Genomic DNA, 144179 nt, shown 5'->3' on the forward strand with positions numbered 1-144179 from the left:
AGTTGTTATAACTTGAAATTCAAATTCAAATTATTGAAACAGAGTCTTATAGAAAAATGACCAAAACAAAAGTTGTATATATTGATAATTTATACAACGTCGGTTGAAATCATTTAGTATTTAAAAGTATTTTTTTAAACTTGTCATAATTTGAAATTCAAATTTTATATAGTTCATTCAAACTTGGATGGAGAAAGGATCAAAAGAAAAATCGTAGATCTAAATGAGTTCTACAACTTTATTTTTTACAACTTTTACATACGAGTTTATTTAGTGCCATAAAAATCGATTTGAAATTTCTAGTAAAAATTTTCCCTCACTATTTCAAAAATTGTATACTTCCTCCTCCTCATCTCTCTCTCCTCCCTGGTATTTTCCCCTTCTACTCATTCTTTCTCTTCCCCTCTCTCTCTCTCTCTCTCTCGGTACCGAGCAGGAGTCACTCGGGGACGCCGCCGCCGACGACGAGTGGGCGGCGACGCGGGCCTCGTCCCGCCCGGATCTGGAGGCGTGAGTGGGCGGCGTGAGCGGGGGCGGCTGGCGGCGGGAGCGGGGGATCCGGCGGCAAGGCGGCGGCATGGAGCTGGGCGGCGGCGCGGCACGGGGAGGGCGACCAGATCGGGCGGGCGGGCGGCGGCCCCCGGGCAGTTCAGCGACGGCCTCCTCCGTCGTCGCTCGCCGCCCCGGCTTTCTCCCTCCTTCATCGTCACTCGTCGCTCGCCATCTTGAGGTCGCCGGCGCGCGCCCAAAGTCCTGCGCTAGCACGTTGAGCAAGTCGACCACCGCGAGGGGCTCCGGCGGCGGGCGGCCGCGGTGAAGCGCTTGAAGACGGCGGAGAGGTCGGCCGGCCGGATGAGCGTGTGGTAGTTGTCCACCTCCACCAGCTTGCTGGGGCACACCACGAGATGGCGCCGAACTCGAGCAGGCGCTGATGATGATCCGACCGAGACGCCGTCGTCGTCTCCACGTCGAAGAACACGATCGCCATGTGTACGCATGTACGTTCGTTTGCAGCTACCTCTACTTCTGCTTTCTTTTACCTGATCTCTTGCTCCTGCACTATATAAGATATGATATCCTATCATCCGATGACGAATGGATCTATATATTGCACTGGCATGTTTGGTTACTGCCTATATATTTAGTTTGCCAGATAGCACATTAAAGTTGTACATCTATCGTAGATGATTTCGGAAGATCTTAAAGGATTATACAATCTATGATTTACATGAGAGTTAACAACAAAATAATATTAAATGTATTAACACCAAAGAATAGTTGCTACCAAAATTTGTATTAATATATTACCTGAATGTGTTCATATGCGGTTGCCTTTATCTTACCATCCAAGAAAATATTATGTGTACAGTGTAATCTTGATAGCAAAATTTAAAATTGTGCTTTATTTATCAATGATTATTACCCTACGAAATCAATGGTGAGACTAATTTGTATAGTTATGGAGGTATAGATAGATAGTTAATCTGATAGTGATAGGCAAATAATTTCATTTTGATTAGAAAAACTCATATTAAGCTCTACATATGCTGAGTCAAAATAAAAAAAAAAGTAAGTACATAATGCTCCAATATTCTTCCACTTACTAATGCTCCAATCCAACATTTCATATAACTGATGGGTATGCTTTGCTATATGTTCTTTTATAAAGAGCCACAACATTCTTTAAAATCTAAAGGTTTGTTTATTTTTCATATGTATTTTTTGTCAGGATTTTGAGAGCTATAATATGTAAAATCTAAAGGTTTGTTTATTTCTCATCTTGGTTGGGGACATTGGTTTACTCTCAGGGATTTGGAGCACGCAACAACTGGGTTCTGTGATGATAATATCATAGGAGAGGATGCTTATGGGGTCGTTTATCATGGTCATCTTATAAATGGAATTGATGTTGCAGTTAAAAAGCTTTTTAGCAACATTTGTCCATGTAATCTTAGGCTACTGCATTGAGGCATGCTACTGTAATCTTAGTTTTTTGGAATGTACACTACCACCAGCTAACTGAACTAGGAGTTACAGGTTGTCTGCTTTCTTAAGCAAACAAAATCATATACTGTAAAAATGTGTAAATATAATCTATACAGGCCATGTTCATAGAAGTCACTTTACATGTATCGAACTGTACTTCCTGTGAATTTATTACATTATTCTTCTCACGTTGCAGGATGCTTGTCTATGAGTCAGCATGACGCAATGAGTCCGCATGGTGTTCGTACATTTACAGGTTGCTACTCTTGGAAGCAGTCACCAGAAGAGATGAACTATTGTTTGAACTTTGTTGTATTCTGATTGTATCTGTTATTAATTAAATCTGAGATAGTATATGTTATTAGGTTTGAATCTGAGATGTATAAGAAATTGGATTGTGTTTGGTGGACTCAAATTTAATGGCCTGTGCTTTGATCTGATAGTTGGTTGATAAAATGAGGCAATTCTGAAATGAGCCTATTTTAAAATGAGCCAGTTCTAAAAAGATAATGGGCCATTGTTAAATAATTAATGGACCAATGTAAATAATTAATGAGCTGTCAAAAAATAATGGCTGCCGTTAAAAAAGAAATATGCTGTTTAATAATAATTGTTGATATTAGCTGTCATGTTATCAATGACACGTAATAGACCATGTGACAATGTTTAGGATTTTATGATGACAAATCAATGTCATAAATCTTTATGACATTTAAATCTATTATCATATACTTATGACATGAAACTATATAGATGTCACAAAACAAATTTGTGATAGTGGTTTTTGATGTTTGGATTTTCGTCAACTAGATGTCACGAAGTTTATATTGTGACATAAATTTTATGTATTATGACATAAGTACGACGTCAAAAACCACACATCTTTTGTAGCGTGGCTTACTCTGAACCTCGAGGAACCTCTACGACGAGTTCGAGGAAAAACAGTGTGTCGATAGGCTCCGAACCTATGTAACAAACAAGGAAAACAAGTAAAAGTGGACTACAAAACTACTGAAACAGGGAAAAAAAACTATTTTTAACGGCGGTGCGTACAAGCGGGCGGGCGATTTCGCGGCGTGGCTTGGCTCAAGACGGCCGATGGCAGCTCGCGTGACTAGCGGCGACATGCAGGCGAGGACAAGAGAAATCGAGGCAACGAGGCGCAGGCACGGCCAACGCGGCTAGAGGATCAGGCGTCAATCGCGGCGCCGTCCAGAGGTGGGGTATGACATGTGGGCCCCACCTGTCATTCTCACCCGAGGAGGAGAGAGTGGCAGTCCAGACCTCGGGCGCGCGAGAGAGAGGCGAGTGGCAGCTCGGTTTGGGCCGGCCCACGCGGAAGGAGGAGGTGGAGAGGGAAGATGGGAGGTGGGCGCTGCTGGGCCGGGTGAGAGGGAAAAAAAGAGGGGGAGCGGGCCGGCGGTGGGGGAGAAAGGAGTGGGCCGGCGACCTGCTGGCTGGGAGGGAGAAGAAGAAGGGAAAAGGAGAGAAAGGAAGAGGGAAAAAGTGAAAAAGAAGAAGGGAAAAAGGAGAGGGCAAAAAGGAAAAAGGAAAAAGGAAGGAAAAAAGAATTTGCCTATTGATTTTAATTAATTTACTTAAGAAAATTATGCACTGAAATTCATGTATAAGTCATGTTAATATTTTTGAGCGCTTCTGGGATATTTAGAATATTCTGAGAAGCTTCAATTTAATTAAATTAATTTACACGGGTTTTTTTCTCATGCATGAATTAAGCAATTTATTTTTGGTGCTTAATTTTAATTGCTTTGGGCTAGGATAAACTCAAGGCGTGACAGCGCATCAAATACTTTTACTTGTTCTACATACTTCTTTCATCATTTTTTAAATCCGATGGTTAAAATCATTTTAATAAGATTGGATGGCAAGGACATACTCTACCTCTCTTTACATAGACTTTTTATATATCAGTGACTTTCCAAATTAGATATTATCTTACCAATTATAGAGTTTCCAAATGTTAGAAAAATATTTCCAATTAGAACAATTTCTATATATTAGGCTTTATATAAAGATATGTATATATTTTTAATCATAAATTTCAACAAACATGCAATATATATATATATATATATATATATATATATATATATATATCTTTAAAATCAAAGTTCAATCATATTTTTAATCAAACCGTTAGAACACCGATAATGATACAAATACAATGGAGTTCGTGATCAGCATCATACCAAAGTTGCACTAAACATAAGATTGATCGAGGCTCTAGATCACTATTCTTGATGCCGAAATAGCCAAGTCATTAACAATATTATCAGATAAAAATCTCTACTAAAATAGGAATGAGTATCTAGTGTTCTAGAAATATTTTATTATCACCATATTTTATATGAAATAACCAAATTTCTTAATCTGTCAAATAACACATCATTGTAAAATATTTTTTAAATCATGGAAAGATATGTGCACCTACTGATAATAAAGAACTCGAAACACAACTAATGAAATATATCATTAGTATTTCACTTTTTTAAAAACTATCATATATTTTTTAAACTACAAAGAACACGTGCGATATATATTTGCTAAAATTATATGATCACTTTATATTTGATTTAAATATCTTTTCATGTAATATAAGAAGACAAGAAGAAATTTTTTTTAGGACTCAAAATAATTTAGACATGAGAGTTGCACCGTTGTTTTGTCCTTTTGATATATACAACGTCAACAAATTTTTTTATAGGAAGATGTAAAGTTGTATATGATGTAACTCATATTTGTGTAAAATATTTTTCCTTAAATTTAGTTTTATAGAGTTTACATGTTATGTTAATATTAGATAATGTGACTAAATTATTCCATTAAAATTATTATTGCAATATGTGAACTTGATATTGTAGCGATCCTGAAATTAGTGTATCAATTTGTTATTGTAATGTTTCTAAAGTTAGCATATAAACATGACGTTACAAGTTCTGCAATTAGTGTTCAAACTTGAAAACTCTTAGTTTATTATGATGTGGTCCAATATATAATTAATTATGTAAATCTATAATAGTCACATTTAACTGGTGGTTTGATGGTATTTTGTCAGAGTTTGTTTAAATAATTAAATTAATAAATGTTTGATAAACAAACAAATTCGAGTGTTTAGTTTATATATGATTGTATTAAAAAGAAATTATAATATCTTATTTACAGTATTAAATTAGACCGTAGCGTTAGCACGGGTATATTGCTAGTGATAATTCATTACAATAATTCATCGTACACCTGACAAGTAATCCTAAGCTAAATCAGGGCCTAAGCTGCCTCCGCTCCCGTTATTCTTCAACGCACAGCCGCACATGTCAATAGGCGTTAGCCGCCCCCTTCTATAGTGAGTGAAACTAGTAATAAATCGATCGTCTCACTAAATTGACATACAGTAATATTATCAGCGGTGTATCACAATTTCAATGCAATATGGAAGGCAATTGCTGAACCAAAACAAGCTTTCTTTGGATGGGCTACTGAAAATTTGTTAAAACAGAATTGGCATTTAATTGGATAATTACGGTTGTGTTCGGAAGCCTTCGAGGATACTGAACATCTTGCAAAGCATTGTACATTCACAGCCACAGTGTGGGAGAGGTTACATAATTTTTTTGAGAATTAATATTATTTTAATGAAAAATCGCAAAGTAGAGGCCATCCGCGGAAAATCGTGGGCGTTCGACTGGGGCCTATCGAACGGAGGGAGTTCGACAGGGCCCACCACCCATTTGACTCCTAAGCCAGCTGGACCTGTCTAACTGCCACGGTTCGATAGGGGCATGTCTAACTTTGGAAGTTAGACAGGCCTCCTGTTGAACAGGAGAAGTTCGACAGGCCCTATCTAACTGCAACGCTGGTGATCTGGTTCGATCTCCTCTCTAGTTGACTGCTGGTTGTTCGATAGGGGTCCTATCGAACTAAGACAGTTCGACATGACTCTAAATTTGCGATTTTTCATTGATGCCCTCTAATTTTACGATTTTCCATTCAAATAATGTTAATTCTCAAAAAAATTCAGAGGTTACAAGTTCAAAATTTTGTCAATGCGCCTCCTAATTCAAACTCAAATAACCTTTCAGACTGATGGTCGACGATGGCTGCAATCACACCATGGAGAGAAAGACAAAGAGGTGATTGCCAAACGGTATATTTATAAATAAAAAATAATCATCGTGTAAAATGTTTATATATGTATTCTTAGTTATTTAAAAGTCAATGCTGGAAAATAAACTTTAGTGAAAAATCCAAAATCAACTCTAATTTAAAGTTAAAAATTCAAATTTTAGCTTATCAAGAAGCGAAAAGTTAGGTGTGCAGAAAACACCCCATGGGAAGGGGAGGGGGAATCTTTCAGAATTTATTGCAGGATGAGAGCTAGGTTTGTGTCTTGGTGGTCCAAGGCTCCAAGCCTCCAAGGCACTAGACAAATAGAGTTTTGCAAATATAATTTAGACCTTCGTAAGGTTTCTCCTTTTCGTCTGGTCCTGCCATCTCACTGTGGCGAGATTGTAATCAAACAATGTACCCAACACCTCTTCTGTTAATATATTCAAGGCAGAACTCCGGCTGTTCTGCTCAAAAAATGTTTGAACCAACGACCCTACAACCATACTACTATAGGTGTTTTCTTATTCTATTTATATTTTTATAGTATTATTCAAGTGAACAACATCAGCAACACTTAGCCAGTTAGTCATAGGGTGGCTATTATAGTATTATACACGCACCGCCTTCTAAAGTCACGCGCGGGCGGCGGAGCAGCACAAAACCATCACGTAAAGTTAGATGAAGTACATTGGTTGCACAATTTCATTTTAAAACAATTGTATGTAGACTTTTTTTACTTATCTACTTAGAGTTTTTTTACTTATCTACTTAATAATCATGGATATAGATTGAAAAATTGAAGTTAATAACAAAAACCCTTAAACTTATCCTAAAAAAATCATAGAGTTTAAAATTCGATGAAACTACCCACTTCTCTTTAGTTGATTAAAAAGGCTGATACTACTACTATCTTCTCCTCTTAACCCTACTTTTAAATAGTTCAGACAAGAGCCCACATGTCATTGATGGGGTGGTTATTGTGTCCTTTTATATTGATATGGATATGTCTAAAAGTTCAAAACATTTTATAACCTAAAACGGAGTAATACTTCTTTTTTTTATTCTCACTGATATAAAAAAATTACATGCTTTATACAAGCATAAAAAATTATATGACCTATATAAGCATAAATATAATTTAGAAGCATAGTATTTGTAAAACTAAGGCACCATTTAGATCTCAAAATTTTTTGGGACACTGGTCACATCGACGTATACGGTCACACATTTAAAGTATTAAACGTAGTCTAATTATAAAATAAATTTCAGATTCCACCTGAAAATCACGAGCGAATCTTTTGAGTCTAATTAATCTGTCATTAGCACATGTTGGTTACTGTAGCACTTATGGCTAATCATATCCTAATTAGGCTCAAAAGATTCGTCTCATGATTTTCTCTATAACTGTGTAATTAGTTTTGATATTCATCTATATTTAATTCTTTATTTAGATGTCCAAAGATTTGATGTGATATTTTTGAAAAAGGTTTTTAGGAACTAAACAAAACCTAAGGCTAAAGTCATGTACCGACGACTCACAGCACAGGGAGGATAGTTTTGATAGCGTCTCCAGTGCTTTTGATGCTACCGGAGAAGACGTGTAACCGTGTAATAAATAAGGTGTACTGTCGCATTCGCTACCTTATAGGCTGCAACAAAATAGTACACCATTTTTTTAAAAAATCGTTGACTTTAAATCCACGTTTGACCATTTATTTTATTCTAAAATTTACGTAATTATTAACTATTTTGTTATGATTTAATTTATTAATAAATACTACCTCTGTTTCATAACGTAAGATATTTGAATTTTTTCGTTTCAACATTTGATCATTCGTTTTATTTAAAAATTTAGTATAAATATGAAAAATGACAAGTTATGCTTAAAATTCTTTTGATAATTAAGTAAGTCACAAGCAAAATAAATCATATTTCTATATTTTTTGAATAAGACAAATGATCAAATATTACAGGTAAAAAAGTCAAAAATCTTACATTATAAAACGGAGGAAGTACTCTTTAAGTATGAGTTATAATTTTGCATATTTGTAAACAAAATAAATAAGACAAATGGTCAAAAGTCAACGGTTAAAAAAAACAAATCGAGTAAAAAAACAGGGTGGATAACAGAGAGCACATGCAAGATCATACACAAACTGAACTGAACTGAGCTGAACTGTTTAATCCGAAAGCTTCTTATTCTTCGCAGCCAAGGTTGGCATGGTAGGCATCCATTATTTCCGGTATCCAACAGGTTCTCAGAGGACACTCATACAAGAACACAAGGTATTTCAGTTCCTATCCACTATCCAGCAGTCTCTCCCCTTCAGAAATGTCACATTTCCGGTAGCTAGACGGGTAGAGGATATATGGACACCCAATCCAACACACAAGGGACTGTTACTGGTACTGGCTAGCGAGCTGACCTTCCTTGACGATGTAGTTCTGAACCGGGAAGTCTTCCCCTTTGAAGTACCTGTCCAGCATGTCCTTCACTCCCGCTGCATATCTCAGCTGCAGGAATTCAACATTTGTTAGACATAGGGCGTGTTTATCTCGCGAAAAGAAAATCTTTGGATGTCACGTTGGACATATGATCAGATGTTAGAAGGAATTTTCAGACACGAATGAAAAAACGAATTTTACAGCTCGCCTGAAAATCGCTAGACAAATCTTTTGAGCCTAATTAATCCATCATAAGCACATGTGGATTACTGTAGCCCTTGTGGCTAATTATAGACTAATTAGACTTAAAAGATTTGTATCATGATTTTCTCTCTAACTGTGCAATTAGTTTTTTTCATTGATGTTTAATGCTTCGTTTAGGTGTCCAAAGATTCAATGTGATGTTTTTGGGAAAAAAAACTTGTAGGAACTCAACAGGCCCATAGTCAGCAACAGGCATAGAAAACAGATTAAGAAAACAGATTAACAGAGCAATCCAGATGTCTGCATATAATCTATGCTAGAAATGATCGCAGCAGTAGTTGCTGTCAATGTCGCAGAGAAATTGACCCCCTAATCTCAACCTATGGCTGAATAAAGTAGTTGCGCATATCTAATCTAGATTGGACTAAATCTTGTATTTGAATTTTTTATCATAAGAAACAATAGTATAAAGTGGCCCTTGGTATTTATGTACCTTGCTTTCTATGTAAATATACACCTATCTTTCTGTCATGGAAAACATGTGCTTCCGTCTGGGTAACTATAAGAGTTACTCATCCCAATAGCTGACATAATGTTCTACAGTCGGGTTAAAGCGTTGATACAATACACCCAGAATCAGATACTAGAATTTTATGCTCCTATGCCCTAAGTTAGAGTAGAAAACATAATAGCTGACCTGTGCATCAATTGTAGTCCCAGAGATGTGAGGGGTCATAGCATGATTAGGCATGTATCGCCATGGGTGATCCTTTGGTGCTGGTTGGGGGAACCAGACATCACCAGCATATCCTGATAAAGAATTGGCATTTTTATGTTAAAGGAAATACTGATGAAGATAGAAATATCAATACTGCGTCATTCTTCTACTTTTTCAAGAGGACACCATTATTAATTCTCCCTATGGGAAGCACATTCAGTAGTCCGTTCATCATTAAATGAAATCATGGTAAGAGAGCTAATTTACATATGCATTTTTCTGTGAAAATCTTCTTTAATAATTGTGAACAACAAATTGTCATATAGGACATAGTTCGTTGTCCTGCTTTTAAGTTTTTTCATATCACCCTCTTAAATGTGAAGCATGACAGGCTCCAAGAAATGAAAGGCATGCTAGTATGTGATAAAGACTAAAAGAAATGAAAAGTTGATGGTACCTGCAACATGACCACTAGAGCAAGCGTCTGCAACCGCCTGGGTATCCATGATTGCTCCTCGAGCATTATTCACAATGATTACACCTTTCTTCATCTTTGCAATTCTTTCTTTGTTAAACATGCCTCTGAAGAAAGGAGCATACAAATTCAGATAAGATGTACTGTGTATAGGATTTTTCGACAAACAAGGATATGATGAAAAGAAACCTTGTTTTCTCTGTAAGAGGTGTATTGATAACGATAACATCACACTTTGGAAGCATAACATCAAGATCCTCTTCATATTTGGCCCCAATTTCTTTCTCAAGTTCTGGGTTAATCTTAAGTCTGTCATGGTACAGCAGGTTGCAGTTAAAGGGCTTAAGACGCTGAAGTAAGAGCCTGCCAATACGACCAGCCCCAACAGTCCCCACAGTTTTTCCTTCAAGATCATACGCTCTATAGGCAATGCCTGCAACATTCCATTCACCTTGAACGACCTGCTGATACCCAGGCAAGAAGTTCCTGAGCAGAATCAAAATGCGCATGAGTTCATCTTCTGCCACTGATACAGTGTTGCTTCCGGTAACCTCAGCCACAGTTAAACCCGCTGCAGCAGCTGCTGGTAGATCAATATGATCTGACCCAATCCCAGCTGTGAGAAGCAGCTCAAGGTTCTTTGCCTTCTTGATCCTTTCTGCACTAACATAGGCTGGGTGGAAAGGGGTGGTGATCAAGACATGCATATCCTCGATGTGCTTCTCCAGCTCTGAAAACAAGTGTGCACAAGATGAGTTAAAAAGATATGTTCAGAGCTATATTGCTATCAAACTAGATGTATTCCATATTAATAAGAACTAAAGCACATAAACAGTTGCTATATTTTTTTCCAATATACAGACCAGAGATATGCACCCAAAAAAAAGGGTTGAAACTTGAAACGTGTGTGCAAAATTTTGGCACATACACGAAGCTGAATTAACTAAACAGAGCAATGAAAGACATAGATTTTTTTTTTTTGTGGGGGGACAGACATGAGTTAATTTCAGCCATGGGCTCGAGGAAACCACTTGGCTGCAACCAATCCACCTGTGAAAGCATGACTGCCCAACCACATCTCCACATACATCAAGAAAAGCAACTCTCCGGTGCATTCTACTGGTAGTACTACCATTAGAAAAAAATATTTTTTACTTTGTTAATTACTTGATAGCAGTATTTTGTAATTTTATTTCTTTTGCAATAAAGATCACAATAAAAGGACAATATTACCCGTTCAAATTTCTACTACATCTAATATTGTTGGTAGTATAATTTAATCATAGTCGCCCGATAAAAATAGATCAACGATATGGATTAAATTCTACTACCAGTAAAATGCACCGGAGTTAGCCCTCATCAAGAAACTCCTTCCACCTTTCTATCAGCCAGATGAGTATCACCCTTACCTCTCGTGATCAAAAAGATAAAATAATCATCACTGATGTAAACCACGCAGTAAACGCTCATGTCCACCTATATGGGTACTCACTCTAGCCTCCTCTGTTCAGTCCCAACACAATACAACAGTACAAGCTGAGAGATGATGCTAACTACTCAATGCATCATGTTCAGCTTTCCCTCATGAATCCTACGCCATGCACAAATTAGACAAGGTTCCTAGAAAACAGGACAGCAAGCTCTGAATCTGTGTTAGCTAAATACTAACTAGTACTAACCGCAGTTTAAGCCCTCCTTGTCGTCGGTGACAATGTAGCGATGCCCCTTGGACTCAAGCCACTCGCGAATGCCGAGAGCGCCCTCGACGCAGCCGACGAAGTTGGGGTTCATGTCGGCGTACTCGCCGGCCTTGTAGAACACACCCACGATCTTCTTGCTGCCTGCTGATGTCTGCCATACAGAAGGGAGAACCAAAAAGGGTGGCATTCGTCAGAGTTGCATGGACTGGGATTTGTTCAGCAACCGAAATTCGCAGCAGAGATCAGGAAGAATCGATCATAATTGCTCATCAACGTTTCCCAAGGAAGAACAAAATAGGGGGGGGGGGGAACGGAAAAGGGAAATCCGAGAGGGGATGAAACATGAAAGCATCCCCGGAATCACGAAATCCATAGCATGCCTGCGCACCCCGCACCCCCCCCCCTCCAATCTGCAATCAAATTCTCTTGCTCTCGTAGAACCCTAACCTAGAGACGAAAATCCACATCCCGAGTCCGAACTGAGCCAAAAACGCGCAGCAAACAAACAAACAAGAAAAGAAAAGAAAAGAAATAGAGAGAGAGGAGCACATCCGGTTGGAGGTGGAGGTGCGTACGTGCGCGGCCCGGGAGGCGAGCGCGCGGCCGAGCAGGTGGCCCGCCGCCGCCCTCCACATCGCCATGATCCCAGCAAAGAGGAAGAGGAGACGACTAGCGCAGGCACAGCAAGAGAGTGATGGATAGTCGATCAGTGCAGAGCAGCCGTCGCGATGGATGGAAAATCATGGAGTGGGATGGGTGGATTGGATAGATAAAGCTGCGGCCACCTCACGCCGCCGCCAGGTGGGCCGCGTGGGCGCCGGCGCGGGGCCACGCGGAGCGAGACGTGAGCACCGAGTGGACCAAATGACGGGTGGGGCCAACTGTCGCGTCGGCTCCACCTGTCAGCGTCTGCAGCGTTGCATACGGATACGGTCCCGTCCACCTTCTTCTGGGTTTTAGTGTTCGGATAAGATTGGGCCGTGGGCTCGTGGTGGGTCCGGGGCAAGTATTACAGCATGCATGTGTAGGGCCGTTTAGTTTTCAAAATAAATTTCTAAAAAATATCACGTTCAATCCTTCGACACACAGAGGATCTCTGTTTCTAAGGGCTAAACTTTAGCCACTAGTCATATTGAATGTTTAAACATTTATTATAAATAGTAAACGTAGACTATTAATAAAACACATCCATAATCTTAGACTAATTCGCGAGACGAATCTAATGAGCTTAATTAATCCATAATTAGCCAATGTGATGGTACAGTAAACATTTTTTAATTATGGATTAATTAGGCTTAAAAAATTCGTCTCGTGGATTAGCCCTCATTTATGAATTAGTTTTTTTATTATTCTATGTTTAATACTTCAAATTAGTGTCCAAACATCCGATGTGACATGGAGCTAAAAATTTTAGCCTCATCTAAACAACCCATAAATGGAGCATTAAACATAGATTAAAAAAGAAACTAATTGAGTTAGGGAGAAAATCGTGAGACAAATCATTTGAGCCTATTACGTCATGATTAGACATAAGTGTTACAGGGACCCACATGTGTTAATGATGGATTAATTAGGCTCAAAAATTCGTCTCGCGGTTTCCAGACGAGCTAAGAAATTTGTCATTTTATTCGTGTCCAAGAAACATTTTCCTATATCCGATCAAATATCCGACTTAACACACAAAAATTTTCATTTTGTGAACTAAACAGGGCCTTAGTTGGTGAAAAAAGTTTGGATTTGGTTGACACATCGGATTAGGGACACATATTTGAAGTATCAAACGTACTCTAAAATAAAATAAATTATAGATTCTGAGAGAAAAGTGTGAGATAAATTTATTAAGCCTCATTAATTTGTCATTAGTTGTATCACCACGCTGTCAAATTATAGCGCAATTAGGCTTAAAAAATTCATCTCATAATTTACACGTAATCTGGGTAATTGGGCTTTTGACTATATTTAGTACTCCATGCATATATCTAAATATTTTATGTGACAGCTTGAAATTTTTTGTTATTGGAACTAAGGCCTTCCTTTAGTCTACTGTAGGGGTACTCCTCGAGCCAACCCCAGTGAGCCATAAATTTTTAAGAGCATCCCATTATATTGGTAGTTTATATAAGTAAAGATATCTCATCTTATTTCATTTCCAATGACTCATTAACCCATTCAACAGCACCAAAGTAATTTATATAAGTTATAAGGATCACTTTTAAACTCGTATTTTGGATGCTCTAAAAAGCATATCCGCTACCATAAAGTCACGATGACATCATCCACGTGTGTCATATAATCCATGCCGGTTCCTCGGTCAGAAGATCTCATTCCTAAACCCTTATGCCTATTAATATACGTCGTGAACTTGACCGTAACGTAATAATTGAAAAATAGTCTTAAACTTAGAGCCGTCACTTCTGTCGCTATTTGATTGGCCCACATGGCACAGTAATTTTCAAGCAACCTAGGGTGATGCGCGTTGGGCGTCACCTCTCACGCTTTGGCCCGTGCCTTCTGCATTGATCCATATGCTGTAAAATAGGGAAAATAAAAATTTCCCGGTGACAAGGAAAATAAAAGCATTCCGGACAAATGCACCGGTGAAAAGAAAATACAGGGCCCATTCGCATGTTTGGACCTTTCTAGAATCTAGATTGGCTCCTCATAGGTTAGGCTGCGTTGTTATATATCGTTTTGACTTTTTCTTCATAAAAAAATCAAAAAATGCATATCCGTAATGTTTTCTGACAGAAAAAAAATACACATGTGAACTTTTACCCGGTGTACCCCACCTTATTGCCATCTGGCATAAATAAGCAACTTGGAGCGCGTCTCCCTCTACTACCGCCTATCTTTAGCCTATGCTCCTACATTGTTAACACCCTTATGGATAAATTCAGAAATGCAATTATCATGGGACAGAGGTAATACGTGCACTTACCTCGTGTAAGCAAAAAGATGCCTCACATGGAGAAGATTGGTCAACAACCGTTCCATTATATAATCGTGCTTGTTTTGAATTCTTAGATCCTAAAAACTTTAATCTCACAAACGGATCATCTTGTACTACCTTAGTCCCATAAAGATCAGAGTTTTATACCGTTTAAGTTTAATGTTTGACCTTCCGTCTTATTTTAAAATATTATTATTATATGATAAAACATGAATTATATTTTATAAGTGATTATTTTTTTAATTTTTTAATAAAATTTTTAAATAAGACAAATGGTCAAACGCTGGACATAGAAATTTATAGCTGCACTTAAAATGGTATGAAAACCTATGAAAAAGAACTTGATCTCCACATAATAATAGGATGGAAGCAACAACTAAAGAATGGGATTCGGGTCACCTACTCTGGTTAAGCAATAACAAGCTAGCACAGCAAAAGCAGAGAGAGAAAATGGTAGAACATTGTACCAAGAGCACTGCACGGAATTGTAGCAAATCATTGTAAATCATTGTAGTAAAAGTAACAATATATTTATAGTAAAAAGTAAGAGGTAACCTTAAAGTACTAGCAGGGTGTAATTGTGTTAAACGTATGGAAGGTTAAAAAAAAACCCAAACCATCATATATTCATATGACCATCGTGTATTGATTGGTTCGATTTTAAATCACACTGACGATACCCTGAGGGGGTGATGGTAAAAATAAGTCAAACAATATATTTAAAAAGAAGAATAATTTTTTGAATAAAAAAATTTTTAGTGATCTAAAAATCAAGGCAGGAAAATAAACTATGATAAAAAAACCTAAAATATACTTCAAATTTAAGGTTAAAAATTTAAATTTTAGCTTATAAATATAAATAAAACGAAAAGATGGGACTATAAGTTTCTTTTATCGGTGCGACTATTACAACCCTTAATATATTGTCTTGCTATATTTTAATTTTGTATAGTGATTTTCAATCTCCTCGATTTACGCCCCTCGAATAAAAGGTTGATAGATAGTTTTTTTAACGCTCTCTCCGTTTTTCCGCAGACGTTTTTGACTTGGGAATATACGTTTGATACTGTCTTGTTAAAGAAATTATATAAATATTGATTATTTTGATTTATTTTAATACTAAAATAACACTAAATATGATTTTATAATTTTACATATTTAGAAAAAAGAATTTAAATACGATAAATAATGTAAATCCAAAAGTCAACCACGTTAAAAAAATCAGAGAGTTCTTCTTAAGACAACACCTTGACTTTATAAAAAGTAATTCATTTATTTGTACGTTTAAATATATACCACATAATTAGGCATTCCATCAATTTCGACTATCGCCATCAAAAGACCAAATTATAAATAATAGGGGTCACTCTAGAAACAACAGGAGGTAGCACAATCCCTTAACTAAGCTCACAGGACGCCCGCCGGCGACCATGACAGGAGAATCAATCAAGATCCTTGGTCGACACCCACATGCCACGTGCACATAGCTCAAACGAATCCATCCCCAAAAATTATTCCCAACAAAACACACACATATACATACGTATTTCCTCTATTTTTCATTAAGGCTGTTCACTTTTAGATTTAAGTTTAACCATTCATCTTATTAAAATTTTTCGCGAAAATATACAAAATTATAATCATGCTTAAATTTACTATATTAATAAATAAAACTATAAAAAAATAACTAATACTTTTATATTTTTAAATAAGACGAATGTTTAAACGTAGATTCCAAAGTCAAGTATATCTATACTACTATAAAAAACGGTAATGTTTCTGCCAGATTTTCATCTATCGTGGGCCCCACGCCAGGCCGATGGCCCCGCGCTTGCCCGAGTGGGCCCTGGAGGCCGTCTGCAGTATACGTGCATGGGTAGACTTAGATATAAAAACCGCGCGCTCAGTCTAATTAATAGGCCCCTTTTCTTTGTCTGTGCATAGCATCTCTTTTTCTTTTTATGCCTTTCGTCATTTATCTTTTTTTAAAAATAAAATTAAATAAAAATATAATTAGTAATAATGATTTTTCCCTTTTTGCATTTAGTCATTTATCTTTATTTTTCTAATAAACAATATTAAATGAGAAATTATTAGAAATAACAACAACAATAATAACAATAGCAGTATGGTAGTGTTTCTACTTTTTTATAAAGAAAAACAAGCAATGGTTTGCATGTTTTTTTAAAAAAGAAACATAAGTAGAAATATAATTAATAACAAAAATAAAAAACAAAGGAAGTATGACTCAGAAAAGTTGGTTAAAGATGACATAATAGGGTATAGCGCGCCTCTATATTTGTTCGTTATCAAAATACCATCTATCTTATAGATAATTAGTGTATGATGTTGAGTATAATTTACTATTTTAATTAGAAGATTTCTGATGCAACGTACATTTTTCAAATCCATTGCGTGTTGACCATAGTTTTACAATTTCTGACTCGCTGTGTAATTTATTTTAATTTATGCCATTGAAATTAACTTGATTCGGTGCCACGCACTGACATATTTTCTAGGCAGGTAAAAAAACGGAGAGTATATACATGTATATGGATGGATAGATAAGATAGATAGAGAGAAAAAAAAAGAAAAAAAATGTCCCAGTCCAGATGCCACTCGGCCACGGGGCAGCCACAGAAAATCTTGGGAGGGGAGAAGAGAAGAGAAACCAAGCGGAGACGACGAGACCACCACTCCACCTTCTCTTCCTCCCTCTACACCTCGCCCCGCTTCCCTCTCTCGCCGGCGTCGTCCCCCTCCCCTCCCCCTCCGCCGCCGCCGCAGCAGCACAGGGACACCCTCCGCCTCCTCCCGGATCTACTCGCGCCCCCTACGGCTGTCTCCCTCTAGCTCCCCCGCCCTCCCCCTCTGCTCAGATCCGTCACTGCTACTCCAGCCCGGCACCCGAGATCCGCCACCGCGGTCTTCCCCCTCCCCTCGCCGGTGGGGTGGAGCTCGTTGCAGGTAATGAGGCTGGTGTGCCCTTTATTGTGGCCCTTGTAGCTCTATCGGGATTCCGATGCTAGGGCGTAGTAGCTTGCTTGCTTTGCTGCTGGCCTGCTAGGGGTGGAGGCCGTATTGCCCCCGAGCTTTGGGCTGGCTCAGCTTAGAATTAGTGTCGGCAGAGTGAACTAGGGCTCACGGATGGGGGGATTGGCTTGATCACTGTGCTGACTAGAGTAACCGTCTAATAAGGAAATGTTTCATCCTTCCTTGAGCTTGGGTTTGCTGAACTGAACTGAAATGAACATTGATTTAAGCTAGGATGGTGTGATCGTCCGTTGAGTTGATAACTTAGTCTCTGGCTGGGTTCGTGTAGTTTCTCTAGTTTTATATTAACTATAAATCTGTTAGTATCTCTTTCTTAGTTGCATGCGTGATGCTGAAGACGGTTATCTTTTATTTTGCAGCGTATAATATTTGGCTGGACTACCATAGTACTTTTTGGATACCTTTTGTGGTCTCTACTCCATCATCGTGTTTGTCAGCACAACACCTTGGACGAAAGGATGCTTGAAATTTAGACTGGATAAATAAGAACTATATTGGACTCCACATTCATTAATAAACTTAGCCATGCTGCTAATTATTCCCGGTCGCTGCCATAAGGTGTTCTCGCTATTGCCTTCTGCTTCTCTGTGTTATGGAAATTGGGACTCTGCTGCTGTCATGTATGATGCCCTCTGAATTTGAACCATGGCGCATGCAAGGAGATTTCCAACAGATCCCAAAGAATATAAATTATGTGAGGAAGTTGGAGATGGTGTTAGTGCCACGGTGTACAAAGCTCTTTGTATCCCACTTAATACTGAAGTTGCTATTAAAGTTCTTGACCTTGAGAAGTGCAATAATGACCTGGTGAGTGCTTTTCTCTTTGTTCGTTTAATGCCAAATCTCATTTTGCCTTGTTGAACTATTTTCCAACAAAATAATTTCTCATTTTACAGTAGCAATTTTTACTTGTATTATATGCCCCCTCTCTAATTCAGATGCTCTTTATGTTCACTGTATTGTCCTATGACCAAGTTATATTCTTAATATGCATATCTTTCCGTTATATATGAAACAAGAGAAACACTGATGCCAACAAAAATAAATAGACGCAACTCATTTCCAATGATTGCCATCTCAACAGAAGATTCAATTTATTCATGCAGAACATTTATGGCATGGTTCGATCGATTGAGCAGAGCATACTCGTTTGTATTAGGGCACATTGGAGTATTATTCAAATGGTCACCGTAGTACTTTACTGCTTGAGAGATAAACGTCTTTTACTTATAATAGTTGGAAACTTGGTATTAGTGTTTGTGTTATGGCTGAACCTAGAAAAGTTCCAGCCATGCCAGTTTGTTTAGATTCTCTCACCTTTAGGTTGTATTATTATGACTCACAATGTCATTTGCATTAAGTATTGAAAATGAACTAGTTTAGTCTTTTCAACCTGCAACTGACACCGCCTGGTTATCCTCTGTGTGGTATCTACCCTGGCGAACCAATAATCACCACATTTTGTTTTAAGTATCAGCTTTTGGAGTGAGTTTTTATTGTCCCAAGTAGAAGGGAAGCACACATAGTCAACATATTACATGCAATGTTATTTGATCGTCTGATTAATGGCAATTAATTGGAGTAATTGGTCTCCTGACCTCGATTAGGCTAGTCGAAACAATCAGACTCTGATCGTCCGATTAGCCAACATTTGGTCCGATCAATCGGGCGATCAGAAGGGAGTAGTGATCAACCAATCAAACCTGTGACTTTTGGGCAGCCTGGGCAGTCTTAGTATACTTTTATTGGGCCAGCCCATTCTGGGTAGGGTTTACTGTTTAGTCCCCTCACCCTCCCCTGAAGACATTGTTCTGTCCTCTCCCAATCTATTGATACCATCGCTTCGCCCTTACCATCTAACCATTAAATAATTCCTCTATTATTTCATTTTATTCTGCACAGTACATAGTATATAGGGTTCTTATGTTCTGGTAAATGTACTGTAGTACTGTACCGATCAGCCTCAATTAGTTGGGCTGATTGATAATTAATCCGCCTAATCGGTGCCATGGCGATCAGATTGGATTGGCCGATCAGAGAACATTTGATATCCATGTTTTACTTTATTGGAGAGATATGGTAATGATTTTTAACAGAGGTTGCACATGGTATCTCACTGTATGCACCTTTTGCTGAAAGTATATTAATAATAAATCCTTGAAGACTATTCAGGATGACTCCTGTTGAAACCAGCAAGTGTTATAAAATATATGGAATGCAGATATCAGATGGACATGGTACTGTCTAATGAACAGAGTACAAACTGATAATTTGAATTATACTGCTAATTTTCTTTCCATCCTAATATATGTACTTAATTGATCATTGATGCGGGTTAGAGATATCTGCACACGTTGTATTGTCCGTATTGTGAGACATACTTGTAATACTCTCCCCATTATGATGTAGAATCCAATCAATGGGATGGGATAGGAGTTCTTATGTGTTTTAGAGATGCAAGAGAGAAAGTAGCTGGTTTTGCCGTCTAACTGGGATGCTAGGTATTGGGCCGATTCATGATCGAATCAGTGTGTTTCTGGGATTAATTAAGGATTAACCAGTTTAATCAATCAATTACATGGAATTGGCCGGTTAATCAGGTGAGGTGGCTATTTTGGCATTCACACAAGCTAATTCCTTTCCAATTCGCTTATTTATGATGTTCTCGTCTGTGTACTTATAAGCGTCTGAGTAAGCAGCCATTCCAATCAATTTTTACGACACTGGTTGAAACTAGGCTTCCTAAAATTTGGTCATTCTTTCCAGAACAACATTTTTTTTTCTACCTTCACTGATACGGTTTGAGTGGTGGATATCAGGATATGTTATTCCTGCAAATGTCATGTTTCAAACTGCTTGTCTATTACTGTAGTTAACTTTTGATCCTTCAGTGAACTAACTTTTTGTAAAAATATAAGCTTCATTACTTGGAACATGGTAGCATTCTATGTTAAGTTAAAAATACCGTCCTTTGAAATATAGGTGGAAATGATATAAGCTACGGAAAAAGTAGCATTCTTTTTATGCGAACTAATTCTTTTGCTGTTTGACAAGTGCCATGTCCCTGTCACTAAACATACTAGCTTCAAACCGGCTGCTTACTTTTTGGTGAGCTTGTGTTTCTCATCCTTACGGAGTTGCCATTCTTTAGGATGGAATAAGACGAGAAGTACAAACCATGAGCTTGATTGATCATCCAAATCTTCTTCGAGCATATTGCTCGTTTACAAATGGTCATCAGCTTTGGGTTGTTATGCCTTACATGGCTGCTGGATCAGCTCTACACATTATGAAAACTTCTTTTCCAGATGGGTTTGAGGAGCCAGTCATTGCAACTCTTTTGAGGGAAGTTCTTAAAGCTCTTGTGTACCTACACTCCCAAGGGCATATTCACAGAGATGTAAAGGTAATATCGAATCTCCACCATTCTATTAGAGTGGAATCATGATATCTAGCAGGACAGAATTTGCATATTCAAATTATATTTCTCCTGTTCATGTTTTAAACTTCAGAGATATTGGGATGACACAAGATTAATGAGGGACATGAGGCGTCAAAATTTTGTTGGTCCTGTGTTATATGGAGGGTCAGCTAATTGATAGCCAGTCTCATTCAGCCCCATCTTTTGGCTGTTTAGAAGCATAGGCGAAACTGCTTATTAATGATTTAAAAATATTTTGCGGGTAAAAACTTTTATATACGTGTTCTTTTGTGATCTAAATGCAAAGGCTGGAAAATAAACTACGATGACCCCCCCCCCCCCCCCCCCCCCCCCAAAAATATCAACACCAAATTCAAGTTCTAAAATTCAATTTTTTGCTTCTAAGCATAAGCAAAAAGATGGGAGCCATTAAGGGTAGGGAGCAGTCACTGGTTGCATATGTGTGATTGTTATGCACACAGAAGTGTAGTGTCACATCTGAATGTCAGATGGCTTTATTCTCAGCAAAGAATAAAAAGAACCAAACCTTTTTATTTACGTTTACCATCTGTATGCATATCTTCTGATTGTTTCACATGGCTAATCATTTCAGGCTGGAAATATCCTAATAGATACAAATGGAGCTGTTAAGCTAGGAGACTTTGGAGTATCAGCCTGCATGTTTGATACTGGGAATAGGCAAAGAGCACGAAACACTTTTGTAGGAACCCCATGCTGGTGAATATTCTGCTAATACTCTCTCCATTTACTTTTACAAAACATTCACTGGCTTTGTGTAGTCCTTTTCATTGAATTTCACCATGATTTCTGTTCCAGTATGTAGTTATTGATACAAAGGCATGATTATCTGAGAGCACATTGAAATACAAATTTAGTGGAACAACCTTTGTATCACTAAACCTATATATGTTAGCTAAATTGTTGACCAAAACTTTCAACCTTGAAATACACGTGTCTTATAATTTACAATTGTTCTTAGTTTGAGTGTCAATTGTTCAATTATTTCTTATTTAAACATATTTATGTTAACATTGTGTAACCCTGTGTTTGTTGCAGGATGGCTCCTGAAGTCATGCAACAACTGCATGGTTATGATTACAAGTAAGTCCATAACTGGCAATCTAAATCTGACTTGTTAAGCTACCACAACTGATTAAGTTATCTTTTTGGCATCATGTTCAACAAATAGAGCTGACATTTGGTCATTTGGGATAACGGCATTGGAACTAGCACATGGTCATGCTCCATTCTCAAAGTACCCTCCAATGAAGGTTAGCACTGAAGTATATTTTGTTTTGTCAATAAATTTCCTGAGGTTAGATAATGATAGCAGTACACTTATCATATTGTAGGTGTTGCTTATGACCTTGCAAAATGCACCACCAGGTCTAGACTACGAGAGGGACAAGCGATTTTCAAAGGTTGGTTGTATTCACCAACTTCCTTTTGTTGATAATTTAGGTCATATATTAATCACAACTGTTTTTTGTAGTCTTTCAAGGACTTGGTTGCAACATGCTTAGTCAAAGATCCACGCAAGCGTCCCTCTTCAGAAAAGCTCTTGAAGCATTCTTTTTTTAAGCATGCACGTACAACTGAATTTCTTGCCCGGAGTATTCTTGATGGCCTCCCCCCACTGGGTGAACGCTTTAGGGAATTGAAGGTGTAAATCACTATTTACAAGGTGGCATTCCATTGATTTAACCTGTCTGACCTTTATTATTCCCTTGCAGGGAAAAGAGGCTGACTTGCTTCTTAGTAATAAGCTTGGTTCAGAGAGCAAGGAGCAGCTATCACAGGTTAGGTGTTGCTTTTTTGTTCTATCAAATAATGTTGTCACAACACTAGTAACCAATGATATGGAGATGTCATTTCATTGGAGTTAATGTCTATGGCGAGGTCTTTGTGTTTTTCTTGGACCATGAGAAGTCTAGTTTTCCCTTGGTTGAAGAAAATACTAGAGGAATATATATATGTTAAGTTGGTGATCTGACTACCATGTTTCTTGATTTGATGATATCATTAAACAAATAATTTTGCTAGCTTTTTTTATTCATTTCCTTTCTACATGTGCAAGATTGATTTAAGTTTTATTAAAATTGTTAACTAACTGGTGATTGCCTTTTTACAAGTGTGGCAGATATTTTTTTTTACTAAGATTGTACTATATTTAGCTATCAGCAGTCTCATATGTTGACCATCAGCAAGTTCATATTTCTCGCATTTCTATATTTTACTATGTTGGACAAAAAGTACGATTTACTGTAGTCATGAATTGTACTGTGCATATTAATTCAACTATTATTAAATAATACTTCTATTACTGACTTTTGCTTTTCAGAAAGAGTACATACGAGGCATCAGTGGTTGGAACTTCAATCTGGAGGACCTGAAAAATGCAGCTGCTCTTGTAAGAATTCAACTTTAAGTTCTAGAACTTTACTAGTTTTTAAGTCTGGGCTATAATTAGGCAGTGAATTTTGTTTGTGGTAAACCTTTTCTAATCTTGAAATTTTATTCTTTCACAGATAGACAGTACAAACGGAACGTGCCATTTAGATGGTGTCAACAGCAAAGTTAAGGATGGTTTACAAGAAGCTAATGAGCCAGAAAATATTTACCAGGGACAGGCTAACCAGGTTGCTTCTGCAAGGCATGAGGTATAGAGATCCCATCGTCTTGTTTATGCAACTGAGACCCCATAAGCTAGCTGGAAATAGATGAATCTATTGAATTGTAACTTCTCTTCTATTTAACAGGACGAGATACAAGAGGTCGAAGATTTGGATGGTGCTCTTGCTTCCTCTTTCCCAAGCCGCCCCCTCGAAGCATTAAAGTTAGTAATAGAATCCATGTTTTCTGCAACATCTTCCCATCATGTTTGAAGAACCTTTGACATTGTGGAATAACGTGTGGCTGTTCTTTCCTCCACAGTCTGTTTACTTCTCATGTTTGAATTGCCAGAACCAGAACCCAATAGTTTCCTTGCCTTTTGAACCTTCAATTGCATTAGAATTATCAATATTTTTCACTCGATCAGAAAGTTTTGTAGCTTTACCCTACCAGTTGAACATGGTAACAATGGAGCCATGTTTCCAATAGAAAAAAAAATCTTAATTGCTAAATATAGGTGTGAAATATCTTAATTGCACCCCAATTGTAACAGTGGATTTGTTGTGGTGAGGTAGGTTGCAAATAAATTAGTGCCTAGTAGGGTTGTCAACAAAGCTCAGGGCTTGCAAACTGCTCGAGCGGCTCATCTTGGGCTCGATTTGAGCTTTAAATGAGCTGAGCCCGAGCCTGTGCGTAGACTCACAAGCCTCGTCGAACCAAGCTCTAACAGCTCGACGAGCGCATATGCTCACTATCTTTGTTAAAATGTTGGACGCTCTCTCTTGCTTAATTGTTTTCTCTAGAAATCTATAGGGCTCCTGTCTTTGTTAAAATTTTCATACCCTGCTATTTCCATGGAACAACCATCTAGTAGCACATATTCCAACAAAGTTGCATGGGGCAGTGTATGTCTCCAGTGCACTGTGGCCTTTCTTCACTTTCCCCATAATAAAGCTGGCATGCATGTCAGGGGTTCAGAACTGGTAGCTGGCGGTAGAGTAGTTCTAGTACATGAGATGATTGGATGAGTAAAGCTCGAGAAAAGCTTGAACAAGCCAAGCTCGAGCCTAACTTGAAGCTTGAAGCCTGACGAGGCTTGGCTCGAGTTTGACTCGATTCCATAACGAGCTCAAGCTCGGCTCGTTTACAGCCCTAGTGCCTAGTGTGTGAATCCTACCGCTCCATTCTAAAGTATGTTTGGAACTGGAGTGGTCGCCATAATTGTTTTGGTTCAGTATATTGCCATACTGTCAGTTTTGCATTTTTTATCTTTCATATAAAAATAATTGTGAGCTGTGAAGAATCTTTACTGACTACAGTTACACAGATCTTGCTTTGATGTTTGTGGGGATGATGATCCCTGCCCTACTGCTACTGATTCAAGGGAGCAACCAAGTAGGGAATCTGCATCACAAATAGATCATCATAGAAGTGCCAACTGTAATGGTGAAATTTTGGAAAGAAGTGCTTCTGTACCCTCAAACTTGGTCAATAGAGGGTCCCACAAGTTCTTAAGTGGTTCCCTGATACCTGAACATGTTCTTTCTCCTTACAGGAATGACCCAGCAAGGTGAATTAATTTTCTGTTCTCTTTGTCGACTAAACTTTATTTTATATTTTCATGTTTTCATCTTAAATGCAAAGTATGTGCTTACCTTCCTAGTTTAAGTTCCATAATTTTGTCCCTACAAAAACTCTCAATCATGTATACTCTATTAATAGCAATTAACAAACATATAAGCATGATTTAAATGATAACTGAATTTTTTGAATCAACCCATTGCTAGTGGTCACCCAAGCACAATGACTGCTTTCTATTTCTTTGATGCAAACAAATGTGCGATACAACCATTCACCATGCTATGCACAGGCTCTGCTACAGCGCCTAGCTGAGCTCTGTCTAGCTCAAGTCTGCAGTTTTGGTGATTGAATCATTACAAAAAAGAATGATTTGATAAATAATTTCGCCTAAAATGCACAGTGTTCAACTAGCACATGTGGACAAACTTTTCGTGTGTCAAGTGTGGGTGGTTGCATGAATTTAAGGACTAATTCTGTTCTCCAGTTGACATTCTAGCGCTATTATTTGATTTCGTTATAAATCAATCTTTATAACTAGATGGACCAAGCTGTTTGTTTTATTTATGGTCAAACCAGCTGTTAGGTATGGCTTCAAAAGCTGTTGTCCTGCATTGTGTGTACGCTACTGTGTTCACCTTTTGCCACAATCATTCTGCTTGTTTTCATGCTACATGGCCAAATTAGGTCTTGTTGAGATTGGGGCTTGTAATCTTGCTAGATAGAAGCGAAAAAGATGGGTTATATATGTTTTGCACCATAATAAGCTCATATGAGAACCATATGCTCAATTCGAATTTTGAAATACCTGCATATAAAATATGGGATCTTAGGGCGAGTGTTTTTATGTTAGTGGAGACATCTATTCAAATTGGTCTAGTGTGAAAACGTTACGTATGGAGTGCATTTGAGATAGCTATGTGATAATTTCAATTCAATTTGTATAGGCAAAGTACTCCTTGCCTTATAAAATCCATGCATTTACACGAGATCTTAAGGAGAATGTTTTTATGTTAGTGGAGACATCTATTCAAATTGGTCATTAGTGTGAGAAGTTATATATTGGAGTGTGCGTTTGTCATAGGTAGGGGCCGAGTGATCGAGGCCCATGGGCCCAATCCCCTGGCGAATAAACAGTACACGTGGTACTGTAAATCCTAGGGATTAAGTCTCATCATCTATATAAGGATGGATTGCATCTATATAAGGATGGATTGTATCGTCATTCTAATCAAGCAATAAATCAGAGTTAGTCTTCCCCAACCTAAGTCCCCTCTCACCCCTAGCGGCCGACACCGTCTACCACTTGTTGGCCCAAAACCGGGAGACGTTGGCCTAACTGGGAGGAAGCCTTTCTACACCCCAAAAGCTAGCCCATGAGATGAGAGACTCCTCCCCTTTTAAGTTGGTGTCACTCCCCCTAAACTTTTAATGTGGGACTATTCCCAACAATCCCTCTTGTCACACATTGATGTCCCTTAGCACCGACCGGCTACACACACGAGCACATACGAGCCTCACCCACGGTCCACTAACCGGCCCAACACATAGGCACATATGGGCCTCACACCCACGGTCCACTGGGCTTCAGGCTTACACCACAGGAGTGTGCATGGTGCTAGAGAGATTGTGGGCTCAGATCTGATATCAAGTTGTTATGGGTTAGGGTTCATAGGGGGTAAACACCGCCGGGAGGATAGTCGGGCGGTGATGGCTGCTAGGGATGATAGGGGGACCTATGTTAGGAAAGAGTAACTCTGATTCATTGCTTGATTAGAATGACAATACAATCCATCCTTATATAGATAGTAAGACTTAATCCCTAGGTAACTAACTTGATCTAATCTAACTTTATCTCTTAATCCTATCCTATCTGCATCGCTACAATACTACCGGATGCTACAGTACGGAGTGTACTGTTCATTCGCCAGGGGGTTGGGCCCATGGGCCTCGATCCCTCGGCCCCTACCTATGACAGCATTTGAGATAGCTATGGATTTACATGTCTTTTGACAAAAGTAAACTGGTATTAACATTTAAAACATTTGGTTTGTTTTGTGGCCTCCTACACTAGTCTTAATATTTAGCTCTCATTTTGCTTTTTACTGTATAATGATAATTCTATGTGTAGCATTAGCTTTTTCTTTTTTTCTTTTCTGATTTAGGAATGAGTGTCATCAGAAAAATACATGCAACAGGAACCGTAGTGGGCCCCTATCCCGCCAAATGAAAGATTCACGATCACATCTGCCTGGTAAGATAATCATGAACTCCATCAACCAATGTGTTACATTTTGGGGCTTTAGAATAGAAGAAAAAGCTTATAACCTCTCTTTTATTTGTCACTACCGTAATTTGGCTTGTTACGACTGTTTTTGAGAGTAGTTGAACCTGAGGAGCAACCTGAAGGAAAAGTTATCCAGCGAAGGGGGCGTTTTCAGGTTACATCAGATAGTATTGCTCAAAAGGTACTGGTTTGTTATTTGAGCACTCGCATGAAACTAGCATACGGAACCATCAAATGTATTGACTTTTTTGACAAATCATACACAGTATGTTGCAGTTCAGGCCTTGGATTTTTCAATTTATTTATATTTCTGCCAAGCATGCGTCAATTTAAACTGCTACAATTCATATTGTGTTGAAACAGTCGATTATTATTTACAATGTTTAAGAGTTTTGAAGTGGAGAGCTAGTGGAAAAAAAACCCTCCCTCCTTACACAATTTAAGATTTCCTAGCTTTGTCTAGATTCATATGGATTTTAATGAATTTAGACATATATACAAACTATATACATGGATCAATGGATGAATCTAGGCAAGTCTAGAAAGGCTTCCAATATGAAATGGAGTACTTTTCTTGAAACTAGATAGCAGTGTTCAGTTTTCTAGATGACTTGCAAAGTGACGAACATGTTTTACCTGCTCTATAACTGTAAAAGAAAAGATGCAGTAATGAGATTCCCTGTTTTCTAATTCATGTTATTACTGTCTGAAATAAGTAAGCAAGATTATTTAATGTAATTAATGCGTACATGTTATTCACTATTGTTCCTTCAAATTTATTTCTTACTGTGCCTGCATCCAGCATGATAATTCTCACAAGGATTTATCAAAAGGACCTTGTTTGTGATTTTGATAATAATACCTTTGTTAGGCTTAATAAGTAGAGTGCAAATATTTTTTTTTTCACATTACTTTGACAATTACAAATGTCTTAGGTAGCTTCATCAGCAAGCAGCAGCAGGTGCTCAAATTTACCAATCGGAGTAACACGACCATCTTTTCATCCATCAACAATTCTTCCAACACTAGAATTCTTGATACAGCAAAGTACCATGCAAAAGGTATTCCCACAACTGTTATTTCACTTGGTAAGAAGTGTTCAGGATTTTTACAGTTCTTTGTTTTTGACAGGAAGTGCTAAGTAGACTGATTTCTTCAATTGAGGAAATATCTGGTATGGATGGCAATTGCTTATGTTAGACTTTAAAGAGAGAATTTGACAGGTATACTGATATTATGGTTTTCATGGAACATGTTTTCTTACAGCTGCTGCTGATGCCGGTACAACTGGTTCGTCTCAGGTGTGTATCACAGATTGTGGGTTATACTGCCATTTTGTCTTCAGATGTAAACTTAGTCAATTATGTTCATTTTACTGTTACACAAACATGAGGTTTCCTCTATGCACCGGTTCAGAGTTTATATACTAATTGCTGATATATGTCCAGTCATCTGGAGCGCATTTCAGAGAGAAGGAACTGCAATCGTACATCGCCAACTTGCAGCAAAGGTATAAAAATATTTATTGCAACATTCTGCATATTTTGAGCACTTGACTGAAATTTATCAAATATTTCCAGTGTCACCGAACTTGCTGAGGAAGTCCAAAGATTAAAGCTAAAAAATTCTAAGGTAAACCTATTTTTGAGCTTCAATTTTAGATTTGGTTCATGAATACTATGTTACATTGTCTAAATTTTGCATGTAAACGTTACAGCTGGAGGAGCAGATAAATGCAGTCCCCAAAAAAGATGAAAAGTTGCGAACAGAGGATACCCGACAACAATGACGTACACAATGCAATGTAACGCCCGCTGTAAAATCAGTTCCCCAATTTTGAATTTGATTAGCAAAATTGTTTGTATTTTGTTCAAAGTCAGGCCTGGTGTATCATTGTAATTTGTAATTATTTTAGCAAGGTGAAATTATAGTAATTTTGATTTGTACAGGAGATTTCAATCTATAACACAGTTGGAAGATTGGTAGTAGAAAATACCACGCTCTCTCTCTCTACTAAACCAGTAGCACAGAGCACGGTTAATCTTACCGGTGGAAACTGGTTTGTTTTGGCGAAAAATTGTGAAACTAGATCCTGGCGGTTACATATACCATCTTGAAACGAAAAGGCTAACTGGCGAATGCCTATGGGTCCGTGAACCTGTGTGAACATTTCATGTGTATAAACTATATATATAATTTTGTAGTGTATAATCTTTGTATATTAAAGTTTCTAATAATATTTCTAAAGTGATGTTTTTACTACTAGATACTTTATAGGTTGAAGTATAAAATATTTGTATAAATATTGTAGGTACGTAAAGATGTTTGAGCGTTTGAAATTCTCTGTTTCATGCGCGAGGGCGAGATGTTTTAATAGACATTTTATTGCTACGAATGTTTCAACGATTACATTTTCCCTTCACAATTCACAAACTATACCTCGATCTTTCGGTAATGGTTAACTGCAACATTTTGACCACCCACTTTAGTCTTAACATTAGATCGGACGTCTGATGCCCAGTCGTCCGACTACGAAGTGCTACTGATCTAATCCCTAGCGCAACCAATCAAACCATAAAATAAATAAAAGTAAAAATAAAATAAATAAAATAAAAAGAAAATTACAAGGCTACCATTATAGTTTTGTTAATTATAACTCCCCACATTTTAACACCTATAATGTTTTGCCCGTTGTCCCATCACCGTTCTGCACTGAAGGAAAAGTCAGAATCGGCGATGCCGACTTGGACAGCCGACGACGACGACGCCGCCGCCGCCTTCCACCTGTCCGGCTGGTCTCGCCGGCGAGACGCATGCGCCGCCACCGGCACCGGGTACATGTCCTCCTCCGCCTCCTCCGGCGAGGCGGCCCCGGTCGTGCTCGGCGGGTCGTCCGACCTCGGCGCCGCCCTGTGACGACCGTGCAGCAGGTGCACCGGCGACGCCCCGCGGCTGGGCGTCGGCGTCGTGTCGACGCTCATCCGCGCCAGGAACAGCGCGTCCGCGTCCCGGAGCTTGGTCCTCTCCCTCGCCGTGTCGCGCCACTTCATCAGCGCCCTCATCGTCTGCTCCTTGAAGATTGTCTTCTTCATGTTTGACCCCATCTGCAAACCCATCCAACGCATCACATGGATAGCACGAGAGGTTGAGGAGGTCGGTCAAGCGAGCGTTTTGATCGATCCGTTCATCATCTTTGCATTGCGAGGCAAGGCAAGGCAAGCAAGCAAGAAGATGTGTTGTTCACCTGCGTGACGAGTGCGTAGAGCGGGAAGGTGATGTAGCTGCAGAGCACCTGGAGTGAGACCCCCACTACGACCTCCACCATGCTCAGGGCAATCTTTTCGTGAAAGCACTTCCTCAGCCCTGGGGTTGCCTGTCACACGCAACACAAAGCAACCAGATGAACGGGTCTCTCATCTCTGGCTCATTAGTACGTCTCAATGCATGCGTAAAGAAACACTTGCTTGAGAGCTGAACATAATTGCCAGTAAGCAAGTACTCTCTTCGTTCTTTTTTTTAAAAAAAAATTGATGTCATTTGGTTTTTAAATCTATGTTTGACCGTTTGTCTTAATCTTTTTCTTGAAGTATGCAAAATTATAAATCATATATACTTAAAGTTTATTTAGTAATAAATCAAATTATAATAAAATAAGTAATTGTATAAATTATTATAAATAAAATGAACAGTTAAACATAAGCTCGAAAGTCAATGGTGTAAAAGAAACGGACGGAGTAGCATATATATATATATATACGTACCATAGTCCATACGAAATGCGCCATCTGAAACGCGTTCTGGTGGTAGATGATCCATCCCATGGACGCTGTGTTAGTAAATTCTTTGTGGAAGATAAATTGAAGAAGTAGTTGGATTATAGAAGAGGTTAGGTTAGGCATGCACGTACGTGGAACAGTGTCAAGTGTATGAAGAACAAGACCCAGTCAGGGCGGTTGAACCAGAAGTACTTGTTGCTCGGCTCAACCACAGGAGCTCCCTGGATCACAGTCGCCCTGTCCTGTATCTCCTGGGCCATCTCCATGATCACCATCTCCAGCTTGGTCCCAACCAGCAAGACGATCTGACTCGTGCACATGTCTCATATTAGTATATGCTTACATTAATATTGCATGATTAAAGTAATAGAGCATAGTCATGTTGACTGTTTCTCTGGGCAAGGAAATCTGATCTTACGATGAGAGGAATAAAAGAGATCCAGATCAGTGTGCCAAGTCCTATGCACAGAAAAAAGCAGGTTGACAAAAAAGATGATGGTTACTGCAAGTAAAAGACCAATTCTGTACAAGGTTTTACAACAAAAAATTACCGCGGATATCGAGGAAGAGTACAAGGATTGCGACAAACCACAATGGGAGGCTGCAAAACCAGCCAAATGTGTCAAGATCACATACAGCATATGGAAAAAAAATGAAGATTAAACTGTTTTTTTTCCAATGTATATGAGGCCTACAAAAAAGTACCTGATGCCAACGACAACTTTGAAGTCGTCCTCCAAAGACCTTTTGATGTATTTGTGGAAGTCGAACTTGCTGTTTTGCGACAAATGCGCCTGCAACAGAGAATAAACTATTAGACAATGCACACTTAAAAAACGTTTTTAAGTATATGTTTCAACGATGGAGAATGGGTCGGATTTAGTACATTGATGAAGCCTTGCCTCATTGTCAGGTAGTCCACCTTGGTGACTGATCCAAAGAACTGCCTGAAGAATGCTACCTAACAACAAACTTGTCAGAATGAAGCATGCAGATTCAGAGATCGACGAGGGGGCGATTGTTCGAAATCCAAACGACACATTTGCAAATAAAAAATAATTTGTAAATAAAAGTTTCATATATGTATTCTTAGTAATTTGAAAACCAAGGTTGAAAAATAAACTATGATGAAAAATCTAAAAATAAACTCTAAATTTAAGTTTTGAAAATTAGAATTTAGACTTATAAGCATAAACAGAAGAAAAAGATTAGGACGACACGAATGATTCGAACTCACAATCCATCTGAGGCCAGGAGTGCTTGAGAATGATCCCAGATGACGCTTCACGAACGATGTCTGATGCGTGAACCGGAATCGTAAAGGATCTGCAACCATGGATCGATCGCAAACATCAGCTCTAATTTGCTCTCAATCTCTCATATCGCTCACTCAAATTATAACTTCAAGATGTTCTTCATTGATTAATTACGTACCGTTCTCAAACTGATACTCCAAAGAGTTCGTCTCTGACTCCCATTTCTTCCATTTCTTCATCTACACCAAGCAGCAAGCCATTAATACATATATCTTACTGGCAAGCTGAATTCACAAAATTGGGTTCCTTGTTGCGACGAACACCCACCTTGAGACGCCCTAAACCCATCGTGATGACGCAGTACGTGACATGGAACACGGCGAGCACAAAGATGAATATGTGCAGCTGGTTCATGCTGCTCGTCGACATGAGAGCCACCTTGTTCTGCAAAAACCACCAAGAAAATAAAAATTACTACCACTTATTATACTGTGATATGATGACCAAGGTTGTGCTTGAAAGAAAGATGGTGTTAATGGTCTCACATGATGCCTGGAGCAGTAGTCCCCGCCGTCGCTGCCGCTGCCGCCGGCGTCGCCGGCCAAGGAGCGGCGAACAGTGGATTCTTTTTCGACGGCTTCATGACCTGCCTTGCAGGGCAGCAGGATGTTGGCAGCCGACTTTGGGATGCATATCTTGGAGATGGGCGTTTGCGCCACCGTGATGAGCAGGGATATGAAGCCCATCAGCATCAATTCTGCAGACCGGAAATCCGGGATAATAAAAGTTCAAAAATTTTTAAAAAAATTATAAGCATAAGCACAAACGAAAAGACGAGGCTGATACTACGTCTTCCTTGGTTCAATCTTGATGCTTGATTTTGGTGTAAAAAAAAAAAGCTGGAAAGAAGTGAGAAGAAGAAATGATATGGGAGGAGGGAGAGCCGACCTGCTTTGATCTTCTCGAGAGCGTCGCCCATGGCCTTCTTCTGCCGCCGACGGAACCACTGCAAAGAGGCGATGTTTAGTCTAGGAGAGTGTCGCACACAGGACGGAGGACGACGTATAGTACGTCGTAGATGCGTACATGCGTGAGCTTGTGGAGGCCGTGCTCCATGGCGACGGAGACGAGCACGATGACGGCGCAGACGACGGCCACCGCCCACGTCGGCGTCTCCGGCAGCTCCCGCCCCCCCGAGCTGCCGCCTGCCATACTCCCTCTCCTCTCTTCTCCGTCTCCGGCCACCGGGGGGGGGGGCGGCCGGCGCGCGCGGGGGACGTTTTAATCAAAGCGAATGAAGCTGTGTCAAAGCGCGTGCGTCGCCGCTGCCGGCGGCCCAATGGATCGGCAGGCCGGCCTGGTGACGTGGTGAGCCCGTCGCTGACCGTCTCGCGCCACATATTATATCCTACTCTGCTCCGTATTACTCCATTCATCCTAAATGTTTGGCGTCATTATTTTTTTATACATATTTATCTATTCATCCTATTAAAAAAATTTACATAATTATTAATTATTTTTATATTATTTCGTTGATTATTAAATATATTTTTATGTATATATATAGTTTTACCTATTTTATTAAAAATTGAATAAAACAAATGGTTAAATACATATCAAAAAGTTAACGACGCTAAATATTTAGAGAGTGGGGTAATATATAATTACCGATCGTGAGCCGTGATGATCTGTGCGTCACCGTTCATTTGACATGATCGTTTTTTCGCCCCCTCTAGAATGGTAGTAGTAATGGTAAACTGAGATTTGGACTACGAATGGGTCCCCTTTTACAACAGTTTTTGCTTCGTTTGAGTCACTTTCGCCAAGTGGTTTTGCTAACTGCCCACTTTTATACGTAAGTGCATTAATTTTGGAGACTGGCTTGCTATTTGCTATTTGTTAATCGCTGGAAAATTTTTAATTTATCAATCGATTTTCTTATCCATTAGATTTGCTTGAAAATTTTGTGCTGGTTGGTTGCCCACGTGTTAATTTGTTGGCTCCTTTTGTTATCTTTCGATTTCAATCAAATGTCTCGTAAAATCAATCCGTTGATTTAGTTTTTTTTTCAAGCGGTTGACTAATAGGTGGTCTTTTGTAATTTTCTAGGGCTTGCTCTGGTGTTTTAGATTTTTTTCTCAGCTATAAATGAAACCACCTATAAATTTGATTACCCAAAAAAACCGGCGAGAAAGAAATACCCTAACTGAACTGTATGGGAAAAGAAACAAAAACTTGTGATAGTCCTATGAATTGCAGAAGTGAAAATGTTTCATTTTCACCAAAACTTGTGTTAGCCCTATGAACACCGGATACATTGAATTCAGGTCCAAACCCCAATCTGGAACTACAAAGCTAAAACTAATAAGCGATTCAGATAGAGAAATCACGCTACAACATAAAATTGGAATGAGAAAGTTGAGACTGAAAAAATATACTCCCTCCGTTTTATAGATTCATCCATATACCTATGTATATGTGTACAGATTCATTAGTATATAAATAAATCTAGACAAGGTCGAAAAGTCTTATAATATAAAATGGAGGGAATATGTGAGAATCATCGACATGGAACATGAAATTTTGGAACCTGTAGTTGCACGTTATAAAACTGGTCCTTAAATCACCATCACAAACAGAACATGAAAGCACACAATAAAAAATCTAAATACAACGATGACATAGAGGCATGGTATTTGTTAATAAGATTTAGCCATAACCGCCCTTCACTGATTAGACACTCTGCAGTTACAATAGGTTACTGTAACCGACTTTGTATGGTTAATAAGATTCAGTCGTAACCGCCCTTCACTGATTAGACACCATGCAGTTCAAGTCATGTACCGTAACCGACTTTGTACATATTTTCGATACAAAGTCCAGGAAACTTCACCTTCATGGTGTCAATCTGAATTTGCTCTTTGCAGAAACCTACGTGTACCCGAACTTACGTAAGTTGGTTCTCTTTTTTGCAGCTTAGACTGAGGCACAAGACGATTGTCATCAAAAGACTCTACGATCATTGTAGCTTCTTCCTCGAGACTCTACATACAACGACACCCCACCTTCTCTTCTATCATCTTGATAAACCTTGAGCTCCACTCAATAAATCATGGCTTTGATTGGTCCGATCTTCCGATGAGTTGATGATAACTACAACTTAGAAGAAACGTTGACGAACCGATTACAACCATACGAGACATCATTGTGTTGCACCTCAACATCGATACACCTTCTTATGGGTTGTTGATTCTGCTGGTGTAGACACTAACACGAGATCGCATATCTCTAACGGGCCTAAAGCCTTATCTCTATCGGGTACGACTCCCGATAGTTAGTAAAGGTCAGTGATGTGTGCTAACATCTCAATCTGTCACAAGGCCGTCATGGATGGATGTTATCTCAATTGGACCAAAAGAAATACCCGTCACTGATAAGGTTGACTAAAAAGTGCGAGTTATACCTAGCTCATCACGGATAACCTATCTCAATCGGGCAAAACAACTAGCCTGTCACGGATAACTACTCATCTCTATCGGGCTATAGCGAACAACACGTCACTGATAGATTTGACCCACGTGTGGAGTTAAAATTGACCTGGTTCATATGGCGTTATCTCTATAGGGCTTTCACTTTTAGCCCGTAGCAGATGACTATATCTCTACCGGCCTATTATATAGCCCGTCACAGATGATTCTATCTCTAACGGGCTTAATTACTACGCCCGTGAGTGATGAGTAAGTTAGAAAAAATAAAATTTGTTTTTTTTAGGCTAGCCTCAGGCCTTTGCTAACCATGCCCGGTGCGAAAATGACAGATCAAATATTTATCTCATTCCTAGCATCCATCACATATATACATATTTGAGTACATTCATATATTCCATCACAGCAAAAGCAATTCACAAAATATTATATATATATATTCACATGCACAGACTCATTAATATATATATATATATATATATATATATATATATATATTTCATTCACATCCTTTTTGACCCTCCAAAGCTGAGTTATAAACTAAAACAAGTTTAGATACAATAAATTAGTAAATGAGATATTATATAATCCAGAATAACAAATAGTACATATTAGACTTAATTACAATACTTGTTCAAGCATTGGAAATTTTTGCAGTATTTCTTTAGAAAAAATTACAAAACTTCGCCCCTTCGACCTCCCACCAAATTTGTGAATAGTGGGATAGTTTAAACAACAGCTAGGTCAAGTATTTATAGAGTACAAAAAATATCTCAATTGGGCCAAAGGTACGAGATCTCTAACGAGCGATCGGTTATCTCAATCGGGTGCAAGAAAAGAGACCGTCACCGATATAAGCCATCAGTGACAGGCGCTAAACTCATCTCAATCGGGCCTTATTTAGGGCCCGTCTAACGGGCTTGATGGTTTGGCTCGATTGAGATGATTGAGACAATCTCAATCGGGCATACATTTGTGCCCGTCACAGATGAGTATCATCTTTGACGGGCTCTAGGCGTATGCACCTAAATTACGTCTGTATGACTACATCTACAACGGTCTTATTTTAGGTCCGATTGAGATGACTTCGTTCCGATGGCCCAAGAAGTCCAGGCATGTGATGGGTCGTCACAGATGAGAGGATCTGTACTAGTGAGATCAACCTTATTCCTGTAATAAATCGAAGAAATGGTAAAAACAGGATAAAAGCAATATGATATTGCGAGTAGGAATTGAATACAAATGATAAGTTGGGATTCCTTAATGAGAAAACGGTGATCTAACCGGTCACGGCTTTATCCGAGAAAGTAGCAATGCTAAAGTTTAATATAAACAAAACTCGAGAAACCTCAAAGATGCATCTAACTATTTAAGTAGGACGGAGGATGGCCAAGTGATCCCTAGGGTCGTGCTCCACCAGGTTGGACTGTATCTCATTTGGGTCCCACTTGGGTCAAGGTCTTAGATGAAGTTACAAGCCTATAGTCCCTTATAAGTGATGTGGTACCTTGTTTCTGAGATTGCGACTGATTAAGATGGAATTATGAAATAATGTTGGATCCATTGGAAAGAGTACTCTGAGAGCTTTACATCAAGTACCCATGGACCCAAAACAGAGCTTATATGCATATTTAATAGGCATTTGAATATAACACTATATCAAATAGCCAGATTGGATTCTAGGACATGGACAACTTGATCTTGATATATTCCAATTGACATGTGATGTGAGAAAAAGTTGTATCAATAGTAGCCATAGTCACATCACATCTCAATCATCTTGTCAATCAAAATTAGATTCCCTCTTAACATGCAGATACATGTCACCTCGAATAATATGTTCACCTCCACCATCCATCTTATATTTGACTTATCCACTCAATGGTGTCACCACCAGATAGACAAACTCAAACTCACCATATTGTTACGAAGAGAACCTTTTCTTACTTAGTGTTTTATGAACTAAGCTAACAAATGCAACACCCAAACTTTGTGCATCCTTAGACTAAATTTGTGATATTTTTAGAAAACTCACCATTGTCTTGAAGCACTTGAAAAAGTTAGCATGATAACAAATGCTATTGTTTCTTCATTGGCGCAATTTATATATATCTCCATTATACCGATCAGCAATCCCTAGATATATCTTGTATCACTAAACGACTCCATTGACGCCATTAATGGATTTCACTAGTTATTGCCTAGATCTTCTTGTCATTCGGGAGATCCTCTCCCCTAGAGCTCCACATCCACCTTCTCTCTCTGAGGCCCACCGAGTCCCTTCACCTTCCCCACGAGCCATCACCGCCTACACAACCCTGGTAGAGGGAAAGAAGTCATCACTGCCCTAGGTTGGGCAGCTGCCAACCTTTGATGAAGGAGCTGTTGCTGCCCCTTGCAAGGATGGTGTCCATTGCCCCGCCCCCCATCGGTACTCGTCATGTTGTGTGTCATCAAAGTCGGCCAATGTTGATCTTAGCTGGCACCCACACACAACTACACAAAGATCATGCTCCTACTACCCAGTGTCCATTGCCACTGTTGCTACTCCACATTAAGCTCGTAATTAACCTAGTCTGACTTCCAATTGACTGCCCACCAGTATAGTCGTGAGCTAAATTTCACAAATCACCACGTTGTTTTCCTAGCTACCAAACAACCTAGGTGCTATGTCTAACCATCTTGCCCTCGAATGTAGCTCATCGCAAGGCCTGGACGGTCCCATCTGGAGTGTTTGAAACCAATGATCAAGAACGTGAATTGCCACATCTAGTCATTGGAAAGTTTAGGTCACCCGGCCAAAATATCTGACACCGTCGATTGGATCACCAATAGCTTCCAGTGCCATTAACCTGAGCACCACGTCTGTTTGCCTCCATGTTGATTGCAGCCAATCGAACAGGTCAAGCCTTAGCCTGAAGTGTTCGACTACATTGATCAAATTTTGTTGATCGCCATCATGTTCCACCTTGCATGTATATCCTTCCTTGGACATCCCGTGTAGTCTTTGTGGTGTGAAGCACCTCCATCTCATGTCTATCCATGGATCTTCCTTCATCTCCTAGCTTTGATACAACTTGATATAAAACCAAACCTAACATCGCCATTGACAACTGAACACAGAAGCATGCATACAGTAGAAGATTCAAATATGATGATGACATGGTATTTGTTAACAAGGTCCAGTCATAGCCTAATCCAACTCCTCTGTGACAATCATACCCTATGTTGTTGTTATCATAGTTAGTGTTTGGTTACAATATGCTCATCTCTCTATTTAAGAGAGAGTCTAGGATAGAGATTGACTCTCCTAACACCCATTACAAGTCGTCCTATATGGTAAGTATCCATAAACACATATATGACATAAACTCTAACATTACAGAAAGAGGAGTAGCTATGACAAGATATTACAACACAGTTCCAAGATGACAACGACAACTCGCTACTCAAAACGATACCACACCAGACGAACAAAACTGAGATCATGCCCTTAGCTTTAAGGAATGCTAAGATGACGCCCATAGCACTATTTGAAGCTAGAAAGATGCTTGTAGCAGGGATCAAGGATGCAACAACCACAAAGAAAGCGAGTAATACTAGCGAGCTAGATAAGAAGCCAAGCCAATAACTACACAAGCAAGGAGAGGAGGGAGGTGCATAAAATTCTAGAAAAAAACTAAGCCTATTAATTGCTGGTGGTGGTATGGCGAGGAAGATAGTGGTGAGGAGCTCGAGAAGAAACCAAACCCTATGAAGGTGGTGGTAGGGCAGAGTAGGTAGCAGTTTTGGTAAGAAAGAAGATCACAATGGAAGGACATATCGGTGAAGTGGGGCTTGTTAGTGAGGGCTTCAGGCGGGGTTTGGTCAAAAAATGTGGTCCAAATGTGTGAAAAATTGAAAAGGAAAAATATGGAATAGTTTATTACATATCTCTTCATAAATATGTCAAGTCGATCTATACAAATAGCTTATAATCATGGGGCACGAGTGGCTTAAGTTTTTGTGTAGCTTGTCATCACAATGATATATCATATGGTATTTTTTGTCGAGCAGTATCAAATCTTGTGGCTATGGTTTATCGGATAAACAAACGTAATGCTGTTATTGCCTGATTTCTTAAAAGGAGAGCCGACCATCCTTGCCTCTCCTCGTGTGCAGCGTACCCTTCGCAAGAAACACATGCATTATTGTGGATCCATGAACTCAACCCATTTATAGTGGTATGGACTAGTTGTGGTATAAGAGCATATAATAAGTTTTATATTAAAAAAACAAGAGTTTTGCAAAGTGCATTGGTATTTTGACTTGGTTTTTCTAGCGAGAATACAGCCCTTCTAATACAGATCGATGGTTTAATTAACCTCTCGACGGTTTAATTTAGCTAGACAACTCTACAAAATTTAATTAGCCACCTCTTGTTGTAAAAATATGGTTTAACCAAAAGACCGTGTGAAGTGAAATAGCTAGATATATAGGGGGAGAAAGATGACAAGAACCAAATGCCCACAAGGCCACAAGCACTCGTCCGTTGTAACCCGCGTGGCTGCGTGCGTGTCCTGAGGCTAAGAATCGACATATGCCTGAGCTGCGTGCTAAACATAGCAGGAGCTCCGTCCTAACCTTGTTTTTTTTTTAAAGTAAATGCATGGCTCCTCTGCCTTTGACGCTACCACTGACTCCTATTATTAGTCCACGACAACAAATCTGGTTTCTTTCCATACCACCTGACCCAAAAAGCTGCAATTTTTCACGCATTTCTCCTCTTCCTCCTCCTTGCAACTCATCCAACACAGCATCTACCCCGGCCTCTGCCCTGCAGTTTTCTTGGCTTGAGATTGATCTTGGTCTTGATCAATCTCCATTAATATTGTTTGCTCCAGATCGAGCGCGCGCAGCCATTGGAAGATTCCAAGCTAGCTAGCTGTGTCTGGGGGAGATGGTGGATGAGAGGGGACGTGGTGTCGGAGATGGTGGCGGCCGGGAGGAAAAGGTGGATGCTGTTGGTGATCATTCTCGCCGCACAAGCATCTGACACGGTTTTGATCGGCTGGCGGGAGAGGAAACATGTCGTCGGATCAGGCCCCCTCTCCCAGCTCGCCGCCGTCGTCGTCGGGAAACGGTTCCGACAAGGCGGCGCCTCCGCCGCAAGAGTCTGCTTCGAACGGGAATGGGTCATCGTCTAGCTCGACACCGCCGTCTCCAGGCTCGGATGGTGGTGGGTCGAGGTCACCGTCGCAAAGCTCTTCTTCGCCCGGTTCTCCTCCGCCGTCGGGAAGCTCTTCTCAGCCGCGTTCGTCTCCACCGCCGCCGTCGCGCTCTTCTCCTTCTCCTCCTTGGAGCGGTGGAGGTTCCGGCTCTTCGCCGACTCCGCCGTCCGAATCATCTGGAAATGGCGGTGGTGGCAGTTCGTCGCCACCGCCGAACTGGTCGTCGCCTCCGAGTCCGCACCAGCAGTCGGGAGGCGGCGCAACGCCATCTCCGCCGCCTCCTTCGTCTCCGACCTCTACTCAGCCGCCTCCAGCGCCATCAGGCGGGTCGCCACCATCATCGTCGTCCGAAGCATCTCAGCCTCGCTCGTCGCCGTCGCCGTCGCCGCCACAACCGATTAATAGCAACGGCCAACCAAGCTTGCAATCGCAATCACCTCCCGGTGGCCAGCCATCTCCTCCGCAATCACCTCCGGCGCCGGCAAACCAGTCAGTGGTCTTCATCCCCATCCCCGTGGCAACGAACAGCCCTCCCGGCAAGCCAGGGGTGATCCCCGTCACGCCCTCCGGCGCCATCACGTCCACCAGCTTCCCTGCATCCGTGCAAGGAGGAAGCAACACCACAGGTGGCGGTGTTCAGCCCGGCTCCAGCACTTCCTCGTCGCAGCAGCACGCGTCCCTAAGCTCGACCCAGGGCAGCACCGGCCACATAGCCGCCGCCATCGCCGGCGCTGCGGTCACGGGGTTCCTGTGTGCCATGGTGGCCATCTACCTCATCGTGTCGAGTCGGAGGAAGAAGAAGATGGATGGGCTGGTCTACCACTACGGTATGCATGCATGCATAAGAAATTCCCCGTTAATGGAAGTTACTCAGACTTCATAAGTAATTTTGAACAACAAAATGTCCTTTGATAACAACTTTGACTATTATTTTCTATTTCAACAAACTTTCCTCATTAATTTTATAATCTAAGTTGTTAATTCTTAGCGTATTGAGATTTACATAAATGTTAATAAATCTAGACATATATATATAAATAATATACATTGATATATCAATCCAGTATAGCTAAATCGTCTTGTCTTGTGTTATAAAATAAAAGAAATATTATTTTTCTTAAGTAAATATTTTAAAATTTATTCGTAATCGAAGTTATGATCTCAACGATAAATATATTATGAAACCAAAAGAAGTACTCCATCCAGTCTATATGATAAGATCATTTCTTGAATTTGTCTATATCAATGCATATATTTAGATTCAATAATATATTTATATGAATATAAGTAATACTACCTCCGTTTCTTAATGTAAGATGTTTGACTTTTTTAGTTGCAACGTTTGACCATTCGTCTTATTCAAAATTTTAGTATAAATATAAAAAATGACAAGCCGTGCTTAAAGTTCTTTTGATAATAAAGTAAGTCACAAGAAAAATAAATGATATTTTCATAATTTTTTGAATAAGAAGAATGATCAAACATTATAAGCAAAAAAGTCAAACATCTTATATTAGAATATAAAACAGAGTAATTACTAGAAAATTTTATAACGTGAACGGGCGAATACTTTGGTAGCTAATGCAGCTAACAATGGGGATGCACCCATGCAGATGGCAACAGCTACTTCGTGGCGTCGTCTCAGTTTGGCGGATCGAGCCACCCGCCTTCGGGGATGGTTCTCAACTCCGGGGGCTTCGCCACCGGGCCGCCGCCGCCGGCGTCGTCGGACGGCAGCGGGTACAACTTCCAGTCGGGGCCCTTCGCCGGCGGCGGCGCGGGGGAGGCGGCGGCGGGCTCCAAGGCGCGGTTCAGCTACGAGGAGCTGACGGGGATCACCAGCAACTTCTCGCGGGACAACGTGATCGGCGAGGGCGGGTTCGGGTGCGTGTACAAGGGGTGGCTGGGCGACGGCCGGTGCGTCGCCGTGAAGCAGCTCAAGGCCGGCAGCGGGCAGGGCGAGCGGGAGTTCCAGGCGGAGGTGGAAATCATCAGCCGCGTCCACCACCGCCACCTCGTCTCCCTCGTCGGCTACTGCGTCGCCGAGCACCACCGGATGCTCATCTACGAGTTCGTTCCCAATGGCACCCTCGAGCACCACCTCCATGGTACGTACGTAGTAGTAAACTCGTTCTCCCATCTCCATTAATTAATTAAACTTCTAATTAATTCGCAACTGATCGATCGATATAGTGATTTATTTCGGGGGACCGAAATTTTGGAGTTATTTCGGACATTTCGGACGGAATTTTCAAACAAAAATTTGATTTTCAAGTAAAATTCAATTAAATTTTCTGAAAAATTAATTTGAAGTTAATATAATCCATCAACTTCATAAATCAATGGTAACAACAAACAACATTTGGATTCATAAAGTACATAAAACATAAGAAAAGTATTAAGTTCCGAAATTTTTGGCCGAAATACAAACCTACCGATAAACCCGAAATATTCCGAAATTTCGGGAATTTCAGGAATTTCGATCTGAAATTTTAAACATTCGATCGATCGGAACTTACATTTGTGTTCTATCTGTACGCAGGCCGTGGCGTGCCGGTGATGGACTGGCCGACGAGGCTGCGGATCGCCATTGGCGCAGCCAAGGGGCTAGCTTACCTGCACGAGGACTGTGAGTTCTCGCATCCTTATTGACACCGATGAATCCATGCATCTACGAGAGGACCCAGCTAACGCAAGAAGAAAAATGCTTCCTTAATTAGGCCACCCGCGGATCATCCATCGGGACATCAAGTCGGCGAACATCCTACTGGACTACTCATGGGAAGCACAGGTAATATATGCATTGCAATGTACATCGATCGATCTTTGGAGCTCCAGCAATTAAGCAGAAGGATCCATGGATTGATGGTGTGTGACGCATTCATGCATGGATGGGGGACGATGCAGGTGGCGGACTTTGGGCTGGCGAAGCTGGCGAACGACGCGCACACCCACGTGTCGACGCGCGTCATGGGCACCTTCGGCTACCTGGCGCCGGAGTACGCCTCCAGCGGCAAGCTCACGGACCGCTCCGACGTCTTCTCCTTCGGCGTCGTCCTGCTCGAGCTCATCACCGGCCGCAAGCCCGTCGACCAGTCGCGGCCCCTCGGAGAGGAGAGCCTCGCCGAATGGGTAACCAACGCCTCCTTCCTATCCTAGCTAGCTAGCTACCACACTCATCCGCCGCCGCCAAGCTGGCCGGAGTTCGTCTGCTCTGTGTCTTGACGTACGGTGGCAATCTGCAGGCACGGCCGGTGCTCGCCGACGCAGTGGAGCTGGGCGACCCCAGCGAGCTGGTCGACCCGCGGCTGGAGGGCGCGTACCACCCCGGCGAGATGATGACGATGGTGGAAGCGGCGGCGGCGTGCGTGCGCCACTCCGCTCCCAAGCGGCCACGGATGGCGCAGGTGATGCGGGCGCTGGACGAGGGGAGCATGACGGACCTCAGCAACGGGATCAAGGTCGGGCAGAGCCAGGTGTTCAGCGGCGGCGGCCGCAGCAGTGACGCCGCCGCCATCCAGCAGCTCCGCCGCACGGCTTTTGCTTCCGAGGAGTTCACCGGCGAGTTTGTGCACAGCGGCGGCGCCGCCGCCGCCAGCTCTAGCTCCGAGTCGCGGCCGATGAACCGGATACCGGAGTAGGAGTGGCCTTTTATATGTTCTAAATTGCTTAGCGTCAGTGCAAAGTAGATGATGAGGATGATAGCAAAAGGAGTGTCCTAAAGAAACGACGAACTGAAAACGATGTGCAGTAAATTCAGGGTTTTGGTCTAATTTTCGGTAGTCTTTTGCTTCTGTACTTCAAAACCCTAAAAATTGCATGGAGATTATGGTAAAACAATGATGCACATGGAGAACTATAAACCAAGTGATAAGGATGGGCATTAGCATGGTGATTTTGTAAGTTTGGCGATGAGCCAAACAACCCCAAGCAACAAGTATCACTATGGGTTCTTGTTATCAACCGTTTCATAACATATGGTAATGGATTCTAATCCCTCGAGAAGATATCCGCTTGCATTGGTGCATGTTATTTAAAAAGTTACGGAATTTTTTTATAGAATAGATCAATATGCAATATATTATTGCACAAATATACAAGATCAATTCGACTTTTACAAGTTTCAATAAAAACAAATACGACTCTACATATACGTATTAAACTTATAATGGTTGAATTTTGACATGCATATTTGTGTAGTGCATATCTCATATTAATCTATCTTATTATTTTTTATTTTATCTTTCATACCTATTTCGACAACATACATAAATATTAATAAAATAGAGCTAAGCACTAGTCTAGGGTTGAGGTGGTGAAAGGTGGAACATCCGAGGTGTGTCTAACTTATTACAAAGCCCGAGGCCCAAGTTTAACTCGGTTCCAGGGTTGAGGTATTGATGATTCCCATTGAATATTTGCTGCGAGGCTGGACGTGCTTGAAAGGTGATGACGTAAGCTTCCCAACAAGTCAACGATCATCTAGATTAGAGTTGGCATCAGGTGCTAGTGTTGGAGTTATGCCCTGGAAGCAATTATGTAGTGGTCTAATTCTCAAAAGGAAAAACATATATCAAGAAATTATCTCACCTGATAATTAAGTTGCTATGCACACGCTCTTCTTATTGGACTTTTTGTAGCAGTGAACATGACGTGATAGACCGTCATGTAAGTACATGACCCTGATTAACGGGATTGGAAGGAAGCACTGATATCACTAATAACGTCAGTGGTGAAGACAACAAATTAAACATGGCGAAAGCATTAACGTAGGCAATATGTATGGACCTCCTAGCTCGGTGGCTATTATTGCCTCCGACGTAATGTAGTGGTAATGGGGGATGTGGTCCTCACTGGCAGTGGGTGATATCATTGCGATGAGATGATATATTTTGGCAGAAAAATATATAATATTTACCCAAAAATCAGTGCGCCGGGACAGGTCTAATCTGGACACAGCCTGTGAAATTTCAAAATATAAACACTCAATTAATTCACAAGCATTTCAAGATTTACCACCCCTTTCTCATGTCTTTTGAATATTGCAAATGAGAATGTGAATTATTCCAATATTCCATTATATAGCACTTTGTTCGATCAAAGCTGCTCTATTCTTCTATTAGTTGCTATCACACGCTGTTGCTATCGGCCGGGCTTGCATTACCGTTGTCACTTGAGCACGAACAGCACCTTCCCGACACACATCCTTGCACGCTGTCACCCGGTCCATCGTGGTGACGAGCCATATGAGCACAATAGTTTGTGGGGAGATGGAGTTGGTGGCGGGCGAGCGACGAGGATGATAGACGGAGGGCGGATGTGGAGGACAATGTCCATGGGCAGGAGGTGGGGTGCGCCAGTGGACGAAAGGGTGTTTACGTGACGGTGGGTGGGAGGGAGGGAGAGGTGATGTTTGACGATAAAAACATCGGGTAAGAGGAGAAGGCGAAAAGTAGTGATGACCACACTCAGTGTGGAAGGGGAGACACGTGTCACACTGTGCGTCGTGTTAGAGGAGACATGGATAATAAGAGATGTCGTCTGTTCCGATGGATATAAATGGCACATATAGAAGAAATCATATTCTTGGTGGTAAATTTTGAATGATTCGCGAACTACTATCTTCGTTGTAAAATATAAGGGACAATTGCTTATTTGATCCTACTTTGGAGGCTAACTATCGAATTGACCCTTATTTTTCAATTTTGCAGATTTGACCCTCCTTTTTTTAAAATGAAGCAGCCATCTAACTCTCATTTATATATGCCGTTAGGGTTTAGCATAAATGAAATAAAAAATAAATTTTAATTATGAATGGACTATACTACCTCTACAATTATCCTTTTCAGCCTTCCTCTGTCACGTGCTCTCTTTTGGTTACAAAATCTAAAATTTCTCGCTTTGGGCTGGCGGCGGCGTCGGGCCCTGGGAGCGATGGCGGCGGCGGCATTGTTTGGGCCAGGGGAAGGAGGCGACGACGGCGGCGTCGAGACTAAGAAACGAGGCGGCGACGGCGGTGGCGGCATTCGAGCTGGGGGGAGGACGTGACGGTGACATCATCCTGGGGGAGGAGTCGGTGGCGGCGGCGTCGGTCCGGGGGAGTCGGCGGTGACATCAGGCCGGGGGGAGGAGGAGGAGGAGGCGTCGTTGTCGTCCTGGGGGGATGCTGCAGCGGCGGTGGCCCAGAGAGAGGAGTCAGCGGCGTCCCGGAGGGATGCTGCGGCGGTGTCAGCACCCGACCGGGGGAGAAGGCGGGGGTGGCCCGGGGGAGGAGGCGGCGTTCTCGCTGCTCTTTGCCTTATTCTTCTTTTTCTGGTAAACAAGGCTGGACTATTGCTACCAAACAAGGCATTCTTGCTACTCTTTGCCTCATACATCTGATTTATAATTGTTAGGAAGAGATATCGAGGATTTCTAGGATATTGAGAAAATTGCTGAAATTTTACATGGCGATTTTCACATGGAACATAATATATCATCTGAAGATACTCACTTTGATGTAAGAAAAGTTATATTAAGTTCAGTTCAAATTTATCAGATTTAAAATTATATATATTAAACTAACTTCAAATCTATAAAATAAATACCAAAATTCACAACAAATATTCCAATTTGTACCCCAATATGTTTGAATAAACACCTACAACAGGGTGAAAAAAGCAAGGGCAAATCGGTCAATTTATCCTCAAGATAACATCGTTGAATGCACTTCACGAAACAGGGTTACTCAACTGTTTCATTTTTGAAATGGAGGATAAATCTGCAAAGCTGAAAAAAAGGGCCAATTCAGTAGCTTGCCTTCGAAGTAGGGTCAGATATGCAAATGCCCCAAATATAAGTATTTACAAGTTATTTTACATAGATTAAAATCGAGAAAGAAACTGGTGTTCCTTAATGAATGAAAAATGAATAAGAGTGAATGGGTATTTGGGGATGGAATGAGAAATGATTAATGATAGTAAAAATACATATATTTTAGTATAAGATCCAAATTGTAGAAAACTTATGTTTTGAGACCGAAGGAGTATGTCTGTGTTCTAACTTATTCTTAGATTTTTTTTCCTCTTTTTTGCATGTGCGCATCTCACATTGCTAAATGATCTGTTTTTAATACATGTATGTATATATATATACACATATAAATTTTTATTTATAAAATAAAATATTAGTTTAACTTTATATTAGTTAATTTTATTATTTGTATCATTGGACAGTAGTAAAAGAATCATGTCACGGTAAGAGTAATCATAACACAAGACACTAGTCATGATTTCTATATAGTCTTCACATTATAAAGAAATTATTATTATACTCAACTCTTGCAATACAAATACTACTAATTCATGTATGAATTTAAGATTACTCATCGCTCGCGTTGGTTTTTTTCTCTTTTCTTATTTAAGCAATGGACACATCACAACTCATTTAGTTATACGACATCATCCAAGGCATTTATTTAATTATAGGGTTAATTTGATCCATGCCATCGCAATTATACGTATTCAAATAAATGCCATTACAATTCATCTATTCATATCCATGCCACTCAAATTTTATGAAATTAGAATGATGCCATCACCCTCACATTTTCCATCTTCTTCTCCATCCACGTGGACCGACATGTCATATTCATCTTCTTGCTCTCCTCGCCGGCAGTTTCGCCTCCACCCGTCTCCCCTCCTACTAGTGGCCTCCACCTAGGCCGCCGACTCACCTAGCTGCACGCATGGCCACGGGAAAGAAATGTGTCCGGTGTACTCCTCGTCGGCGGCGAGCTGCTCCCCTTTCCACACGTAAGCGTACAGAACACAACTAGCAAAGCAAACTCACGATCCAAAACCAAAGTCCAAAAGTAGAGAAATCTCGCATCGAGCGGTTGCTGCTGCTACCCCCACCGTCGACGATGGGGCAGGATGTGTCGCCCGGGTGGCCTCGCCGTCTGCATTGCCTCCTCCAGATGCCAGCTCGTCATCTGAGAAACGTGAATCCATCGGATCCCTTTATCGCCTGACTGCATGTGTGTCGCACCCAGCTATGTCGCGCTCGACTGCACCCTTCCTCGACTCCTGTCTTGTCGCCCCAGCCGTTCTCCCCGCCGGTGGTCATGCCTCTCCACATCTCCCATCGTGCCGACGTCTTGAGAGAGAGAAGAAAAGGAGCAGAAGAAAGAAAGGAGGAAGAAAGAAAAAAAAGTGGAGGAGTAAATGTTAAAGATGAGGCTGCTTGCCTTTTCGCTCTTCGTTCATGTGATGTTGTGGTTTGCGGCGGCCTAGGTAGATAGGAGAGGCGAGACTGCCGGCGCATAGAGGAAGAAGATAAATATGATACGTGGGCTCATGTGTGGTTGGAGAAAAAGATGAAAAGTATGATGGTGATGAAATCGTTCTAATTTTATAAAATTTGAGTAACATGATTATAAATAAACGAATTAATTATAATAGTATTTATCTGAATACGTATAATTACGATCAAATTAACCCTTAATTATACTACAAGAGTCTCTGGGTCCGTGTCCGGTCCGTCGGGTCGAACGAGCTCGATGCTCGCCCACAAACCGAGAAAAAAGAAGCCAAATCGGGACGAGAAGCAGTACTGAGTCCGATCCCGTCTCTCAGCGCGCGGCCGCTGGCTGCCCGGACGACGAATTTCTTCCTTCACTCCACTGGTAACGAACGCCTCTCTCTCTCTCGCTCGCTTCGCTTCCTCGATCTCCCCTCCGATCCGTCCATGGAACCCATGCCATCCATCTAATCCCCTCCCCTCCCAGCCTCAGCCTCAGCCGCAGGTGCTGGGATGGGGCGGCCGCCGAGCACCGGGGGCCCCGCCTTCCGGTTCACGCAGGCGGAGGTCGCCGAGATGGAGGCCCGCCTGCAGCAGCTCAACAACGCCATCCCGCACCGCTCCGTCATCCAGGCCCTCGCCGACAAGTTCACCGCCTCCCCCGGCCGCGCCGGCAAGGTCCCCGTCCAGCCCAAGCAGGTACCCTTTCCCTTCCCCTTCCCCCTCCCCCGTTCCCCTTCCCCCCTTCCCCCCGGGGCTCAATCCCGATCCGCTCCGCAGGTGTGGAACTGGTTCCAGAACCGGAGGTACTCGCATCGCTCCAGGACTTCCAGGGGCCCGCCGTTGATGCAGACCAAGATGCTGCCCACGGGCTCCGACGAGCACAAGTCGGCTGCATTCAGGGCTATGCCCTCTGCCTCTGCTCACTCTGGCTCGCCCTCAGGTCATTGCTCATTACTTTGATGTTAGTTATTGTGGGATACCGGAATTAGGGATATACCCAGGCCTATTGAGCATCCGACTAGGTACATGGCAATGGCAAGGCTGAGTATTCTCTACCTGGGTTTCCATAACTAGTCGGACACGGGCTGCGTTCGGCGCGTTGCTTGTTAACCTATGCAGAAAACACAGTAATAGACTAGTACATGATTAATTAATTATTAACTATAGAAAATTAGAAAAATAGACTAATCTGAATTTTTAAAGCAACTTCCCTATAGAAAATTTTCGCAAAAAACACACCGTTTAGCAGTTCGAGATGCGTGCTCACAGAAAACGAGGGAATTTGGGGTTAGGAAGAGGGGAAACGAACGGGCCAGGTTGGCTTCGATATGGTAGGTGTTTAGTCGTACTTGGTTAGGTATATATCTCTTGGTTGTAACCATACGTAGGGGTATCCTAAGGATCATGGCTTATATAATCACCCATTGTACTTATTGCACATCTTTTCTAGGGTTTTAGCCAATCAATCTACAATCAAGCACCTTAATCCCTGGTCTCTTTCTTGCCATCGTATTTTATTACTCCGATACAAAACATTGACAGTTATGCTGTTCATTTCTCATCACAACCTAGATAAGCCTATAAATAATCAAATACTTTAGTTGTATGAGACATCTGTGTGTGCTTCAACTTTTTAGTAACATCCCACCGATGCTTCATGGTCATCATTTATCATTCCATTTCATCCTCTCATTGTTATCTTCTTGTTGAAAAATCAGGGAAGGGTTCTTTGGAGAGTGGCCAGGTTGAATTTGAAGCAAAGTCAGCTAGAGATGGCGCATGGTATACATATTACTCCCTGTCTTTTGTCTTTTCAACATGTATGTTGCCTGCAAATAAAAGTTGAACCGGCTGCTTTTCCTCCAGCCTGATGGATAGTCAATTTCAAAATTAGCATGGTCAATAGGGATTGAACTCTACATGTGCTTTCGGCCACCTACATGTACCAATACATCTGTGTTGTTGGTTAACATTGTGAGTAGGAAATATAAGTTCTATTAACCTCAATATGCCTTCACAGATCACAAATTAATAACTTCGTTATTACAAAATAGAGCGTGGGGTCTGATTGGTGGCTGAATGATCTGTGGGTGACTGGTGACCTGAGACCTCGAGTGGGTCATTGACCAGACCATGCCTGGTAACACTAGTTTTACATGTTGACCCAAATTTTAGGTGTGGACATTCACGTCATATCTTGCCATTTAGTATTGCACTCTTTTTTGGATAATTCTCTTTTGTTCCATATTCTTTACAGTACTCTATTTTTTTTTTGAGTGTCAATACTCTGTTTTTGAGGATAAGTTTATTGATTTCTTCCATAATCACCAGTTCAAACAGCATACTTGTTTGTTATCTAGGTTTATATCTCAGTTTCGCTGACTTTATTATAAAAAGTACTGCTTGCTATGGAACTATTGGATACTATTAGACTAAGTTTTAGTTTTCTTTAGTGATCAAGATTCTGATGTTTGGGTTGATATCGAGTTGAATATAGGGCCCCATTTGGATTCCCAGAATTGAGGTTAGGAAGGAGGAATTAGAATTGGATACGTCAATTCTGTTGTTTGGTTGCTCTTTGATTTAATTTGGAAATTTTGACCATTTCCAACTGAATTGATGGACAACTAAATTGTGCCTCCACCAATTCAGAGGACTACCGCTGGAGCTCGTACTGGTGACAATAGGCCACTGTCTCATCCTCTATTTTCCAGACCTACAGCAGCCATCTTGTCTTTTACAACTCCGGTGGTCCTTCTTCCTCAACTCTAGTAGTTGTCCACCTTCATCTTTCTCAGTTTTGGTGGTCAGCCTCCCTGACAAAACCTGCTGGTTGTCTACTTTCCTAATAGTCAGTGCGACTCCTGCAGCTGAGGCTCTGACCAGCACTCCAGTGATTCTCCAGCCACTACTCATGCAATTACCCAAGGGACCATCAGGCCTCCTGGTTTGTTTGATTGCTTCCAGTATGCCAATTCATTTGCATATTGCTTCCAACCCTGAATTGAACTTTTATCGAGAGTTCATTTCTATTTGTGATGTCTTTGGCAACCAAACACAAAAAAGATGAATTCAGATGCCAATTCAAATTCAATTTGGATTCGAATTGGAGAGCCACTAAATTTATTCAACCCAATTCCACAAACTAAGCAGGGCCCAGTTTGTGTCTGTGGTTCTGCAAGATTATGCTTAACATCTGAATCTAGTATTTCAGCATTCCTATGGTCTTTTAATTCAAATAAGTTTACTTCTATAGTTCTATGTTGTCCAACTAGCCATCCTAAAAAATGTATATTTGTGCTCATTGAAGTTTGTACTGCGCCTAATCATTAACTACAAATGCAATGTATCAACAATTTCAGATCCTTTTTGTTTAATCATGCAGGTGCTTTCTACACTATGTTCATGAAACACTATGTTCATGAAACTGTGTAATCTCTGTGTTTTACATTTTTTTTTGATAAAATATCTTGTAATATATCTAAGCTTTCATGTTACAGGTATGATGTTGCTGCCTTCCTGTCTCATCGGTTATTTGAATCAGGTGATCCGGTAAGGGACTTACATTTGTTGTTAAATACAATTATGTTGCTAACTGCATTTATGGTGTTCTTTATTGAAAGCACTTTGATTGCTCTAAAACTGTAGATGATTACATTTATCTATTATCTTAATGCAGTTGCATACTCCATCCTTCATTTAATTATTATTATTTTTAAAATGTTTCTACCATGATGTTCTAATATGACTTTGGGAACATTGTGTATTTGTTAAATATGGCCTTGTATCTACAATTGGAACTAATTGAATCAATTTGTCTTTCCCAGCATATGCCAATATGCAACATGACATTTGTTAGAAAGCTAAGATTTTTTTTTTATGTTTATGTAGTTATGTGCCTGTGTGGTTTTGTGAGTATTTTTATAAAATTCTGTATGGCGGTATACTCAATTGAGCATTCCTAGTTATGAGATGTGTTATAAATAATTTGTTTCACATGAGCATTTCTTTGTACTGTAGGAAGTACGGGTTCGCTTTTCTGGATTTGGAGCTGAGGAAGATGAATGGATAAACGTCCGTAAATGTGTGCGGCAGCGTTCTCTTCCATGTGAATCCACTGAATGTGTTGCGGTTCTTCCTGGGGACCTCATACTTTGCTTTCAGGTCTTGTCATTGTACAGTACTTCTCTTCATGACCTATCTATCTTCATGTCACATCTTTGGAAATCGATGTCTGCTTCAAAGTTTACATTTGAATTAGAAGATTGATGTCTAATTGTTCTGCTCTAAGAAAATCACTAATTTCCTAGAAAAGGACTGCCAAACAATGCCATGCATATTTTGATACTTGATGCACAAAATACCATATTTGATACTTGTTGCGCAAAACACCAAGGGGTGTAAAGTAGAGGTTGAACACCCATTTAGGTTCCTGCTTATTAAATAGAAAATATACACATAAGTTATGGTCTTCGATGAATCTCTATACTCCTTTAAAAGAAGATAATCCATGGTAGCGAATCTGCCACCCAACGTACTCCCACTACAAATTTTGCAATTTTCCCCTTGTAACTTCTTAACACTGAGAAACAATCAATTCTAAATGGATACCCACATATAAAATCAAATTAAGATGAATATTCCCTATTGATAAAAGACGTATAGCAATTAATGGAAAATGTATTTTTATTTATTTTAGGCAATATTATAATATATTTTATTTTTTCAGTAGCAAAGCATGTGTATTTAGCTAGTCTTAAAAAATGTTATTATAATTATGTTTGGGTGTAACCAAATTTCCTATAGTTTTAATCTGTTTCTTAAATTGTTGTCTAAGATGAACAAATACAACTGTCCTGAACTGACCAGGAAGGCAAAGAGCAGGCTCTGTATTTTGATGCTCATGTCCTTGATGCTCAAAGGCGCAGACATGATGTAAGAGGGTGTCGCTGCAGATTTCTTGTTCGCTATGATCATGATCAATCTGAGGTATTTTACTCACTCTAACATTGTCTACCTGTTGAATGTTGTGTGACTATTGTACTAATGCATGCATTAAGCATCTAATTTATTCTTTATACTATGGACTTAATTGTATGCGGCATAAGCACCATTGGTTGAAGGATCGCTGTTTTAAGTTCCTGGACTTTCATAAGAAATTCCATCATTACCTGCACAAGTTTAGTGATGTGCATATATTCTCAATTTCTCGTACATTAGGGTGTACACATTTAATTTTATATGCTCATATACTAGCTTGTGCCCTTTTTACCCTAAAGTACTATGCTGATGCATCATCATTTGGGTTCCTGTTGCACAAGCAATTTCATTCTACCTGTTCTAGCTTAAGGGCATCATGCAAAATTATATTCATCATATTAAAAAGATTTAAATATGCATGAGATTTTCCATGTTCATAGATGTAGCATGGAAATTATTGTATTATCTAATATGCTTGTATGTTAGCCCACACATCCTGCTACGTTGTGCCTTTTTTATTGTGCAGGCTACATTTTGGGCTGAACTGCTTAAAATGTATTTTGCTGGTCTTTTGCTAATTCTGTCTTTAATGAATTGAACTGAAATCATTTTTTATGATTAAAATTCTGATTAATGTGATAGGAAATAGTTCCACTGAGGAAGGTATGTCGTCGACCAGAAACTGACTACAGGCTTCAGATCCTGCATGCTGCTAGAGCAGCAGGTGTGGCTAAAGAGGTTGTGGTTGATTTGGTGTCACACAATGATAAAAGCGCAGCTGAGCAGAAGCCCTCAAAGCAGCATAAGATGATGGATGTGAACACTGACGAGGTAGCCATGGTTTCTAATCCAGACCAAGAAGAGCCAACAGGTAAGCCTGCTGCTACCATGCCAGCAGCACCGATCAAAACCCCCAATGATTCAGCTTCAGCTTCAGATGTGCAAATGGATGAGGCACAGGAGCCGCGTAAAGTTGAAACTTCTGATGAAGCAGAAGAAAACAAGATGAAAGAGGGATAGTTGGATGGCTTTGCTGGGCATTATGTGCGGCTGCAGTCTCGTTAAATGCGTTGGCATCTGGTCACGTGTGCTGCTGCTGCACACAGCTGGCCCTGTTAGTCCATTCCAACGCAGGAATGTATGTCTTCACAACATATGTTGTGACTTGTGAAGATTTAGTGATTGCTTAGGAACCCTCTCAAAAGGGTAAATATGATTGTTAGGAACTTTCGCTCCATAGGAAAAATGATTTCATAGGAACTTTAGGTCCGAAGAAAATGGAATGTGGTTGGGGTGGCATTGACTTTATTGCTGCCACACAAATTCGGCCGGGGATCAATGTGCTGACAACTCATGCCAAATTGTGTCTCGGTGACGGTGCCTATGATGGTTGGCATCCTTGTTCCAACTGGGCCAAAAGCTAAAATCTCCTGGAGAGTCTGAGAATTTTGGTGGGGTTTGCAAAACTGCATTTAGAAGACATTACCAAACACTCTGTCCTTGATTGGCATGATGCACTGGGGGTCACTCGACTTGGCCGATCTTGTGGATAGCTTCCTTTTGGTCAAGGTGATCATTCGCTTTGGTGTAGAATAGATTCCTTTTTTGTGCCGTGTGTTTCAACAAGATAGCTTCCTTTTGGGCTGTGCGTTGCAACGGGATAGCTTTCTTTTGGCCAAGGTGATTATTTGATTTACCATTTTTGAGAAGTACCTTAAGGTACTAAACATTTTAGTGCAAAATTTTAGTACCTTAAGGTACATTATATCTCAAGGTATTATATTGTTATACTGAAAAATGTGATATCTCATGGTATTTTTCAAGTATCTATAAAAACTCTTAATTTTTTTGTTTGTTTTGTTACGGACAATCGATCCATGTTACTCATTTTCAACTATAATACATAAACTTGTGGCCCAATGGGTAAGGCACTATACCGTGAACATGAGGTTTTGGGTTTCACGAAAATGCTTTGCCTGAATAGAATGGGAAGAAAATGGAGCCAACTGGATCTTTTCGCGCATGGCCGTGATGAAGCACAAAGCAATTTACCTTTCATTTTTTTTAAAAAAAATCTAAGTAAAAAATACAATTAACAATAAAAATGGAATCACAAGAGCACTAGGATTATCTTTCTATTTTTTTTACAAAAAATAAAATCAAGCAGATGTTTTGCCTTGATAGATGTGAAAATTAATGCAACAAACATGATCTTTTCGCATGTGGGCTTGACGACGCGCAAAGCAATTTATCTTCAATTTTTTCTAAATCTAAGTATAAATACAATTAACAATAAAAAAATAGAATCGCAATAGCGCTAGGATTTCTATTTCTACTTTTTTAAAAAAAAATCTTTGCATCAAATAAAACAAATTAAAGGGAGTATGACTTAGATAACTTCATTAGAAACGGCATAACAAGGTTTAGTTTTCACAATTTACTACTCTTAACTCGACGCACAAATTATTTTCAAAATCTATTTTAATCTGGACAATTAAAATAAACTTGACTTGGTGCAAAACACAAACATTTTGTTAGGTTGATTCTAAATTACTTTTGTATCTTCGATTGATCTGATCGACTATTTTGAGTGATTTATGTTGACTTAATATTTGCTATTTTATATCCTCAATCCCGTACAGTCTCGGTTAGGTCCGATCTATTAAATTATGTTTATCAAATAACTTATATCAAGTCAATTTATCTTGCTCATTATTTTATTGGAGTTTCAACCAATAAGTTACCGGTCATCATCTCGTCAAGTCGATGGTATGCCTTGATTTGCTAGCTGGCCAATCTATCTCTTGTTAAACATGATCTTTCGTTGCATCGACTCGGTCCGACCTATCAAGATTATCCTTATTAAGCTAGCTTATGTAGATCATATTGGTAGATCTATGCTTGTTATTGCCTAGTGACAGACTAATTGACTCCTTAATGATAATCAGTTTTGGTATGTTTAGTATATAATCTAACATTGCTAAGCATAGTCTGATGTTGTATTGGTTCGGTATAACCTATGAGATTACTTTTAATAAGCTAAGTTATATATTTTATATATCTTGATTGATTATCAGTTGGTTGTAGTCAATCATCTTTGCCAGCCCACACTCATTGCATTTATATCAATAATTTCATAGACCTTGGTCAATTATCAGTTGTTTGTAGTCAATGATCCTTATAGTACACACTCATTGAGTTTATATCAATAACATATCCGATTATCTTACAAGAATGCTCATATGTTAATTGACCGGTCCTACCAGTCCATTGGATGATTGGTAGTTTCATTTAATTCTTCCTATATTTCTTGTCAATTGCAGAGATCAAATTTACTAACACACCCTAAACCCAATTCTTTAATACCTCTATTATTCTAAGCAATTTTGATGTTTTAAATAAACTAGTACACAATTATTTCTCTAATAATTGGTTGTAGTTTATTTGAATTCCATTCTATACAAAAATATGCCATTGTAATTTAGGCTATGGTTGTAGATCAATGGGATTTTTTTTCTATTGTAAATTTGCAAGTCAACAAAAGTTGGCTTTGAGTTTACATTATAAATCTACATAAGACTTACAATAAGCCGAAAGTGTGGATCAAGAATAAAGCACACATGGTTTTGGAGCAAACAAAAAACTCATTTTCGACAAGGACGAGCGTAGATCAGTCCAAAGATAATTAAGTGTTAACTGTAGTTTAACTATAAACTAAATTTCGCTACAAAATAAACTTAAGTTTTAGTTTATTTAGTTGAAAGTCAACCCTAGGTTACCCCCAAGCTAATCGACAGCCAAGAAGACCTTTTGAGTCGTAAAGATACTCTGCCATACTACAATTTAAATATATCAGCGAATAAGCAAGACTATGCTAATACAAGGCTGGCTAAAATTAGATTTTTTTTAATATTTTAACCCTTTTTAATAAATAATATCATTACTTAAACCTCGAAGATAAATATTTTCACCATCTAAATTTTTTTTTTTGCCATGCCACCCTACTAACATGGCAAAAAGAACTATCACGCCAAGTTAGCTTAGCTTGCATGACATGCCTCCACCACTAGGGTGGCAGGGAGCGCTAGCCTAGTTGCTCCAAATAGCAGTGTTGTCTTGATACACCGGATAGAGTTGTGTGGCTAAAAGGTTCATATATTATCTTCGAGATTCATTAATAAAATTATTTATTAAATTATTTTTAAAAAATCCAAATTATAGCCATTTCGTTGCTCTTGATTAGGGCTGAAAACGGAGCGGATAGTTTCTGTCCGCTCCGGAAAAAACGGATACGTAGGCAGCTCGGAGCGGATATTTCTCGGATAATTTGGATACGGATATGAATACGGATAATTTTCTTCGGATACAAATACGAATACGGTATGGCAGTTTCCGACGGATACGGATATTCCGACGGATATCCGAAGATTGTAATAAGCGGATATCCGCGAATACCTGAAACTAGTTCAGCCCACTTAATTCCAGGTCTGACCCGTCAACCAATTTACTAAAAATTGCTTTTGTGCTATTGGACTATCAGTATTTGTTAGAACTCATTATGTGCTATGTGGTGGACTTATGTCACTTATATGTTACCCGTGAAACTAAATATAACGTGTTAAATCTATGATGATGCCTAAAATAATAGCTATCTCGATTAAGTTAGCTATATATATGTGCTATTTGTCTCTATGAACGGTTTGAGTTGTTTGTATACTTCGAGAAATATTTGTTTTCGTATTCGTGTTCAACTACATCCGATCCTTATTCGTATTCGAGATAATTCGTATTTGTTTCCGTATCTGAGATATTCGTATCCATTTCCATACTACGGTACATGTAATATCCGTCCGTATTCGCTCCGTTTTCAGCCTACTTCTCCTGATGCCTCATTCCAAAAGCTTACGGGGCCGCATGACATTTGACGGGCATAAACTCTGGTTATCCGTGAATTTGGGCACCATAACATCAAAACATTGTTGCCTAAAAGTATTAATTTTCCATAAGCTGGAAATCTCAAAGGTAAATGCTAAGACTACCATAAAATATTTTTTTTCCTTTGAAGCTGTGCCAATCGTATCAAAAAAAAAAACATTTCTGTTGCCTTGCACATAAAAGTAAAGTTAAGAATCGTGATCCCTCTTGGCAATGGTCAGGTCCCCATACAAACAGTTCACCGGCACCCCAACTTTATCTCAAGCACATGTCTGGCTACTTGTTGGCAGCAACCTCAGCAGGCGTTTTGGTAGTCATTTGGTCCACAGCATGCACGGTGCTTTGGAGCTCCTCCCATATAGCCTTGTAAACCATTCTCTGCCGATTTACGGCAGATTTTCCCTCGAATACCTTCGAAACAACATCTATGCTGAGGCAAAAAAGGGGCAAATTCAACTTCAGAAATATGTAAAGAAAAAAAATATAGGAGTGTTGAGAAACATCACAGATGACACAATTGAGAAAATGTGTCAAAAACCATATAGATCCAACTACACTAGTAAGGTCACCAGGCCTAATTGCAGAGGAGGTTATCCACCACAATTATGAGAAGAAAACTGGTAGTGAAAAAATAACAAAAAAATATGATCAAGTAGTAGTTGCTTTCAGAATATGTTCTGGAACATGCAGGACCATAAGTAGTATAATGATAGCATAAATGGTACCTTCGGGAATTACATTTTGAGAAAACAAGAATAAAAATGTTAACAATCATTTTCTATCTCCATCGGCCTCATTCTTTTTGGCATGGTTTATAGCCTGAAGATTGTAGTTTGATCTTTGCAACTTAATACTTTGCATTGCAGGTAAATGCTTGTAACTTGTCTGCTGCACTTGATTTATGTGAATTTGCTCAGATTAACCATAAGGTAGGGCCAATTAATTCTGTGTCTACATGTCACTGTGGCTCCCATATTTCTTCACAGCAGACTCTATGACAGTTTGTGTGAAACCAGGAGTGAAAAAAGAATTAGAGGTGCCACTGATCTAATGTGCCCATAACAGAGCCAAGTTATGCTGAAACAAAACTTTCCAAGCAAAATATTATGCATCGTGCATAGGTGTATTTTTTTTCCATTTTTTGTAGTTTCACTACATATGTGTATATGCATGAGGCCATGTTTACGCCCTAGCTAATTGAATCCTAGTATCATTAGTTCATTAACTAGTTATATTGTTAGCTTAAGCATATTGGGCATGTGTCGGTTTGTATGGGCCTTGATCAAGCTTGCCAGGCCATTGGAATCTTAAGTCTGCATATCATAGTCAACCATGTAACAGGCAAACGGACCTTGTCTTTTTAGTTTAGTTTGTTCAGTCGAGGATCTTCTCCAGGCTACGAAAGAGATGGTTACCCTATCTGTCCCATGTTCAAGTTTTGCTGCTGTTACTAGGAAAGTCCATGAAAAAGTTATCTGGGTTGGTCACTCGGTACATGTAAGTGCTTCATCTGCTGATTGTGTTTCATTTGTGACAGTTGGCAGTAGAGCCTGTTACGATTCGGTCTGCATTCTAACTCATTCCTAATAATATTAGCTCACTTGGGTTCTTTCTCCTGGTTTGTGTCCGCTTGATTGATGAGAATTTTCTGCGAGTTGCTTTGTGCTTTGATCTGGCCATTAGTTTTCTGACTGATTATGTGCTGCTATATTGATGTATGCAGCAGAGTCAGATACTTAGATTTATGTTTGTCAATACTGAGCTGACAGTGTTCAGTTTTGTATAAACTTCAGTAAGAAAAAAAAAGCTCTTGTTGCCCAGTGCCAAGAAATAAAGGGGCACTAGTGTATTTGCTTTCAGGTGGTCATCACTGTCTCCCTCCCCAACGCTAGTCCTATGTCTTGTGCAGTATAGCAGTTATCTGCAATGGCTAACATAAAATTCTACCTATAAAACAAGCAGGATGCCTTGTGCTATCTTTGAATGGAGAACAGTGATGAAATAAACATATTATTCATTTGAAGCTGACTTCTAATATTCTTGGATCATCTGGACAATGATGGATAGCTTAACTGATGGAATACATGGAGTTCAATTTGATAAATGGGAAGCCACTAGGAATTAGCAGAAGATGCTCCAAAATTTAAGGTCATAATCGATCAAATTACTGAATGAGTGACAAATTATCTGTTGAAGGAGTGAATACTGTTATTAGTATTCTGAATAGAATGGTACTGACTCCGTCCCAAAATATAGCAAACTTTATAGTTCAAAGGAAATAGCTTTCAAGGGATACTAGTACCAATTTTCTGCTCATCAGTACACCATTGAACATCATAAGTGCTCAGAATGATTGCTCCCTAGCACTTCAAGAAAAAGAAAACTAAAAATAGGAAAAGCATCATCAGGTAATAATAATACTATCAAAATGTTTAGCTGTGTGCAGTGTCATGGAAGCTCAGAAAACTTCTAGTGTTGCACAGCTAATTTACATTATGCTTCCTATGTCCAGAAAAATATATAACACCGAAGTATATAACCGGTACAAAAAGAGCAATTCCAAAGTATCTCATTTCTATATGCACAGAGGCACAGGACATTGCACCAACCCATGTGTCTGTGGCATACAGCTCTCATGCAATCAAATATGGACAAGCAGTAGTCACAGTTACTAAATATCAATTTAATTTACTGAGTTTGATTAGTTCAAAAACAGATCGAGAATGCAACCTCCACGAGAAGTGTCAAGTATGAGCGCCTCCTAAATCCCGATAATAAAATCAGCAGGTCACATCGTTTTATTGGCATCTAGCTAGCTAACCATGGGCTCCATGATTTGGGTAGAAACAGCACGTTACCAGACATGGCGGCCGTCCCCGGATGTGTCAACGACGGTGACCGTGTCCGCCTCCAGCTGCTCCTTGATCTGCCAAGAACCAAAAAAAAAAAAGTAAGCACAAAGATTACACCAGCTGCGCCGCCAAGATTACAAAGCAAGAATCTCCCCCCAACTCACGGGAGGATACCTTGGCTTCCAGCGCCTGCATGGCGGGGGAATCAGCGGAGCCCACCGGCCCAGGCGCCGACGCCCAGGCAGAGAAGAGGCCCCTGCTCCCGGCGCCGCGCGAAGGGCGATGAGGGGGAGCGGACCAGGCGGCGAACCTGGCGGTGGTCGACGAGAAGGAAGGGGACGAGGAGGAGAGGGCAAGGGCGGCGGTGCGGCGGCCGATGGCCGAACAGGAGGAGGGGGTGGAGGCGTAGCGGCGGAGGAGCATGACGGCGAGGGAGAAGGGGGCGGCGGCGTCGGCGGACCTCATCTGCTGCATCGCCGGAGGAGAGATTCCACTTTCCTCGAGTGGCGACGCTCACGCACGCTCAGAGCCTTCCGCTGCTTGTGGTTCCCGTCGTCTTGGGAAGTGTTTGTTTGTGGGCCAGGGCCTTGGACTTGGGCTTGGCCCAAGATGGGTTTCGTCCACTCGTAGAAAAGAAAATGGGTTATTTCGTTTGTGCCCCGTTTTAGGCTATAATATTGATTTTGCCTCTTTTTAAGGTTTTCGTTTTTGCCCTTACTTTTTCAATTGAACCAACCAGTTGCCCCTCCTTTGGATGGAAGGACTAACGGTGCTAAATGATATGTTAAAAGACTATTTTACCCCTGCACGAGAATATCCTTTTGATCTTTTTTAGTCATTTGTGTTGTTACCCTGTACTAAATCATAGAAATATACAAAACAATATATTATTAATTCAAATGATATGTTTAAAAACTTCTAATTTTTTAAAATATTTGACAGAGTTTCAAAACTATGTCATTTTTTAAAAAAATTATAAGTTTCATAGAAATATACAAAAGCAATATATTATTAATTCAAATGACATGTTTAAAAACTTATAATTTTTTAAACGGGGGTAATTTCGTCATTAATTATTTTGGGAATTAAATCTTTTATTTTTTAAATTAAATATATTGATCAATTAACAGTCAACATAACTTCTATCCAAAATAGGAGCAAACGGTTCATTCGGTTAAAAAAGAGGGGAAAAACGAAAACCCTAAAAAGCAGGGGTAAAATCAATATTAGACTTGAAAATCGGGGCATGACGAAATTGTCCCAAAAGAAAAGGGTAATTAACAAAGTGGGACGAAGGATTTGGAATGGAATAAGTTCACTGATGTTCCTTTCACTTCACGTCAAGTTTGTTTAAGGTTGGCTTAACTCTAAAACCAGAAGTATGGATTACTAAACTCGTATAAACCGTTCGAAATTTTTTGTTCGATTTTTGCTGATGTGGCATGCAGTGTGCCCCACTTGTCAGATTTTTCAATTTTCCCTCTTTTTTCTTTTCTCTTCCTCATCTCCCTTCCTCTCCTCTCTTCTTCCTCTCTCTTCTCCCATGTATCCAACTCGCGGCAGCGACCAGTGAACTGAGGCGGCGGCGGGGTGCGGATGGCAGGCAACAACGACGGGCGGTGGGCTAGGGCGGCGGTGATGACCGACGAGCTAGGGTTGTGGTGGGGTGTGAATGGCGGGCGATAGCGGCGAGCGGTGGGCTAGGCCGCGCATGGTGACGATGCTACTATTGATGCTGAAAATAACAATCAACAGCCAAACACGTAGGCCTGGGAGTTAATATTAGACAGCTCTAGTGCAGAACCTAAATCTTGGAAGGTGTGCGGGCGTGTCAGTCAGTTTGATCCTGTAACTGACAAGATAAGCAATAAAACAAGCCGATGGGATATCGAGCTGATAGGTAACTAAAAGTCCAGCCGATCGGATGTTGATGCTGCAATGGTTAGCCGATAGGATGAACGATCGGCTGTAAAAAGTTTGGATCGGTTAGAAACTTGATAGAAATAGAGTTAAATTAAATATTAGACCAACGTAATCCGCCAAGTTACTTATTAATCTTAGTCGATCGGACGAGCCCCTATAACCAGATCAAACTAGACGTGCAGAGATTGGACTTAACCAAGACAGTATGCAGTCGAGCACGATATGATTACAGGAAACATGAAGATCGATAAGGCTAATAGATAAACTGACGAGTTACTTGGAATAAACAATGAATCATATATTACGATCGGCTAAACCCAATTTGTGTCTGATTCTCACAAGCCGATGCACATAAATAACTGCCGATCTAACTAAATCAAGCCGATTGGTATAAAAATAATATAGTAGGGCAATCGGCTACTCTATTAATGAAAACATGAAGAACATGTAGATCGGCAAAGATCATCGGCTATAGACGGCTGACAAACAACCAAGACCTATAAAATATCTAGCCCAGATTGCTAAGAATAATCATAGAAGATCGGACTCAACCGAGACAGTTCAAGATTATGCCTAGCAATGTTAGATTAGATACTAAACAGATCTAGATTGTTATCAGCCGATGAGTCGATGACCAATAACTTATCGGTTGGTACTCCGATAAAACAGTGAGCAAAATACATTGATCTGATATAAACTATATGATAAACGCAATCTACTAGATCGGACCGAACCGAGACAGTACTAGATTGAATATGTCAAATAGCGAATATCAAACCAACGTAGATCGCCCAAAGTGGCCGACTAGATCAACTCAAGATACCGAAGTAACTCGATTTAAAACTGATACGATAACTGGCAATCGCACAACTAGATTAGAAGATCGGACCGAACCGAGACAGTTCTAATCTAGCCGCATGATCACCGTGGCCCAGCGGAATGTAGGACTTACCCCTCCGCTGGAGATCGAAGCGATGTAGCCCCGCGTCAGGCGCCAAGTTCCGCCGAAGGTGAAAACCTCGGACAGGAGGGTGGCGATGCGCCAAAATTTTGTTGATCTGATTATAGATAGTTTACAATGACCTCGGGCATACATATTTATATCCTCAGGTGGATGCTAGTTCGTGTTGGACACGACTCCTAATAGATAAAAAGAAATAACAAACTTTATCTCTTAACACGACACGGTTTCTAATAGATAAAAGAAAACAAACAAGTCCTGATCGGACTCTAATCTCTTAGAGATAAAATTCTAGCTAACTCTAACTACTAAATAAAATTACGCCGCCAAGCCTTGGTCTTCACGATTGCCTGTTGAATTTAAACTCTTCCGGATAAAATTTCTATCAGCGATTGCACCTTTCCTTATCCGAATCCAATACGAAAATTTACCAAATTTTGGTGTTAACACATGCCCCCAGTTTTGAAGTATGAAAGATCATGCTTCAAAATTGTCTTCTTCCTTCCGGCTTTGGCGACTCCAAAATCTCTCTCCTTTTGCATCTTGCAATCGGCTTTCATGAACTGATAGTGTTTGAATGAGATGGGCCAAACTTGCAAACTCATGGCAAAAGAATTTGTCTTTGATTGGTTCTAGTAGCCCTCTGAATGCAAGCTCCACCAACTGCTCATCATTCAAGCTCAAATTATAGCATCGGTTGCAAACATTACGAAACCTTTGTATGCATTCCATAGCCGATTCTTCTTCTTGCTGCTTAACCAGAATTAAATCCATAAGTCTCATCTCATCCGCGCCAGCAAAGAAGTATCTGTGAAACTGTTTCTCCAAATCGGCCCAGCTTCTGATAGAATTTGGAGGTAGTGATGCAAACCATGAGAAAACTGATCCAAAAAGTGACAGTGGGAACAACCTAACCTTCAAGGTATCATGAGCCGATGCCTCTCCACATTGTGCTAGGAATCGGCTGACATGCTCAATTGTAGAAACATCATCTTGCCCTGAAAATAAGGAGAATTCTGGTATCCTATATCGGCGTGGCAATGGAACCCTATCGAACCACTCAGGATACGGTCACCGATACAGATCTATTTGCTTTTTTGGTCTGATTCCAAAACCCTATCCTGCAACCGCCCTCCATCCGCGGCCTGTCGCCACCCTAGCTCATTGGTCGCTGCCGCTGCCCTAGGCCACCACCTGCGTGACTCACGCCCCACCGTCATTGCCCGTCATCTACACCCTACCACCACACAGTTCATTAGTCATCGTCATCGCCCTAGTCTACCTCCCGCCGCCGTCGACGCTGTTTGGGGGGGTGCCGATGGTTGCGCTGTCGCTACACATCGACTAGTCGATGGGCGCCAACCTCGCGGTGGAGTTAGGCGTCATGGCGCACGTGCAGGAGGAGCGATTCAGGGAGTTCAGGGCTGGGGAGGTGGCGTGCGGAGGTGCACGGCGAGGAGGGCCAGGTGCTGCACCGCCGCGCCAAGGAGCTGCTGGGAGGATAGAGAGGAAGAAGAGAGAGAGGAGAGGAAGGGAGAAGAGGAAGAGAAAAGAAAAGAAGGGGAAAATGAAAAATTTGATAGGTGGAGCCCACTGCATGCCATGTCAGCAAAACCGAGCAAAAAATGGGTCGATACTGTCGAGGGACCTTTTTCAAATGGTTTATATGAGTTTAGCGGTACACATTTCTGGTTTTGGGGTTAAATGACCTCAAACAAACTTGACGTTAAGTTAAGGGACCATCGATGAACTTATTCTATTTAGAATTGTTACGGGATTTTGGATAAATTTGGACTAGACGAATTTCCCGTCGCAATAGACGGAAAAAGTATGGTATCTTTTTTATAATGAAATCAAAAGATGGTTAACCATGTACTCACCCTTCCCAAAATTAACTACTTCTAGCATTTAAATTTTGTCCAGACATATAACAATTTCTATATTCATGTTATCTTTTAAATAATCATAAGCTTTCACCGTTACATGGACCCAAAAAAATCCCAATACATTCCATGGAAAAATCCACATCTAGACGCACTGACATATAGGGGACTATGATCAGCAGAGTGTCGTCCTTAGGGGTGCCTTCGCAGTTACCGATCTCATTGCTCGCTCTTGCCTCCCATCTTTCTGCCCCTCTCGCCGTCGACGGCGTTGACCGCTCGAAAGTGCACGACAATGGGGATGGCAACAATATGGACTGATCTCTTTGACATATTTGCCCAATTCGGCGACGGTGTCTCAGTAGTCTACATGGACATCAACATGCATTGGTCCATCAGTTACACCTACATTAACCCCATTGATATTGCACGATTCTCTCAAGATATTTCCTCTCTACAACATTAATTGGCCGCTCACCTTGAGGGTGGAGGCGGTGGGTTTCTGGTGAGATGGACGTGATTTAGAGTGATTCGTGACCCTGATGGTGTTTGTCGTCATACCTACGTAGTTTCTTGGGCTGGAATCATCCTGCCCCTATGCCTTCGGCCTCTTTCGATGAGGATGGCAACCGTGCGGGTCCTTGTCGAGGCGGATGCTCTCTAGATGTTTGAGATTTCATCGAGCCGGATCTTCGACTTTTACCTCCTTGCCCTCTCATCTCTACGCCACCCATTGCTAGCCGTGGATGGTGGCGGCTAGGTCCAAGGAGGCAACATGACTATCCTCATCCGTTGCAAAATAAGAGAGTAGCCACCTTAGGCCATGCTAGTGTTAAGGCTCGATGAGTTGGCTGGTGATGGCCGATGCCTAGTGATGCAAATTGCTGGCACAACTGACTTATTTCGAACAATCTGTTGACGTCGACCTTCTTATTCCATGGTTAGTGGCTATTTCTCTCAATGGCGTTTTTTTATCATAAGGTAGTGACATCTTGGCTACGACTCAAGATATCTCTTACGTCGACGTCTCATCCTTCTTTAGATCACCCTTATGGATTTTGGGTATGTGCGTTTTGACTTTTCATGACCTCCGAAGGGTATCATGTCTACAAAAGCTACAAGTAATTATGTTTGTGGCCAATTGCAATTGTGCTAAGCCTATAAGGTATGAAGCCACTGTCTTGGAAGTCGGGCCGGATAACGAGCCGACTCAACTTGGCTAGGCTTGGTGAAGGTCGTTTGTGGAATGAGTCAGCTTGGCTCGGCTCATTATAGCCAGGCCCGTCGAGGCCCATGGGCCAACCGAGTGGTTGCACAGGGCCCCCTATCCCCAACCCCACCCCCACCCCTTTCCCCACGGACATTTGCGTCTGTTCAGTTTTATGCGCCATCAAGTCGCTTTGTCTTCCATTTTCCCAATCATGACCAGGATGCACATGCAGGTAGCCAAGTACACATTACACAACGCAACGGCAACTTGACGAAGGCGCAAGGAGAGAGATCAACCGATCACACGACCGTAGGCATTGCCGGCGAGGCCACGAGGGCTGACCGGGCAATTGCCTGCCGTTGCTGGTTGGGCGCTGTTCTGGGCTGGCCGCCGCTTGCCTGACCGTCACCCCATCAGTCCATGGCGTCATGGTGCTGGGGCCTGCTTCAGTGTCTCAAGCCGACAAGCCATGGCGATTGCCTGCACTACTACTGTAGTGATGTCTACTATCTGGCTGCTTAAGTGAATCAGTGTCTCTGGCTGACTGCCTCACGCCCTCGTTGAGTCCTTGGCTTTGGCTTGTTGAATAGTTGGTTTCTTGGATTAATTCCTTACTTCAATCAATTCATCGTATCAGTGATCAGACATAAGGTAATTGACTAATTTAAATCAATTCATCATATCGCTGATATTACATACCAGTGATAAGAAAACTGTCTTGCATCATATATGATGTATACACTACTTTCAAGATCTAATGAGAGATCGATGATAGCATTGAATTCAAGTATAAATTAATAATGTTTATATTCAGAGAGCAGTAGTTTTCCCGTGACGTAGAGGTATAAAAAAAGACAAAATTTGCTACAGGACACTCAAAATTTACGCTCTTTACTAGAGAACACCGTAATATCGTGTTTTAGTTGAAGGGCATCGCAAAAAAGTGGTAATTAGCCACCAGACACCGATGGCATTATTTTATATTTTTTGATGGTTTTGGAGAGAGAAAACATGACCAAAGTACCAAAATGCCCTTAAGATGGTGGTGCCGGGTCAAAAAGAGCAGCTCCTCCTCACCGTCCCCTGCCTCCAGCGCATAGATCCCACCTAGTCTCCTCAGCTCCTCCTCCGAGAGCCCATTCTTATCGTTTTCCTCCGTCTCTAACGTGAAAGAGATAAGAGCATTTTGGTACTTTTACCGTGTTCTCTCTCTCCAAAACTAATGGAAACTATAAAATAATATCGCTGATGCCCGGTGGTTAATTACCACTTTTTTACGGTGTCTTCTGGCCAAAACATGATCTTACAATGGTTTATATGAAAGAACACAAACTTTTAGTGCCGTGTAACAAATTTTCCCTATAAAAAACATCGTAATAATACCCTAATACCACAGGGCACAAGGCAGCGGCAGCTCGTGCAATATGTCAACAGTGGTTCGATCAATCTCTTGCTGCGGAGAACAAAACCTAGAAACCAAAAACATGCACAATCATGATGCCAGGTAGGACATTACTAAGATGGGCTTGATTAATTAATGGATACCAAAGGTTTGGGCTTAATTAATGAACACTGTGCCCTAAAAAAAGTATATGCGATTGCGTTTACAATGTTTCTGATTGAAACCAAATTTTGGCAAGGGTAGAAAAAAAACAAACCATTTCAATACTTTGCTCGGTATATTCTGTCTTCCCCTGAATGGAAAATTGCAAGGATGGTATTATAATTTTACAAAATACTCCCTCAATCCCTAAATCCTAAATGTTTGACGCCGTTAACTTTTTTATACACATTTGACTATTCGTCTTATTCAAAAAATTTACATAATTATTAATTATGTTTATATCATTTCATTTATTGTTGAATATACTTTTATGCATATATATAGCTTTACATAAATTTTTAAAAAAATTAAATAAGACGAATAGTCAAACGTGTTTTAAAAAATCAACGGCGTCAAACATCTAGGGATGGAGGGAGTAACACAACTTCATCTTCTAGGAACGTGATCATGACAAAAACATGCCAAAATTTAGCATTAACAAAAATTGGTAAGATTACTTTTGTCTTAAACCAAACAAACCTGTATATATGATCTTTTTTTCCCTTCAGATTCAACCACACCACTGACATTTTACCACCCTTCTGTTAGCACTGGGTCACCCCAACATAAAGACTCAACACAGTCTACCTCCAAAACAGTGAATCTTCTTCTCTCCCTCACGAACCTGATCTCTCTCTCTCATCCCAATCCATATCGTAGCTAACCGGTCTTCAGAATTTCAGATCAGGAAATGCACCATCGCCAATTTTCCTAGATGGAACATAGATCAGCAAATAAATAGGAATGGTAGGAATTTACAAAGCTATATCCTCCTTTATTTCTTATTGTGAGATCTCTACGTTCTTTAAGTGCAAGTTATTTTGGGGACGAATCCAAAATGTAATCCCTTACAATTAGGCCACGTTCGTTTGTGGTGAGAGAGAGGGCTAGTTATCCGGCGCGGTAAACGTAGTAAAAGATTAGTACATGATTAATTAGTTATTAATTATTAAAAATATAAAATAGATCAATATGATTTTTTAAAATAACTTTCCTATAGAATTTTTTTTGCAAAAAATACATCGTTTAGTAGTTTGAAAAGCGTGCGCGTGAAAAACGAGTGGACTAAGATAACTTAGCCCCATGGCTGAACGCGGCCTTAAGGATGAAAGGAACGTGCAGTAGTTTAGCATATCCGTTATGTTTATGACTCATCACATGGTTAACTCAATTTTATTACATTCTTTGTTTTCATATTATAAGATGTTTGTATAGATTCATTAATGTATTAACGTATATATTTTGTATATATGTATATGATCTATTACAATATATATAAATATTCAATACCAAAATGTTTTGTAGCGTGAAACGGAGACAATATTTCAGAAAACAGTTTTATCGATATAGTGCAGTAACTCAACGAGGTATATAGTTAAATTAAAAAAAAAAAAGGAGCAGCCTACCAAAAGCAAAAAAGTTCCCGCCAGTGCAATGCCCGTCACTCGCCGGTGGCGGGAGGCTTAGTCGCCGGCGGTCCGGGCCAGACACTGATCCGCTCCTTCTCGTACTTGATGAATACAGCGCCCGCCGCGGCGACGGTGTACACCTGGAGGAACAGCGTCGCCGGCTGGTGGTACTTGACGAGCGCCCGGCCGGAGCCGAGCTCGACGAGCAGCAGCGCGGCAAGGCCGACGGCGGCGAGCGCGCCGTTGAGCCGCTCGCTGTACGCGCTGAACCCGAACTCGACGGGGAGGCCGACGGACGAGCGGGGCTCGCGCAGCGGCACGGGCGGGAGCGTGACGGCGGCCCTGGACGACCCCGCGGCGCCCTTCCTCTTCCGCGCCGCGGCGCTGCCCCGCTTCTTAGGCCCGACGCGGGACTTGATGCGCAGGACGCGCTCCTCGAAGTCGCCGTCCGTGGAGGCGGCGGCGGCGGCGGTAGCCGTATTGGCGGGCGCTGGTGAGGATGCGGCCTCCTCCTCCTCCTCGGCGGCGGCGTCCTCGGCGGACGCGGCGCGGGGAGGCAGCGGCGTCACGCGGAAGCAGCGGCGGCCGAGCCGGAGATGGTGTGGCGCGGCGGCTGTGGAGGCGGCAGGGGAGAAGGGGCTGGAGAGTGGCGTCGCCATTGCTCCTCTCGGTGCGCGGCGCGAAGCACTCGGTTGATGGCGTTTCAGGTACGGTGGCCCTCTGCCCAGGTCTGGGCGTGGTGCCATTGGTTACGGATGGATAGGATTTTGGTGGCAATATGTGTGTGTCTGGTTGCCGTGGCTCCACGGAGCCTCGGAAGTATAGGTGGCCAAACGGTCGCTCGGCACAGCACTAGCACGAGGATAGTACTATTAAACACGGCAGATCATCTGTACCGTGCCTATTAATGCTGCCGTGCCAGCACCTAGACACTAGCACGACACGAAGTGCTAAAAACAGGGCCGTGCCGTGCCACAAGGCACGATAGTGCCAGTGCCGGCACTAGCACGAAATGGCTAACAGAAAATGGTACTCAAACTTATCAGAATTCTATGCACAACGTCAATTTTTATAGGAAAAAAGCTAAACAAGAGACACACAAGATTTCAAAATACCAATTCATTAGGAGCTCAGTGCAATGGCTGCCTCATTAAAAACCTGTCAGGTAAAACTCACCCTTGTGAGAAACCCTAGACAGGAAAAGAGTACAGCCAAGCTCCATTTAAGAGTTTTAGAGTTCATTGTCTTACTCTTACATCAAGAACTAGTCCAAGTCCACTAGTCCAGCTACAGCTGGCCAGCAGACACATAATATTACAGTCCTATTACATAAATGTTCACGAGTCAAGATAAAGTTCTTCAAATGCTTCTTCAAGCTCCTTGTCCTCCACATCCTGTTGCAGCCTTGCTTCAGCAGCCTCCCAATCCTTTATGCAGGTAAGCATCTCTACCATTTCAGGCTTCAGCTTCCTTCGACGCTCCTCGATGATCCTGCCAGTCATACTAAAAGTAGATTCTAAAGATACAGTAGATACAGGAACAATTAAGATATCTTTAGCCATGATTGAGAGTACTGGATATGTAAGTTTGTGCTCATGCTACCAGTTCAAAATGTTAAAGTCATCAGTTAGATGATTGATAGTGTCACAGTCCAAATAGGACACAAGTTCAGAAGCACTAGAAGCTGATGACCTTACCGCATGCAGTAGAGAAGTTGCAGATGCACCTCTAGACATGTTAAGATTACCAGGCAAGGTACCAGCATCAAAACCAGCACCAGAACCACCATCATCATCATAAATTTCATCCCAAGCAGATCTTGACTTACCAGACAAGTCAAAAGGGTCAGGCCTCCTCAACCTAACAGCACCATATTTCTCATCATATTTATTGTACACATCAGTGAGTCTAGCTCTAGTGTCAAGCAAATAGGCAGAATAATCTGTACTGGTGAGACTACCTAACCTTCTAAGCACCCTAGTAAAACCTTTCATTTTAGCTCTAGGGTCCAAGATAAATGCAAAAGAATAAAGCAAAGGTATGTGCCTCCAGTACTTATTATACTTGTCAATCATAGGTTGAACCACAGATCTGATGTGCACATCATTAGCATAATTCTTTAGGTGTATAGCAATCTTAACAAGATAATGAATCATAAGCGGAGATGTAGGATAGTACACACCAGATAATGTAACTGTTGCATCATTAAAAAGCTCAAGAAATGATAGTACTTTTTGTGCCACAGCCCAATGTTCATCAGTTAACAACAATGGCTCACCTACAACCCTAGGATACTGAGCCTGGATCCAAGTAGTGAAAGGGACCTTATGAGGAAACATATGCTTAAGCATTAGAAAGGTAGAATTCCACCTAACATCCATGTCAAGCTGAAACTTTCTAGGCCTAATACTAGTTGCAATGCAGTAACTCTTATATGCAGCAATTCTTTGATTAGATGAATTCATGAAAGACATTGCAGTTCTAAATGTTTATCAAAGGCTTAAGAGTAGTTAGGGCCTCCTTAACAATGAGATTGATAATATGACATGCACAACACTGATGCAAGAACATAGAATGAACTGCAGTAGATGATTCATTCTCTGCCATATCTGGTTCATCAATAATCTCAAAACCAAGGTATTTAGACAAGACAGGTCTCAACTTCTGCATGGCTGCAGCATTAGATGATGCATTGTCTAAAGTAACAGCGAATACCTTTTCAGTCAAACCATAATCAGCAAGCACAGATGCAACACGGTCAACAATGTTCTGTCCATTGTGGGACACATCAATAAGAACTAGGCCAAGCACCCTTTTCTCAATTTGCCAGTCAGAGTTTATATAGTGGGCAACAACAGAAATGTAATCCTCTTTGGCATTACTAGACCAAATGTCAGAGGTTAGACACACACAATTAACAGAAGTGCTGAAAGTATCAACAAGTTTAGCCTTGCAATCAGTAAAGTATTTCATGATGTCTCTAGTGGTGCTTTGCCTAGACACTAGCATATTTAGGGTTATGAGCGGTTTTAATATACTCTTCAAAAACATCAGATTCACCCATAGAGATAGTAACATCAAGTCTAGCAATCAATCGGACCAGTGCAGTACGAGCAACAGAAGGACAATACTCCCAATTACGCATACTACCATCAGGATTAAAAGAGATTTAAGATTGAGACATGCGAGTCTTCTCAAGCCTCATAGGGCACTTAGGAATATGTCGGGAAAGATGACCAGTGCCACCACTAGAGAGACCAGAGTACTCCTTTTTGCAATGCAGGCACTTAGCTCCATACCTGACCTTCTTACCATTGACGGTCTTAAACAGCTTCTTGAAGTCATCCCAAACAGCAGAGGTACTCGGACGTGAGCGCTTCCCGTTGTTCCCTTCTGTAGGTGCAGGTGGATCATCAACAGCGTCCACGCTGATGGGATCATCAACACTATGACTGAACAACTCGGCACGATCCTCACTGTTACGCCTAGAAATTCCTCACACGAATTTCTGAACTTAATTGTGTATTAAATCCCTGTCCAGGACCAGCCAGGGTACACAAAAAGACAATGTTGATTACATAACCATCGTTCTTAGAAACAACTGAAAATTACACTTATTCTAGCGGAAATGCAGCGGAAAGAAAAAGGTAGACTAGCTCCAGTGGGTACGGCTCCAGTCCACAGGCAACGCTTCGACGGCGAAACAGCTCACTCCTGAGAGGCACCTCCATCGGACTCGACTTCTTGCTCTGGGGTGGGAAAGTTAAGCAAGGCTGAGTACAAACCACCGTACTCAACAAGTAACACGGACAAGGGGGAAATAAATGATGCAGGGATTAATAAGGACAGGCTTAAGGTTAGTTGCAATAAAGCAGCAGTTCAACAAATAACAGAGATTATAAGAACGAAGATAATTAAATACAGTAAAGCATAAGTAAATAAACAGTTGTAAAATACCACAACACTGTCCAACGTTACACCACGTTGCAATAGGCCCAACCACTACTCAACGTTACACCACGTTGCAGTAGTCCCGAGTGATAACCAATTTACTCAAGTTATTAGAGGTTCACTAATCACAGTGAAGCTGGGAGCTCGCCCGTAACCGTGGGCACGGCTATTCGAATAGTTTATACTCTGATCAGAGGTGTACTACTGTACCCACAAGACACGACTCCACTACACTTGAACGTGCGCCGACATACCACCATGGTATACCGGAAAGGAGACCGTGATAGGACCCGTTACACAACCCTCCCTATTTAATCGTACCACACTTCAGGTTTCACCCCCTCCTTTACACCAAGTCGGGCAGTCCCCTCTTGTGCCTTGGTAGATCCGGAAGCAGCAGAGGCTTTCGTTACACCACGATTGCCCGTCCATACTCCATCACGCCTACCCTTGCCTGGGTACGTAAAATAGTTCGAAGTCGTGCTTCAAATCCCACCTTACCCATTTCGGCATGTGGTTAGCACTTAATTACTTCCAGGGTTTTCCGTGAACCGGTCCTTAATTACCATGGGTGCGACTCTCAAAACCATGCACCCACAGCCCACCATTATCAATATTTTAGTTGACATTAACCCGAACCGGGTAGTGAATCAATATCTCAGCTAAACAGAACTAAGCATGATTAAATGTGATCCCATGAGCTATTTGTTCTAAGCATGGCTAAGCATAACCTAGGCCTAACTCTAATCAAGTTACCCCAGGTCCAGCAATGAATGAAGTTGGATAAACAACGGCATAATAATAACGTTTACCCGAAAATAACATAAAGTAAATACCTTAATTAAAACAATGCATGTTTGAAATAATAAAGCGGGGAATTTGCAATAATGGGTTCAATATGATCAAGGATGAGTGTCACTTGCCTTGCTCTGACCCTTGGGGAACTTCAGCGACGATCTCGAAGTAAACCGGCTCTTCGGCGGGGTCCGAATCTAAGCGACAAAGCACAAAAATAAATAAAACAGGCACAAACTCTACTGAAACAGCAAAAGAGACTATTTTTAATGGATTCTTGACAATTTTATGAATTTAATGAAATCTGAATGGACCTAAACGGAGGCTAGGTGAATTACTTATGAAGTTTAGAAGTTTTCTGGTTTTTTAGCTAAACAGAAAAGTCCTAAATCAATTATTGCGCAATTAATAGGGCTGCTGACGTCAGCGAGGAGAGAGGAGGCTGACGGCTGACAGGTGGGGACCACCTGTCGGTGAGAGAGAGGGGGAGGGAGAGACTGACACGTGGGCCCGGGGAGGAGAGAGAGGAGAGAGGCGCGGTGGCGGCTGACGGGTGGGTCCCGCTCGTCAGCGAGAAGGGAACAGAGAGGAGGGGAGTAGAGCGCGCGACTCGGGCGGACGGCGGCAGCCGGCGGGAGTTGTGGGCGACACGGCGGCGGCGGCGCGCGGCGACGGCGTGACGACGACGACCGGCGTTCGGCGACGGCGCGACGGCGACGACGGCCGAGGCGACGGCGCGACGGCGACGACGGCCGAGGCGGCGACACACGCGGCGCAACCCGGCAGAGCAGCGGCGACGGCTGGCTCGGCGACAACTGGCGAGTGTCGAGCGCGGGCACGCGCGAGCGCAGGTGACTGCGGCTAGACGACGGCATCGCGAAGGCGACGACGACCGCAGCGGCCGGCGGCGAGGACGAGCTCCACACCCGTCCGGCGACGGCGTGCGGCTCGGCGGCGGTCGGCCGGGAAGGGGGAGAGAGAGGGGAGGAGGATGGGGACGCTCATCGGCGGCGGCGAACGCGCGGACGGGTCGGCGAGATCGAGGCGAAGGTGGCGACGCGGGTAGGAACGGGAGATCGACAACGGCGGCGGGGATCGACGGGCGACGGCGAGGCGACGAGGCGCTGCGGCGAAGAGGTCGGAGGAGTTGCGACGGGCGCGGGGCGTCCACCGGCGATGAGGAGAGCCAGGGGAAGGTTGGCGACACCGAGGCGGAGGCGATGACGCGGCTGGACGGCAACGACTGGCGAGCGGCGGCGAGATTGAGCGGCGACGGCGAACAGCGACAGCGCGGCGGCGACTCGAGCGGAGGCAGAAAGTGGGCGACGGCGCGCGGCGGCTCGGGATTTAAAGGGTGGCGGCGCCGGCTAGGGCGGGCGGAGGTGGAGACCGTGTCGGGGACGACGCGGTCTCGGCGGCGGCCGTTGCGGCGGCGGCGGTTGCGGCGACGGCGCGGAGTCGGATTCGGAGCGGCGAGGCGCGGTGCGGGCGCGCGGGCTGGCGAGGCTCGGTCGCTGATAGGTGGGCCCCACCTGTCGGTGGCGCGAGGGAGGAGGGAGGCGGCGCGGACTCGCGGCGCGGGCGCGGCGCGGTGAGCTGGGCGGAAGCAGTGGCCTAGGCGGGGGCGCGTGCGGGCGGAGCGAAGCGGCCGGTCGGCTGGGCCGGCCGAGAGGAAGTGGGCCGGCTCGGCTGGGCTGGTCCGGGAAGGAGAAAAAGAGAAAGAAAAAGGAGAAAAGAAAAGGGAGGGAGGAAAATTGGACTTCGGCCCAATTTGAGAAGGAAGGGAAAAAGAAAGGAAAAAGGAGGGAAAAAGGAAAACCCCACTTTTGCCGAGTTTTAAATTAATTTGTTTGGCCAAATTTTATACTTCTGCAATTTAAATTTAAATCCAGTTAGTCGATTTGCGAGCCTCGATTTAATTGAATTAATTTCTTTTAGAGGGATTTTTCCTGAGTTAATTAAGCCGATTGTTGTTTACGGATTTCTTTTACGATTTTAGGCTTAGGACAAAACTCCGTGTGTGACAAACCTACCCCCTTAAACGGAATCTCGACCCCGAGATTCGGAGGCACTCGCGAAGAGGTCATCTTCTCTTTCCCATGTTGCTTCTTCTTCTGAGTGGTGACTCCACTAAACTCTGCAGAATCTGATCACACGGTTCCGAGTCTTCCTTTCACTGGTTTCTAGAATCCGTGCTGGCTTCTCCACATACGTCAGATCTTCCTGTAGATCGATGTGCTCGGAGTTGGTCTGTTCTTCAGGCACACATAGGCACTTCTTGAGCTGCGACACATGGAACACGTCATGGATTCCGGCCATGTTAGCGGGGAGTTCTAACTGATACGCAACTTCTCCCCTGCGTTCCACTATCCGGTATGGTCCCACGAAACGTGGTGCCAACTTTCCTTTGGTCTGAAACCAGTGTACTCCTCGCAAAGGTGTGACGCGGAGGTACACATAGTCTCCTGCTTCAAAGGCTAAGTCCCTTCGACGATTATCTGCATAACTCTTCTGTCTGGTTTGGGCCGTCTTCAACCTTTCACGGATTATTCTGACCTTTTCTTCCGCCTGACTTAAAACTTCAGTCCCAAAAACTTGACGTTCTCCTGTTTGATCCCATAAGAGGGGTGTACGACACTTCCGCCCATACAGTGCTTCAAAAAGTGCCATCTGCAGACTGGCTTGATAACTGTTGTTGTATGAGAACTCTGCATACGGTAGATTCTTATCCCAAGTTCCACCAAAGTCGAGAGCGCAAGCTCTGAGCATGTCTTCAAGAATCTGATTTACCCTCTCTGTCTGACCATCTGTCTGTGGATGATAAGCCGTACTGAAATTCAGTCGGGTTCCCAATTCTTCCTGTAGCTTCTGCCAAAACTTTGAAGTAAACTGACTTCCTCGGTCAGAAACGATCTTCTTCGGTACTCCATGTAGACACATGATCCGAGCCAAGTAAATCTCAGCTAACCTTTTCCCTGAGTAGGTAGTGTGAACTGGTATGAAATGAGCGACCTTTGTCAATCGATCCACGATCACCCAAATTGAGTCATGACCGGCAGCGGTCCTTGGTAAACCAGTGATGAAATCCATCCCGATTTCTTCCCATTTCCATTTTGGAATCTGGAGAGGTTGCAACAGTCCTGCTGGCCTTTGGTGTTCTGCTTTGACTCGTTGACAAACATCGCACAGGGCGATATATTCTGCTATTTCTCTCTTCATACTGACCCACCAAAACTTTTCTTTGAGGTCCTGATACATTTTGGTACTCCAGGGGTGAATAGAGTACTGGGTCTGATGAGCTTCTTGGAGTATCAACTCCTTCAACTCCTTGTTATCTGGTACACACAACCTGTTTCCCATCCAGATTGTTCCATGTTCATCTTCTAAAAAATCTCGAGCTTTACCAACTCGCATATTTTTCTTTAGCTCGGCTATCTCTGGATCATTTGTTTGGGATTAGCGAACTTGATCCACCAAAGTGGGCTGCGCTTCTAGGGCTGTCACAAAACCTTCTTCGACTAAACCCAAATTCAGTCGTTCAAACTCCTGTTGTAACTGCTCGCAAACTTTCGTTGATACCGCAGCATTGCAGTAATTCTTCCGGCTCAAAGCATCTGCAACTACATTTGCTTTGCCTGGGTGGTAATGGATACTTAAATCATAATCCTTGATCAATTCCAACCATCTTCGCTGGCGGAGGTTCAAATCCGGTTGTGTAAAGATATACTTTAAACTCTTATGATCCGTATACACTTCACACTCGTTACCAATTAAGTAGTGTCGCCAAATTTTTAGGGCATGAACTACAGCTGCTAGTTCCAAATCATTAGTCGGGTAGTTACCCTCATGTGGTCTCAACTGACGAGAGGCATAAGCAATCACCTTTCCTTCTTGCATTAGCACACATCCAAGTCCTGATCTGGAAGCATCACAGTAAACCTGGAAGTCTTTCATCTGATCCGGCAAAATCAACACGGGTGCCGAAACCAACCTTTGCTTGAGCTCTTCAAAACTCTTATCGCACTCTTTTGACCACTTGAACTTTTCTTCCTTTTTCAACAACTGTGTCATAGGCTTGGCTATCTTCGAGAAATTCTCAATGAACCGGCGGTAATAGCCCGCAAGTCCTAAGAAACTCCTGATTTGGGAAACCGTCTTAGGCGGGGTCCACTTTGTCACTGACTCCACATTACTAGGGTCTACTGCTACACCTTGCGCATTGATCCCATGGCCAAGGAACTTCACTTCCCGCAGCCAGAAATCACACTTGCTGAACTTGGCATACAACTGGTGTTCTCTTAGCTTCTCTAGCACAATCCGCAAATGCTGCTCGTGCTCTTCTTCTGACTTGGAGTAGATAAGAATGTCATCAATGAAGACAACCACAAACTTATCCAGGTATTCCATGAACACCTTATTCATGAGATTCATAAAGAATGCCGGGGCATTAGTAAGTCCAAACGACATTACCGTACATTCATACAAGCCATAGCGAGTAGTGAATGCCGTCTTGGGAATATCTTCTTCCCGAATTCTCAACTGGTGATACCCCGATCTCAAATTGATCTTAGAGAAAACTTTGGCTCCCTTCAACTGATCAAACAGATCATCAATCCTTGGCAGAGGGTACTTATTGTTGATAGTAACATCGTTCAAAGCACGATAGTCCACACACATTCTCTTAGTTTTGTCCTTCTTCTCAACAAAAATAACCGGGGCACCCTAAGGCGAGGTACTCGGTCGGATGTAACCTTTCTGAAGCTGTTCATCCACTTGCTTCTTCACTTCTGCCATCTCATTGGCGGCGATCCTGTAGGGTCTCTTATAGACCGGTGCGGTTCCTGGTACCAAGTCGATACGGAACTCGATCTCTCTTTCTGGCGGCATTGTTGTGAGATCATCTGGAAACACCTCCGGATACTCACAAACCACTTGTATGTCTTCCAACTTCTTCGGATCTTCGACTGTTTCCGAGGGTTGCTCTTCAGTTTCCATCTGATTCAAACAAGTCCTGATTGTCACTGTCTTTTGCGACTGATAAGTCACCACTTCACCTTCTTCACTGGTCAAGGTGATTGTACGCTTGGCACAATCAATCACTCCTTGATACTTGGTAAGCCAGTCCATTCCCAAAATGACATCTAGGTCTTTAGATTCGAGAAGGATGAGATTGGCTAGAAAGGGTGTCCCTTGGATTTCTATGGGCACATCAGGGCTATAAAGATCCGAAAACATACTATGCCCTGGAGTACTAACCCGCATCGGGTTTCTTAACTTTTCCCTTCTTAACCCAAGCATTCCCACAAACTTTCTTGAAATAAAAGAGTGTGTAGCACCAGAATCAAAAAGTACTGTAGCAGGTACGGAGTTGATAGGAAACGTACCCAGTATTACTTCTGGCGCAGCCTGTGCTTCTTCGGCGGTGACATGATTCACACGAGCTTGCACAAATCTCTGCCCGCTGCGCTTCGGCTTCGGGCACTTGTCGGCAAAATGACCTGGGTCGCCACAGTTGTAGCACACTCCCGGCTTTGCACCTGCATCCTTCCTGGCTGGAGGAGGTTGAGCTGGCGGGGGAAGAGCATTCTGTTGTCGGGGAGCTGGTGCTGGAAGAGCACGTTGAGGTGGAGCACGCTGGGACGAACCACTGGAGAAGTTGCTAGGGTTGTAGGGACGATGTTGGCGGACAATAAAGGTTGATTGCCCGTGTTGCTGATTCTGAGGATGGGGGCTGGTGTGGAACCGGGGCTTCTGAGGAGGCGACTGGTTAGACCTAAACTGGGAAGCCTTCTCTTCTTGTCCATCTGGAGGTGCTGGTCCTCCTGGCGGATGGCTTTATCCACTAGTTTTTCGAAGTCAGCATAGTCGCCCGAAAGCAACTGCTTCTTCAACTCATCCTCCAAACCTCCGAGGAATTTTTCTTGTCTTTCGGCGTTAGTGCGAACATCCTCAGGAGCGTATCGCGCTAGGCGATTGAACTCATGAAGGTACTCTGTCACTGTCTTGGTTCCTTGCTGCAGAGCGCGGAACTCACGCTTCTTCTGTGTGACTATCCCGTCGGGGATATGGGCCTTGCGGAAGTTAAGACAGAATTCCGCCCAAGTTACTTCCGTAGTGGCAGTGCGGGTAACCAGGAAATTATCCCACTAAGCAGAGGCGGGACCCATTAGTTGGTGCGCGGCGAAGGAGACTTTCTCTTGGTCAGTGCACTGCAGTAGGTTGAGTTTCTTCTCGATAGCATGGAGCCAGTCACTTGCCTCCATGAGGTTGGTAGTGCTTGAGAAGGTCGGGGGACGAACACGGAGAAACTCCGACAACTTGGACTGCACAGGGGGCGGTCCATGCTGTTGCTGGTTATTCTGATTCTGATTCAAAAGCTGCTGTAGCACTTGTTGGTGTTGCTGCTGCTGCTGTTGCATCTGCTGCATCATCCAAGAGAGCATCTGAGTCTGACTAGCAAGAATCTGGGCGAGCGACGGGTTCTCAGGTGGAGGCGGTGGGGGCGGTCCTCCGGTACTGGACTGGTCGGTGTCGCGGTTGCCGTGGCGGGTGTTCACCATCTGCAAGAGCGGGAGGGAACAGAAAGAGAAAGAAGAAAAAGAAACGACTAAGCAAACATGGGCTTTATTTAATTAGTGAACTGTAATTGTCTTGCTTAAGAAACACACTTAAAAACCACACAACTCCTGGCGGTACAACCATAACCCCACTACTGCTATGGTTCACCACTAGCCCCAAGCGAAGCAAACCTAACACACCAAAACTAGCACACAATGACTAAGAACAAAGCTAAGGGCGACGTCTAGGGCACGGAAGGAGAGCGACGATCGACGACAGGGGACGGATCTTCTTCCTCGTCTTCAGAGCGGCTCCTGGAGTTGCTGGGGAGACCACCTTCATCTTCACCAGAAGCGGACTCGCTGCTGCTAGAGACTGCGACGATCCTGTTGCGGTTCCTTACAGCGTTGAACGGGGAGACACCTTCCTCGGGCACTGGGGTCGGAGAGGTTGGCACCATCTGCATCAGGGGTCTTGGTTCATCCGGGGCACCGGGGTAGGACTGAACTCTTGGCGGCCCACGGGTTCGCTTCCTTGCCGTGGTGCGAAGCCTTGCACCACCGGGCTCTGGGAGTCCTTTGAGCCTGGCATTCTCCTTCTTCAACCGATCGATCTCATCCTGCAGGCGGACGATCTGAGTGAGCTTGGCGTCGTTCAAGGCCTTGGACGCTTCGTGGAGATCGTGATGCATCTGGTCGAGGCCCTGCAGCACCGTGCACATCCTACCGAAGGTAGGGTCTTGCTCACTTCGGGCAGACCGAAACCTACTGACCATGGAATTGGGTCCACGACCAGGGTGATACCGGTAAGCCGAGTGTCGAAACGTCAGGTCATGCCTGGCCCTGAGTGTTGTCATCAGACTGTAAGCAGCTTCTTGGCAGGCATGCTCATGCAAACCTCCAGCTCCTTCTGCTTCCAAGTTAGGAAGGAAACCGGGGATTCCATGCAGCTCCAATCTGACTCGGTGAGGAAACTCGCCTTCAAGAGGGTGAATCGTAGTGTACTCCGGCTCATAGGGGTATCCTGCCGTGAACGAGACTCTTGCCAACTCTGCCACGAATCCAGCCATTCCGTTTCCACGATGGTACAAGGGGTGGTCAGCCATCTAAAGAACACAAGGATTTGGAATCAATAGATGGAAAATTTTATTTCAAGATAAATAAATCATAAAAGAAACAAAGTAAATAAAGTTTTACCCGTAAATCGATTTACTCACACTTTTCAACCAAAGGGGTTTTATCTTTTTAAATGACTCACGCTTTTGAAAAACACTACCCCATTTTCAAAACACTCCAACTTTCGCAAACTATGCACAAACATGAAAAGCAGAGGGCTCTTAGGGTTTCCATTGGGCTGATCCTACGGTCAAAGGAGGCTCTGATACCAAACTACTGAACAACTCGGCACGATCCTCACTGTCACTATGAGTACTCCTTTTTGCAATGCAGGCACTTAGCTCCATACCTGACCTTCTTACCATTGACGGTCTTAAACAGCTTCTCGAAGTCATCCCAAACAGCAGAGGTACTCGGACGTGAGCGCTTCCCGTTGTTCCCTTCTGTAGGTGCAGGTGGATCATCAACAGCGTCCACGCTGATGGGATCATCAACACTATGACTGAACAACTCGGCACGATCCTCACTGTCACGCCCAGAAATTCCTCACACGAATTTCTGAACTTAATTGTGTATTAAATCCCTGTCCAGGACCAGCCAGGGTACACAAAAAGACAATATTGATTACATAACCATCGTTCTTAGAAACAACTGAAAATTACACTTATTCTAGCGGAAATGCAGCGGGAAGAAAAAGGTAGACTAGCTCCAGTGGGTACGGCTCCAGTCCACAGGCAACGCTTCGACGGCGGAACAGCTCACTCCTGAGAGGCACCTCCATCGGACTCGACTTCTTGCTCTAGGGTGGGAAAGTTAAGCAAGGCTGAGTACAAACCACCGTACTCAACAAGTAACACGGACAAGGGGGAAATAAATGATGCAGGGATTAACAAGGACAGGCTTAAGGTTAGTTGCAATAAAGCAGCAGTTCAACAAATAACAGAGATTATAAGAACGAAGATAATTAAATACAGTAAAGCATAAGTAAATAAACAGTTGTAAAATACCACAACACTGTCCAACGTTACACTACGTTGCAACAGGCCCAACCACTACTCAACGTTACACCACGTTGCAGTAGTCCCGAGTGATAACCAATTTACTCAAGTTATTAGAGGTTCACTAATCACAGTGAAGCTGGGAGCTCGCCCGTAACCGTGGGCACGGCTATTCGAATAGTTTATACTCTGATCAGAGGTGTACTACTGTACCCACAAGACACGACTCCACTACACTTGAACGTGCGCCGACATACCACCATGGTATACCGGAAAGGAGACCGTGATAGGACCCGTTACACAACCCTCCCTATTTAATCGTACCACACTTCAGGTTTCACCCCCTCCTTTACACCAAGTCGGGCAGTCCCCTCTTGTGCCTTGGTAGATCCGGAAGCAGCAGAGGCTTTCGTTACACCACGATTGCCCGTCCATACTCCATCACGCCTACCCTTGCCTGGGTACGTAAAATAGTTCGAAGTCGTGCTTCAAATCCCACCTTACCCATTTCGGCATGTGGTTAGCACTTAATTACTTCCAGGGTTTTCCGTGAACCGGTCCTTAATTACCATGGGTGCGACTCTCAAAACCATGCACCCACAGCCCACCATTATCAATATTTTAGTTGACATTAACCCGAACCGGGTAGTGAATCAATATCTCAGCTAAACAGAACTAAGCATGATTAAATGTGATCCCATGAGCTATTTGTTCTAAGCATGGCTAAGCATAACCTAGGCCTAACTCTAATCAAGTTACCCCAGGTCCAGCAATGAATGAAGTTGGATAAACAACGGCATAATAATAACGTTTACCCGAAAATAACATAAAGTAAATACCTTAATTAAAACAATGCATGTTTGAAATAATAAAGCGGGGAATTTGCAATAATGGGTTCAATATGATCAAGGATGAGTGTCACTTGCCTTGCTCTGACCCTTGGGGAACTTCAGCGACGATCTCGAAGTAAACCGGCTCTTCGGCGGGGTCCGAATCTAAGCGACAAAGCACAAAAATAAATAAAACAGGCACAAACTCTACTGAAACAGCAAAAGAGACTATTTTTAATGGATTCTTGACAATTTTATGAATTTAATGAAATCTGAATGGACCTAAACGGAGGCTAGATGAATTACTTATGAAGTTTAGAAGTTTTCTGGGTTTTTTAGCTAAACAGAAAAGTCCTAAATCAATTATTGCGCAATTAATAGGGCTGCTGACGTCAGCGAGGAGAGAGGAGGCTGACGGCTGACAGGTGGGGACCACCTGTCGGTGAGAGAGAGGGGGAGGGAGAGACTGACACGTGGGCCCGGGGAGGAGAGAGAGGAGAGAGGCGCGGTGGCGGCTGACGGGAGGGTCCCGCTCGTCAGCGAGAAGGGAACAGAGAGGAGGGGAGTAGAGCGCGCGGCTCGGGTGGACGGCGGCAGCCGGCGGGAGTGGCGGGCGACACGGCGGCGGCGGCGCGCGGCGACGGCGTGACGACGACGACCGGCGTTCGGCGACGGCGCGACGGCGACGACCGGCGTTCGGCGACGGCTCGACGGCGACGACGGCCGAGGCGGCGACACATGCGGCGCAACCCGACAGAGCAGCGGCGACGGCTGGCTCGGCGACGACTGGCGAGCGGCGAGCGCGGGCACGCGCGAGCGTAGGTGACAGCGGCTAGACGACGGCATCGCGAAGGCGACGACGACCGCAGCGGCCGGCGGCGAGGACGAGCTCCACACCCGTCCGGCGACGGCGTGCGGCTCGGCGGCGGTCGGCCGGGAAGGGGGAGAGAGAGGGGAGGAGGATGGGGACGCTCACCGACGGCGGCGAACGCGCGGACGGGTCGGCGAGATCGAGGCGAAGGTGGCGACGCGGGTAGGAACGGGAGATCGGCAACGGCGGCGGGGATCGACGGGCGACGGCGAGGCGACGAGGCGCTGCGGCGAAGAGGTCGGAGGAGCTGCGACGGGCGCGGGGTGTCCACCGACGACGACGAGAGCCAGGGGAAGGTTGGCGACACCGAGGCGGAGGCGATGACGCGGCTGGACGGCAACGACTAGCGAGCGGCGGCGAGATTGAGCGGCGGCGGCGAACGGCGACAGCGCGGCGGCGACTCGAGCGGAGGCGGAAAGTGGGCGACGGCGCGCGGCGGCTCGGGATTTAAAGGGTGGCGGCGCCGGCTAGGGCGGGCGGAGGTTGGAGACCGAGTCGGGGACGACGCGGTCTCGGCGGCGGCCGTTGCGGTGGCGACGGTTGTGGCGGCGGCACGGAGTCGGATTCGGCGCGGCGCGGCGCGGGCGCGCAGGCTGGCGAGGCTCAGTCGCTGACAGGTGGGCCCCACCTGTCAGTGGCGCAAGGGAGGAGGGAGGCGGCGCGGACTCGCGGCGCGAGCGCGGCGCGGCGAGCTGGGCCGAAGTAGTGGCCCAGGCGGGGGCGCGTGCGGGCAGAGGGAAGCGGCCGGTCGGCTGGGCCGGCCGAGAGGAAGTGGGCTGGCTCGGCTGGGCCGGCCCGGGAAGGAGAAAAAGAGAAAGAAAAAGGAAAAAAGAAAAGGGAGGGAGGAAAATTGGACTTCGGCCAAATTTGGGAAGGAAGGGAAAAAGAAAGGAAAAAGGAGGGAAAAAGGAAAACCCCACTTTTGCCGAGTTTTAAATTAATTTGTTTGGCCAAATTTTATACTTCTGCAATTTAAATTTAAATCCAGTTAGTCAATTTGCGAGCGTCGATTTAATTGAATTAATTTCTTTTAGAGGGATTTTTCCTGAGTTAATTAAGCCGATTGTTGTTTACGGATTTCTTTTACGATTTTAGGCTTAGGACAAAACTCCGGGTGTGACACTCACCCATGTCCTCGTCATCATCATCTCCAGCTAACCCGCACATCTGCCGCTCCTCGTTCATACCCACCGTCTCGTCGTCAGAGCTTGCCATCGTCACTCGCTAGTGACCTGGTTCCTCAACAGCTGCAAAACAAACAACATCGGGTCGCTGAGAAGTGAGAACCTAGAAACATCAGGGAGAAAAACAATCCTAGATCTAGGGTTAGGGTAGTACTTGTACCTTTGCAGCCGGAGCACCAGGGTCACCGGTGATGTCGACGAAGCACAGATCTAGCCCCCTGGTTCCTCAACGGATCTCGTCAACATTTGTAGAAAGACATAGCAAGAGTGAGAGAGAGACAGAGCAGAAAGAGAGAGAGACGAAGATGTCTTATGCAAGATCCAGAGCACCAGAGTTGCCAGAGTTCGGCGACGTCGACGACAATGGAGATGACGAGGTGGATGACAAGGAGAGGAGGAGGCTACATCGTCGGTGCGAGATCGAGATGATGGGTCTAGATGGCCGTGCCGTGTGCCAGTGCCGGCTCCCGACGGCTCAAGGCCACCGGCAAGCGAGAGAGCAGCAAGAGGAGGAGAGAAGCGGTGGGACCCTGTGAGAGAGGAGGAGAGGCGACCGCGACTCGACGAGATCCGGCGATCCGCGCCGCGAGAAGCTGCGAGAGAGAAGACGAGGGGCGGCGGCGCGGCCCGTCGGGTCGAGCGAGAAAGGCGAGGGCGAAGGGACTGAGATTTAGGGTTAGGGTTGGGGGTGGCCGGCCGCGCTGCGTGCCTATAAGGCTGCCCCTAACGGTCGATCCAACGGTCCTAAGCCGCGGGGAGGCCATCCAACGTATTGAAGCCGTGCCGACATCGGGTCGCTATCGGACCGATGACGGGCCGGCCCACTAAGCGTGCCGTGCCCATGCTAGTGCCGCGGGCCGAGAATGTGGCCCAGGCACGGGGCACGGCACTTGCACTATGGGCTTCGTGTCGGGCCGTTTTAGTGCCGTGCTTCTTCCTGTCGGGCTAGTGCCGGCCAACGTGCCTGGCCCATTTGGCCAACTATACTCGGAAGGTGCCTCAAGTTGCTTCTCTCTAACTCGAGTGCATGCGCTCGTGGAGTCGTGGAAGGTGCTGTGCCTGTGGCGTCATGGGCCGGAGCGCCGAGGCCTCTAGCTCCTCAAAAACACTCTAAGGGTATATACATTGCTCGGACGCATTATGGCTGCGTTCCGTTGGTAGGGCGGAGTGGGTTAGTTATCTAGCACATAAAAAATACTAATAGATTAATACATGATTAATTAATTATTAATTATTAACAAAATATAGAAATATATTAATTTAATTTTTTTAACAACTTTCATATAGAAAATTTTTACAAAAATACACCGTTTAGCAGTTCAGGAAGCGTGCGCGTGAAAAACGAGGGGAGTTAGATATCTTATACAAGCTACCGAGATATCTTATACAAGCTACCGAACGCAGCCTATGTGTCTCTAGCCCACCACGTCGGAGTCTGTTCGTCACATCAGTATAAATCGTGTCTGCACAGAGCTTCATGAAGCCTATAGAGAGCACCGGTACTCTTGCTTAGAAAGCAGCAGAGGGAGAAGAGAGACACAATGTGGCGAAGCTTGTTGGCGCCATATCTACTAAACTCCAGCCAGATCCGCGAAGCTCCGTCCCAGGGACGGCGCCTGGACATGGCGACCATCAAATCCGCCGTGGGGAAGGAGTTGTTGGGGTGCGTCGTCCCCGAGATTTGCCACCGCTAGCTTCACTACTCCTAACACGCCGCCGCCAAGATTCGTCGCCCCCGACGTGCTGCCGTCGAGCTTTGCCCCTGAGCTGCGCCGTCGTGATGCCATGAGAGGGAGTAGAGACCGAAGAGAGAGGTCTTCATAGAGACCAAGAGAGAGGGGAGAGAGGGGGAAGGAAAAGGAGTAAAGAAAGAGAAAAAAAATTTGTGGGACTCACTTGAAGTCAGAGAAGTACCCTATGTGTAGTTTCGTACTACGTAGAGTATCTGCTAAAGCAAAATTTTGCTCTCACGTACTTTATTTCTAGTATGGATGGTGAGACATGCATTTGTTCAGAATGATTTTTTGAATTTTGAATTTTATTTATTAAATATTTACAAATTTAATTTTGTATTTTAAAAAATCACAAAACTAACATCCTGCCGCCCTCTAGAGGACAGAAAGATGACGTGGCAAACGGCCACTCGGTCGCGAGCAACGGCCGGAAATGATGACACGACGGAGGGTGGCAAGGAATATGCTCTTGCCTCTTGCGAGAATTCGACCTCTGGTCTCCTAGATAGAAGAGTGGGACAGTGACCATTGAGCCAAGGTAATCCTTGTGATTAACCAATTACATACATTTACATATATGTATCAAACCGCAGTTCAATCAAAAAATTCTTAGTTCAATCACAAAATTGCTGGGCGACGCGACGAATTTGGCATTTAAGCCGGGCGAAAAGGGCCAAAATACAAAATTCGCCGTGTCACCATTTCTGGCCGTTGCTCGCGACCGAGTGGCCGTTTTCCACGTCACCTTTCCGCTCTCCTAGGGAAGGAGGTTAGTTTTATGATTTTTTGAAATACAAAATTAAATTTGTAAATTATTTAATAAACAAAATTCAAAAATTCAAAAAATTCGTCCGAATGCTATGTCCTGTCTAATTTTCGGTAATTGGGCCGTGATTGGATTGGGCTGGACTAGCCGGGCAGGTTGATACCCTAGGCCTTCTGATGCCCTTCTCGCGGAACCCATCGCCGCCTCCACGGCTTCGGAAGCGGCTCAAGTCAGTGGCCGGAGGTTCGCCGCGCCGCCGATACCTACCGCGCTGTGGCGGCGGGGCAGTGTGCCGGTGGCGGAGCGGGAGGGAATCCGGTCGCCGCACGAGCTTGTCCAGACAAGCCCGCCCCCTCCGCAACCCCGCCGTCTCCTCGCGGGTTCGCGCCGCTGCCCCATCCCGCGAGCAGCGGCCGCCGGCGTCCTGGTGCTTCCTTCCGCCGCATCCACTCCGGTGAGCGTTCCGCACGCACATCCTCTTCACTCGCTCCTTTCTCTTTGACTTAACCTTTAATACGAGTAACAGTAAGCTTCCAGATTTTTGATTTTTTTTCTTGCTGCTGCTTAGGTGATTGCCTCACTTCCTAAGTACTCTTAGGGACTAGGAGGTTAATCCACCCCTGCATTGGAGAACATCTGAGATGGCGGACGGGTCATTTCTTGATCGGATGGTGTCTCAACTTCGGTCAACATGCAGGTGAATTTGGAGTTATCTTTCTCTTTCTTCTGTATATGTAATTATTCAGCATGGCATGAATCTTCTATTCGGGAGAAATTAAACCATTTTTTGGACGTTATGGATGCCAGAACTTCGGGATATAGTAAGAAATGACCTACACAAGAAGTAGCAAGAATTATGACTGCCATTTAGGCAAGGGATAATTGCCTCATCACCATCTTTTTAGTTGGCTAATTATTTCAAATAACATGCTCCCATTGCGCCATCTCCTGAGTGCCTATTTTTTTCTTTAAAAAAAGTGAACATGACATCTTTGTTGAAGGATTTGGAACTAAAAGTCATACCATCCTTTTGATTATGCCTATGCTAATGGAGTGGGGCAGGTACTACACTGGATATCCCAAGGATTTAGGGCCATCGAGAATTATACCATTCACCTCAGAACGTCAATTTGTGCAGCTACTGCATGAAGGCCGTCCAGTAGTTGTTGCCTTTACTATCAAGTATACCTACCCTTCCTTTTTTTTCTTGATTATGAAGCACTGGCTGGAATATTTTGTCCTCATAATTGCTTCTGTAGGTGCACTTATACTCGTCACCTTGACAAAGTACTCGAGGAAGCTGCTGCTACATTTTATCCACACATAAAGTTTGTTCGTGTAAGCTACTTTGTTTACTTCTACAAACATTACATACCACTGAAGTATTGTTAGCTCACTGTTACTGTCCAAATTTAGTTTGAAAGGATGGCAAAGTAAATACTTAAATAACACTGAAGCAATGTTTTAAAGTCGTCCGATTAACTGCGATTAGTCAGATTAGTCATCCTTGTCGGTGCTAAGGTGACTTGATTCTAACCACGAATAGTCCAAAAGTTTCCTCATTAGTTGCGATTAGTCATGATTAGTACTGAGGTCACTAGACTTGACTTTCTGATTTGAAAACATTGCACTAAAGGCCTTGTAAGTATGAAGTATCCTCTGTAACCTCTGTAGATGTATACTGACTTAAAAAACCAATGGTGTTGAGAGACTTAAGATTATATTCTGTGGCATTCACTTGTGCAAGCCCTGTGCTTTGTCTTGTTACTAGCAAAATGGCTGTACATTGGTACAGAATTTTTAAAAAATCATATTGGCATTTTGCAAAGAAATCTAATTTTGAATTTTAGAGCGTGATTCTAGGAATAATTATAGGTTTATGCCTTCCAAGTTTTTACTCTCGTAAAGGAAGGTTCTAATTATTTTTAGCATGTAAGGCTGATCATGTTTGAGAGCTACATGGTATGTTCATGACTTCTAGTGTTCTACTGTATGATTAGTTTGGTGAGGGGATGGACAGTGGTCCCACACCCCCACATGTCAGAATTTTGGGGAATTGGTGGTGGGGTGGTAGCAGATTCACCACCTCACCACCACCACTACTCCCTTTTAAAGGAGTAAAGATATATTTCTGATTCCCCTTTCTATCTAATTTACAACGCAAGCAGTTTGGTGGAGTGTCTAGACGTTTGATTGGAGTGAACTTCTATATAATTCTGATAGTTTTTATGAATAAAAATATGCTTGATCAATAAAAAAATGCAACATATTCCCTAGAAATCTGGAAATAATCCTGTTCCATGAGGTTTATATCATTTGTCAAATCATTCCACCAATTTTTGCTTTCCTGTTTACCTTGGATGCATTTGCATTTATCTAATATACTGTTCATAAAGTTAAATCATGCTGTTTATCATGTTTATTTACCATTCCATGGTGCTACTGTTGTCACCTGTTTCTTTTCCCTTCTGCCTAGCAAGTATACACTGAATATTTTTTCTTTGCTCAGGTTGAATGCCCAAAGTATCCTGGATTTTGCCTAACAAGGCAAAAGAACGAGTATCCATTTATTGAAGTATTTTACAACCCAGAACAGGTTATAATTTGTATAATTCACATTATATGGGTTGCACACTCCATTTTTGTTGTTTCAAACAATATATTTCTTGTTGATACGCTTGTTTTCATTTTATTAATTTCTGCTGGTCATCATACAGTGAATCATCATGTTTTCTTCTTTCTTGGCTGTGGCGGTTAAAGCAATGATGTCTCACTAAACCCTTGAGAAATGACTAAAAAAAGAATCATTTTCTTCTGAGTGGAGAAAATTTTGTTAAAAATTATTCTTGTTTTGGAATATAAATATCAGCAATTTTGATAGGAATCTGGACCTTCTGTGATTTATTTTTTACTTGTTGGATCTTTATTGTACCTTTTTATTAGAGCATCTTTATTTTACTCGAGGCATCCACTCTTCTTGTTTCTGAAAGTTCAGTGAACAGGGACTTAATCTAGTATCCCTCTATTTTACTTGAGGAGTTGAGGTATCTGGTATATCTATATTACAAAGTAGCAGTAGATACAACCTCGTATGGCTAAATCAATTTGTAGTTTGTTCTTTGATCTTTTAGTATATCAGAATCATTTCCTAATTTTGACCTGATTAGCTGTGTATACTCTTCTAACTTGACTTTGCTCTTTTATACCCCAGGCATATCATATAATTAGTTTATACACTTTTTTTGTATCCCAATGATGAATTTTGTTCTATTTAGCTGTCTTGCTAGTTGTGCATGGATAATTTTTGAGATTTGGTCATTGTAATTACCTGCTGTTCCCTTTCCCAGGCAGCTAGCCAAGGAAAGGGAGTGGACCCCAATGTCACAAAGTACTCTGTGAAAGTTCAACCTGTAAGTAAACTCGAAACATATGGTAGTTAAGTCCTTCAAATTTTAAGTTTCCTGTATGAATGGTTTACTTGGAGAAAAGAAGAAAACACTTGTCAGTCTGATGCTTGACTAGTTGGTTGACCTTTTTCAGTTGAACTGATGTCATGGTTTATACTTTCTGCAGTTCAACTATGACCAGAGTGTTTATGGATTCCGGGAATATTTTAAGAAGCATGGGTTCAAGTATTTTGAAACAAAATAGACCAACTATTAAAATCCATCGTGATGAAATATGCACAGTAAGTTAACATCCATACTATCTTTGAGGATGAGTTGATTATAGCTGAATGTACATGAATGCTTGTTCAGCGTGTACTGGAACAGTCCTGTCCAAAGCTTGCCCATACGTGGCCTTGCCTTCTAATCCTTTCTGATCGGTTCTCAACGAAATATAGGCACACAGCTAGGTACCCAGTGTGCTATGACTGGATAGATTTTATTATGCTACATGCATTTTTTTGTAATCGCAGTGCAATTCAGATTCAGTTCTATATTTAATGGCTTAGTAAGCCTGAACCCTCCGCATCCCTTGTGTTGTAGAGTGCAAGGTAGCGGCTGAAGTCTATTACCATTCACGCAAGACGCAACAAGGCCACGTGTTTCTAGTATCTGATTTTTTTTTTCATAATTTAGCCCTTTTTGAAAAAAATTATGAACAGACTTGGAAAACATATTCTGGAAATGGACCCGAAAGTTGGAGCCACTTAACCTGACGTCCAAGGTGTACATCTTAACGCCATGTCAGGTGGCGCTGAGCTCATGTTGACCAGTCAGCCGTTCTCTGTCACGCCGACCGTTGGCAATGGGGCTGGCGCCCACTTTCCCCTCCCCCCACCTCTCCCTTTCCTCACTTCTTTCTCTCTTTCTGTTCTTTCCTCAGACCGAGTGTGCTTTCTCCCTTGTCTCACCAATCTCTCAAATCCACTCTAAATAGAGTTGTTTTGCATCGTTTGTTTTGGTTAAATCGTAAGGTAAGTTGTCCTATTCCCTCATTTTTTTCCTGAATTTGTTGGCTATATTTGTATATGAGTGGAAGATTGTAGAATTGAACACATGGCTGGTTTTCAAAATTGTAGTGTGAATTGTTCATTTGTTTTGGTGGGATTTGACAATGTGATGGATAAACTATTATGTAGGTGCTATTTTTAAATTTATATCGATTTTTTTTGTTTGTTTGTGTATGGATGGATGAATGTTGAGTGGTGCATGTGTAGCTCATTTGTTTTGGTGTGCACCTAGAATACTCTCTTACTAGCAGCTTCGGGACCGACTTCTTTTGCCTGCTTCGTCCTAGCCAACTTTCTTGCCCGGTCTTCCTCGCGCATTTCCTTCTCTGTGAGTTCTTTTCCATTCCTGCTCTGCTTTCTCCCTAGCTTCAGTTGCCATGCAACGCTCCATACGTTCTTGTTCTCATTGGCGCCATGTAGCGACCATACCCGCATCAAATGAAGGCATCTACTTGTCAATCTACTCCACAGTCACACAGAGGAGGTGGTGACTCCTGTGCCTACATTTTATATTTGTTATTCATAATCCACTACCAACTATACAGTACTGAACTATACAGTACTGAACAAGACGACATCGGAAAAAAAAACATTTACCTCCACCAGTCTTTGGACTGTATGCGTAGATCCGGCACATCCAATACCTTTGATTATATGTGTCATAATCATGACTTATTCGAAAACAACATTCATCACCACGCCACCACATTCGTGTACGGTTCACTATAGATAAACTAATTTATCATAAATAAATTCAGCACTTTATCACATCCATCCATTGCTACATACACAATAAAATTTTGGAAAAAAATGAAAATACAACAAAAATAGTAAAATTTTCCTCTCATGCTTAAACACCATCAAAACAATTAACTAATTCACACTAAGATAATGACAACTAGTGGGAGGGGAAAGTGGGTACCGGTCCCATTGACAGGGGTTGGCGCCACGTAGCATGATGCCCCCCTCGGCACGTCGGCGCTAGCGTGACTGGCGGCTGACCGGTCAACATGAGCTCAGCATTACTTGACGTGATGTCTAGAGATGTACACCTTGAACGCTGTATTCGGTGGAATATGTTTCTAGAATGGTCCATTCGTTTTTTTAAAAAGGCTAAATTATGAGAAATTCAGTTCTATTATTACATTTGCCCACCCCATACTGCAATTTCATCATTTTTTAATTTAAAATGCGGTCAAATATTTTGCAAATTGGGGACTAGCTAATACATACACGACTATTTTGGCCGGATGGCATGAAATTTTTTTTGTTAATTCTCATGAAATCAATGTAAAAATTGTGTATGCTTGGCGGCTTAAATTAGTCATGACTTGAAGTCGATCTTGAGCATCTGCATGTCCATTCATGGGAACACAGAAACGACAAGACGAACCACTAAACATACTGGCCCAAAATAGTGAAACCAAACAATAGCTTAGAGCATCCCTAAGAGGTCTAAAATTGATCTCTAAACCTGAATTTTACGAATTAGGCTAGAAAACTTATCTTTAATAGGTTCCTAAGTCTAATCTTAATTAAAGGTGGCAATGGTTATATATCCATTGGAAATCTGTGCCTCGTACCCACCTCCACGTAATCAAAACCTATACACTGGAGTATCTATTTGTATTGATGGATATAATTTTCTCATATCCATATACACGTGAAAAAAATTTACTCTTAGGTAACCCATACCTAATTATTACCCATAAGTACAATAAAAGTAACGATACATGGTCAATATCTGACTCGTAAATTTAACAGTAAATCATAAGCATGATCAGAAAATAGTGAATAACTAGCAGTGCATCAATGCATCATCGTAGCATTACATTTAACAACACTTGTAGTCTTGTACTCCATTTTAGCTATAACCTATGAGTACAACAAAAGTAGGTGGTCAATAGTTTACCACATAATCATAAATTATTAAAGTTGCCTATGGAGCCTGGCTGTGGCGGCGATGTCAGGCTCATGCAGTGGAGTGGCTGCGTAGTATGGTTTTCCAGGTAGTGAGAGATTTAGAAACAAACCAACGGGCAATTGGGCTTGTTTTTAGATGTGCTATTTTTTTTTTTGTTGAGCCTAGTTTTTGATAGGCCACGACTAGAATTTATTATTTATTTATTTATAATGGATATCTATTGGGTTATGAGTATAGATATTATATACCCATATCCATAATACCCAATAACCCATCGAGAACAAAATTTTATAATTAAAATATCCATGGATACAAAACTTCGTCAAGGTATTTGATTTACCGAGTTGGGTGCGGTTTTTTATGCAGGCAATTTGTTTCGGCGGAATTGTCTGACTGATTTTTGGACAGAACAAACATTTGAAACATGTATATGGATATCCTATTTTGAAAAGAAAATACGAATTACAACGTTCCCGTTGTCTATTTTCCAGAAAAAAAAAGCAAGGCAGTGTGAAATGAGAGATCATAACCAGACGGCACCAAAATTTGTAGTAAATGGATGCAAAGAAGTGAAGAACCCCTGAATTAACCATTACAAATCGAATTCAACAACAGAACTAATTAAACCAGTCATAAGCTAGCTCTGATTGGTATAGATGTACTTATTTATTATCTACTCTGCTTGCCATGGAAGAGCGGTGCTCCACCGTTACCCCTGCCGAGTGCATGTGGATGTGCATGCCTCGCCGCAGTGCCGCCGCTCGTCGCCGGAGGGACCATCCGGAAACCTGCCGCCACCGCCGCGGCGTACTGCGGCGGCACGCCGATCGGTACTGCAGGCGGTGGCGGCGCCGGCGGCGCTCTGCCACCGCCGCCGCCTGCCTGCCATCCCGCCGCAGCAGCCGTCGGCTTCACGGGAGCGCGCAGCTTGATCTCGAACACGTCGTCGTCCTCGTCGACGTCGTGGACAGTGGCGCGTGAGCTCGCCAGGGGCCTCATGACCGCCGCCGGCCGCTGCGCCGCCGTCGTCACGGCGAAGCCCTTCTCCGCCGCGTCGGCGGCAGCAGCGCCGCGGCCGCTTTCACGCTTCCGCTCTCCGCTGGATGGTCTCCGGCCGCACAGCCGGCCGGCGATGCACGCGGAGACGGCGAGGAAGGAGATGACGGCGAGCACGACGAGGACCGGGCCGAACGATCCTCTGCCGTCGACGTCCTCTCCCGCCGCCGGCCGCCTGCCGGCGCGCCCGACGGTGCCGGAGTACGGGTAGCCGCCACCACCGTGCAGCGGCATCGGCCGAGTCAGATCAGTCGCCATGCATACGTGCAAAATGGAAGAGCAGCTGATCGATCTTTGGATGTGCAACAATATGCATGGGTTTTTATGCAGATCAAAGCTAGAAAGGGCAAAAATTAAAGTTGGTGGCGTGTGATCCACCCAGCTCGTCGGTCTCTGAGCATCTTTGAACACTCCGGGACTCGAGAAAGGGCACTCTTTGATGAAGGATCTGATCTAGCTGCAGTGGCAGCAGTACTCTTGTGGTCGATCTTTACGAATACCCGATTTATTTAATTAAGTAATTGACTAGCTACAGCATGCACTACTTATGCTAAAGAAACACTTGCTACAGCTCTAACATGTACTCCGGCTCACAATAGTCGTCGTTCTTCAGTAGAGATTCCTTAATTAAGGCTTTAAAAGAAATCTTCATAGTGTTTTTTATTAAGTAACATATGGTTGTGAGTAGGAGACTTATTTTTGAATGGGAGACGACTTATGAGACGAGCAACACTTCAAAGTGATAATTTTTTTGGGATAAATTTTGAGTCAGAACTAATATACTCTGGGACGCAGGGAGTACTTAGGTTTCACAGCCTTCTTCCTTGTAGGAACCATGCATTTCAGAGCTACTACTCTTTTCAACCGAACTAAATATATTATAAACATATATCAAATGATAAGTTTGATGGAACCAATTTAAAGTTGTACATGTTAGTTTATTTTATATAGGAATATTTTGGCCGCGTTCGTTGGAGAGCCCATAAGTTAATTTATCTTGGCGCGGAAAATGTAGTAATAGATTTAGTAAATAATTAACTAATTATTAATTATTAAAAATATATAATAAATTAATATGATTTTTTAAAACAACTTTTCTATAGAAAATTTTTACAAAAAATACACTATTTAGCAGTTCGGTAAGCGTGTGTGTGAAAAACGACGAGGATAAGTTAACTTAGTGGGGAGCTGAACACGGCCTTTATGGTACACCAAAACTATTCTGAACTATCTATCAAAGGTTGATCTAGGGGACAATATTCATCTTACCCCATAGGAGGTAAGATGTCATTTATTATCGTTTAAGGTCAATTAATATGAATCAATATATTAGAATATGGAAACGATCAATTTTCCTTGCAGTAATATAAAACAGTATAATTTTATTAAGTTTTCTACTAAATTTCAAATTTTAGATGAAAATTACTACAAACATATTAAATGAGTGTGTTTTTACTTTCATTTTTTAGTGGAAGTTTTTAAATGATTTCAAAGTTTTCAGTCATTTCTAAATTTTGCTTACTTATAGCAGTTTCAAACACATAAATACAATCTTTTTTCATGCTCAATAACCTTTACATTCAATATCTCAAAGTTCCACCCAATTTGTTAAGCTTTGGTGCATATTTGGGTGAACTTTTATTCTTTGATATAGGTATACAACATGGCCAAGTTTTTTGGAAGGGTAATTATGTGGATAATTAATTAACATGTCTTTTCTTGGAGGTTAATTATATGGATAATTAATTAACATATCGCTCTATCGATAGATAGAAAGAGTAAATCTTTTTATACTATAATAATCAACGTTGACGATCTTTGATCGATCTTACCTCTGGAGATGTAAGGTGGAGTAATGTAAAAGAGCTGATATACATAAACTTGGCCATACCTTTTGACTTAAGATAACCTTGAATTAATTTATAATATGAAACGGAGGTCGTACAGTGAAACTACTGAACTAGTAGTACATTATTATTGCCCCGACCGGTAATCAAGTGAGATCAGCACTGTTTTGCTTTTGCTTTTGGGAGTTGGATGGATCCACAGGAATATGTAAGGGGTCGCGTAAGGCAGCATGCACCAGCCGGCGTCAATGGATTTGCGTTCTTGCTCTCCTATAATTCGCTACCTAGCTTTGCTTTAATTTTAATTCGCCTATCTCTTTTTTCACGTCCGGTTTGCATCCATGGACCCAACAGGGCACTTCGTGTTCTCCTCGGGTCGGTGTTGTAACTTGTACGCGAACGATCCTGGACGAACAGGCCGAGTCCACATACACGGCAGCTTGCAAAACTGATTTACAAAACCATATCTTGTCTTTCCTGAGCCTCCTTGATTTTGAGACCATGTGCACCTAGGGCACTTTCGCCTTTGAGGCATATGTGCCCAAAAAAAGTTCACTAGAGGTCACTCAATTTAACGTCGAGTACGTCTGAGGTTAATTTGTACACCTAAACTTGCTTAAACCATTCAAAAAAAAGTCGCTCGGTAGTATTGACTAATTTTTTTGTCCGATTTTACTAACACCATAGTGGGCCCTATATATTAGTGTTTTTCTTTTTATTCTATTTCCTTCTTTTCTTTTTTTCTTCTCTCCCATGCTCTCGTCTCTCTCCTTTCTCTCTTCTCTCCTACGCTTGGAGGGGAGCGATGACAGGCTGGAGGTGGTGGTCGGGTGGGTTGGCGGCATGCAACGGACACCCACGCGGCACTCGCTCGCAGCTCAAGGCTGCCGACCACCACCTCCCTCCCTAGCTCGTCACCTGCCATCTGCGCCCCACCCACCGGTCGCCGTCTCCCGCCCCTAGTTAGCAGCCACAATCGCACGCCATCCGCGCCTCACCGTCGGTCGTAGCCTCCTGCCCATCGCCCACGCCACCGGCCGCCGCCTGCGCCTTCTCCCGCCTATCGTCTGCGCCCCTCTCGCCCACCATGTTCTGCACCCTAGCCTGCTGCTCGTTGCCACCCACACATCCCCTTCCGCTATCCGTCGCCACCCGCACAGATGAAATCCTTGATAAGTTTAAAGATGTACCTGAACGTGTGGCCGAGGAAATGAGAGACACGTCAAAGGTTGTAGTTTACGAAGCCTTCGCTATAGTGAAGTTTTCCCCAAGTAGACTTCTCAGTCACCGTTCAATGATTTGCGATCGATTGCGACTCGAAGAAGATGTTGGCACTTATGGAGGCGGCAAAACCCGGCGATGACTCCATAGTTCAGACACTTGACCTATAGATAGGAAATGTAGCCATTAGCATTAATATATTCTTTTAAGAGATTTGGTTAACTATAATGTAAACCATTTTATCTTGCTATTGCTTTAAGCCTTTATCGTGAACTCATTCAAGAGATACCTAGTGACACATCTCATAGCATTCACAATATCTTGACCCTTTCTTTGCAATGCTAATGACAATATGTCACTATTGTTACTTCTATAAACAAGGTTATGTATGTTTTTCTTATCCTTATGTCGACCTTAATTTATTCAACATATCTCATTTCTACCGACGATACTACTAGTTTGCATGTCTAAACTACGGTACATTTTTGAATTATTGAACGTTAATGTTAATCTTGAATAACACAATGTAAATATAACTATTATCACAATATAATGTTATGTTTTTATAGTTATATACCTCTAACTATTATATATAATAATATATATGTTATAATACTATTACCAAAATAAATATTTTTCCAATTTAAATTGTCTTTTGTATAAAAACACTCTCCAAAACACCCATACACTGGTTGTGGAGCGGGCCACCTACAGGTTCCTGCCTCCCACTCGGCCTGCATAGATTTTTAGCAGGTGGCCCTGAAAAAGTATTCAAAACACCCACTAGGAGGGCGTCAAGAAGGCCACCTGCAAAATGGCATTGGTCCCAATCCCCATCTTCCTGGATGGCGTTAACAAATATGCAGACGATCCCCTATCGTGTATAAAACACCCTCTAGCTGGACAGCAAGGGAGCCGCCTGCATATTTCCCTGCCGGGTCGCAAATGCCATCACCCGACGCCCATATGTCATCTGCCACGTCATCTATTGTGCCTAGCTAGTGGGCATTTTGTATTTTGTGCCTATTAGGTAGACTGGGTGGTTGGTTTTGCAATTTTTCAAAACACAAATATATTTTTGCAAATTTTTGTTAGCGAAAACGTGTTTTTGCAAACGAAAAATAATTCAGAGGTAAAACTTTTATATACGTGTCTGTAATGGCTCAAAAGCAAAAGTTGTAAAAAAACCATAATAAAGAAATACAAAATCAAGTATAAAATTAAGTTCTGAAATTTAAATTTTGGCTTATAATCACTTGCACCTGCGAAACGATGAGAGCCGTGATGTCGTGGGAGCCCAAGAGTACTACTAGTGTGGTGGGGGCCCATAACAAAACGGCCCATGCACAGAAGTAAGCGGTTCCTTCCGGTACATTAAACCCTAGCCGAATCACCCCACCGCCGTCTCCTGCCCGCCACCATTCTGCTGCTCCGGCGCTCTGCCTTCTCCGAACAAAGGGTACTCGTTCTTCCTTCCTCACAATTATCTAGATCTTGGTATCTACTGCTTAAATCGAGAGAATTGTCTCCCAACAAAGGGTTCAATTTTTGTTTTTTTGCGCTCTGTAAATAATCCCGCATTTTTTTTTATTTTTTTCTCCTGCTTTCAAGATACTTGAGTATGTCTCCGTCGGTCGAGTCGACGATTGGCTTCTCGCGGCGGTTTCTTAATCTGATCATGAGCAGCAGCTGCATCTCTGGTGTCAAATCGCTCTACTGCTTCGATCTGATGTACCAGGAGTTGTTCTATCCATCAACACCTCCACCGCCAACGAGGTTTAACAAGCTTACGGTCAATTTGATGGACAGCGTCGGGCTTCCGCTCTCCAGTTTCGACCTGCGAGCTTCAGCTGCCGGCGACCAATGCAAGATCGACTGCTTCCCGCTCGCCGGCAGCGAGGTGGTCTGCGCAGACCAGTCCGGCCGCGCCTTCCGCTTCGACGCGGACAGGCGCCGGGCAGGGACCATGCCTGGCCTCCACAAGCCCAAGTCGATGCCCCTCGCCCTCTTCGTCCCCAACCCCCGCGCCGACGACGACCTCGACCACGTTGGCTATGGCAGCAGCCTCTTTGTCATGGAGAGGTTCCCCAGACCAGAGGCGGGCTTCAGCGGCGCAGAGGCGGAGCACGGCAGCGATCAGTTCGAGGCCTTCGTCTACCGCAACACTAGGATGTCCACCTACGTCAAGGCCTGGCACTGCCAGCAGCTCCCGCCGCCGCCGTTCGTCCGTGAACCCAAGCACTGGCACAGCTGCAGCAGCAGCCGCAGCCGCCCAGAGATCAGCTCCTACGCCGTGCTCGGCGGTGGCTCGCACATTTGCTTATCCGTCAATGGCGTCGGCACCTACTGCCTGGACACGGCGAGGCACACGTGGAGCGAGGCCGGCGAGTGGACCCTGCCGTTCCACGGCCGGGCCGAGTACGTGCCCGAGCTCAAGCTCTGGTTCGGCCTCTCCGCCGACACCCACCACTTGGCCGCGGCCGACCTCTCCTCCATGGACTGCCGGCCACAGCTAGTAGTGGGTCCCTGGAAGGAGCACAGGATGCCGGAGGAGTGGAAGGAATCCCAGGACCCTCAGCTCGTCAGCCTTGGCTCCGGCAGGTTCTGCGTCGCGAGGTTCTTCCGCACGGGGGCTAACAACGGCGACTTCGGGGACGAACCGATCGCCGTGTTTACAGGTGTGGAGGTGGTGCCACCTGTATGTCATGTATGTGGCGCCACCAATGGGAGAGTGCAACTTCGAATGATCCCTCACATGTCAAAATGCTTGACATCTAATGGCTCTACCATCGATGAGGTGTTCTGAATAATAATTGGGGTTTGCCAACTTTTTTTTTAATGGATTATGTATTATCTGAATAATAAATTACATAGAATTAATATTGTTGTTCTCTATTTACTAGCTACTGTGGATTTGTACTAGTCATTGTGGTATTGTCCCATGAAAGCTGAATGGTTCTCTAACTAGCCTCCCTTTATTATTAACTTGCAAATTGCTTTATGAGGCCCTAAATGATGTTTGTGATTATAATGACATATTTATAATTTTCTCATTTTTATCGCCTTCGCTGTATTGGTTAGGCGCCTGAAATTTTCCAATCTAATGGTCGAACTGATCTGTGCATTAGATAAGCTTCACATACGATTTGTGCGCTCAATCGGTCTTGGCCTGATGCAATTGGCGTAACTGCGATTTGGTTAGCTCATGGGGCTCTGTTTCATCCCTGGATATATTAATTTTGTTATTCCTTCTCTATTAGAGGATGGGGAATTTTTGAAAAAAATAAAATAAAGCTCTTTTTCATCGGGCTCATGTCGTTAATCTTGTAATGAGTAAAATCGGTAACCTTCTTGTGTTTATTGGTGTCAATCTCCAAATCAGTAGTTGATTTTTTTTACATAATGGATAAAAGAATCCCGCCTTGACTTCAAAGAAGTTACAGCCACTTATTATAAAGTTTATAGATTCCTAACACGCATAAATTTGGCCCATACATAAAGCTAAAAGTCCATCAAACAAGAGAGGAACAACGAGGATCATTAGAGTAAAGCATTACTCAATTCTATTACTAAATCTCCACCTTCTGATACGCAATAGAGATAATTTCTTTGTTCTCTTCGTGCTTTTATAGGATTGCCCACCACCGCAGCAAATATGTCACTCTGAAAAGAACTTGCAAATATGTTTTTGAAGTATATACATATATAATTGGATCGTAGCATATCATGAATGCAATAAGGCTAAAAGGTTACTTACATTATTATCGGTTAGACAAATATCTTATCAGGTAACAACAGCGAAAGACAAAAGGTAATACAAGAGGTTGGCTAACACTCGCACTTCTCATCCTATTAAGTACGCAAGTGTACCGGCAAGGGTTTCTCTTCAACACTCTGCTAAAGATTTATGGAGCAAAAATGAGTACAAAAGTACTCAGCAAGCTATGTAAAGATAATACTACCTCCGATTCATAATATCAGATGTTTGACTTCTTTGATTGTAAAGTTTGACCATTCGTCTTATTTAAAAATTTATAACAAATATAAAAAAATAATAAGTCGTGCTTAAAGTTCTTTTGATATAAATGATATTTTCATAATTTTTTGAATAAGACGAATGGTTAAACATTATAAGTAAAAAAGTCAAACATTTTACATTATGAAATGGAGGGAGTAGCAAGGAAGACTTTGGTTCTTTTGCTTAAATACGAATTTCACAAATATCTTTCGTAAACCTATCACTAGCATCAAGTTTTATTTTATGGTTTGATTAGTAGGATGGCTCCCCACAACGGTACCGTCATGATTTTCTGAGTAACCGCCACCTTGCCTTTCAAGAATATTGTTACCCAGTTCAAAATAATATCATCCATCACCCCATCCTATCGAATTAATTTGAGAGTCTAGCCAAGTGTATGTCAGGTTCAGGTTCTCAAAACCGATTCGAATAAATTGATCTACGCACACTGCAGCAGTTATACAATTTACCCATACTGCATAACTTGCTCAACAAATGAGTTGTTCCAACACATCAGACGAGTTATGACAAAGCATTTTAATAACCTCACTTTAACAATACCCGCTCAATGAATTTAGAGGTTTTTTACCATTCTTGAAAAATATCTCAAGATAGCATATTTTTTAGTACAAAAAATATGGTACCTTGAGATACATTATATCTTGAGGTACCAAAAATTTGTACTAAAATTCTTGGTACCTTAAGGTACTTTTTTCAATAATAGTAAAAAAGCCCATGAATTTAAGTCCTCTTGTATTCTAGGCGTACACAGTCTCTACCTCTAAAAGGAGTCCTGGTGTTCCCAAGACGGAAGTATGTGTTCCACTGGGATAGACCTTTGTAAACACCAAATAGGGTTTACGAGGGGAACGAATTTTCAAGGATATTTCTGCATTAACAATAATCTGTAATTAACTTGTGAAAACTCATAATCTATAATTAACTTCCAGGTGAAAACTTACAAGGCGTCCAAGTGGTTATGCTGGGCGAATCATACGATATATGAATTTTGCCATCATTGCAAAAGATAAAACATAACTTGATTTTAACACAAGGTAATTGCGCATGTTTCATTCCAGAGACAAAATACGCAGGGTAACTTCTGTTTTATTCCAGACATCCATATCCAAGCTAAGTCCAAGATTATACGATTCTGATCGAGTTGTTTCCTCACAAAAGAAACAAAACTACACGATGCTGAGTTGGTTCTGACAGTCGAGAGTGAGATGACACACACAACGGATAAAAACATGAGTCTTGCAAAAACAAAGACCCCAATATTATTCAAAACACAGCAGAGATGTAAGCCCTATCATTAGACAAGTGAAATCGCGACTTGTGCGTGGTCATTCGAAGTTCCAGTTTCCCGTTTCCGCTTCCGCTGCAGTCGCCGGCATTCACATCCTCTGCTACCTCTACACCGGTCAAGATTACAAGATCCTGCTCAACTAATTTGTTGCCAAACTCGCCTCCAAACTCCTCTGACACAAAGAACCTGGCCACACAGAACCTGCCCGAGCCCAGGTTGACAAGCTGAGGATCCCGGGATAGGTGCCATTCCCTGCACGGATCAAGCTCCTTCCAACTGCCGACTAGCTCTGGCTGGGTATCCATGGCCGACAGGTCGGCAGCAGCCAACCGCCCGTCCTCCGCGGAGAGGCCGAACCAGAGCTTGAGCTCAGGAACGTACTCGACCTTGCCGAGGAAGGGCAGCGTCCACTCGCCCACCCGACTCCACGCGTTCTTCGCCGTGTCCAGGCAGTAGCTGCCGGCGTCCTGAGCAGATACGAGGACGTCGTCGCCAACCACGGCGTAGGACGTGATCTGGCGGTGTGTCTGGCTGTACGCGTGGTCCCGGACGAACGGCGGCGGCGGGAGCAGCTGGCGGTGCCACGACTTGCAAGATGCCGTCGCCGTGGGCTTGCGGTAGACGAAGGCCTCGAACTGATCGCTAGGCTGCGTGCTGCTGCAGCGGCCGTCCTCCGGTCTGGGGCTCTTCTCCATGATGTAGAGGCTGCCGCCGCCGCCGCCGCCGTCGCCGTGGTCAGTGCTGGGGACGAAGAGGGAGAAGGGCCACCGCTTCGGTCTGTGCAGGCTGGGCATGGTCACCAGCTGGCGCGTGTCGGCGTCGAAGAGGAAGGCGCGCCCCGACTGGTCCACGCAGGCAACCTTGCGATCCGCGAGCGGGAAGCAGTCGATACCGCACCCGTCGCATTCATCATCGGCTTCAGCTCCGAAGCTGAAGGTTGGGTCGGGGAGCTGAAGCCTCTCCACCAGCAGAAGATCATTCTCCATGACGAAGGGCTTCCGTGTAGTGGAGTCTTGCACCGATACTACTGTCTTCTCCGTGTTAGCTACTGTTGCTGCGGTTGGTAACGGTGGGTGATGAAAGAGTGGGCACCGCGCCATGTCGATGCAGCGCAGTTCTCGCTCCACGATCAGATTAAGAAACCGCCGCGAGAGACCCATCGTCGCTCGATCGGAAACTCACAACCTCTTCTGACGAACCGAGCTAGCTATCTTGAAAGCAGGGGAAAAATTAAAAAAAAATGCGGGATTATTTGCAGAGCAAAAAAAAAAAAAACCTCTGTTGAGAAATTGCAAGGAAGAACGAGTACCTTCAAAATCCATCGCGCGTCCTGTACTCCGATCGAATCTATTAAGTAGGAGCAGCCCAAGACGGCATCACAAAAGCCTAGCAAATAAATACCACAGAAAAGAAAGGTAAACAGATAAAAAAAACAAAAGCAAATTGGCTTATATATCAAATAGCAAGAAGATTAGGAAGATCCATGAGCAGCGGACCTTACGCGCAAGGTCGGAGAAGGGATAAGAGGGCCAGAGCGGTGCTCCACAGAGCCGGAGCAGCAGAATGGCGGCGGGCAGGAGGGGGAGAAGGGAGACTTGGGGCGTAAGAGATTGGCTAGGGTTTTATGTAGCGGAAGGAACCGCCTGCGGGCCGGTATAATACGCTCGCGCGATCGGTTTATATCCTATACGTATACGTATACATACTTTAGGCATATAAAATAATTTACGTATATAAACTTTATACATGCATATTAGAATATAGTACTGCAAAAACAATTTAAAAACTGGGATCAACATGCTCAAGGATTTCGTTTCGTACACATAAGAACAATCCTTATAGAATGACTAGGATAGTGTCTATAATATCAATTGAGGTGCCACGTAGATAATTTGCAGAGGTGGAAGAATAGTTAAAGAGGAGAGAGAAGGACATCATTTCTCATGCACGACACCGGGTCATTTCGCATAACAAGGACTATAGACTCGACTCATTTTAGCATTGGAGGCAAATCATCGTTTCCATTCCAAGCATTTTCCCTTTCTCCAGGATCTGTTGTATCGTATCGTCTCCATTGCCAAAATCTAGTTCCACGCCAACATTTCCCGCACGTCTGAATATCCATTCTTCTCTTTTGGCACGCTAACTCCAAAAGAACCCATCCCCAAATCAATCTCCCTTGATTGATTCTCTCCACAACAAGCTCTGTACTCGATTTGCTCCACGGCAAGAAGCCATCCCCAATCAATCCTCATCCAAAGAAACCTAATTCTATGAAAGGATGAATCAATCTAGAAAGGGATGCCCCTTCAACCAGGCAAGAGATTGAAGAAACCCTGTTCAAGTTCCAAACGAGCTAAAGGGGATCTTGCCACCAGAGATGCTGCTACTCATTCTGTGGTCGCCAGAGCCGCAGCCGAAGTTGATGTCACCGGAGCCGAAGCTGATGTTGCCAGAGCTGCAGACGCAGCCGCATCCGTCGGTGCCCGCACAATAGCTGCGGTCACCATGGCCGGAACCGATGTTGCCGGAGTTGCGGTCACCAGAGCCACAGCCACATCCGTCGGGGCTCGTGTAGGTCCAGCCATCGACGCTAGTGCAACAGCCATAGCCGGATCTCCTGCATGGTGGCCTGCAACTACTTTTGGCAATTCGTTTGCTGCTGATTCTCTAAACAACTCTGAATGGTATGGTCTATAGTCTATACGATTCTATCCATTTATATTATATGAATTACTAGGTCAATTTTTCTATTAGTTCAATACTGCTGCTTAACAATGCAGTGAAGTTATAGTTAAAAAAGCTCGTTAATTTCCCTAGAATATGCAGTACATATGTGAAATTTGCAGTAGTACATGCATTGTGAACCAAGTCTCATTAACATGCAGCAAAATCCATATTAAGTGAGGTTCTTCTCCCTTATTTTTCAGGCTGTATCCACCAGGTGGTTTCATGAATTACATATAGAATCCAAATATTAGCCAATCGTCACATTCATTTGTTAGCTATCCTAATGGAAGCCATCTTCCTGAAAATTTCCATTTTGTTGATGCTTCACTGAGCCAGACTACAATGTCGCTTGCAACTCCATGTTCTAAACGGATCCCATCACCTTGCAATACTGCTCTAAATGAACAGATGTGTTTACAAGAGAAAGAAGTAATTAGTATTGACGACGATGACACCCTCCAGCCTCCTAGAGCTGAAGTGCGATTGACTTGGTTGCATGAAGAACATATTAGACTAGTAAGTTAGCTTTATTAGTTTTTAAACATTGAGTTTATATACATGTCCACCTTGAGTTTGAGAAATTATTTATGTTTTATTAAAAAGGTTTATTCTTTTCCTAATTGTAGGTTAGTGCTTGGCTGCAAAATTCAATTGATCCAATTGATGGAAATGATAAGAAGCTTGAACAATATTGGGGAGATGTTACTGTTGCGTATAATTCTACAACGGAAAGTAACCGTAAGAGAAACCATAATCAACTGAAACTCCGTTGGGAGCGCATTAAGAAACCAGTTACTGACTTCAATGGCAGCTGGGTAAGAACAACTAAAGTATACCAAAGTGGGAGGAGCGATGACCAAATCATGGATCAAGCATTGGAACTATATGCATCAGAGCATGATGGAAAGGCATTCACAATGCATCATATATGGAGAGTATTACGACATGAAAAGAAGTGGTCTGCTTATGTCAAAAAACAGACCAACGAAAAGGGGAAGAGTGCAACTGTTAATAACCCAGTTCATGCCGTGAATGTGGAAGATATTGCAGGACAGCGTCCTATTGGGCAAAAGAAAGCCAAGGATGAACACAAAGGAAAACGGAAGGCATCACTTCCTTTATCTGAGATGAACGAAAAACGTGACAAATTTGTCGAAGCAAGCACCATGGTTAGGAAAGAGCGTGAGAAGATGTCAGAAGTGCAACAAAATTTGGGAAATAAGAAGGTAGAAGCAGCTAGGCTTACACATAAAGCAGCACAGGAACATACAAAGTGTAAAATGCTAGACACTTACAAAGAATTATTCCTTGCTCCTACAAGTCATCTTTCTGAAGAAGCCTTAGTAGAGAGAAGCAAGACAATGGAGAGTTTGAGACTAAGTATGTTTGCAAAAGATGATTAAGGTATGTTTTCTAAACAAATATACACAGCTATTTTTATTTTTTATACCATGTAAATGCTGTAAGATCAAGGAGTGATCTACATGTTTTTGTGATGAACAAATTGGTGGTTTGCGAGTTAAGTGTTTTTGTGTTTTTTGATCGGGCGGTCAGACCGCAGGTATATGGGCGGTCAGATATTTCAGATAACTGCGATTAGACCGCAGGTATCTGGGTGGTCAGACCGGCATGTCAGCCCCAAAAGTTTCAGCTTTTGGTTTTCTTTTCGGTTTCGGATTTGTTCTTCGTGAATTCGACTTCTAGTTAGTTTCTATACGTATAGGTACTGATGTTTTACTAATCATGAGTCAAGTTGGAGATAGCTTGGTCTCGGAATATGGTTTCTTTGTTTGATTCATGTGTAGGTGACTTGATGCCTCGGGAGAGTATTGCCGATGATGGATCGGGAGTCAACTTGGAGATAAGGTGACGTCCGGCGGTTGAGATATTATGCGGGATACTTAGGCTAGAGTTCAATACACGTGGTTGGTGAAGATTCCATATGGCATACGATGGAGATATTGTGTGCGTATGAGATATGGAAGTTGAATTCGGATAGAGTCTGGGTTTGAGAAGATTTGTTGTATTAGAGATAGAGATATGGTTAGTTACGGATAAAGATTGATTTCCCACGAGATTGAGAGTTCTAATTCGTGCTAGATATGTGGGCCTTGCATACACAGTCAAGATTATAAATAGGTACCAGGGGTATGCCCCCGGTGAGCTTTTTGTGCCATTTGAGAGAAAAAGTTAGTGTTTCGACTCTATTTCGATATTAGATTGAAAGATTTTGTTAGGAGTGCTTTCTATGCACTTTGTAAACACTGGTTGATCAATAAAAGTCAAGAGATTCAGTCTAACTCTTGAAGCTTTGTCGATCGGTGTTTTTTCAGGATCCCGATGGTCTAACCGCAGGTAGGTTGGCGGTCTGACCAGCACTCAACGTCGGCACATAACGGCGGTTTGACCGGTGGCATAAACGCAGTGCGACCGGAGACTTCGGTAAGGCTTTTGTGAAGGTAATCTTTTATTTCCGCGAAAAGATTTGGTGTTTTGATCTACCTACCATTCACCCCCCTCTGGTAGCTGTTTTACTCTGTTGCGATCCTACAAATGCAAACAAGTCCGAACCCTTTATTTAACTAATGCAAACCAGAACAAGTCTATAACTAACTTCCTTCACTCATGCAAATGTGAACAGGTGTGAACAAACTTTTATTCCCTCATGCAAGTGTGAACACGTGTGAACTAAACTTTTATTCCTCATGCAAATGTGAACGAGTGAACTCCTTTCTAGTATAAATACACATACACACATTCTCACTAGTATGCACATCCTCTCTTCCATGCCGTTTGTTTTCCCTTCTTCCTTCCCGTGATGTCCCACCAATCTGAAAGTCCTTTGCCGTGTGGTTCTTCTCCCCCTCATGATTCTGTTGATGAGGTGAGTAGCATAGATCCAATGGATTTATACACTATGGAAGAATTCCTACTAGAGCAAGAAATATTGAAGGATTTCTCAGATCATCTGGTAGATGAAACAATGGGTGATGTTGAAGCTCTACAAGATCAAATATCTAACACTATCCCTGGTACAAGGAGGTATGTGGTCAGGCCTCGTGAAGAAGCCAAACAACAGCTAATGGATGACTACTTTTCTCTAAATCCTATTTATGATGATAAATTTTTTCGTAGAAGATTTAGGATGAGGAGGTCCCTGTTTTTACGCATAGTTGATGCCCTGAGTGGTTAGTGGTTGGTCTCTATTTTTCACCTTAAAAGTAGATGCTCTTAATCGTTCAGGGTTCTTGCCAATTCAGAAATGCACGGCGGCTATTCGCTAATTAAAAAATACACGGCTGCCATTTGCTAATTGGTGAATAGCCGTTGTGCATTTTTGGCTTATAAGTTGCAACTGCAAAATAATCGCAGCCGTTTCGCACGGTGAAATAGCGCGCAGCAGCAGCGGCTGGGCCCCCGCCAGCGTGTGGCAACCTCCTCTCCCACTCGCATGCAGCAAAAAAAAAAAAAATTGCACGCATCCAAGCCACAACTAACGAAATAGTACAATAAAAGAAAACGTGGCAACCTCCTCTCCCACGCATGGAGCAAAAAAAAAAAGAAATTGCACGCATGTAAGAGACAACTAACGAAATACAATAAAAGAAAACGATAAAAATACGTGTACGACGAAAAAAAGAAACAAATAAAATCACATGTATGTGACAACCAACAGAAAAAAAATACGGCAACCACCTCTCCCATCGCACGTAAAAAATTAAAGAAATCCCCAAAAAATGCAAATGCACCAGCATGAAGTCAAAAAATCAAAATCTTTAAAAAAAAGAATGCACATGCACCCGCAAAAAAAATCTCCAAAAAAAAGAACAACTGGACCTGCACATGTGAAAAAAGAGAATAAAAATACCTAGAATTTGACATTTTAATAATTTTAAAAACTTATTTTACGAACAGATCCCTGAAAAAACTTATTCGACATATGAATCTTTTGACGGTGCCAAGGTCGCTAGTGCGCTCTTTAAAAGAACGGCACCAATAACATTGACGCTTGTATCATGCTACGTAGACGGGCCGACGCGGGGTAGCGGCTGACATGGGGGGGGGGGGGGCAGCGCCAAGGTCGTTATAAATATGCCCAACTGGCTAAGTCAAAAGCAGGATAAACACTAAATAGGCCAAGCAGCCGATTAATCTTAAAAGATCGGACCTAACCGAGACAGTCTTAAGATTAATTAGCCAATCGGACCGCTTCGGTATTTATCGCACGTGAATTTACCAGCCAATACGGAACTAAATGTGGAAATACACGTATACTGGAATGCTATACTAATCATCAACATAAAACAATAACGACCAATGACATGTATGCCTATACCAGATCTAGAAGATCTAACCTAATCGAGACAGTACAGATCTAAGCATAACCACGCATAGCATCAGGTGAATATTGTAACATGAGAATAACGAGATAGCAAAACAGCGTAATCCATCAACCAATCCATTAAACTCAGCCGATCGAACAGGCCTCTATGGACAGATCATTCTAAACATACATAGATCAGATCTAACTGAGACAGTATACAGTCTAGTATGATATAACAAAAGAAACATGAAGATCAACTAGGCTAACAAATCACTCAATAGATTACTTAAGATAATGCTGGCTAAAACTCCAGCGATAAACCCTCGCAAGCCCCCATCCCAATCTAATGACACGAACCCAGCAAACCCGATTGATTGGACCGAACCGAGACATAATCAGATTGACTAAACTCATGCGACCAGATTGAACATAGGAACTTACGAGGATTTGGTCGAGAACTACCACTATCCTAAGCTAGAGCAGATTAAAACAATAGTAGAACTTAGCTCGCCGATCAACCAGGCAGAAGATCGGTTTTAACCGAGGCAGTTCTGTCTAAGTTGATCGACGGGTTCTGACAAGCTGGGACTTACATTATGAAGCTGACAAACTCCGCGCCGAAAGCTCAAGCAAGTCAAAGATTTGAGGCGATGCGCCAAGTTGAATTGATCTAGAGATACTTTACAAGGACCCTGGGCACTTCTATTTATAGCCCCGGGAAATAACTAACCGGATAAGAATCCTCTACTAACTAACTTTACATTCTCTGGACTCTAATTAAATAACAGAATCGTAAACAAACTCCGGAATAAAACCTAATTAAACTACACGGACTCATGGTTAAACACCGATACTATCTCCAGGTTTTGGGCCCAATCGGACTCCCGTCCTTGTCCGATTTGGCCTTTATCGGCTGCGATCTCCCTGTATCCAGCTTCCTGTCTCCAGCCGATTCGAGCCTTCCTATCCGATTCGGTCCTCAACCCGTGTTTCAATCAATAACGCCCATTTGCCAAAATCTGGTGTTAACACATGTCCCCCAATATCAAAATAATTCATTGTTCTAAAATTTCCTCTTTTGTAACCGATTTCCGCTATCGGCCCACTGTTGTAACGGTACAGTCTCAACGTGTCTCCTGTTTTGGCGCACTGTGCTAACGGCTCTTTCCGCCTGCTAGGTTTATAAGATTCCGCTCTCTTCTAGACTTGACCACTTTCACCATTGCTCTCTTCCTCCTCCCCGAGCTCCGGCGATCCTTTCCGCTGCCTTCACAACGCTTACCTGTTTCTCAAGTTTCACACCCTCCGCACGAAATCTCCAAATTCATTGCCGCCATGATCCACGTTCCGGGCAACCCTCCTCTTTCGAGATACAACCGTTCACGCGCCATCAAGTCTCGATCAGCAGCAATGGCTTCAACGAGTTCTTCACCGGACACGCCGTACGAGATACCCGAGGTAAATTCTCATCCTAGTACCATTTCTGCTTTCCGCCGTTAAATGCCATGTTTCGTGAATCTAGGGTTTACTGTTAGCGAATTTCCTATGTATCATGCCATTGATCGGCGTGCTAGCTGATTCCTTTTTCACATTATTTTCCTTTTCAGCAACTTAGAAACCAAATCATGATTCCTAGCCCAAACCCTAGGTTTTACTTTCTCAGGCCAATGGGCAATCCTGACCCAATAGATATCATTTGCTCTGAGGCTAATAAGATCCCCCTCAAAAACGCCCAATTGAATACCTCTGATTAGACCCAGTCTTTTAGATCTTTTCCTACTCCCCTGACCGGTTGGAGAGACTGGTACAATCGGCTGTGCAAAACGTATGGGACCCAGTGGGAAGAACTAGGTATCGAACATTGTATCGGCCTAAGCCTCTCTGAGATGGAAAAAGATGAACCCTTGCTGGCTGCAGCCTCCTACTTTTGGTCAGACGCCCTGAACGCCTTCATATTCGGCCATGGGATACTCACTCCCACTCTAATGGATGTCCTAATGTTGAATGGCCTGAATATCATGACACCGGTCAACCCCTTAAATCTGAGAAGCACTTTCCAGCATAGGTTGCAAACCAAAGGTGTTGGAGGTTGGTCAGGATACATCTCCTGCCACCGCAATGATTCCGGATCAGCCGATCACAGAGAGCACAACGCGTTCCTAAACTTATGGCTGGAGAGCTTTGTGTTCTGCGGACAAACCTTGGGCCCTACCACCAACTTTGAGAACATAGCCGAATGCTTGGCCGATGGAAACCCTGTTCCCCTTGGCCAATATTTACTCGAGGCAGTATACCATATGATGCACCAGGTGTCCTCAATGCTCTCTATCGGCCAACCAATTGGCCACATCACTGGACCATGGTGGTTCCTCCAACTGTGGCTGAGACTATACTTCTCCAAGGTCTTGGAGCTATCAGCCTTCAACCAGCGTAGTTTTCCCTCTGTGTCATACTTGGAATCAGAACCGGCTGCAGCCAGGAGATGCATGTCATATGCAGAGGTAATGTCATCCTTCCCATGTCATAGCTAGGATGTCAGATGTCCGCCTAGCACATATCTTCAAGCTTTGTTATCTAGGCCCTGAACCCAACGCGCAGACTTGGTTTGCCTACCCTGATTCCCGGGAATACGAAAATCCAAGTATACTTAGACTAGACGAAGTAACGACAGACAAGTGTTCATCGGAAAACTTCTCCTTTGCCTGCACCCCATGCTTGCTGCTAGTGAGCTTTCACGCCGATCGATCGGCCAGTCCATCCTACGAATTTTATCATCCAACTCTTGCTTCCCGGCAACTTGGATGTGGCCAATTACCAGCCAATCAGTTCTTTATTGGCAAGATTGAGATGACAGGCCATGTAGCTTTGGCCTTAGAGTTTGACAGAATCGCGAAAATACCCGAAGCTATTCCACTTGGATCGATGGTCTCCTTTTCTTTTGGAAATGCGGTGCTAGATCTCTATATCGGCTGGTGGGAAGAGCTGCATACGCACCTATTCTCTGCTGCTGTCAGCTTCTTCTGGAATCGGATTGACTCCGATTACGAGTATTCCGACTCCGAGGTAACTTTTGTACCAATCTCATGCCTTTATTTTGACATATCTTTCCTATAGTTACTAATTCTTCTTTCACAACCTACCATCGCAATTCCCGCTGTTAGCAGAAGTGGCAAGCCAATTGAGTCTCTTCATCGACTCTTCCTTCCCTGGGCTCCGGAGCGCCTTCCCCCAGCGAGTACATCAAGAAGTTCTCGGGGCCTCGGAGTCCAGCAAAGAGACCTCTTAGAAGTAAGAAGGTTACTCTGGCCCCGAAGAAGAAGAAGGCTAAAACAATGGCAGTGGCCTTGCTGATTCCTGCGTCATCGGCTGAATTGGATGCCGCCGTTGATGTTGCTGCCGAAGAGGTATCTGACACTGAGATTCACCAGCAGGTGATTACCTGTCTTTTTCCTTTTCTGCGAGTAGTTGCCCTACAACACATCTTTACGGCCGTGTTTTGTTGATTATATTGCTAACCCTGCTCCATGCAGTCTCCCGTTAAGCCGCCGGTCGATGATACTCCGGCACTGTCCGCCGCCGTTGATCCAGCTCCTGCTGCTGTTATAGCACCGGTGCCAGTGACTTCGGCCTCGCCACCTAACCTATCCTGGAGATCTGGCACGAAGCGAAAGAGGGTGGCCCATCTGTCCCCTAGGGAGGTGTCACGCCCAGAAATTCCTCACACGAATTTCTGAACTTAATTGTGTAATAAATCCTGGTCCAGGACCAGCCAGGGCACACAAAAAGACAATGTTGATTACATAACCATCGTTCTTAGAAACAACTGAAAGTAACACTTATTCTAACGAAAATGTAGCGGAAAGAAAAGTAGTCTAGCTCCAGCGGGCACGGCTCCAGTCCACAGGCAAAACTTCGACGGTAGAACAGCTCACTCCTGAGAGTCTCCTCCTTCGGATTCCACTTCTAACTCTAGAGGGGGAAATTGGGCAAGGCTGAGTACAAACCACCGTACTCAACAAGTACCACAGAAAAGAGGGTAATAAATGATGCATAAGGATCATCAAGGACAGACTAAGGTTAGTTGAAATAAAGCAGCATTTAAATAAATAACAGAGATTAAATTGAATAAAAGTGATTAAATAAATTAAAGAATAAGTGAATAACAATTGTAAAATACCTCAACACTCTCCAATGTTACACCACGTTGCGACAGGCCCAGCCACTACTCAACGTTACACCACGTTGTAATAGTCCCAAGTGAAAACCAATTTATCCCAATCATTAAAGGTTAAACTAATCACAGTGAAGCTAGGAGTTCGCCCGTAACCGTGGGCACGGCTATTCGAATAGATTATACTCTGATCAGAGGTGTACTAATGTACCCACAAGACACGACTTCACTACACTTGAACGTGCGCCGACATACCACCATGGCATACCGGAAAGGAGACCGTGATAGGACCCATCACATAACCCTCCCTATTTAATCGCACCGCACTTCAGGTTTCACCCCCTCCTTTACATCAAGTCGGGCAGTCCCCTCTTGTGCCTTGGTAGATCCGAAAGCAGCAGAGGCTTTCGTTACACTACGATTGCCCATCCATACTCCATCACGTCTACCCTTGCCTTGGTACGTCAAATAGTTCGAAGCCATGCTCCAGATCCCACCTTACCGATTCAGCATGTGGTTAGCACTAACTTACTTCCAGGGTTTCCCGTGAACCGGTCCTTAATTGCCTTGGGTGCGACTCTCAAAACTATGCACCCACAGTCCACCATTATCAATATTTTAGTAGACATTAACCCAAACCAGGTGATGAATCATAAGTAATAGCTATCCAGAACTAGTAATGATTAAGTGTGATCCCATGTGCTACTTGTTCTAAGCACGGCTAAGCATTAACCTAGGCCTAACTCTACTCATGTTACCCCTGGTCTTACATGAATACAGTTCGATAATCAACGGCATAATAATAATAAGGATTACCCGAGAAATAAATACAGTAAATACTTTAATTAAAACAATGCATATTTGAATAAATAAAGTGGGGAAATTGCAATAATAGGTTCAATATGATCAAAGATGAGTGCCACTTGCCTTGCTCTGGCCCCTGGGGTACTTCGGCGACGATCTCGAAGTAAAACGGCTCTTCGAAGGGGTCCGAATCTAAGCGACAAAGCACAAAAATAAATAAAACAGGCACAAACTATACTGAAACAGTAAAAGAAAGTATTTTTAATGGATTCTTGACAATTTTATGAATTTAATGAAATTTGAATGGGCCTAAACGGAGACTAGATGAATTAGATATGAATTTTAGAAGTTTTCTGGGTTTTTTAACTAAACAGAAAAGTGCTAAATCAATTATTGCGCAATTAATAGGGAAGGTGGCGCTGACGGGTGGGGTCCACCTGTCGGTGGGAGAGAGGGGAGGCGGGTGGATGACAGGTGGGTCCGAGGGGTAAGAGAGAAGGGAGTGAGTGGCTGGCCGGGCTAACATGCTGGGCCGCACGGCAGGGAGAGAGAAGGGGAGGGGTGGCCGGCCAACAAGCGGGCCCGAGGGGAGATAGAGGGGAGAGGGCAGATGGTGCCCGAACAGGGGGAGGAAGATGCCAACCGGCGAACGGGCGCGTCGGCCTCGGCGGCGCACGTCCGCGGGGAGGGGCGACGAAGCACCCGCGAAGGAGGAGGTGGCACGAGGCGGCGCGGAGGCGTCGCTCACGCGAGGAGGAGGACGGTGGCGACAGCTGGCCGAGATGGCGGCGGTGGCAGGAGACGGCGGTGGCGCTTGGCAGCGACGACCTGGGACTGCGGGGCGATGACGACATCGGGTGGCAACCCGGCAGCGGCGACAAGCGGCTCCCGGTGCGCGGCGACGTCACGGGCACACTATTGACGGCGGCGGACGGAAAGAAGAGGGGGAGGGGAAGGTTGGGGCGCTCACCGGTGGAGGCGAAGGCGGCAGAGGGTCGGCGACGTGGCGGGACATGGGGTGATGGCCGACGGCACGGTTGAGCGGCAGCGGCGGCGGAGATTGCTTGGCGGCGGTGAGGAGGTCGGGTGCGGTGGCGGCAGGAAGGAAAAGGCGGTGAGGGCGCTTGGGTGCCCACTGGCGGCGGTGAAGGCTGGCGGAGGGTTGGGGAGGTCGAGGCGGGGGTGGCGATGTGGATGGGCGACAACGACCGGCGCTCAACGGCGAGATCGGATGCGGTGGCGGCGAGGTGATGCGGCACTGTGGCAGCTCGGGACGTGCGGAAAGGGGTGGCGGCGGCACGCGAACGAGGGGGTTTTATAGGGGAGGAGCGCCGGCTAGGGCGGGCGGCCGTTAAGAGGAGTTCGGTTCGGTCACGGGCGAAAGAGGCACTGGCAAACGCGGCGGCGGTTGTGGGCACGGCGGCACGACGACGCGACGACGGCGTGGGGAGGCGACGCAAACTTCGGCGGCGCTGCGCGGGCGTGCGCGAGCGGGCCGGCTAGCTCGACCGATGGGAGCGACACTGGGCCGACGGCCCAGTCGGGGAGCAGAGGGCGCGCGGGGAGAGGGAGGCCGGTCAACTGGGCCGACCCGGGAGGAGGATGGGAGCTGGGCCGGCTCGGCCAGGCCGGCCCAAGGAGGAGGGAAGGAAAAAGAAAAGGGAGAAGTAAAAGGAAAAAGAAAAGGGGGAGGAAAATTGGACTTCGGCCCAATTTGGGAAGGAAGGGAAAAAAAGAAAAAGGAGGGGAAAAAGGAAAGCCCCACTTTTGCTAAATTTTAAATTAATTTGTTTGGCCAAATTTTATACTTCTTCAATTTGAATTTAAATCCAGTTAATCAATTTGCGAACCTCGATTTAATTAAATTAATTTCTTTAGAGAGATTTTTCCTGAGTTAATTAAGCCAATTATTATTTAAGAATTTCTTTTACGAATTTAGGCTTGGGATAAAACTCCGGGTGTGACAAACCTACCCCTTAAACGGAATCTTGACCCCGAGATTCGGAGGTGCTGGCGAAGAGGTGCGGATGGGCAGCCTTGAGCTCATCTTCTCTTTCCCATGTCGCTTCTTCTTTTGAGTGGTGACTCCACTGAACTCTGCAGAATTTGATCACATGGTTCCGAGTCTTCCTTTCACTGGTTTCCAGAACCCGTGCTGGTTTCTCCACATAAGTCAGATCTTCCTGTAAATCGATGTGCTCGGAGTTGGTCTGTTCTTCAAGCACAGGGAGGCACTTCTTGAGCTGCGACACATGGAACACGTCATGGATTCCGGCCATGTTAGCAGGGAGTTCTAACTGATACGCAACTTCTCCCCTGCGTTCCACTATTCGGTATGGTCCCACGAACCGTGGTGCCAACTTTCCCTTGGTCTGAAACCGGTGTACTTCTCGCAAAGGTGTGACGCGGAGGTAAACGTAGTCTCCTGCTTCGAAGGCCAAGTCCCTTCGGCGGTTATCTACCTAACTCTTCTGCCTGGTTTGACCTGTTTTTAACCTTTCACGGATTATTCTGACTTTTTCTTTCGCCTGACCTAAAAACCTCAGTTCCGAAAACTTGACACTCCCCTGTTTGATCCCAGAAGAGGGGTGTACGACACTTTCGCCCATACAACGCTTCAAAATGTGCCATTTGCAAACTGGCTTGATAACTGTTGTTGTATGAGAACTCTGCATACGGCAAATTCTTATCCCAAATTCCACCAAAGTCGAGAGTGCACGCTCTGAACATGTCTTCAAGAATTTGATTTAGCCTTTCCATCTGACCATCTGTCTACGGATGATAAGCTGTACTGAAATTCAGTCGGGTTCCCAATTCTTCCTGCAAACTGGTACAACGCTTCAAAATGTGCCATTTGCAAACTGGCTTGATAACTGTTGTTGTATGAGAACTCTGCATACGGCAAATTCTTATCCCAAATTCCACCAAAGTCGAGAGTGCACGCTCTGAACATGTCTTCAAGAATTTGATTTAGCCTTTCCATCTGACCATCTGTCTACGGATGATAAGCTGTACTGAAATTCAGTCGGGTTCCCAATTCTTCCTGCAACTTCTACCAAAATTTCGAAGTAAACTGACTTCCTCGGTCAGAAACAATCTTTTTAGGTACTCCATGTAGACACATGATCCTAGCCAAGTAAATCTTAGCTAGTCTTTTCCCTGAGTAGGTGGTGTGAACTGGTATGAAATGGGCGACCTTCGTCAATCGATCAACGATTACCTAAATCGAGTCATGACCGGCAGCGGTCCTCGGTAAACCAGTGATGAAATCCATCCCGATTTCTTCCGATTTCCATTCTGGAATCTTAAGAGGCTGCAATAGTTGTACTGACTCGTTAACAGACATCGCACAAGATGACATATTCTGCAATTTCCCTCTTCATACTAACCCACCAAAACTTTTCTTTGAAGTCTTGATACATCTTGGTACTCCCGGAGTGAATAGAGTACTGGGTTTGATGAGCCTCTTAAAGTATCAACTCCTTTAGCTCCTTGTTATCCGGTACACACAACCTGTTTCTCATCCAGATTGTTCCATGTTTATCTTCTGAAAAATCTCGAGCTTTACCAACTCGCATATTCCTCTTTAGTTCTGTCATTTCTGGATCAATTGCTTGGGCCTGACGAACTTGATCCACCAAAGTTGGTTGCGCCTCTAGGGCTGCCACAAAACCTTCTTCGATTATACCCAAATTTAGTTGTTCAAACTCCTGCTGTAACTGCTCACAAACTTCCGTGGTCACAACGGCATTGCAATAATTCATCAGGCTTATAACTACAAGAAATGTGAGGGTTTATGACCATTTATATTTGTCATAATATATGAAATTTTTGTCACATATTAGCACTTGTGACATTCGGTTGACGAAAATGCTTGCGTCAAAAACCATGCGCCTTAAACCATGCTTTATGTCGTTTTGATGCTAGAGTCACAAATGCTATGACGTTTGCTTTGAAGTCACAAAATTTTATGACATATGGTTTTTAAGTCACAAAATTAAATCATGGCCTACTAAAGCCCACATAAGGTGTTACCTTATAATGTGCATGGCCCAACGTTGTGGCTGAACTTGGCCTAGCCCATTTCCTGTTTAGAAGCCTTTTCTAGCCCATATCTAAATTTTATTGATTTTGGCCCAACCTAACCTGCTTAGACTGAGTCCACATATGTTTTTTTGGGCATATATTGAGTATTTTGACCAGCCCATACGAATTATTTTTTTGGACCGGCCCAACCTAACCTGCTATTTAGGGCCCATACGATTTTTTTTAGACCAGCCCACCTTTTTTCCATGATGTTTAGTGCATACCCAAAACATATTTGGGCCAGCCTAGATAGATAAATAATTCAGCCAACCAAACAACACAATTTGCATTAAAAACATATTCATACATGCATTCCAACAGATATGGTAACACACATATCCTGCATTTCAAATACACCCATATTGCATTTCAGATAACATCCATTCCACCAACATTACATTAATTTTGAGTCTCCAAAATCAGAACATTCATTACAGGACCAACACATATGACCATAAGTTCTGACAACGAAAATACACGTATGGTTCACATGACCAAGACATAACAGGACCAGCCAAGTTCTCTGGTTACCAAGATAAGTCTAAAATCACATATATGGCTATAGTTTCGATCACCGTTGTTGTTAAAGTGATTACCAACACATAGACCACCATCGAGGACAAGTGCTATTAAAGTGATTACCCATGTCACTCCAAAATCGCATACATGGCTACAGGTTCGGTCAAAGGTAGGTCTCCATATAAAAGTGACAACCAAGACAGTAGTCCGACAAAGTTTTGAAACTTACTGTGGTGCATTAGATGGTGTGGTAATGCCAGCAAAGAAAGAACGAAAGAAACCGTGCATCTCACTTATTTGGTTCTTCAGCCTAGCAGTCTCTTCTTCGACCTTCTTTCTTGCGCCCCTCTCCTCCTCTACTTGATTCTTCAGATCATCCATCTGGACTCGAACTTCTGCTGCTCCTTCCTTCTCAGCAAGTAGTTCACTCTCAAGCTCCTGTACGCGCTTAGCAACTTTAGTGGTTTTAGCACTTTTCTTCATTGTTGCAGACTCAATGCCAATATTTTGAAGAAATTTTGAGGTTGGCAGAACTTGAGCTACAGCTTGGGTTGGAGTCTTTGCAACTTGCCCTTCTTGTGGTTCTTGAGCAATGATGGCCTCCATTTCAGCCTAGCATAGGGGAAAAAGCAAGTTAGATTTCTCAGATTCTATTTTCTGTCCATTATAATAGAAAACAAGACATGAAGATGCACTCACAATAGCTTTTTGTGTGTCCTCACTGTAACCTGTTTTGCTGCTGCAATGTGTTGCCTTGAAGAAGTCAATCCCAGTGGGTGGCTCATCCTTAAATTTAGACTTCTGAAACATGTAAACAACAGCTAAAATATTTGATAAAGAAAATCAACAATACTTGAAACTATAATTTAACAGCAATGTATGTTTGATTAGCTAGTTGAGGCACAATGCATTTATTTATTAGTTCTACAAATAATTGGCAACCATGCAAGGAACTCTGGGGGCAATAAGCAAGTGCAGAAGATCTTACGAACATATGGCCAATTTTAATTGATACAACTCTGCAGATAATTCGATAATTACTTCCACAGAAAAAAAATGACACTTGTACATATGGATTGAACATGCAAAAAAGAAACAACCTAGATCAAACATGTTATTTGCATTTATTTATTAGTTACTATTTCATAATCTGAACATGCAAAAAAGAAACAACCCAGATCTATACGTACAGGTTATATGAAACAACAATTTAACAACAATAATGTGTATCCTTGCTGTTAATCCATGCTTTAGTACTGTTAGTGGTTAGCTAGTTGAGGCACAGTGCATTTAATTATTTACTAGCTGCTAGTTCATCATCGGATCATGCAAAAACAACGCGATCCAAATTTGTGCAGTTGATGGCCTATTTTAAATAATGATTAATGGCACTACAGGATTGTATTGCAATCAGGTTCACTAGAAATTGCAATTTGAGCAACAGAAATTTACTTCATTGACACTCGAAGAAAGTATAAAAGTAGCTTACCGTGACATAGCATTGAGCAATATAGGACTGAGATCTTGTCTTTTGCTGGTACTTTACTAGCCCACGAGTATCCTTTGCTTTCAAACATTTTTCCTATAGAGAGGCAAACATTAATTGGAGATGTGGTTCTTTTTAAGTCAACATTTATGAGAGATATTTAGGAAGGATACCTTGTGCTTAGGGGTAGACCACATGTCCACTAGTGCTTTCCACTGCTCATCCGTCATAGTGCCTAATGGTGAAGTGGTTCTCACTTGGTTAGCTGGTATGCCATTAAAGTATTTCTTCTTCAGTAAATATCTCATATTCCGTTGTCCATTTTTGAGCAAATCAACACTTGCATATTCCACTGCTTTCTTATTGCTGGCATCAATAGAGAAATGACTATAATGACGGCGCCGGGGCGAGGCAACAACGAGAACCGGCGGCAACGCGAAGCGGCGGCATCCCGGGGACGGCATGGCCAAGCGAGGAGAAAGAGAGGGGAGGGGAGGGGAGGCGTGGGCTTACCGAGGATGGCACGGCGACGGATTGAGGGCAAAACTGCAGCGATGGTGATGACCGACGTGACGCGGGACGCTGGTGACGTCTGCGACGATGACCACGTCGTGATAGCGATGACGAGGATACGGACGAAGGGGCAAGCAAAGAGAGCGGCTCTCGGTTGACGGGATGGGCATAGCGAGGCGAGTGCGAGGGAGGAGCGAAGGGGAGCGTCGGCGGAGCAAGGGGTGATTTTATAGGGCAGGCGAGAGGTGGCGGCCGAGATTGGCGGTGGAATTGGTGGGATGCGGCGACGTGGCGCGGAGGATTTGCGGTGCCGACTTCGGACGCGGCCGGTGTGGAAAAGGCGACAGCTGGCGGGAACGCGACAGCGACGCAGGATTGGTAGCGTGGAATCCGGTGGCGAAACGGGGACGAAAGCAGGCGGGATGGCAGCGTGGGTGCGGCGCGAGCATGGCCGATGTGGGCTAGGCAGTGAGGCGCAGCTGCGGGCGAGGCGGCTGCTCGACGCGGCACAAGGCAGAGTGGCGGCGGGGTAGGATGGGTGCGAGGCGCGGCGACAGCATCGTGGCGACACGCAGGTGGCGATGCGGGTGCAGGTGCGAGGTGGCGCAACATGGCGGCGTGGCACACGATGCGGTGCGACGCGACAGGTGGGCCCCACCTATCGGCGGCTGACAGATGGAGTGGGAGGGAGACTAGACTCTGGTCGAGAGCGGGCTGCGGCCTCTGGGCCGGCCCAGCGGGAGGGAGGGAAGGAGCGGGGAGGATAGGAGCGGGCTGGCGGGGACAAGGGAAAAGGAGGTGGGCCGGGGGAGGCTGCGTCCCATTCAGCTCCAAAAGAAAGAAAGAGAGAACGGAAGGAAAAAAGGAAGAAAAAGAAGGAAGGAAGAAAGAAAAAGGAAAAAGGGAAAAGGAAGGAAGGGTAAGTGAAAAAGGAAAAAAATGAAATTGCCTCAAATTTTTGCGAATTTTTATTATGTTTATTTAAGCAAATTTTATCAACTAAAATTTAAATTTAAATCTTGTTAATTATTTAAAATGCTTTCGGGATATTTTAAAATATTCAGGGGGCTATCTGACCGCCTCCAAAGGAGACGACCCCGGGCCCACCTAAAGTGGGCGTATCTACGACCCGATGGGACATAGGTGTCAGGGTGATCCAAGTCTTGGTCCCTATGTGCTGCAACCAGTTGCTATAGGAATCATGGTGCACGTCGCTAACAACTATATTTTAACTCGTAGAAATTAAATAAAAGGAGAAATATGCATGCATGCACGTACCTATTGATTTGAATTTTTTCGAGAGTTTGAAGTGAATGTAAATTTTTCTTTGTTTACTCCTAGAAAAATTTCCGTTGGATGATGTCATATACTTTATTCCTACATCTCGAACAACAATTATAGGAATTATCATTTAGATATCGAAATGCTTAGTTTTACCACCAAATTAATAAGGCATTGTTAATGTTGCTAACACTGGCTTGCTTGATCTCTTCCTGCTGTCCTAATAAGAACTGCAACTGAATTATGCTGTTGGATATTCTTTTTCCAAGATTGCTTATTCTTTACATTGTTCTCGATTCAGTGGGTAAGAAAATCTCTTTACGACGACCTTCCGACGTGCTACACTAAGAGTATCTCCAATAGACAGTTTAAATTGGACTCTCCAAATATCTATTTGGTCATTCTCCATTTCATTTGGCCACTCAAATTTGATTTTTACTCCAATAGTCTCTCCATCCACCTCTCTATTCCAAGTCTATAACCGCTAGGTACCACATATCATCCTCTCCATCAATCTCTTTCTGTCCCTCTTTCCTTTTCTTCTAGCCAAAAACGACAGAGAGACAAGGCAAAGCAGGCGGCGTGCACGCGGCGCAGCGTGGGGAGGGCCAGTGCGGCTCGACGCGGAGAGGCATGGGAGGCGGTGCAATTGGGGAGGCCGTGGCGCCAGCATGGCATGGGGAGGTTCGGTGGCCGGTGCGGCGCGGGGACGGGCCGGCGGTTGGCGCAGCGTAGGAGGCCGGGCTGCGCCGACGAACCGGCGGCCCCGGATGGCGTCGGCGGTGGCGGCGATGACGACCGAGGCCTTAGCGGGCGGCGACGGCGACGACCACCGCGGGCACGTCCTCGAGCTGGCAGCGACGGTCGTCCTCGGACGCGAAGGCGACAGCGACCGCGGGTGGAGTAGTAGTTCTTGGCGAGTGAAGTAGTAGTAGTACTACTGTGGATGTGGACCCATGCGTGAGACCAAAGTTTAGCCACTCCTTTTTAGCTGGCTATGTTTGGCCAATTGGGGGAGGAGTTTGGCTCGCTGGATGGCCAGGTTGGCAACTCCGTTGGAACGTAAATTTTACACAAAATGGCCAAAATGTCGCTTAGAGAGTCCAATAGCCCTACTGTTGGAGATGCTCTAATTCATTTTGCTGGTTAAGAATACCAGGCCATGATTTTTCGACGTGTTGCGCAGTATTTTACGGTAGTTTCTATATTCTGCCCAAAAGATGATGTACACGTAGAAACGACCAACCTCGCAGCTGGTTCTCTGATCCACCATTAAGGCTGCGTTTAGTTAGAAAAATTTTTAGAGAGAGGTCACATCAACACACGTACGGTCACACATTTAGTATTACGATTAGTATAATTACAAAATATCTACTACCGAATTCTGCGCAAAATCTCGAGCAGACAAACGTGCCACGTGGCGCACTGAGTGACAGAGCTCGCAAATGCAGCGTACTGTTGCTGGAAAAAAAATATAGTAACGTCACACCCTGTCACTCGCTGAGCCGAGGCAAGGGCTAAGGGAGGGCCAATAAATGAACGTGCCCTGTGCAGGCCTCTTCACACACACGTGGCCTGCACAGGCTTTTTTTTTTTCCATACGGGAAATCCTCCTCGTGATGATAACGTGGCTGTTTGATCAGAGATTTTTTCGGACTTTATCCCATTAAATATTTAGACATTAATTAAAAATATTAAATATAAATTGATAACAAAATTAATTGTATAAATAAATGCTATTTCATTAGATAATTTTTTTAAGCCTAAGGGGTGCTTGGAAAGAGGCTAAAATTTAGCCCCTTGTCCCATCGAATGTTTGGATAGTTATTATAAATAGTAAACGTAGACTATTAATAAAACTCATCAATAATCTTGAACCAATTCACGAGACGAATCTATTGAGCCTAATTAATCCATGATTAGCGTATGTAATGCTACAGTCGATATGCTCTAATTATGGATTAATTAGGATTAAATATTCGTCTCACGGATTAGCTCTCATTTAAGAAATATTTCAAATTAGTGTCTACACGTTCGGTATGAAATGAGCTAAAAAGTTTAGTCTCATCTAAACAACCCCTAATTTATCCATGATAAGTAAATGTTTACTGTAGCATCACATTTGCTAATGATAGATTAATTGATTCATATCACAGAATAGTTCAGAGTATAGGATGTATTATATTAATTGTCTGTATTTAATAATATTTGTACAAACTACCGAATTTTATGTAAAGGCTCGATAAGACAAACATGTCACGTGGCGCACTGAGTGAGAGAGCTCGACGAGGCAGTGCACTGTTGCGGAAAAAAAATAACGTCACACCCTGTCACTCGCGGAGACGAGAGAGCTCCCCAAGTCAATGGCTAATAAATGAACGCGCCCTGTGCTGGCTGTGCATGCCTCTTCACACACACGTGGCCTGCATAGGCTTTTTCATTCCCTACGGCAAATCCTCCTCGTGTTGATTAAGTAACTGTTTGATCCAAATATTTTTTTTCCTTAGTTATATTGGATGGTTAACGTTAATTAAAAGTATTAAACATAAATTAATAAGAAAACTAATTATATAAATAAAAACTATTTTATTAGATAAATTTTTTAAGCATAATTAATCTACGATTAACAAATGTTTACTGTAGCATCACATTCGCTAATAATAGATTAATTAGGCTCAATAGATTCGTAATATTCTAAGGTATGAGATAGAATTTTATTAATTATCTATATTTAATATTTCTAATTAGTGTTAAACATTGAATGCGACATAGACTAAAATAAATTTAGATTATCCAGAAATACCGTACATGGGTCTTGACGGTAGAGTAGGTTGCCAACGAGACGGTCAGCTGGTCAACAACTTTTCACAGTAGTTTTTATTTACACAGAGGTAAAATAACTTCCAGATCACTCCCGAGCTTTCTTTTTAAATAGCCCACACTACAGAAAAATGCATCGTCTCCCTTCTTGAGTAAGCCTTCTCATCTTCTCTCTTATATAAACATACCGGATAGTCTTCACCCTTCTCGCTCTCAGAAAACAATCTCGCGATTGAAGCCATCTTCACCATCCCTCGCTCTCACCAAGAACTCTCTTGCTCTCACCAACTGAACATCCCGCCAGCGAAGCCGTCCAGCAATCATCCAATCATATCTATTCAGTGTTTTGCTCTTTGTGGCGAATCCCCGTCGAGAACGCCTCCGCTAGCAACAAGACAATACTTATAAGGCAGGTAAAGTATTGCTTCTTACTGCTTTTAATTTAATCCCAATGCATGTGTATGCCAGCAATTAATTTTATTATATAGGTGACGCAATTTGATAATATGCACATGATTCGGTGTTTGATAATTACAAATCTCACTATAAAATTTTACTAACCTACGGTAATAGCTGTTTGCCATCTGTCTTAAATATTCATTACGCAGCAAAAAAAATGAGCCAAAAGGAAAATATAAAAATAAATAAATCAATAGTCAGGTGTTCGGGTCCCTATATTAATTTACTTCAAAACAAGATGAAATCAGCCTGAGCGATCTAATATTACAACTAAGAAATAGCTATAGCTTACTCGGCTAACATGTATAATATGTTAACTATAAACTTAGCTTCTATCTTTTTATCTCACTTATGTGTTTTATGCATAAATTCTAGCTTTGGCATGAACGCCAACTCCTTTTTTTTTTCTCTTCTAGAAAGTCAATGTTTTAATTTTTTCGCTATTGATTAAAACAATATTATCTGGAACTATATCTACATTAAATTTCATTACGAAACTAAAAATGGTAAACAATTATAAATGAAACAAAACCAGTCATATCTATCGGAATTTAATTCTATTCACACTGGTGCACCAAATTTAATTAGTAAACTAAATAAATAGGAATCAATTATAAATATAACAATACAAGCACTATCGATCAGGAAAAAAAATTCACATTGGATAATTTTATTTGGGTTCTATCTGAATGCCAGTACCAATAAATATAGTAAATGGCTATAAAAATATTTTAAAATAACATTTATTAAATACAATATTTAAAAAAATATCGTTAACCGCATGCATAATTAAGCATTATATTGATTGAGAAAAATGTTTATTTCAGACTTGTAATGTGTATAAAAAGTATGTACTTAAATTTAATACTTTTTATATGCAATTCATGTAACGTGGACTAACATATTTTCATTCTATTATCTGTAGTATTTATTTAATATGCTATCGAAAAGAAAACATAATCCAACATATATAATACAATATAATAGAGAAGAATGCAAAAAAAGAAGACTAATAAGATTACAAATAATAAGAGAGAAGGAGTGAAAAAGAAAAGATAATATAAATATTGCAGATAATAATATCAAGAAGTATAGGGTACAAAAAGAAAATATTTATAAAACTAAAAACTCCAGAAACATAAATTCAAATGCAGAAATAACAAGAGACAAAAGATCAAAAAGAAAAAAAACATCATAACATAAAACATATAGAAAGCATAGCCCCCCAAAAATGTCTATCTATAGAGCATACAAATTCATATCAACCATCCTTCAATGGTATAATATACTTTACACCAGAATATATTCAAAATTTAAAAGAATCATATGAAAACAGATCATATGTAGGTATGCTGGAATATAAATGTAAAAATTGTAATGCTATATTTTGGTTTCTAGAAAAAAATAAGAGGCAAACAACAAAAAGAAAAAATCAAATTATATATTCAAACTGTTGCAAAAATGGTAAAATTAAAATACCATCATTCAAAAAACCACCAACAATACTTGATAAATTAGTTAATAATAGAAAAGATAATTTATCAAAACATTTTATGCCAAAAATTAGACAATATAACAGCCTGTTCTCTTTTACTTCAATGGGTGGCCAAATAGATAAAAATATAAATAATGGTAATGGCCCATATATATTTCGTGTAAATGGACAAATACATCACCGTATTGGATCTCTTTTACCAAAGCCTGATAATATTCCAAAATTTGCTGAACTATATATTTTTGATACTAAGAATGAAATTGAAAATAGAATACGAGCTCTACATAAAGAGGAAATGGAAAATATAGATATTAATCCTTATATAGCCGAGCAACTTAAAAAAAATGCTCGATGAACATAATCCATTAGTAAAATTATTTCGCTATGCTCGCGATCTATTTGAAGAACATAAAGGTGTTGACTTTAATATTCAAATCGTTGGGGCAGTGAAAGGTGATCCAATACAATATGAAATGCCACATACAGAAGACTTAGCAATTTTAATAGTTGGAGAATTAAATTTAGAAAACTATAAGAGAGATATTATTGTTAAGAATAAAAATGACAGACTACAACGCATATCAATATTCCATCCAGCATACATGGCATTACAATATCCTTTATTATTTCCTTATGGAGAAAGATGATTTCAACTTGGCATACCATATTACAATAATAATAATAATAATAGTAAACAAAACACAAATACAAGATCAACTGTTACATTGCATGAATACTATAAATATCATATAAATTATCGACTAGATCAACCAAATCCTTATTTATGCTATGGAAGATTGTCAAAACAAGCAATAGTTGATGCCCGTGCAATGGAAGATGAAGATAGATTAATATTTATTGCTAGAAACCAAGATAAGTTGAGGGCTGAATATTTACATGGAATATTTGATGCCGTACAAACAGGTTTTACAGAAGGAAACCAAATAGGAAAAAAGATATTGTTACCATCAAGCCATGCTGGCTCTAAGCGATACATGATGCAAAACTATTATGATGGTATAGCAATATCTTGTGTATATGGACCTCCACATTTATTTTTAACATTTACATGCAACCCTAGATGGCCTGAAATTACAATGGTAATCTCAGAAGATGAACAACCCAATGATAGGCCTGATATTATAGTCCGAGTATTTCATATGAAACTTGAACAACTCTTAGAAGATATACAATCAGGTTCAATATTTGGATCTATATCAGCCATTTTATATTCAATAGAATTTCAGAAAAGAGGTCTACCCCATGTACATATTTTAGTTTGGTTAGATAAAAAAATAAGTGAAATTACAATTGAAATGATAGATAAATGGATATCAGCCAAAATATCAGATCCTAGGGAAGATCCTTTAGGATATGTTCTCATATCTGAACATATGATGCATGGACCATGTGGAGAAAAAAATGAGCACTGCCCATGCATGAAAAAAGGAAAGTGTTCAAAGTTTTATCCTAAAGAATTGGATCAAACTAATTTTATCGAAAATGGATTTGCACAATATAAACGTAGACATAGTAATATTTATATACGTAGAGATAACCATAACTTGGACAATACATGGGTTGTTCCACATAATTTATTACTATTAAGAAAATATCAATCTCATCTAAATGTTGAATTTGTTAATCAAAGTAGACTATTAAAATATTTATGTAAATATGTAACCAAAGGAGGAGGAGGAGATAAAGCTAAAATAATTTTCCAACGTATTAGAGAAGCAACAGATTATTCTGAAAATAAAAATATTACAGAAATAGATGAAATAGAAGAATATCTAGAATGTAGATATATTTGTGATCTAGATGCAATATGGAGATTATTAGGTTATGAGATACATCATCATTCGCCACCCGTTGAAAGACTACCAGTCCATCTTCCATTAATGAATATGGTTAAGGTAACTACAAATACAAAACTAGAAAATATTATAAAAAATCCAGATAACCAAATAACAATGCTTACAGAATGGTTTGTAACAAATCAATTATACAAAGAGGCAAGAAACTTAACATACTGTGAATTCCCAAAACACTGGAGATGGGATAGGAAAGAGAAAAAATGGGTGAAACGACAATATGGTTTTAAAATAGGACGCCTATATTATGTTAAACCTACTGAAGGAGAACGTTCCTATCTACGTATGCTATTGATGATAGTTAAAGGAGCAAAGAGCTACGAAGATATTAGAACATATAATGGTATTGCATATAAAACTTTTAAAGAAGCATGTGCACCACGTGGGCTATTACTCGACAATAATGAATGGTATAAACCATTCGACGACGCAGCAAGTTGGGCCACATCATCACAGCTACGATCTTTATTTATAATCATGTTGTTATATTGCAATTTACAAAATGAGATGAAATTTTTTGAAAAATATTGGCTGAAAATGGTAGACGATATAGAATTTGAATTAGTATCAAAATACCACCCAGTTAGGTATAAGCCAACTAATACAGAATTACAGGATATTTTACTTGAAGAATTAGAAGATTTATTATCTAAAAATGGTATAAGTATAGACAAATTTAATCTTCCTAAGATGACACAAAGATACAAATCAGATCTAACTAATAAACTTCTTCAAGATGAATTAAATTATAATGCAAGTTATTTGGAGGACGAGGCTAATAAATTGTACTTACAATTAAATAATGACCAAAAAAAGGCATTCCATCTTATAGTTAATAGTGTACTAAATAAAGAAAGCAATTTTTTCTTTTTATGTGGCTATGGAGGAACTGTTAAAACATTTTTGTGGCATACTATCGTGTCATTTCTAAGAGCTAGAAGAAAAATTGTTCTAACGGTAGCATCATCTGGAGTTGCCACATTATTACTTCCAAATGGTCGAACAGCCCATTCAAGGTTTCGGATACCAGTTGATACAGATGAACTATCACTATGTGATATTAAGCATGGAACCAAATTAGCTGAGCTGTTAATACAAACTTCACTTATAATATGGGACGAACCATTGATGACTAATCGTCAATGTTTCGAAGCTCTTGATAGATCACTAAAAGATGTATTATCAAAAAATATAGTGATGCTATCAATAAACCATTTGGAGGAAAAGTAGTCGTGCTAGGGGGAGACCCTAGACAAATCTTGCCTGTTATTGAAAATGGATCAAAAGCAGCAATTATCAATGCATCAATCATTAAATCATATCTTTGGGAAAATGTAAAAAAAATATACCTATTTGAAAATATGCGATTAGGAAAAATGAAATCGGACAATTTAGAATACAAAGAAGTAAATGCCTTTTGTAATTGGATCTTAGATATAGGAAATGGTAATATATATATCAAAGAAAGCAGTAATGAAAATGAAGATCCGGATACAACCACTATTCAAATACCAGATGATTTACTTATAAAGACAACCGAAAACAAAATAGAAGAATTAGTTAGATTTACCTTTCTAGATTTTAAGAACAATTTCTGTAACCCTGATTATTTGAAAGATAGAGCAATTCTAGCGACAACCAATGAGATCGTTGATGAAGTTAACAACTACATACTTACCTTAGTACCAAAACTAGAGAAAGAGTACTATAGTGCTGATACACTATCTTAATGTACTGATACAACTAATGATGCTGATATATTATATCCTGTTGAATATTTAAATTCTTTGAATTCAAATAATTTTCCAACCCATGTACTAAAACTCAAAGTTGGAGCTCCTATAATGTTACTAAGAAATCTGAATCAAAATTTAGGATTGTGTAACGGAACAAGATTGATAATAACTAATTTAGGAGAGAATGTTATAGAAGGTATCATAATAACAGTAAATCATATTGGAGAACTGGCATATATACCTAGAATAAACTTAACAACTAGAGGCAATCAATGGCCATTTACTCTATGTCGACAATAATTTCCAATAAAAGTATGCTATTCTATGACTATAAATAAAAGCCAGGGACAAACTTTTTGCAATGTTGATTTATATCTTAAAAAACCAGTATTTACACATGGTCAATTATACGTTGCTATTTCGAGAGTCAGTAATATAAAAGGTTTAAAAATTTTAATAGAAAATGAAGATGGGACGTGTGGAACAAAGACAAAAAACATAGTTTATAAAGAAATTATACATACGTTCAATCCTTAGTTTATATATATGTACACGGCTAATATTTTCCCTTGCCTTTTATTTTAGATGGATATTACTCCAGTTTCAGATCTTCGTCCAATTGGACTATAAATATGTGTTTGAATATCCAGAATGTGGGAATTTCGAGGAACTAATGAAGAAGACAACATCAAACACTTGGATTTGATTCTAATTGATCAAAAGGTAATACTAGAGTTAACAATTGTGTATATGCAACAATTGAATTGTACAACACCCTAATCTGAATTTGTAAATCTGAACTAAAAATGTGATCTGTAATTTTTTTAATCTTTGATACTTGGCTTATGTAACATCAAAATTTTCAATCCAATGTAGGGAGATGCCATTTATGCTGAGATTCCACCCGATGCAATACCATCATTAAAGCCATATTTACATGAAGGAAAAATTATCTACATGAACAAGATAACAGTCAACACTGCTAAACCTACTTATAGAGTTGTTGACAATGAATATATGGTCAGACTGAACAGAAGAACTTACATTGTTGAAGTCAAGGACCAACCGATGGATTTTCCTAAATACACTTTTTCCTTGGTGCCATTTGAGAAGCTGCTTCATTTTACAGGCAGAAGTGATCGTTTCATAGGTATTAAATCGAACTAATTTGATTGCACATAACTATTATATACCATCAATAATATGACAATCAAATTATTTATTTCTATCGCAGATATTATTGGAAAAATTACTGCAGTGTCAAATGCAGCAATGATATCTACAACGTCATCCGATTATAGGATGAGAAGATTAGTCAAACTACACGATTTAAGGTAATCTACCCTAACATTAATTATTTGATTCTTGAATTAAGTTCAGTACGAACAGACAAAATTTACCTAATCTCAAGTTTTTACTATTACGATATTAATTATATCATGTAACATCTCTTCTCCATATATATATATATATATAATACAATTTGTTCCATTTTAAATACCAAATGTTTAATACTAGACTTTATTCTTTTTTCCAAAGGGGAAATACTGTTGACCTCTCGCTATTAGGAAAAAGAGCAACTGAGTTTGATGGAGAGACAATACTAGAAATTGGTCAAAATAACCATATAATAGCGATATTTGTTGGTACTTCAATGAAAATTCTAAGACAAACATACGAGTTTTTAAGTGGAACAGCAGCTTGCCGCTGGTATATTAATGAAAATGATATTCCTGAAATAAAGATATTCCAAAAAAGGTAAATAAAACTTTCTCTCACATATATCTCTTTTGATTTATAAAATATACAATTTCTAATATCTTACATATACAGTCTCCCACCACATGCTGACCCTGTTCAAAAGTTGTACCTACAAAGCGATCAAGATATAGAAAATCTATTGACCACAAAACAGTTGCAGAGTTGAAGAACATTGATCCTTTCATCCATAAGGTTAGATGTATATAAACAAATATGCTATTACATTCTTTCATTTGATTATGGCTTATACTTTTTTTTCCAAATATAAACATCTGTATAGGATAACAAATACCTGTGCTCTGTCATTATAATTGGAATTCAGCAAAAGAAAGGTTGGTGTTATCAAGGTTGTAAATTATGCAGCAGTAAAATGATATGGGATGGCACTATTTTACGGTGCAGAAGAGAAAAGTGTCCATGCAGGCAATATGAATACAAGTATGTAAATTCTTCCTTTGTGAATTATTTTAATAAGTGTTATTAATTAGAAACAACACTGACAAATAAATGTCGCTTTAAACAGGTATAAAATTCCATTCATTGGAAGTGATGGGACGGATAACCTTGAATTCATGTTCTTTGAAAAGAAAGGTACTGAGCTTATTGGTAAGACTGCTGAACTTATGAGAAGGCAGTATGACATCAATGAAATGCCTCCAGAAATAAATGCATGGATAGGACATAAATTCACATTCATCGTGAAGGTTTTGCCAAATATAACTATCAATAGAAATGAACCTTCGTTTGAAGTACTGGCAATTAAAGAAAGATTTGGAAAGCAGTCATTCGGTGAAAGCTTCAAAGCAGTTAAAGATCTGTCTACGGGTTCAGCTTCAGTTACTGAAATAGATAATCTACCTCCACTGGTGCCTATATTGTCCAGCAAAATAGACCGTGAGGTAAAAATAATGCCTATTTTCGCTATACAATTCAGTTGGTGTTCAATATCATATAATATATTCTTTCTTTTATATCTATAGTGCTCATCATCACACATAGAATCATCTCAGGATATTCAGAACACGGAAATTGAGCCATGCAATATTCCAAGCAAGAGAATTCATGAAGATCCAAAAAATGATAATCAGGTACACACATCCATATATTCCTGTGTTTGTATGCTGACAATAACATAAATAGTTTATATATTACAACCGTGCAACTGATTTTGGTTACTAAGAACAAACAGACATATCATATTACATATATTTTAACTAAAGCTCATTTGTCAGGGTCTGCTCTGCATTTTGATATCAATAAAGCCTCTGACCCATCTCAAGCCTAACATAGAATGCCATACCAATAAAATTCTAATTACAATTTTATCGCTATGTGCATCCACTTGCCTTACAGAAATAAAAAGGCAAATTAGTAATAATTATGAATTGCATAGTAAAAAAATAAAAGGTTGGACTGAGTGTATTGTTCATGATAAATAGTTGTAGCTACAAAATGTTAAAATAAATAGTTACGGATTCCGTCTTTCTTTATATAACACTCGTGACAAACCGTGTAAAAAATTATCGATACGAATATATCATTAAGAAAGAGTATTATAGCTTTATCCAAGTAAATGAACAAACAATAGTTCTCAAAATGACCATACACTTTGCTACAAAAGTCATTGCTAATAGAAGTAATATCTTTTAGAAATGATAATTTTGCTAATAAAAGTAATATCATAATGTTAATCCTATCACTATTATTGCAGGATAACGAACCAGAAGAAGATGGTGATTACCATTTGATTCACTCAATGGGGAAAAAGAAACGCTCTGCTTGATAACTTAGATATTCAAGACTGGTTACTTTTGGTTTATACATCATGCACAGTATCAGCTTTTGGTGTATATAAGAAGTTGCCATTATGTGGTTTATGCATCATGCACAGTATCAGCTTTTCGTGTACATAAAAAGTTGCCATTATGTGGTTTATGCATCATGCACAGTATCAGCTTTTGGTGTATATGTAGAACTTGTTATTGTGTCGATGAAAAAAAAAATACCATGGTCCTAAACAGTATATATATATATATATTATATAATGAACTGATCCATCTATGTTATAGTGCGGCAAAGCCATGTGGTCTTTGTAGTAAATTTTAGATTCTACCCAGAAACCGTGGGACGAATTTTTTGAGTCTAATTAATCCATCGTTAGCATAGGTTGGTTATTGTAGCACTTATGATAAGTATGCTCAAAAGATTCATCTTACGATTTTCTCCATAACTGTGTAATTAGTTTTAATGTTCATGTATATTTAGTGCTTTGTATAGGTGTCCAAAATTCGACGTGATGTTTTTAGAAAAAAATTTTAGTACTAAACAGGGCCTAATTCCAGCTGGTCCATGAATTGATTTGTACGAGTAGACATGCGCAACCACGTCCCTAGTCCACACCACATAAATGGATCGAGCGTCCAGTGATAGAAGAGCTCCATCACACCCCATAATCATTTAAGAGGAAATTATTTGTTTGCTTTTTGAAGTTGACTGATTCACTTATTTGTCCTTGTAAAATTGTCCCTTCCTATAATGCCCCTCATTCCTTGTCTATCCTTGCAGTTAGGTTTCCATGGTGTGTGAAAAAGACAGTTTTGCCCTTGTATTAATTTACGCATGTACGTTTCCATTTTTTTATTTTCTTGGCAAAATTTTGTACTAGCTCATTATACATCTACAGTTAAATATCCATCGTGAAACTAAATATTATTTTTGTATATTGCATGAAATTAACTTAATCGCTACTTGGGCTACAGCCAGAATATAAATTATACAAACTAGATTCATGATTTTTTTACTAGAATAAATTTTCGTTATAAGACAAGCTTGTCTCTTCGCGCATCTCCTAACTGTATATTAGGCATCGTTTAGATGTAAAAAAATTTGCAACAGATGTCACGTTACATGTTTGACTAGATGTCGGAAGCGGTGTTTGGACACAAATACAAAAATAAATTACAGATTCCAACGAGAAACTGCGAGACGGATTTTTGAGCCTAATTAATCCGTCATTAGCACACGTTGGTTATTGTAGCACTTATGGCTAATCATGGTCTAATTAGGCTCAAATGATTCGTTTCACGATTTGGTGTAATTAGTTTTTTCTTTCATCTATATTTAATGCTTCATTTATGTGTCCAAAGATTCGATGTAATGTTTTTGGAAAAAAATTTTGGAAACTAAACATGGCCTTAATAGAGAACTAGCAGAAAGGGTAAACAATGGATCAAATTTCTGAAAGTAGTGTAAAAAAGAAATACCCTATTTTGCAAGGATAAATAAGAAGACCGATCAACCTTCACATAAACAACGACCAAAGACCAAACATAACTCAATGGTTGATGAATGTTACTGGACGATAAATTGAAAAGTTATTTTAGATGTCGAGTCAGAATCTTTCTCGTACGACAATAGTACCATCAATAAAAAAAACAGGTCGTTCTCGATATATATGGATATTCTTAACAGCCAACTAACTATGCTGAATGGGCACGTCCTTAAATGTAAAACTGGGACAACGATGTTCGAGAGATACAGCTAAATGTAACAACTACTGTATCATATTTATAATTATATTGTACTCACATAAAAATAAAAAATAAAGTAGAATCCATCATAACCCTAGCTACCCAAGAATTTTTATGTTGTCCCTAGATTGACGAGATATTGTTGCAGGGTCACCTTGCCCGTCACTACTTCCACTTGCTATATTAATGATGGGCATTAGAGTCTTTTTTTTTTTACTGTGATGCATTTCTACCAAATAATCTACAACATCTTACATCTGCGGACAAACGTAGTAGTAAATTTTAAGTCAGTACAACAACAATAAAAAAAAAATCTTTGCACCGTTTATAATTTTTGTACTAGCTCGATCATTATGTATCTATAGTTAAATATGTGTCATGAAACTAAATAATATTTTGCATATTGCATGAAATTAACCTGCAATTGCTAGTTCTTACCTCCCAAGCTACATCCAGAACAGAAATTTAGAAACTTGATTTGTGATTTTTTATTAGATTCAGTTTTCGCATATAAGATAAGCTTTTTTCCTTCACCCATCTTCTAACCTTAAGATCCCAAAACTTTACACTAAAAAATATTATATCTCAAGATAGTTTTTCAAGGATGATAAGAAAACTCTATTAACGAAGAACTAGTAGAGATAAATCTATATCTATACTAATATAGTTTTTCTATGACCATCAAAAAACATATACAGGATTCTCCCAATCAATTACTAACCGTTGAATAAGTCAATCTAATGGCCTAATTTTTCTCTTGCAATCCTACGTAGGACGCAACCTTAAACCACTCCTCGGCACAATCAATCTACGCGCGCGTGAACAGCTCCACCGCATGAACCCACTCCAATCGCCATCGCGCACGTCGCAGTTCTCCGTCGGTCACCCTTTGTTGTTGCCCCGTCACCGCCCCTCACCGCAGTCCGCAGCCCACGTCGGTCATCTCTGCCATCTTTCCCACCGCCGGTCGCCTCCATGCCACAACCTTTCGATGCTGCTCCATTGCCAATCGCCTCCACGTTGCAGCCCACCACTGCTGCCCCGCCGCCGGTCGCCTCCACGCCGCAGCCGCACCGGTTGCCTCCATGCCGTAGCCATCCGCACTTGCCCCGCTGCCAGGTCTTCATGCCGTACAGCCGTAGCCTTCCCCCGCTAACCCAGTGCTGGTCGCTGTACATGTTTTAAAAGGTATTTTTTGTTGCAACCATAAGAAAATGAATGAAGCGTTTTTTTTTTTGAACTAAAGCATTCTGTTGGAAATAAGGTTAACTGGATATGCAAATAGTTGGATAATGTAACTGGACTACTCCTTGGACTTTGTATTTTCGAGTGTAGTTGATCAGTTATGTCTATGTTCTGAATCTTGCAGGCTAGGTAGAAATACTTCTTTCAGTACAATCTTAGCACAGTAAAGGAATTTCGAAAAGTGACAATAGCTAGGGATAAATGATAGTAAAAAAATGGGTACAAGAATCATTTTTAGAAAAAGATAAAAAACTCTGTAGCAAACTTAGACAAAATACACTAAAACATTTAAATTTCAGTCAGTTTCAGGTAGGACATCTCTCAGCAAGTGTGTTGATTCTTATGGGTTGCCGTTTATGCATTTGCAGGTAACTTGCTTGCTTGGTGACTTTGGTCTTCACATCCAGGAGACGCATGCATTTTCAATAATTGATGGTTAGACATTTGAAGTATTTGTTGTCACTTGTTGGCACCTAGGTGTATGCACAAGTTCTCTGCACCCACTTTGCACTCTGAATAATAGTGTTTGTCTTGTTCTTATTGTAATTTTCAGTTCAGTAACAGGCTTCTGTTGATAATTTGCTCTTTTGATGCACATTGGGCACTGAGCAGTAAAAAGAAAGGTTATTGGAGAATTTTCACTATGTTGATGTATAGAACACCATATCCTCGGTCTTTTGGTGTTGGGGCCAAATATAAGACCTTTTTATTTGAGGTCTAATTCATGAGGCTGTTGGATTATGTCCGCTTATTTATGTTCCCTTTGCCATACAGTGAGCATCTAAGTGCTGGTCAAATGTTTTTTTTCCCTCTAGCCCCGCTATAGTAATACATCTCTTTTTAAATATTCCAATTGTGATTTTATTAAAAGTTGCTTGTGCTACAGTCCTATAAACCACCTGTCATTTTTCTGTTATAATGATATTAGGGCCATAAACGAATGAGAGTTTTATTTTTTTATTACAAACTTTGGCAATGAAGTTCACATCTCTTTCTTTTACTATATTAAAACCGCTATCATTTCAAAATTTTCAGATCACGATTATTGTTCCGGCATTAGCAATTTCAACTGTGTACCTATTATTTTGCTAGTTTCTTTTGCTTTTAGGGCAGGAGGATCACCATGACCATATGTATGTAATATGTCCATATTCTCTTGTACACATCAGACATCATGATCCAAAGTAAGGATTTGAATGCCTGCTCAGATATTAGGTAACATATGCCTAACAATTTTTTAAGTAAGAGAATTAAGATTCCTGCAGTTATATATATAATTAGCAAAGAGTACATCAACTTTATGGTATGATGCTATGAGTATATGAGTTCTGAAAGTTTTAAATTTTGTTTTCAGGTTCCCTAAAAGCTTAAGGAGAAATGGAACTCTACCAAGCATTAACAATACCCACTGATGTTCTATAGCGTCAGTGGCAGAATCACCTATCAATGATGGTCCATAGAGGCCATGGCGTTGATGACCCAACCATCATTTTGGGCGGGTCAAGCTTCATTGTTTCTTGTGCTGATTTTATCTCAAACTTTTGTTCTAACAATTTATGCCTTAGAGGTTGGTACTGAATGTTCACACTCTAGATGAATTGGTTCTCGATCATTAGGTACTTTGAAATTTTGCACATTTGGTATTAAATTTATATTCAAAGTAGAATTTGATTTGGTTAGATACTTTTATGAGCTAGGCTCTCATTTGGTGCAATTGAATGAAGCATGTGGTCTGTCTATTAGCATTTCTTCAAATGAATAGCATTTTCTATGTATTTTGCATTGTCAATTTACATAGCAATGTTTGATTTAATTCATTCAGGCTGTTACGCGCGCGGTACGTGCACGATTACTAGTAATTTATCAAATTTGAGAAACTAGGGTAGAAAGGAAGACCCTATTTTGAAAGGAAAAATAAGAAGACAGATCTAACTCTAAAGGAGAAGTAAAGAATTTTTCTCTGTAGTCTCTTCACATTAACCACCACCAACCATAACTCAATGGTTGATGAACATTCATGGAACATAAGTTGGAATGCTGTTTTAGATGTCGGCGCAGACTCTTTCTCTTATAACATTAGTACCATCGATACAAGATATGCTTAATAGCCAACCAACTCAGCCAAATGGGTATGTCCTTAAAAATAGAAATTAACAACCACCAACCATAATAACTCAATGGTTGATGAACACGTTCGTGGACCATAAATTGGAATGGTTTTTTAGATGTCGACACTCGACACTGACTCTTTCTCGCACCACACTACTCCATACGGACGATGCTTAATAGCAACCAACTGAGCCAAATGGGTATCCATACAGAATGTAACATCTACTGTATGATATTTATATCAATATCGTACTTGCATCAAAATTAAGAGAAAATGTCTTGTATACCCCTAAAATTTGACTCTGATCCTTTTCATAACATTCCAGTCAGTTGACCACCTAATTACTATGAAAATGACCATTTTATCCTTTGGATAAATATAGAAATTTATGAATTACATCATTGAAAATGTAAAAGTTTATCGTATGAGATTATTAAAAGTTATGAGTTTGTTGTGCAATACAATATTTATGAAAAAAAATATTTTTAGATAATGAGATGAAAGTATGTATTCATTTTTTTTATTTTTTTAAAAGTTAAGAAAATAAGGAACATTCATACTAAGATAAGACTACAAAATGATCATGATATGTTTTTAAGAATGCTCCCGACTAAAAAATCTATTGTCCTATTAAACTTTAAATAAAAATATTAATTTATTACATTTGTTTTATTTTTAAAATTTAGTTCAAAATTTCTGTATATTATATCTTGTCTCCTAAGTTACATAAAATGCACATACTGTGCACTCCAACAAATTTTTTAGTCGTTAGAGTACTTGTCACACTACTAATATGCGTGTGCTAATGCCACGGTTCTAGAATATAAATTTGATAATGTATTATTAAATATTTGATAATATATAATTAAACTGTAACCATTTCAATCAGTCTTTAAATCAATCCATGTCACATATCGAATATATTAAGGCAAGCTGAAATTAGAAATATTACATATACATAATAATTTAAAATTAATATTATCAATAGATATATGTCGTGGTATATATAAGAACACTATATATCTACATAGCAAAGAAGAATATAATATTTTAACATTAACTTATCAATAGATGAAAAATGTGTACCATTTTTATAGAAAGCCCCTAATATTACATAGAAATAGTTTGTCTTGTTTGTACAAACTTTCTTAACTAAAAATGTATAAGAAATCTTGTTCATCATCAATTGGTCCATATATTTAGCATTTTACATAATATATAATATAATATAATCATCTATTAATTTCCAAATGACACAAA

General features: G+C 41.8%; 10 protein-coding genes across 15 annotated transcripts; 5 read left to right on the plus strand and 5 right to left on the minus strand.

The window, feature by feature from the left end:
- Window positions 1-8218: 8218 nt before the first annotated feature.
- Window positions 8219-12387, minus strand: LOC102699871 (formate dehydrogenase 1, mitochondrial). Its single transcript, XM_006656033.3, has 6 exons — window positions 12229-12387; window positions 11633-11804; window positions 10143-10683; window positions 9936-10060; window positions 9458-9570; window positions 8219-8625 (listed from the first exon to the last, which is right to left on the minus strand). Exons 1-6 carry the CDS (start codon window positions 12292-12294, stop codon window positions 8512-8514), a joined length of 1131 nt encoding a protein of 376 aa, XP_006656096.1. The 5' UTR covers window positions 12295-12387; the 3' UTR covers window positions 8219-8511.
- A 4873-nt stretch (window positions 12388-17260) lies between these two features.
- Window positions 17261-29746, plus strand: LOC102699413 (serine/threonine-protein kinase fray2). 4 transcript variants are annotated; one of them, XR_001550576.2, is made up of 21 exons: window positions 17261-17570; window positions 18017-18464; window positions 20809-21063; window positions 21692-21816; window positions 22156-22200; window positions 22289-22370; window positions 22452-22520; window positions 22592-22762; window positions 22833-22898; window positions 23441-23509; window positions 23628-23759; window positions 23859-23935; window positions 25040-25282; window positions 27456-27544; window positions 27676-27758; window positions 28517-28638; window positions 28709-28751; window positions 28844-28878; window positions 29026-29087; window positions 29158-29209; window positions 29295-29746. XR_001550576.2 is itself a non-coding variant. In XM_006656031.3 (21 exons), the coding sequence occupies exons 2-21, from the start codon at window positions 18303-18305 to the stop codon at window positions 29364-29366; spliced, it is 2058 nt and encodes a 685-aa protein (XP_006656094.1). In that variant the 5' UTR covers window positions 17265-17570; window positions 18017-18302; the 3' UTR covers window positions 29367-29746. The 4 variants fall into 4 exon arrangements, 3 of the variants coding, with proteins under 3 accessions (XP_006656094.1, XP_015694213.1, XP_040380880.1); XM_006656031.3 differs by having other exon boundaries at window positions 17265-17570; window positions 28513-28638; XM_015838727.2 differs by having other exon boundaries at window positions 17265-17570; window positions 27489-27544; window positions 28513-28638.
- A 168-nt stretch (window positions 29747-29914) lies between these two features.
- LOC102705357 (MLO protein homolog 1-like) lies at window positions 29915-33821 on the minus strand. Its single transcript, XM_040525125.1, has 14 exons — window positions 33696-33821; window positions 33558-33615; window positions 33155-33366; window positions 32937-33053; window positions 32788-32848; window positions 32591-32679; window positions 32240-32314; window positions 32059-32147; window positions 31905-31954; window positions 31772-31812; window positions 31485-31658; window positions 31339-31374; window positions 30822-30950; window positions 29915-30681 (listed from the first exon to the last, which is right to left on the minus strand). Exons 1-14 carry the CDS (start codon window positions 33819-33821, stop codon window positions 30277-30279), a joined length of 1662 nt encoding a protein of 553 aa, XP_040381059.1. The 3' UTR covers window positions 29915-30276.
- A 7066-nt stretch (window positions 33822-40887) lies between these two features.
- LOC102705086 (proline-rich receptor-like protein kinase PERK13) lies at window positions 40888-45301 on the plus strand. The gene is made up of 6 exons (XM_040525417.1): window positions 40888-42131; window positions 42918-43412; window positions 43847-43933; window positions 44025-44095; window positions 44137-44436; window positions 44550-45301. Exons 1-6 carry the CDS (start codon window positions 41162-41164, stop codon window positions 44943-44945), a joined length of 2319 nt encoding a protein of 772 aa, XP_040381351.1. The 5' UTR covers window positions 40888-41161; the 3' UTR covers window positions 44946-45301.
- A 4559-nt stretch (window positions 45302-49860) lies between these two features.
- On the plus strand, window positions 49861-56142 carry LOC102704818 (protein SAWADEE HOMEODOMAIN HOMOLOG 2). Of its 2 annotated transcripts, none has more exons than XM_040525329.1 (8): window positions 49861-49969; window positions 50072-50283; window positions 50365-50527; window positions 51306-51369; window positions 53088-53139; window positions 53608-53751; window positions 54457-54576; window positions 55210-56142. In XM_040525329.1, the coding sequence occupies exons 2-8, from the start codon at window positions 50098-50100 to the stop codon at window positions 55585-55587; spliced, it is 1107 nt and encodes a 368-aa protein (XP_040381263.1). In that variant the 5' UTR covers window positions 49861-49969; window positions 50072-50097; the 3' UTR covers window positions 55588-56142. The 2 variants fall into 2 exon arrangements, with proteins under 2 accessions (XP_040381263.1, XP_040381264.1); XM_040525330.1 differs by having other exon boundaries at window positions 49895-49969; window positions 50078-50283.
- Window positions 56143-59487: 3345 nt separating this feature from the next.
- LOC102722968 (protein BOLA4, chloroplastic/mitochondrial) lies at window positions 59488-62900 on the minus strand. The gene is made up of 3 exons (XM_006656030.3): window positions 62529-62900; window positions 62361-62428; window positions 59488-59932 (listed from the first exon to the last, which is right to left on the minus strand). Exons 1-3 carry the CDS (start codon window positions 62826-62828, stop codon window positions 59779-59781), a joined length of 522 nt encoding a protein of 173 aa, XP_006656093.1. The 5' UTR covers window positions 62829-62900; the 3' UTR covers window positions 59488-59778.
- A 7377-nt stretch (window positions 62901-70277) lies between these two features.
- Window positions 70278-72173, minus strand: LOC121054742. Its single transcript, XM_040525276.1, has 2 exons — window positions 71341-72173; window positions 70278-70645 (listed from the first exon to the last, which is right to left on the minus strand). The coding sequence occupies exon 1, from the start codon at window positions 72087-72089 to the stop codon at window positions 71376-71378; it is 714 nt and encodes a 237-aa protein (XP_040381210.1). The 5' UTR covers window positions 72090-72173; the 3' UTR covers window positions 70278-70645; window positions 71341-71375.
- An 18173-nt stretch (window positions 72174-90346) lies between these two features.
- On the plus strand, window positions 90347-94726 carry LOC102722500. Of its 2 annotated transcripts, XM_006656029.2 has the most exons (8): window positions 90347-90598; window positions 90713-90841; window positions 91207-91326; window positions 91404-91482; window positions 92654-92740; window positions 93492-93554; window positions 93718-93832; window positions 94134-94726. In XM_006656029.2, exons 2-7 carry the CDS (start codon window positions 90786-90788, stop codon window positions 93793-93795), a joined length of 483 nt encoding a protein of 160 aa, XP_006656092.1. In that variant the 5' UTR covers window positions 90347-90598; window positions 90713-90785; the 3' UTR covers window positions 93796-93832; window positions 94134-94726. The 2 variants fall into 2 exon arrangements, with proteins under 2 accessions (XP_006656092.1, XP_006656091.1); XM_006656028.2 differs by lacking the exon at window positions 94134-94726 and having other exon boundaries at window positions 93718-94114.
- Window positions 94727-102067: 7341 nt separating this feature from the next.
- On the plus strand, window positions 102068-103646 carry LOC102722221. The gene is made up of 2 exons (XM_006656027.2): window positions 102068-102107; window positions 102260-103646. The coding sequence occupies exon 2, from the start codon at window positions 102270-102272 to the stop codon at window positions 103452-103454; it is 1185 nt and encodes a 394-aa protein (XP_006656090.1). The 5' UTR covers window positions 102068-102107; window positions 102260-102269; the 3' UTR covers window positions 103455-103646.
- Window positions 103647-105740: 2094 nt separating this feature from the next.
- Window positions 105741-107550, minus strand: LOC102704533. The gene is made up of 3 exons (XM_040525292.1): window positions 107472-107550; window positions 107285-107361; window positions 105741-107186 (listed from the first exon to the last, which is right to left on the minus strand). Exon 3 carries the CDS (start codon window positions 107133-107135, stop codon window positions 105951-105953), a length of 1185 nt encoding a protein of 394 aa, XP_040381226.1. The 5' UTR covers window positions 107136-107186; window positions 107285-107361; window positions 107472-107550; the 3' UTR covers window positions 105741-105950.
- Between the last annotated feature and the right edge of the window lie 36629 nt (window positions 107551-144179).

The sequence above is a fragment of the Oryza brachyantha genome, chromosome 6, assembly GCF_000231095.2.
Source record: "Oryza brachyantha chromosome 6, ObraRS2, whole genome shotgun sequence".
Classification (NCBI taxonomy): domain Eukaryota; kingdom Viridiplantae; phylum Streptophyta; class Magnoliopsida; order Poales; family Poaceae; genus Oryza; species Oryza brachyantha.

Coding starts and splice junctions, on each gene's coding strand:
- LOC102699871 (XM_006656033.3), bottom strand. CDS start 12,294: ATGGCGATGTGGAGGGCGGCGGCGGGCCACCTGCTCGGCCGCGCGCTC. Junction 11,805..12,228: donor TCGCCTCCCGGGCCGCGCAC/GTACGCACCTCC, acceptor TCTGTATGGCAG/ACATCAGCAGGCAGCAAGAA. Junction 10,061..10,142: donor CCTCTTACAGAGAAAACAAG/GTTTCTTTTCAT, acceptor TCCTTTCTTCAG/AGGCATGTTTAACAAAGAAA.
- LOC102699413 (XM_006656031.3), top strand. CDS start 18,303: ATGGCGCATGCAAGGAGATTTCCAACAGATCCCAAAGAATATAAATTA. Junction 21,817..22,155: donor TTTGTAGGAACCCCATGCTG/GTGAATATTCTG, acceptor TGTTTGTTGCAG/GATGGCTCCTGAAGTCATGC. Junction 22,371..22,451: donor CAAAGTACCCTCCAATGAAG/GTTAGCACTGAA, acceptor ATCATATTGTAG/GTGTTGCTTATGACCTTGCA.
- LOC102705357 (XM_040525125.1), bottom strand. CDS start 33,821: ATGGCAGGCGGCAGCTCGGGGGGGCGGGAGCTGCCGGAGACGCCGACG. Junction 33,367..33,557: donor TCTCGAGAAGATCAAAGCAG/GTCGGCTCTCCC, acceptor TCCGGTCTGCAG/AATTGATGCTGATGGGCTTC. Junction 30,682..30,821: donor TCTACGCACTCGTCACGCAG/GTGAACAACACA, acceptor ATGGGTTTGCAG/ATGGGGTCAAACATGAAGAA.
- LOC102705086 (XM_040525417.1), top strand. CDS start 41,162: ATGTCGTCGGATCAGGCCCCCTCTCCCAGCTCGCCGCCGTCGTCGTCG. Junction 43,934..44,024: donor AGCTTACCTGCACGAGGACT/GTGAGTTCTCGC, acceptor TTCCTTAATTAG/GCCACCCGCGGATCATCCAT. Junction 44,096..44,136: donor ACTACTCATGGGAAGCACAG/GTAATATATGCA, acceptor CGATCTTTGGAG/CTCCAGCAATTAAGCAGAAG.
- LOC102704818 (XM_040525329.1), top strand. CDS start 50,098: ATGGGGCGGCCGCCGAGCACCGGGGGCCCCGCCTTCCGGTTCACGCAG. Junction 53,140..53,607: donor TATTTGAATCAGGTGATCCG/GTAAGGGACTTA, acceptor TTTGTACTGTAG/GAAGTACGGGTTCGCTTTTC. Junction 53,752..54,456: donor ACCTCATACTTTGCTTTCAG/GTCTTGTCATTG, acceptor TGAACTGACCAG/GAAGGCAAAGAGCAGGCTCT.
- LOC102722968 (XM_006656030.3), bottom strand. CDS start 62,828: ATGCAGCAGATGAGGTCCGCCGACGCCGCCGCCCCCTTCTCCCTCGCC. Junction 62,429..62,528: donor TGCAGGCGCTGGAAGCCAAG/GTATCCTCCCGT, acceptor GGTTCTTGGCAG/ATCAAGGAGCAGCTGGAGGC. Junction 59,933..62,360: donor GGGGACGGCCGCCATGTCTG/GTAACGTGCTGT, acceptor TTTTTGCCTCAG/CATAGATGTTGTTTCGAAGG.
- LOC121054742 (XM_040525276.1), bottom strand. CDS start 72,089: ATGGCACCACGCCCAGACCTGGGCAGAGGGCCACCGTACCTGAAACGC.
- LOC102722500 (XM_006656029.2), top strand. CDS start 90,786: ATGGCGGACGGGTCATTTCTTGATCGGATGGTGTCTCAACTTCGGTCA. Junction 91,327..91,403: donor GTTGTTGCCTTTACTATCAA/GTATACCTACCC, acceptor TTGCTTCTGTAG/GTGCACTTATACTCGTCACC. Junction 91,483..92,653: donor CACACATAAAGTTTGTTCGT/GTAAGCTACTTT, acceptor TTCTTTGCTCAG/GTTGAATGCCCAAAGTATCC.
- LOC102722221 (XM_006656027.2), top strand. CDS start 102,270: ATGTCTCCGTCGGTCGAGTCGACGATTGGCTTCTCGCGGCGGTTTCTT.
- LOC102704533 (XM_040525292.1), bottom strand. CDS start 107,135: ATGGGTCTCTCGCGGCGGTTTCTTAATCTGATCGTGGAGCGAGAACTG.